General features: G+C 38.5%; 12 protein-coding genes across 17 annotated transcripts in view; 7 read left to right on the forward strand and 5 right to left on the reverse strand.

Annotated features, from left to right (window-relative positions):
• Positions 1-9,807: 9,807 nt before the first annotated feature.
• ptger1c (prostaglandin E receptor 1c (subtype EP1)) lies at positions 9,808-15,880 on the forward strand. The gene is made up of 3 exons (XM_084413132.1): positions 9,808-9,898; positions 13,075-14,086; positions 14,171-15,880. Exons 2-3 carry the CDS (start codon positions 13,199-13,201, stop codon positions 14,417-14,419), a joined length of 1,137 nt encoding a protein of 378 aa, XP_084269258.1. The 5' UTR covers positions 9,808-9,898; positions 13,075-13,198; the 3' UTR covers positions 14,420-15,880.
• A 556-nt stretch (positions 15,881-16,436) lies between these two features.
• slc27a1a (solute carrier family 27 member 1a) lies at positions 16,437-31,196 on the forward strand. 3 transcript variants are annotated; one of them, XM_084413007.1, is made up of 14 exons: positions 16,437-16,755; positions 17,141-17,308; positions 20,116-20,510; positions 20,589-20,753; positions 24,348-24,417; positions 24,502-24,593; positions 24,747-24,856; positions 27,124-27,333; positions 27,442-27,568; positions 27,910-28,047; positions 28,215-28,379; positions 28,489-28,635; positions 30,232-30,404; positions 30,682-31,109. In XM_084413007.1, exons 2-13 carry the CDS (start codon positions 17,142-17,144, stop codon positions 30,387-30,389), a joined length of 1,944 nt encoding a protein of 647 aa, XP_084269133.1. In that variant the 5' UTR covers positions 16,437-16,755; position 17,141; the 3' UTR covers positions 30,390-30,404; positions 30,682-31,109. The 3 variants fall into 3 exon arrangements, with proteins under 3 accessions (XP_084269133.1, XP_084269132.1, XP_084269134.1); XM_084413006.1 differs by having other exon boundaries at positions 30,232-31,196; XM_084413008.1 differs by lacking the exons at positions 30,232-30,404; positions 30,682-31,109 and adding an exon at positions 28,777-30,225 and having other exon boundaries at positions 16,442-16,755.
• A 121-nt stretch (positions 31,197-31,317) lies between these two features.
• On the reverse strand, positions 31,318-41,971 carry trim35-13 (tripartite motif containing 35-13). Of its 2 annotated transcripts, none has more exons than XM_084413069.1 (6): positions 39,485-41,971; positions 35,680-35,775; positions 35,346-35,576; positions 35,241-35,263; positions 35,015-35,133; positions 31,318-33,345 (listed from the first exon to the last, which is right to left on the reverse strand). In XM_084413069.1, exons 1-6 carry the CDS (start codon positions 39,692-39,694, stop codon positions 32,810-32,812), a joined length of 1,215 nt encoding a protein of 404 aa, XP_084269195.1. In that variant the 5' UTR covers positions 39,695-41,971; the 3' UTR covers positions 31,318-32,809. The 2 variants fall into 2 exon arrangements, with proteins under 2 accessions (XP_084269195.1, XP_084269194.1); XM_084413068.1 differs by lacking the exon at positions 39,485-41,971 and adding an exon at positions 37,353-37,889.
• A 690-nt stretch (positions 41,972-42,661) lies between these two features.
• Positions 42,662-47,384, forward strand: LOC311293079 (uncharacterized protein). The gene is made up of 4 exons (XM_084413086.1): positions 42,662-43,220; positions 43,298-43,419; positions 44,114-44,192; positions 45,837-47,384. Exons 1-4 carry the CDS (start codon positions 42,953-42,955, stop codon positions 46,706-46,708), a joined length of 1,341 nt encoding a protein of 446 aa, XP_084269212.1. The 5' UTR covers positions 42,662-42,952; the 3' UTR covers positions 46,709-47,384.
• Positions 47,385-47,391: 7 nt separating this feature from the next.
• LOC311293173 (uncharacterized protein) lies at positions 47,392-50,961 on the reverse strand. The gene is made up of 4 exons (XM_084413253.1): positions 50,513-50,961; positions 48,386-48,519; positions 48,192-48,300; positions 47,392-48,109 (listed from the first exon to the last, which is right to left on the reverse strand). The coding sequence occupies exons 1-4, from the start codon at positions 50,772-50,774 to the stop codon at positions 47,568-47,570; spliced, it is 1,047 nt and encodes a 348-aa protein (XP_084269379.1). The 5' UTR covers positions 50,775-50,961; the 3' UTR covers positions 47,392-47,567.
• A 505-nt stretch (positions 50,962-51,466) lies between these two features.
• Positions 51,467-65,131, reverse strand: LOC311293050 (uncharacterized protein). Its single transcript, XM_084413049.1, has 9 exons — positions 64,694-65,131; positions 64,413-64,549; positions 64,211-64,322; positions 62,714-62,908; positions 53,730-54,760; positions 53,561-53,630; positions 53,310-53,484; positions 52,055-52,217; positions 51,467-51,959 (listed from the first exon to the last, which is right to left on the reverse strand). Exons 1-8 carry the CDS (start codon positions 64,941-64,943, stop codon positions 52,055-52,057), a joined length of 2,133 nt encoding a protein of 710 aa, XP_084269175.1. The 5' UTR covers positions 64,944-65,131; the 3' UTR covers positions 51,467-51,959.
• An 878-nt stretch (positions 65,132-66,009) lies between these two features.
• Positions 66,010-68,932, reverse strand: LOC311293108 (uncharacterized protein). Its single transcript, XM_084413145.1, has 4 exons — positions 68,529-68,932; positions 67,322-67,455; positions 67,114-67,231; positions 66,010-67,031 (listed from the first exon to the last, which is right to left on the reverse strand). The coding sequence occupies exons 1-4, from the start codon at positions 68,788-68,790 to the stop codon at positions 66,466-66,468; spliced, it is 1,080 nt and encodes a 359-aa protein (XP_084269271.1). The 5' UTR covers positions 68,791-68,932; the 3' UTR covers positions 66,010-66,465.
• Positions 68,933-69,071: 139 nt separating this feature from the next.
• On the reverse strand, positions 69,072-74,162 carry LOC311293116 (uncharacterized protein). 2 transcript variants are annotated; one of them, XM_084413157.1, is made up of 5 exons: positions 73,913-74,162; positions 72,362-72,558; positions 70,319-70,412; positions 70,095-70,197; positions 69,072-69,977 (listed from the first exon to the last, which is right to left on the reverse strand). In XM_084413157.1, the coding sequence occupies exons 2-5, from the start codon at positions 72,538-72,540 to the stop codon at positions 69,352-69,354; spliced, it is 1,002 nt and encodes a 333-aa protein (XP_084269283.1). In that variant the 5' UTR covers positions 72,541-72,558; positions 73,913-74,162; the 3' UTR covers positions 69,072-69,351. The 2 variants fall into 2 exon arrangements, with proteins under 2 accessions (XP_084269283.1, XP_084269282.1); XM_084413156.1 differs by lacking the exon at positions 73,913-74,162 and having other exon boundaries at positions 72,362-72,761.
• Positions 73,520-77,079, forward strand: pgls (6-phosphogluconolactonase). Its single transcript, XM_084413265.1, has 6 exons — positions 73,520-73,608; positions 73,929-74,195; positions 75,801-75,908; positions 75,999-76,100; positions 76,365-76,505; positions 76,603-77,079. The coding sequence occupies exons 2-6, from the start codon at positions 73,929-73,931 to the stop codon at positions 76,747-76,749; spliced, it is 765 nt and encodes a 254-aa protein (XP_084269391.1). The 5' UTR covers positions 73,520-73,608; the 3' UTR covers positions 76,750-77,079.
• A 1,619-nt stretch (positions 77,080-78,698) lies between these two features.
• Positions 78,699-90,153, forward strand: colgalt1a (collagen beta(1-O)galactosyltransferase 1a). The gene is made up of 12 exons (XM_084413056.1): positions 78,699-79,091; positions 82,832-82,942; positions 83,022-83,139; positions 84,072-84,206; positions 84,299-84,503; positions 85,245-85,364; positions 85,791-85,867; positions 85,975-86,081; positions 86,168-86,300; positions 86,662-86,789; positions 86,879-87,085; positions 88,312-90,153. The coding sequence occupies exons 1-12, from the start codon at positions 78,871-78,873 to the stop codon at positions 88,577-88,579; spliced, it is 1,830 nt and encodes a 609-aa protein (XP_084269182.1). The 5' UTR covers positions 78,699-78,870; the 3' UTR covers positions 88,580-90,153.
• Positions 90,154-95,449: 5,296 nt separating this feature from the next.
• Positions 95,450-119,412, forward strand: gmip (GEM interacting protein). 2 transcript variants are annotated; one of them, XM_084423215.1, is made up of 21 exons: positions 95,450-95,701; positions 97,668-97,761; positions 98,126-98,219; positions 98,361-98,424; positions 101,858-101,983; positions 103,334-103,398; positions 105,979-106,086; positions 106,191-106,271; positions 106,357-106,518; positions 108,127-108,264; positions 109,107-109,297; positions 110,296-110,402; positions 110,494-110,556; positions 110,639-110,728; positions 110,800-110,960; positions 111,869-112,045; positions 112,617-112,754; positions 113,383-113,585; positions 113,666-113,993; positions 117,359-117,461; positions 117,719-119,412. In XM_084423215.1, exons 1-21 carry the CDS (start codon positions 95,653-95,655, stop codon positions 118,288-118,290), a joined length of 3,114 nt encoding a protein of 1,037 aa, XP_084279341.1. In that variant the 5' UTR covers positions 95,450-95,652; the 3' UTR covers positions 118,291-119,412. The 2 variants fall into 2 exon arrangements, with proteins under 2 accessions (XP_084279341.1, XP_084279342.1); XM_084423216.1 differs by lacking the exon at positions 117,359-117,461 and having other exon boundaries at positions 117,719-118,654.
• A 95-nt stretch (positions 119,413-119,507) lies between these two features.
• The window catches only part of lmx1al (LIM homeobox transcription factor 1, alpha-like), a 21,719-nt gene continuing 246 nt past the window's right edge, over positions 119,508-140,980 (forward strand). Inside the window, exons 1-9 of the mRNA XM_084423237.1 lie at positions 119,508-119,703; positions 122,503-122,588; positions 122,765-122,948; positions 137,605-137,837; positions 137,948-138,111; positions 138,193-138,270; positions 139,192-139,309; positions 139,397-139,552; positions 139,642-140,980. The exon at positions 139,642-140,980 is cut by the window's right edge and continues 246 nt beyond it. Of these exons, the coding sequence (XP_084279363.1) occupies positions 119,660-119,703; positions 122,503-122,588; positions 122,765-122,948; positions 137,605-137,837; positions 137,948-138,111; positions 138,193-138,270; positions 139,192-139,309; positions 139,397-139,552; positions 139,642-139,799 (1,221 nt within the window). The 5' untranslated portion in view covers positions 119,508-119,659 and the 3' untranslated portion in view covers positions 139,800-140,980. The remainder of the gene's footprint in view (positions 119,704-122,502; positions 122,589-122,764; positions 122,949-137,604; positions 137,838-137,947; positions 138,112-138,192; positions 138,271-139,191; positions 139,310-139,396; positions 139,553-139,641) is intronic.

Raw genomic sequence — 140,980 nt, forward strand, 5'->3', positions numbered from 1 at the left:
AGGTAGTTGACAAACATATTTTTAGCACTTTTCAGCACCAAAATGGTACTGGCCACAATCTGGTGGAGCTTAACAAATTGACCACACTACAACCTCCCCAGACCTGCACATGCTGCACCTTTGTCCAAAAAAATATATTAACAAAAAATTCTGAACTGGTTAGGCTGTTCTTAACCAATGTAGATGGCTGCCAGATGACCTGATTTGTTATTTGCTAGTTAACGTAATCTGACCAGGGGTGCGTTTTCCAAAAGTATTGTTAGCCAACTATGGCCACAAGTTCCGTTGTTACCAGCATAGTTCAACGAGTCAGTGTTTCCCGAAACCATAGTTCTTTATTTATTTATTTATTACAGGGACAGTGCATAAACATTTTTGTCAATATGCCAGAGTTAGCCAAAAGGCTATTTTTTATTTGCAGTCCCTAGACACATGGTAAAAGTCACCCTAAAAGAGAGTAAAATTACATGTTTACATAACAATAAAAAAATGACACACACAAGGCAAGAAGCCAGCAGTGGGCAGCGAAAGCAGGTCTAGAAATAAGTCAATGTTGACAGCTCTGCTAATCAATGAGCCATTTCTTTATAGATTTGAATATTTGACCATGTTTTCCCAGCTGAGTATTTATGTTTTTGTAATATTGGACAATGATGAGAAATTCTTGGTTTCTTATCCAGAATTTTAACAGTTCGTTTGTAAAGTGATTGCAGAGGTTTCAAAGATGTAACACTAGCTTGTGACCAAATGGGTAAGCAGTAAGTGATATGTGAGAAGATCAGAGAGTGCATGTATATTTTTGCTGCCTGTGTGGACATTTGATGGTGAATGTGTCTAAAGTTACTGAGGTTATATTTGATACGATTACACACCCTTTTTGCATGTGATGTAAATGACAACTTTGAATCAATTAAATCCCCAGATATTTGTATTCTGACACGATCTGCAGCCTTTCCCCTGAAACAAAGATATCTGACTCAACACTGAAGTTTTTGTGGGACTTGGTGAAGAACATTGCTACTGTTTTTGATGTATTCAGCTGCAAGCAGGAGTGTTTCAACCAAGCTGTAATAATATCCATGGAGTTAGTGAGCTTCTCAGCCACCTGAGAGATATTCCTACCATGAACATAGACTACGGTGTCATCAGCATACATCTGCACAGAAATATCAGGACAGACAGATGGGAGGTCATTTATATAAATTGAGAACAACCAAGGGCCTAAATTTGATCCTTGAGGAAGAACTGGTGGACAGACTGAGGGCTGCTGATTTAAATGACTGAACTCTGACATGTTGGGAGCGACCAGTGAGGTAAGACTCAATCCAATTATAAGCGCATCTGAAGAAAAATTAAAACTGCATAATTTTGTCAGCAAAATTTTATAATTAACAGTGTCAAAAGCCTTCCTGAGATCCAGGAACACAGCACCAACAACGAACGAACTAACGAACATTCGCAAACAGCATCGCAAAATTGTTTGGTTGGAACGACAGCCCTCGAGCTGTGGTTACAAGCATAGTTTCTTGTTTGCATGACATGTGGACTCAATAAATCCTTGTCTTGAGCCAAATAAGCAAGCTGACATTCAGTACAACCTGTGTCTTTTATTTAGAATACATGTAATTTGCATCTTTTAGTTTGTCAAGAGATTTAAAGCGTTGTTTTTGAAGAGTGCGCATGTGCGAACGTGCTCTACTAGGTAAGAACGAGCCGATGATTGAATCTGGAAATAAAGCAAAATAACTGAGAAAAATTCAGAAATAGCCCTCAAATGTCATGTGCGTAATTTATAGCAAAACATCTAGCATTAATTCGATCTCAAACAGATACATTAAAATAAGTTATTACTCCAACAGGTGCATGATATCATTAAACAACGTGGTTGAACGACCAGTTTGCGACAAAATGGTTTCGGGAAACAGTTGTGTATAGCTAGTTGATTTTTATCATTTTGAATAATTCTATAATTATTGTGTATAATTTTGTAATGTTTAGGATAATGAATCAAATAAGCAGCTTCTCTGTAAAAAAATAAGTTAAGTTAGCGAACACACTGTTGATGGCAGAAATCGTACTGTTGCAGGCAACCCATTCTCACTCCCAAGGCGCCAAAAACTAAAGCATGGTCAAGCACCCCCGGCTTATTAATTACTATTCATTTACAACAAATATCACTTTTAAACTACCAATACTGAGGTAAAAGCATGGTAAGTTTTGTGGTTACTATCCTTTTACTACACCTATCACAGTACAACTAAGGTTACTGTGGTAAAAGCATGGTAAGTGTTGTGGTTGCTGTGCATTTACAACAAATATCCCATTAAAACTACTAATAATGTGGTAAAAACATGGTAAGTTTTGTGATTACTGTCCTTTACTATACCCATCACAGTAAAACTAAGGTTACTGAGGTTAAAAGGTATGTGTAAAAGGTATATAAAAAGGTAAGAGTTGTTTTTACAGGCCGCGGGCTAGCGCCGGAGCCACGAACGCCTCTGGCGGCGGGTTAGCATCGGAGCTTCCATCTCCAGCGGCAGGCCACGGGCTGGCACCTGAACCACGAACGCCTGCAACTGGCGGCGGGTTGGCATCGGAGCGTCCACCTCCAGCGGCGGGTAGTGGGCTGGCACCTGAGACACGAACATCAGCAGCTGGCGGCAGGTTAGCTTCGGAGCTTCCATCTCCAGCGGCGGGTAGCGGACTAGTACCGGAGCTACGACCAGGAGCAGCGGGGCTCATTGGACTAGCGACAGGGCTGATAAAACTTCCACCACCAAAACCTACAACTACTAAGGTATCAAACAGACAATTGCAAACTAAACTTTTACAAACTGTTAACCATGCGAAAATTTTATGGGACCCTGAAGCTAAACCAAAGGGGATTATTGGTGGTCACATTAATATTAGAAGTCTTCCATCTAAAACGGAACAATTGGAAAAATTATTATATGACTCAAATCTGGACTACCTAGGGCTCACCGAAACTTGGTTGAAAAAAAAAAATACCCCTGCAGGTGCCTATACTATTCAAAATTATAATTTATTTAGAAGAGACAGACCACATAAAAAGGGAGGTGGTGTGCTGTTATATGTTAAAAGGAATATCCAATGCAAGCAGATGGTTCTTCCCGAAAATGGCTTGGAATGTGTGGGAGTTACGATTTGTCTATCCCCTGAAATATCTTTTAATGTTGTAGTATTATATAGGCCGCCTAACAAGAAGGATGCATTTTTCGATATGTTAAAAGATGTACTCAAAGTCTGTAGCAACAAGGAAACTATTCTCATGGGGGATTTTAACTTAAATTGGTTGGATAAAACACGTTCCAATAAGTTAAGGCATCTTGCCAAACAGTTTAATCTAACTCAAATGATAAAGAATCCAACTAGAATAACTAGCTCCACTAAAACATTGCTAGATTTGATATTCACTAATAAGTCAGATCGTGTCAATAAAACCTATAATAACCGGTTTATCGGACCATAATCTAACTCTGGTCTCTAGGAAACTTGCCAAGACCCGTTATAGAAATCAAAATAGAGAAAAGACCTATATATCACTTATTCCTAAGTGTGACATGGAGCTCTTGGATATTGAAATAAAAACTACTGTCCAAAATAGTTTAGTTTGTGGCCAAGACTGTGAGCTGGCCTGTAGTACTCTTAAAAATACAATTACTCAAATTCTATCTAAATACACAAAAAGGCAGCCGCGAAAATTTAAAAGTAAAAAAACCTTACCATGTCTAAGTGAGAGGTTATGGCTTTTAATGAAAGATAGAGATGCTGCCCTAAAAAAGTATCTCAAGTCAAGGTTGGGGACTGACCAGTTGATTTTCAAAAGCCTGAGAAACAAAGTCACAGGACAGCTCAGAAGAGCTAAAGCAGACTTTTTCTTAGAAATAATTAAACAGGCTAAAGGGAATAGTAAAATTATATGGAAATGTATTGACAATTTATCTGGGAAAGAACGGACTAAAAATGGACCTATCGCACTTAACATAAATATTGACAATAATGAAACACTCATACATGGAACACAAGCCACTGCAAAGGTCAGCTTAATGGTTGCCAACATGTTTAATGACTACTTCATCACTTCAATTCTGGAACTAAGTAAACCCTCAGAGCTGCTTTTAACACCATCTGCAGCCATTGTTGGGGCCACGGCCGCTGGTTCCACAGGAGGACCACAACCCACTTTGGTGGAAGTACTGGACTTTGAATGTGTAAATGAAGGCAAGGTCAACAAAGTTATTACATCACTCTCTAACTCGAGAGCAAAGGACTCATGGGGTCTTGATTCGTTGTTACTAAAAAAATATAAAGAGGACTTTTCAGAACCAATTGCGCACATAATTAATCAATCGTTTAGAGAGTGTCTATTCCCTTCGTCCTGTAAGACTGCAATTGTCACGCCCATTTTTAAATCAGGAAATAGAAAGGACATTAAGAATTATAGACCTATTAGTATACTGCCTGCTGTTTCTAAAGTTATTGAAAAATTTGTTGCCGAACAGCTGATTGAGCACCTCGATAATGGAAATATGTTACATCCCATGCAATTTGGCTTCCGACCCAAACACTCCACCGACACAGCTTGTTGTTATTTCCTCGAGGTGATCAAATCCAGTCTGGAGAAGGGAGGGGTGGTTGGGGCCGTTTTTCTGGATCTACGTAAGGCATTCGACACCGTTAATCACTCAGTGCTGCTGACAAAACTGTGGAATTTCAATCTCGCTGCAAACACTATTAGTTGGTTTCAATCATACCTAGCAGACCGTTACCAGTGCGTAAGAATAAATTATAAAACTTCATCGTTCAGATCCTGTACCCCAGGGGTCTATTCTGGGGCCATTGCTCTTCAGTTTGTACATCAATGACCTACCTTCCATCTGCGATGACGTGGAGGTCTTGATGTACGCTGATGACACGGTTTTATATACTCACGGTTCTAATGTCAATTCTGTCGTTGCTAAACTATCTGTGGCAATGAACAAAGCTAGAGTGCCTTACACTGAATACAGAGAAAACGGTCACAATGTATTTTTCAAACATAAGAATTCAAAGTGCTCTCCCAAATATCTATGTGGATAGTTACATGATCAAAAATGTGGAAGAAGTTAAATACCTAGGTGTGATCTTGGATCCTGTACTAAATTTTAAAAATCATGTTAAAAGGGTATGCCGTGTTTTGAAATTTAACATCGCTAACTTCCAGCACATCAGAGGCTCTTTATCATTGGAAGCTGCAAAGTCGTATTTCCAGGCCATGATTATATCGCATATATTGTACTGTATGTCATCATGGTCTCAAGCCAAACAAACTGTTTTATACCCACTTAGATCATTACATAATCAGGCCTTGAAAATCCTCGATAAAAAGCCTCGGCGGTACCATCACTGCAATATACTTGAAAAGTACAGTATACTAAGCTTTGACAACTTGATCAGGTATTCTGATATCCGTTTGGTTCATAAAATCCTTAATGATGCTGCCCCACCCCCTTTAAAAACATATGTACAGCTACGCTCTGAACTAACAAACAGAACGTTGAGGTCTGTATCCAGGGGTGATTGCAATGTACCCAAAAGAAAGTCTGCCTTTTCTCAATCAGCCTTTTCCTATAAAGCCATCAAAGAATGGAATGGGCTTCCACACAATCTAAAGAACAATGCAGATTTTTACAGCTTCTGCACGAGCAGTTAAAGACTGGCTTTTAGACCACCAGTCCTGTTCACACTAAAAGTACCAGACGGGTATCTGGCCATCAGATGATACCCTTCTGGGTACCATTTGATGGCTTTTACACTGTATTGTGTTTTGTGTGTTATAAAAAAAAATAAAAAAAACTGTTGCACTCCATATATTTAGCACCTTATAACATTGCAACTAGCTAATTTTGCTCACAATTTGGTAATTTGCACTTTATATTTGTATATTGTAGCCTACCTTCTCTGTAAACTGCCTTTTTATATTGTATTAACTGTCTTTGTTATATAATTTTTTTGTTTTGTTTTTTGGTTAATTGCCTTTACTATGTAATTTTAACTCTATGTAATTTTAACTGTGTAGGACTACAGATGGAAATTAGCATAGTGCTAAATCTAGTGCAGCCATCTTTTTAATGTAACTGCACATTGTCCTGATATAAACTAAACTAAACTAAACTAAACTGTGCTTCTACTACAAATACCACTTCGGAACTAATTGTACTACTTTGAACCTGATATGAATATGATCAACTGATTGAAGGTCTATAGCACGTCACGTGACAGGCATTGTTAAATCACTGTAGTTTAGTAAGGTGTTGAAAGAAAGCAATGAAACGCAAAGCCCCCATGGAATGACAGATCTATGCAGTGACTGAACATGAAGGAGCTAATCTGATTAATATCGACAAACAGAAAAGACATTATAACAAACATAAGGACAGCTTATTTACGACTACTTACCAACATCTGGCACAAGTGAACTGATGGCAAATATCGTGATGTGTTCGGAATGAGATTTCTTCAGCGCAATTTCCTACTGATAAAATCCGCATCTGTTGTTGACCCCACAGCTTTCCCAATGAAAGCAATGGAGTTCCCAATTCGTCCATAGAGTGACGCAGAGGGGCTTGACTTGCTTCAGTTTTTGACGCCTTGGGAGTGAGAATGGGTTGGTTCAGGTCACTTTGACTTTCTATCCACCAAGTCAGAGGAACCAGGTAATTTATCATAAATTTAAACTGCCATTCAAGAAAATGTTCTCTACAGAAAGAAACATGAGATGGTTCAAGATCTGCTTCAATAGTCATTAGGCATCAACACTTCAGCAGTGAGGGGAACACAAAGCCGAACGTGACATTATTAAAGTGCATCTCTCTGCATTATAATAATGTGAGCTTTGTTCGGCTTTGTGATCCCCCCACTGCTGAAATTCACTGAGCAGTGAAAAAGAAATAACAGTGAAGATAATTGGACTCTGTTACGAAATGAATGAACAGAGACAGAGAAACTGGAGAAATCTTATCTTATGAACTTTATAATTGCCTAAAGGACTATAAGGAACTTACTAAAAAAAAAAAAAAAAACTTTAAAAAAAAGCTCAAGGCTCCTAAAGTTAAAAAGTCCAAGATATGAAATAGTAGTAAAAACAAAAGAAAGAATAAAATAAATACTAGGAGGATGTTTACAATGGTCCCACATCGACTGGTCCAATCACAAAAATAATACACGTGAGTGTATAGGCTATAAATACTTGAGAGGTAATGAAAGGTAGGCTTTTATTTAAAAAAAAAAAACATTTAAAGGGGTCATATAATGCCATTTTTGTACAAGCTAATATGATTCTTTAGGGTTTAAATGAAAAGTTTGTAATATACTTGAATTAAAAATTCTCATTAGTATTGTAAGAAAACACTAATTTTACCTGGTCAAAAACAGCTCTGTTTTCAGCACGCCGTTTAAGTGCATGTGTCCTTAAATGATAATGAGCTTTGCTCACCCCACCCTTCTGTTCTGTGGGGCGTTTTGAGTGTTGCCTTGACAACAGTTGAGGGTATATTTTGAAGAATGGCAGCGGGAGTCTCTGAGGACACTGTGCAACCGTATCAATTTGAACCGGAGTCGGAGCCGGAACAAGATGACGGCCCCGAAGAAGTTCGACAATTAAGGCTCGAACAGGACGTTTCTGAATGGTTGGTTAACGTAATGTCACTTTGATCTATCTTTGTATGTACTGGCAGGGTAGAGTAGTGAGATACGAACGCTATGTGTTTACTGATGTATACGTTAGTTCATTGACAGATTGATGTTACAGCTAATGGTCATGAAAAAAAAAATTACGGTAAATGTAGGCTTGTCAGTGATGCGTAATGTTATCGATGCAGTGTTAGGTACAACTGTCAGGGCTGAAGCACTGACATGAGGTCACGGCAGGAATGTTTCTAACAGTAGTTGAAGGACACCTATGATTTTACTGTTTTATAACTGTTTTTTTTTTACATTACTTCTTAATCAGTAACAGACACCGTTATAAACCATCTACAAAAGTAAGCTTAGTGTAGTATTACCAGGTTAACTTTAACACCTGCGTACACAGTTTGTAATAACACAATAAACATAACGCGTTGTTCATTATAAACATGGGATTATGAATTATATTGAGAACGTCGTACATAGAAAACATGCCGTAATGTACCCTGAGTGTAAACCTTAGCCACATTCATTGTGAAGCGTGCAAGCGATTTGCAAAGATTAATATAAAGGTTAATAAAACGTTACACTCACTTCTTCTGGAGGTGCAGCAGGAACACGAATAGTTGGTACCGATCCTTTTTTTCAGGAGCAGCTTCTGAGCAAAACCAGCTTTATACTGACCCTCCTTTATAAAGCAATCTGGTGAGAAATGATTCGCGCAAACATGAAAGCATTGACGTTAATCGTGGAGAATATTCCCTTCGAAAACAAAACTCAGCCACTGCGTCTTCAGCGGTTCGGATTTAGGAACATCAAAATGATGCTGTGTTCCTAATTACACCCAAGAACACCACAATCGCTTAGACGCCATTCTGCTCCAGCGTATCAACAATGACCGCGCGGACTATGATGACGGCTCGCTCACGAGCGAGGGCGGGTCTGTGTTGAAACGCTGCTGTCAATTAACAATCGTGACGTCACACGGTCGAACAGCTTGATTTGAGACGGGAAAACATATAAGGAGATAAAAAAAAAACACTGGATGGATTTTTATCATTTTATGATGGTTGTGTACAGGCACTGCCAACACACATTTCAGTACAATCAACTTGTAAAAGTGCATGTACCATTATATGACCCCTTTAACTGGAACATATGCTGAAGTAAATGTTACCTCAAAATTGTAATAAAATTGTAAATTTAACTTACTTCAAAAAGTTACTTTACTTCAAAATCAAATCAATTTATTTTGAAACATTGTTTTATTCATCAATATTTATATTTTTTTTTAAAAGAAAGAAAAAAGAAAAAGTTTTAATTTCTGTTTTTGAGGAGATAACACAACCGGTCTATTATGCCATATGCCAGTTTGGCTAGTTTTTTCCAAGTGACAGCTGGCAAAATCAACATTTTATTTTATAACTTGGTAATCCTGTGTTGTGCTTTTTATTATGCACATTTAGAATTGTTCTTCCCTGCTGGAGGAGTGACCCAGTCAGAACAGACATGCAGCTCATGTTTCCCACTTCCCAGTTGAGAACCAAAGGCATTTGAATCATCTTGTTTTTAAGCAACCAATTATATTTTAGTCCGTTTTAATATCTGACGGTTGGGGAGTGGCTATTATTATGAATATTATATTATTAAATATGAAACTTAAAAAAAAAACAATGTGTGTATTTTTAGAGAAAAGAAGCAATACCATTTATCTCAGAAGGGAATGCACACATAATCAAATAAGCTGGGGAAATCACTGTCATTATGAGTGTCTCTGTATTGGCAATTTCAATCCACAGGTGCTCCATGCCGTGGGCGAAGACTTTTAACATTTTGCTCTCTCAGGAGCAAAATTGGATTGCAGCTCAGTTATTGACGGCAGATGTTTAGATATTTAATTTGCTCAAAAGTATATATAATGCATACCACAATTGAACTTACTGTTGCACACTCAAAAATAAATTATATGTAACCTCAGCAATGAACAGCTTGAGGATTGTGTGTTTCTAAAGAAAATGTGGATGCTTTTCAAGGTTAAGGTCGAATATGGAGAAAGGAGAGAGAGAGAAAGAGAGATGAGAGTGTGGGAGAGAGAGAGGGCTGATTTGCTCCACGACTGTGGAATGATCAGAGGTAGAGAGCTGTCTGAAGCACATGGGAGAAGTACTGCTGTCGCTAATATATACAGGACAAACAGACACTGGGACGCTGGGTGAGTCAAGCACACATCTTTTCTTCTGTTTTAGACCTTCATTTCATACATGCACAGCATCTTGGTGAGGCTTTTTGAATGTAAATATGTAAATGTGGAATATAATTTTTACCATTTATGATGTGATTTAATAACTATGACTGTAATTACCATCAACACCCATCATGCTGATATCATGAGAGCTACATTTATTCGATTTGTCTCAAAGTTGATTTCTTTTCTTCTCATAATTGGGAATCTGACAGGATTGAAAATAGTGCACATTCAGATACTGTATTATATTGTAAATCAAAGTATGAAGGAAACAACAAAAATATGGTCCTTCCAGTGTTGAGCGTCTCTGGTTCAATTTGAGAAAGCAATACCAAAACATATCTAAATGTTTTAAAGGGTCATAAAATACAACTTTAAAATGTGACGGCATTGAGTGAAATGTTCTTGAAATTCCTCACAGACAAACTGGGCTCTCAGTGACCTGATATGGTCATACTGGCTTCCTTTCACACAGTCCTCACACTTTCTCACAAAGGAAATAGCTGCGTTTTGTCAGTCTTCTGATAATCTCACATTGAAATAAATTTAATTGTCACCATGGTGCCCAAGAAAAGTAGAATAAAGATTTAAAAAGAAAAGTAAAATTTAAAGACTAAATGTGTGACTGCACAAAGGGAGAACAAAGGGTAGGGAACTGTAACAAAAATAACAATTTGCACTGATTACTCCATTACAGCCTCAGCGGCATCATTTTGGGGCATTGTGGGGCAGCATGGTATTATAGTGGAAAAGAAAAAAGACTGAAAGATAGACAAAGTCTGCCTTCTCAAGTCTCTCAAGTCCATTTTCTGAGAGTGAAAACCCCTTAGACTAGAGTACACCTCACCACCATGAGATATTATCCCATCTTTGTCTGTCTGAAAGAAAAAAAAAAACATAATTTTTGAGTTTCTGATGGAGAACCTATATGGCAGTCAGCAGCTGTTGGACGAGAGTGCACAGCATTTAAAGAAAAGAAATACTGTGACACAAGTAATTTTGTCACTGTAAAGGTGTGGTCACATTACCAAAATTTTGCGGTATATTGTCAATATTGTCAATAGAAGCACCGTTCACGCAGAAACACTTTCAAACCAAGCAGCTTTCTGTTGGTCATTGTGGTGAATCTGTGAAAAACAAAACCGTTGCAATAAACGATTGCGTGGATACCTATTGAAAAGACTGGATTTCGCCTGCGGAAATTCAAACAAATGTGACCGCACCTTAATTCCAGCCCTTACGAAAAAATATTGTAGTTAAACCATGGTCACCACAAATTAACCATGGTTTTGCTACACTAACCGTAGTTTAACCATGGTATTTGTAGTAAAACTGAGGATATACAAATGGTAATCTATCTGCCAAAAAACTTTGGTTATTACAATTTTACCACATTAAAACCATGGTTAATGTTCGTAAGGGGGTGTTTTTAAGAACAGGGCAATCAAAATGGGAGCTCTTTGTTCATGTTCGTTAGTTGCTATAGTGCTAGTGAACTTTTAACAGATAAACCTTTACAGTTTACAGTCTTTCTCTCCCAGGAAACGGACCACAATTATTGATGACTCATTTTGGACTATATTTACAAATCCACATTTTTGCCCAATAAAATGCTTTCTAGAATGAGAATGTCCCCTCCCGCTAAATTATAAATACCAACTGATTCTAACTAGCAGTAGTAGAAAATCAAGGTTTTAAAGTATAGGCCTATAATGGAAGTTGATTTCACGGGTCAGAACAGCTAGTTAAAAACAACACATTTTGTTGTGTACACCACTGTGTGAACACAACATAAACTTGTACCTCACAGAACAAATCTAATGCTAGCAAACAGATTCAGGAGAGGGGACAACACAAAGGCGTGAATTAAGTGAGCAGAGGGTGACAGTGTTGCTGGAGGGAGAGGAAGATAAATGAAGGGATTTTTGGTACGGCAGAAGTGGAAAAAGGAGAGATACGCTGGCTATATTCTTACAAGATTGACCCGTGTGAGAAGATCATTGTTCCTCCTGGCAAATAGCCTTAAGTCAAGTCACCTTCATTTATATAGCGCTTTTAACAATACAGATCGTTTCAAAGCAGCTTTACAGTGATAATAGGAAATTAAAGTAACAGAGATTATTTGGGCTTTACAACAGCTCTAGAATAAAGTTATTTTCCAGCTAAAGTAAGTTTTTGATTGATTCACAACCATTGTAAAAATCATTAATTATCAACTTAGAGGCCGCTTACGCGACACCGTTTTAACTGAAAACAGAAAAGTTTTAATTAATTCCATAAATATCAACAACACTTTTCCCATAATGCAGCCAACAGTAAAAATGCCAATATTTATTTATTTTACCCTCAATTATTTGCCTTCATTTAGTAATAATTCTTTCTGTTTGTAGCAGGGGTGTTTTCTCAGAGGAGGCAATGAAGGCATTGCATCCTCAAATAAATAATTGGATGAGCAAATTCAACAGTACAAAAATAAAACAAAATGAATTAGAAATCTGAAATGAAGAAGTATATAAAGAACTTACTTTTATAAAATACTATTGAATAATAAAAATCATAAAAGAATCGTGTTCTCTTTGAGTAGCTTGTTCTTAACATCGTTTGTGATTGATACGCTCTCAGTGTAATAATGCTTTATTGTCTTGTTCTTTGTGTATTCTTATTTATTACCTTTCATTTTGTATTTAAATGTATTACTGTTCATCTGATATAGTACATATACATACACACACACACACACACACACACACACACACACACATATACATATAAATATTTTAAAAAAATACTAACAAGAAGTGTATAATGATACTAAAATAACTCTGGTGTCAAAGGAAATCCATCTGGCAATGGGTTGAATGTAAGTGTTTTCCAAATAACTGTTAACATATTTTCAATGTCACATTTGTATTAAAAATTATTAAATTCTATAATTGTTCAATTATAATTCAATTGTTATGCCAAGCGGCTTGTTCGGTTTTGTCTTCCTGTCAGCAATATTTATTTCTACTGAGCCAGCCTCATTTTGCTATGTAAGGATGCCAGAGTTTTCCTCAAGCAAGATTCCAGTCTTGAATTTTAATGTAGACTACAGAGATAAATATTTAGTCTGAATTGCTCTCTCTGAATGATTTTGCTTACAGCAATAGTAGATGAATCCATTCTTACAGACCACGGTTACAATCAAGCTCCCGGCAGGAGCATCCCCGGAGAGAAAGTTTCATCACAGACCCTCTTTAAGGATTTAAGGTGTCCTTCAGCCACACCATGGATATTCCTTTCGCCTCTTCCTTCCCCGTTTTATGCCAGCACTCTGAATATAATCTCACAACTTTCTGTCCTGACAACCAAAAAGTAAACTCAACAACTCCTTCTCTGATTAACCCACCAGCGTTTGGGATGTCCTACTTCACCATGACCCTCGGTGCCCTCTCAAACCTAACCGCTCTAGTGATCCTAGCCCATTCTTCCGCCTGCTTCCGCCGACGGGCCAAAGCGCCATTCCTCCTGCTGGCTTCAGCCCTGCTTCTGAGCGACCTGGCAGGTCACCTGATCACAGGCTCTTTTGCACTTCACCTCCATCTTGAAAGGGTGAAGCATCACGGGGCAGCAGTAGCAGTGGAGCCTCCTCAGGTTTACTGCAAACTATTTGGAGCTTGCATGGTGTTTTTCGGCCTTTGCCCGCTGCTGCTGGGCAGTGCGATGGCAGTGGAGCGCTGCATAGGCATCACGAAACCTCTCCTGCACCCGGCGGTCGTCACCATGACACGCGTCCGCCTCACCGTGCTCCTGATCGCCTTCACGGCTCTCACTTTGGCGGGACTCCCTTTGCTGAGAGTGGGCAACTACAAGCCACAGTTTCCCGGCACCTGGTGTTTCTTACCTGTGAACAGTCCTCTTTCCATCGCTGACGCCAACCTTGCGTTGGCTTTTTCCATACTGGGGCTTGTAACATTGAGCGTCTCTGTTGTGTCTAATACTATAAGCGGGCTGAAATTGCTCCAGGCAAGGTTTAAGGACCGATGTGTTAAGTTAAACGCTGCTCGGAAAGATGGATCCTTCTCATTTTCGTCTCTGCATTCCCTGGATGTGGAAATGATGACTCAGCTGGCCGGGATAACAGTGGTCTCCTGCGTCTGCTGGAGTCCCTTTCTTGTGAGTGAGGCGTTGTGCAATTGATTGTGTTTCACTGCATTTGTGTTTCTGGACTTTTTGACTGTTTTCCTCTTCATTTCGCAGATTTACATACTAATATCCATTGGCAGGTTTTATAAAGGAATCAGCAGACCGGTGCGTCAGTGTGAGAAGCTGTTCCTCTTGGCTCTGCGCTTGGCTAGCTGGAACCAGATTCTGGATCCATGGGTTTACATCCTCCTGCGGCGAGCGGTTCTGCGCAGAGTCCTTCGGCTGCTGCAACCGGACAGAGCCGTGTTCACACAGAGCAGCTTCTACAGAGACTCACACAGAAAACAAATGAGTTTACACTGATTACACATTGTTTACACTAACTTCAAATATGTTTACGTGGGTCATTCACCAAAAATATATGAAATCAAATATTTATCAAGAATTTGTATAATTAAGTAGTGAAAAGAAGTGCTCTTAACTGATTGAATGTGTACATACTTTAAGTCTCAAAAGGATTTTTCTTTCACAAGTGGACGACGCTAAGTACAGGTGTAAACAAGGTCTAAAATGTTTCGAGCTTGTCTACTTTCAACCACTCCCAGAGGTAGTCGAAAACGCATTCGATCGGATTGCTTCTGTTGTGTAACTGTGTGTTGTGACCACGCTCCTGTGGTCGAATGTGTTCGAACAGACACAAAAGACCGCCTACTCTCTGCATACTGACCTGATGTGGGAACATTAGTGGACAAAAGATATGGATTAAAACAACAGGTGTAAACAAGTTTGTGTCTGCCTCGCCTTCTTGTGAAGCGAATCTTAATACCTGGTGTAAACAGGGTCGAAGTGTATTGAAAGAAAGTACACTTTCATGACTATATGTCTTAGCACACTTAAATATACTTTTTTTTTTAAAGTACATTTTAAATCATTATGTTTTAATAATCTTGTGCTGTGATTTAAAGTACACTTATTTTAATGTGTTGACTAACATACTAAAGCACATACAGTGTTGGACAAAATTATTAGAACACTTCGCATATTTAAGAGGTTTCAGTTGTTATTTTTCAAGAGGACAATTACCCTAAACATTCTTCTAACTATTGTCGTAACTACCTGCGACGGAAGGAATCTGCTGGAGCATTGAAAACGTTGGACTGGCCCCGTCAAAGTCCGGACCTCAACACCATCGAGCAAATTTGGGAAAATTTTATTTTGGAAATAAACTGGACAGAACAGATCTATTCAAAGGAAAGCCTTTGGCTTCAGTTGCAGAAGGTATGGGATACCATTAGTGTTGAACTTCTTATAGGAAATATATTGACACTATGCCAGAGAGGTGTGCTGGTGTAATTGCTGCAAAAGGTGGACATACCAAATAATAAAGGTAAAAGTGGCTAAATATCCATAATTTATCCATCTGCATGTTTCATGAACATTATTAAATGAAATCATGTTTTGAAGGCAAATAAAGTCAATATTTTCAGATCTGTCAGGTGTTCTAATAATTTTGCCCACCACTGAACATGTAATGACATTACAATATTTTAACTTCATCATTACAAATGTGTAAATAAAGTATTTAAATTCATAACATACATGTTTCAATAGAAATGACATTAAAGTAGCCTATATTTTAGTTTACCATGAATGATTGTCAGTACAATTTAAACATTCCAAACTGGCTAAAGTGTAGCCTACTTCATTTTCACAAGGGTTGACCTTATAGTTTTTTTGTATTTTATTTTTTATCATAGTAACCAGCAAAATACTATAGTTACAACCAAAGACCCCATAGTACACGGAGAAAGCAAAGAAATCTGTATGCATGTCCATTCATCTCAGTCTACATGTAGCCTATTGACTAGGAAAAATACATGAGCCCCACAAAAAAATAATGTCAGTGGTAAAACATCTACAATTATATGTTACAGTACTTTTAATGGACAGGATATGCTCTATTAAAAATATTTGTATAGGCTAAAACAGCAACTGTTGTGTGTGTGTGTGTGTGTGTGTGTGTGTGTGTGTGTGTGTGTGTGTGTGTGTGTGTGTGTGTAGCTACAATAATAAATAGGTATCAAGTAGGTAACTTTAGTACTTCCTTGTTGTTAACAGGGTTACGTTTTTGAGGGTTCCAAGTGTCTATGTATTCATTCAACAGTAAGTATGTCCATGATTACAGTGATTTCTGTCACCTGTTCATAAAACAACGTGCATGACTGATTTATAAAGTCACAGAATTACCCGCGTGTCTGTGTTATTTGAGTACGTAATGATAAATAATAATAATAATAACATAAAATTTGAACAGCATCAATGACGAGAACACGACGACTTTTACACTTTTATTGTGAAAAACAGCCTCTTTCAGCCATTTTGAAAAGCTTTCTCACCAACTCCGGCTTCATGACATGTTGTTGCCTGCAAAGTGCAAACAGCCAGTGGATGTTAGTAAACACATAGTTTGTCAAAACCGTGCTGCACATGAAGTGAAAATATTTCCCGAGTAGTGTACTTCTGCATATAACGGACTACCATAGCAAGTTCCCCCTGCTCTGTGTTCTCGGACGCTCGTGTTAACTTTCACAGGGGTCTAGTTTGGACATAACTGTGGTCAGTCAACCTCTAACTGCACAGCAAGGTCGTCCCATGTCTTGACAGATCAGGGCTGGCTGAACTATATTTGTCTACCATAGGTAAGGTCAAGTCAAGTCAAGTCATCTTCATTTATATAGCGCTTTTAACAATGTAGATTGTCTCAAAGCAGCTTTACAGAGATAAATGTATAATTTAACGTAAGATTGTTTTGGCTTTATAGCGGTTCTTTAATAAAGTTATTTTCCAGCTAAAGTTAGTTTTGATTGATTCGCTTCCGTCGCAACGATCATTTGTTTTTAAATTAGGGCCGCCAAGACGACACCATTCTCAAGGTTAAAGGTTTCATCACTGTTTTATTATTTTATGATACCACCATAAACAATCAGTAGACAGTATGTCATAGCTAACTTAATATGTTAATTGATGACTTCCAATCGCTGCTGTGTTTGAGAAGTAATGTGCTGCATCATGTACCTGTTTCAGGATGCACTATGTGGCGAGTGGCTCCCTGTCCTTCGGTTCTCTGGGCCTGCTCCGTCTGTTTGGGGCATCTTGGTCCTGGAGCCTCGCAGCAGGTCTGGGTGTTTACTTAGGAACAGGAGGCTGGCGGTACCTGTATGTGGTTGTTCGTACGGCTAAAAGGGACATCAAGTGAGTGACTGATATTTTGGATATCATACAAATTCTGCTTTCTAAAAAGTTAAAGTCACCATGAAATGCTTTCTAAATGTATCTTATTGTGATCTTTTCATCTGTGCCTGCTTTTTTGTTTATTTTTTAAATGACTTTGTAATGTTTAAACGGAAGTTGCGATAGTTACTATTTTCTTCCCTGTTGTTTCATAAATCCGAGTGAAACTGCTTCTCGAACAAGAAACAATTTAGGGCGGGACTTTATTTTGTTTATCAGCAATTGATTGGATGGTTGTGGTGTGCTATTGGTGGATCTCATGTGAGTGACAGGTTATCTCACCCTTTCGCAAGTAAACACATCAGCAGAGAAGAGATGACCTGCAATGGGAATGGGAAGTTATGTTGATTAAAGATGACACATTAATTAAAAAAAAAATTGATGCATGGAGCACAGATAAATAATTTATTATAAATACTGCAGTATTTTTTTTTTTTTTAAAGAAGAATTGTCCATTTTCATTTCATGGTGACAAAATGTCATAACTCCATTGAAATGACAGACTTCTCCAATCGTTTCATCTGCTTAAACTCCGCCTCTTACAACCGCCTCTTAGGCTATTCCAACTTTAGGGAATAGTTTGCCGAAAAAAATTTGATTACTGTCTTCATTCAAGGCCTTTTTACATCAAGAAAGACAACAATATTAGCATCCACACCAGCGCACAATGGCATTGCATCACATCCTCGAGCTCAAAGAAGGATTGATTCTGATTGGCTGTCAATGTTTTTATTGTTCATCAGCTGGATAAAATCATTCTGAAAGTGATTCCAACAATATTGTTTCTCTGTGCCGTTATTGTTATAGTTGTGGTGTGGACTTTGCTATTCTTTTTTTATTTAGAACAAGTTTTAGAACTGTATCTTTATCGTGTCTACCAAATCTGAATGAAACGTTTTTTTTTTTTTTTTTGTGAAACTTGAAACTTGAACTTGAAATTGAAAGTTGGCATGAAATCAAATGACTATTCACATACTCACTTTTTACAATCCAAACAACAACCAATGGATAATTATGCCCCATCCTACTTTTTTTTTTTTTTTTTTTTTCAATAGCAGTTTCACTCAGAAACATAGCTGTCAACCCTCCCGTTTTTTCCGGGTTTCTCACGTATTTTAGCTCTTTTCCCGCTGTCTTCCCGTTTGAGTATTTTCCCGTAAAATATCCCGTATTTTTACGCTCTGATTGTGTTAACTCAGAACACGCAACTATCTGTGTCTGTGAAGTGGCTTGCGCTTATGTCGCTAGACCTCCAGTAAAACAGGTGGCAGTACACACAGTAGCTTAGGCTACTATCGAAGAAGAGGAAGACAGTTGCAGCGGCGCCGGCGGGAGGAAGAGGGAAAAAGTAGCGGCCGGGAAGTGAACTTCAAGGAGAGTAGAGTAGAGTAGATGAGTGTGATGTGCGATGATGGATCAGGACGCCGACGGCCAAAATCACCCAATTAACCACCAACCAAAACCGAGGACATTATGCCGATATTTGAGTAAATGGGAGACCACCACCTTCCACTACCTGACAAGCAGCCACGTAGGTCCAAATTATGCCTTGATTGCTGGTATTTGATAAATACTGTATGTAAACTCTGAGAGTGTGAGGGAGAAACAGTGTGTGTGTGAGAGAGAAAGACAGTGAGTGTGAGTGAGAGAGAGAAAGAGACAGTGTGTGTGTGTGTGTGTGTGTGTGTGTGTGTGTGAGTGAGTGAGAGAGAGAGAGAGAGAGAGAGAGAAAGAGAGTGTTTGTGTGAGAAAGACTGTGTGTGTGTGTGTGTGTGTGTGTGTGTGTGTGTGTGTGTGTGTGTGTGTGAGAGAGAGAGAGAGAGAGAGAGAGAGAAAGACAGTGTACATGTGTCTTTACTGTCTCTATCCATTTGTTCAACTGCCTCTTACACACATTCTTTCTGTCTGTCTGTCTGTCTATTTCTCTCTGTTTCTTTCTTACTCTGTCTCCCAACATTAAGCTAAAACACGTTGTAGCAAATGAAAATGTGTAAGTAATGTTTACTTTGTTCATAAATAAAGCACTTTAAACACATCCATTGGTCTGTCATTCTTTAATATACATTGTGTAGTTATAAACTCTTTAGACTGTTTATGATTAGTGCTTTTTTTTAAGTTTGTGGGTAAGAATCGTGTAAAAAAAAAATCCCTTATTTTGGGGATGGATTCCGGGAAATCTCCCTTATTTTCAATGTTCAATGTTGACAGCTATGCTCAGAAATACATCACATGAAAGTAAAGTCTGTCAGAAGGTCCGTTTCATGCCAACTGTTTGTTGTCAAATTTGACAAATCAAATCTTTCCTATCTCATTCCTGAATTTTCATTTGGTTACGAGACTCGTGAGAACGGCTGTCAAGGGGCAGTCATGGTAGAAATATTTTAAGGGAAATAAAGTGTATTTTCTTTCTTATTTATGTATTCTATTTTCAATAGTATAGTGTTGTATGAAGCACAACCAATGCGGCGAACCAATGGTTCTGCAACCAACGGTACTTGTTGCAGAATTTTCATGGGGAACTACTTGGTCCTCACAATATTCCGAATCGTGTTGATTCCTGTTGAAAATGACTGGATTTTGCGCATGAAAATTTCCTGAACAACGTTAAACGTGACAGCAACTTCATTAACAATGGATCTGGCGTGGCACATATTAAGGAATGACTTCTTAGAATATTCAAATGAGAGCTACAAAAGATTACTTAATGCTTCACATGTAGTATTTTAAGCAGGTGTGAATAACTGATTATTCCTCTTCTTGTTCATCAGTGGGCTTTATGTGCTGCTGAGGGTCAAACTGGCGTTATGGCATCATATCCGTCACCGAAACACCATACCCTCCATCTTTGCACAAACCGTGGCTAAACACCCAGACAAGCCTGCGCTCGTGTATGAAGCCACTGGGGAAACGTGGACTTTCTGCCAGTTAGATCAGATCTCCAATGCTGTGGCCCATTGGGCACTGAGCCAGGGCTGGAGCTCAGGAGATGTGGTGGCGCTCTTCATGGAGAGCCGGCCTCTCCAAGTGGCGCTCTGGCTTGGCCTGGCCAAAGTCGGTGTGGAGGCTGCGCTCATTAACTTCAACCTCCGAAAGGATTCGCTCCTGCACTGCGTGGGTGTGTCAGCATCCCGAGGGATGGTGTTTGGAGCAGAGCTAGCAGACGGTGAGTCGAAAACCTTCTCTTTGACTCTTTGATCAGGACCATTCAACTAAATGCACATGCCTCCCTGTGTGTATGTAGCCCTGTCAGAAGTGAGCTCTTCCTTGAGTGAGACCATGGTGCGGTTCAGCACGGGAGACCTCAGTCCAGACCAGATGGCCGTTCTGAAATGTCAGCCCATTGACTCCATTCTGGCATCTGCCCCTCGACACCCACCACCCTGCACTGTCTCCAAGGGCTTCAACGGTGAGATTCACTTGTAGAGCAGAGGTGTCGAACACGCAGACCATGGGTCGGATACGGCTCGTGGAGGAGTCTAAGGCCCTGTTTACTCCTGGTATTAAGATGCGTTTTGGTCGATTACAAGTGGGCGACAAGTGGTCTAAAATGTTTTGAGCTTGTCCACTTTTGAACACTTCCAGAGGTAGTCGAAAACACATTAGACCGGATTGCTTTCGTAGTGTAGCCTAAACGCTCATGTGGTCGAAAGCGTTCGAACAGCCGCAAAAGTAGACATTATAGTAGGGCTGCTCGATTATGGAAAAAATCCTAATCACGATTATTTTGGTCAGTATTGAAATCACGGTTATTTCACATGATTTTGGGAACATGTTGCATTTATTAAAAAAAGACACCTTTCAATAATTCTTAAAAAAATCGAAATTTGAACATTTATTGTACTTTTTAAACTATTAAAATAAATAATATAACAGACAATACTTCAATAAGTATTTTCCTTTTCCCGCAGCTCTACCTCTTATAATGCGGGAAATTCCCCCACAAACATTGATTCACTTTAGCAAGTAGATTGTATGAATAGCCTAAATTAATCTACAAAGATTATAAAATTAAATCTATCATTTTAAAACTTTCGCAAAGACGCAATTTCACAAACCGCGTGAGTGTTCAGCGGTGCTGCGTCTTCTCTCTCTCTCTGTCTCTCAAAAGGGGTTGGACAAGGCAAGCGTTGAAACTACACTCTCGCGTTTAGGAGTCGGGACATAACGGAATTGTCACTTGCACAATCAGGCCAGCATTGCATTGCATCGTTGCATCATTTTCACTTCTTTAAGTCTTATCTTATCAGTTTAAACATTCAAGCTGAGAGAGTTTACGGCTTCGGGAGGGGCAGAAGTGCGCGTGTCATTCAGAACACAAGACAAAATAAGAGTGTTCTTGCAAAACAGAACATGGCAAAATAATAGTTTTTACTCGATTGTACTATTTTGGTGATCGTTGGGAGCCGAAATCGAAATCGAAATTCAATTAATTGCACAGCCCTACATTATAGGAAGCGCACTAGCCAGATGGGATTTAAACTTTGTCGGCTGAAGACCCAAGTTGTGTCAGAACAGAAATGAAAGCTGATGCTCTCCGTATGGTTTTCTCTTTTCTTTGGTCGTGTTCATTTGTAAATTGTGTGAGTTTATTTTTGTCCATTAGATCGAAAGATCTGGGAAAAAACGCCCATAGAAAGAAGTGGTTGAAAGTGGACAAAAGAGACGGATTAAAACACCAGGTGTAAAAAAGGATGTTTCTATTTGTGATCCGATCGACCAAAACACGTCTTCATACCAGGTGTAAACAGGGCCTAAGTTGGCATGTGGAAAGATTTAATTTATTTTATGGGTTTGGGCTGTTGTTATATTAGCGCTGACATCATTGAGTATATCACTATCTTTGCAAAAATCTACTTAAAAATGCTTTGAGAGAGTCCATGCATTCCCTCTATTTTGAACCATTGCACGTATCCAAGCAACACACAGTAGTTTAGTTAATGAATGACTGCATTTTTTAACAAATTGTTTAAGTGAATGATTCAGTGACCCATTCATTAAGTGTAACCAATTAAAATAATGGCCTTCATAAGCTGAAGTTTATTGTAATCCAGCTCTCCAAAATTAAAATGAGTTTGACACCCCTGCTGTAGAGACTCATTTCGAGAGGTCCTTGATGGGTGGTTCAAGTATTATTAGTGTTTGTAATTTCACCTCACTTTGACTATCAGCGCACTGGAGTGTTACATTTATTTCACATCTTGTGCTTTTATGATCTCTGCTGCTGCAGTTTTGTAGCAAAACTTTGTGTTGTGGGCCATTATGGAAGTTTTTATGGAGGTAAGTTTAAAAAAAAACTTCTAGACAATTGGCTTTGAGTCCATATGAAGGACAGGCTTTAGGGCAGATATTAGAATGATTTGTAAACCTTGTCTATCTGTTGATCCTGAGGGCTACTAGTTGTGTTTATTGTCAGTTATTAGTGTGTGAAGTATATTTTTAGTGTCCTCCCTAGGAATAAGAGTGTGTTCCACTTCTCCTTGATTGTATTCATCCTCAGACTAGCCTATTCATTACAAATATGGTGGATTGACCATTACACAAGTCGTTATAAGAACACTTCATATTGTGCTGCTGGCAGTGGGTTTGGTTTATTTGTGTAATAGCCCTGAATCAGACACAACTTTGAGTAGCAAATTAATTAGATTTGTAGTCTCAGAGATATATTAGCTCAAATAAATGGTGTCCACTCTTGTGAAGTGATGGTGATTAATCAAGTGGTCTTCAGTTCTGTTAAAAGCTCTTTTGATGATAAGAGAAGGTAATCTTTTTGAAGACAAGCGTGTGATTGAGAACGAGAAAGAAAGGGCAGAAAATATGGGTAAAGAAATAATTAGGAATGTCAGAATAACGTATTTTTACTATGTTCAGCATAGCCAACACAGAATATCCAACTACTACGTGATGTAGTATGTATATTGTGCACTAGGAATGTCATCAAAATTTCAGTGGTTGATATTAATAATGAAAGTTCGCAATTGTCAATACAATTTTCAATACTACAGCAAAAGCTAAATTGCTATTTATTTTATGCCAGTATGCTTTATTTAAAGGTGCATTGTGTAATATTTAGGGGGATCTGTTGACAGAAATGCAATATCATATACATAACTATGTTTTCAGTGGTGTATAAAGACCTTATATAATGAACCGTTTTGTTTGTATTAGCTTAGAATGAGCCATTTCTATCTATATAGGCTACATACTGCGGGTCCCCGTACATTGAAATGTGCCGACATGTTTCTACAGTAGCCCTAAACGGACAAACGCGTTTCATTACTATGTTGTTCTTCGTGCAAGGAAGCTAGCTAAAGTCAGCGAATAAAACACTGACACAATAATGAACAAGTAACAATAATATTCGCAATAACATAAAGTTTTACTGAATAATAAAGTAAACATCATTTCTTAATTTATCTTTGTAAAGAAACCTTTGTAAAGATTGCTTAACTGGCTACTCTCTGCTGTCTCAGACGATGACATCTTTTCCTGTCCGCCGCCATAACTTTTGTTGGTTGCAATTCGTAACCTCACCACTAGAAGCCCCTAAAAATCACACACTGCACCCTTAAGGTTACTTAAATAAAGGTTACTGTATTTCAAGTTTACTAAAGGATTCTAAATAATTAACCAAATAATAAACATTAAGAAATTGAACAGGAACTACATATCATATCATTCAAATGTTTTCAAAAATGTTTTTTTTTAAATATCTTATACTCACTAAGGCTGCATTTATTTGATCAAAATATACAGTAAAAACAGTAATATTGTGAAATATTATTACATTTGAAAATGATGGGTATGGGTATGCTAGTTTGTGCTGTTTAATATTTTATGGTTTTATAATAGTTATTTGTAACATTATAAATGTCTTTGCTGTCACTTTTAATCAATTTAACGCATCCTTGCTGAATAATGCACTGCACGCTAGACAGTTACCATTAAACTAGTAGTCCAAGCATCACCCATGTCTCATCAGTGTTTTCCCTTTCTCACACAGATCGTTTGTTCTATATCTACACTTCTGGCACCACTGGACTCCCTAAAGCTGCTATAGTGGTGCACAGTCGGTAACCTGCTCGCAGCCACGTCACAACCTTACAGCTTTCCTTAGAAATGAAACAAGCTTTTATTAAACTACTTCTATTTCCTAGGTATTACAGGATTGCTGCTTTCGGGTACCATTCTTTTCGTATGCGGCCAGACGACATCATCTATGACTGTTTACCCCTCTACCACTCAGCAGGTGTGTTGTGCATATCACAGACATGTTGCTCCTGACCTCATAGGCTCTATGTATTTCTATAAATAAGCTGTTAGATATTGTTGGTTTCAAATTAAACATACTGTTGCAGATTTCACAAATAGCTCAACGTCTGTTGGATTTACTCATTAACAGGTAATATTATGGGTGTGGGCCAGTGTCTGATTCACGGTATAACCGTGGTGGTCAAGAAGAAGTTCTCAGCAAGTCGCTTCTGGGAAGACTGTATCAAACATAACTGCACTGTAAGTCACTTACATTTGGGTCATTAATGGCAAATAAAGGGTACATTTGCACGACAACAGTGTACTAAAAATGGAAACGTTTTTCCTTTGCGTTTTACATGTACAGACATAACGATCCCCGATATTATTATATTTGACTATCTCCCATAGTCAAAACGATCCCCGATCACACGGATCATTATTCATGCCAGGCCATGTCACTTTGTAAAGAAACACTACGCACCTCTAGACTGAACACACAATACGCATGCGTTGTGACGTCACCGTCCCAAATTTGTAGTTTTTGTAGTTTACAAATTTGTAGTTTACACAGAGATGATAACAGTAACGTTTTCAAAACCTTGCACTTTAAAACCCATTTTCAAATGTTTGCGTTTTCAGGCCCCCACAACAACCGTTGTCAGGTAAATGAACGGCCAAAACGCATAAAAAGTTTGTGTAAATGCCCCCTAAGAATGCCCAAGATGAGGATCAATTGAAAATTGTACATTTGCATAAGTTTCATATGGTCTTTTAAAAGCCTATATACCATTTTCAACAAAAATTTGCTTTGAGTAATTCATATTCCCTTACATCTGAGTGTACATAGTCTCACTAGCCAGACCGTCAGACTAACTGCAGAAGAGCTGGACACTATAGCTGCTTTCACTGGTCAAGGACCGCCCAGAGGCCTTCTGATTGACATGAAAAGCAACCAATCACAGTTTGTTTTGTTCAGCATCATGTTTAGGTCGTCAAAATGTAAAGTCAGTATCAATAATAGACCATTGATCATTCATTGAAGAACGTTGTGCAAACATCTGCTTGAAGCATATCTCTCCACTTTTTAATGTCAGCAAGCAGTTCGAGAGAACCGAACACAAGAATGAATTGGCCAGCTATGCGATGTCAGCGTCTTTTCTTTCATGTTTACAGACATATGCTGCTAAATATCCGCTTCCATAATTGACGTGAGAGGGCGCACAACTAATACAATTAGATCACTCCGGGGTCCTTCCAAGTTCTTGCAAAGGGTCGGCCAGGCTTGGAAAATAATACTCTTCCCATATCTGATATCTCCATTTACACTATGCACTTGACGAAACAACCCAAGCTAGATAAGTGACCCTGACAAGCTTAGGCTTAAAAGGAGGTAAAAACGGCGTGATTTACAATGGACACAGACGAAATGATGATAAAAGCTTTTGCTTTCCGCACCATCTCTAAAGGTCTTAAAGCCCTAGTTGCAGCCTGAGGGAATGTAGAAATTATTGCTGTTGTAATCGCTGCGGTTGGTACGTCATTCGTCACCGTTGCTTTTTCAATGATGTACGACTCCGCATTCACGAGAAAATCCGGTCTGTCCGTAATGCTCGTATGCGATTCATATCAGATTTATTTCCACATATAAATAAGGCCTGACCTTTTAAAGAGTCCATACTGTGAACTTCACATACTTTTGAAAATTCAGTGTTTAGTTGATCCTGATAAGCACTCATTGTCACAGTTGGAAACACAACAGTTTTCTCCTTCTAAGAGGGTCACGGTGGCTTTAGTTTCAGGCGGACATTAAAGAACGTCTCCCGAAAATCCTGTAGAATTCAGCCAATCAGATGTTGACTTCGAAACTTCTGAAGTGTTTCCCATTTCATGTGCCATATGCATCAGATGTTCAGCCCAACTCTCCGTGGGTGTGACGTCTCAGGCTGAGACGAGAGTGTACACAACTTTTTCAAAACAAGTTTTCAGTTGGAAAGTTGCAATGTTTTCTCTAACTTGGCCATTTGACACTGAACTAACTTAAAATAAAATGGTATGTATTTGATATTTCTAAAAGGCATGCTGACCTTATATTTTCAAATTCTATATTAAAATAGATTTTGATGTTTAATGTCAAGTCATTGTTTATATGAAGTGCATTTTAACCCTTTCCCCGCCAATGTTTTTTTTAAGTTGCGAGCCAGCGCCAGCATTTTTGTTTGCTTTCACAAAAGTTTCATGGCCCCCAGAATATCTTTCAGATAATGTATCCGTATAACAGTGAAAACACGAATTGCCGGATAATTCTGTCAATGCCGGTGAACTGATGTGTCATAAATGACGGTAAATTCTGTCAATGCCGGGGAAAGAGTTAATGCAATTTTAAATAAATTAATATATCCCGGAGCATGATGTCACTTACAAGCATCTTTAATGATTCAGTGTTGTGAGTGAATAAATTCACTAATAAATACAAGAGTGTGTCGTTCTTACTCTCACAACAGTCTGTTTTTTTCCCTCTCTTCCAGGTTGTGCAGTACATAGGCGAGATTTGCCGTTACTTGCTGTCCCAGCCTGTGCGGCCCACGGAGCGACAGCACCGGGTGCGTTTGGCTGTGGGGAACGGGCTGCGGCCGAGCGTGTGGGAGGCGTTCGTGGAGCGCTTTGGAGTAAAACAGATAGGCGAGTTCTATGGAGCCACCGAGTGCAACTGCAGCATTGCCAATATGGACGGCAAGGTCAGATATCAGTGTTGTTCTGAGAACGTTAAATATTGAACTGATTTATGAATTTTGTCAGTTGTAACAGTTAAACGAATGGTTAAAAACTCACTCTCAACACGGCAGGTTGGATCTTGTGGGTTTAACAGTCGCATTCTTCCTAATGTGTACCCCATCCGACTGGTGAAAGTGAACGAGGAAACCATGGAACTGGTTCGAGACAAGCACGGACTGTGTGTGTCTTGCCGACCTGGTGCGTTCAGAGCCGAAAACTCTTGTTTGATTCATATATGCTGAACATGTCGTCATGCAGTAGGTTTTACATCAATTTTAATATTTGGTGGCCTCAATATGTATTTGGACACTTTAAAATCTTTGAATATCAATGCATTACATAAAATATAACACCGCAAATGGCATGCATTTTAAATAAAGATAGCTCACGCACACTTATCAAGTAAAAAGTTGTTGGCATTTTACTGTAATAAACTGTAACAATTAATTTAAATGAATTAATAGTCATTCTCCTCTCAGAGATGTCTTTTGTGCCCGTATCATTGGTCTTTCTCTTCATGTATTGTCTTCCGCTCACAGGAGAGCCTGGGCTGTTGGTGGGGAGAATTAATCAGCAGGATCCTCTGCGTCGGTTTGATGGATACGCTAGTCAGGATGCCACCAGGAAGAAGATCGCCTACAATGTGTTCAGGAAAAATGACTCTGCTTATCTGTCAGGTGCACCTTTTATACACTGCAAAGAAGTGGCAGTGTCTAATATTTTCTAACAGCGTGGATGTAAATATTGTGGATGGTTTTAGACTGCAGGACAAAACTCACAAATGCAACCACAATATAACATTCACTACTCAGTAAATTTATTTTCTTGGTATGGTGTCTCTCAGGTGATGTTTTAGTTATGGATGAGCTTGGATACATGTACTTCCGGGACCGGAGTGGTGACACGTTTCGTTGGAAAGGTGAGAACGTCTCCACCACTGAAGTGGAAGGAACACTGAGCACCCTGTTGGGACAGATTGATGTAGCAGTGTTTGGAGTAAACGTACCAGGTAAGACAGACAAAAGCAGCTTTTGTCCTAAATTTCCAAGGACCCATAATTCCAAAGTCTAATCCTCTGGTGTCCCCATATACACATGTAAACGTGTGTGTTTGTATAGGTGTGGAGGGAAAAGCTGGAATGGCTGCCATCGCTGACTCAACCGGAAGCTTTAACTGTAATTCTTTCCTGAGAGAAGTTCAGCAAGCTCTTCCTCCATACGCACGGCCAATATTTCTACGCATCTCCCCATGTGTAGATACCACAGGTGAGGAAAGATCCCCAAAACTCATACTGCCTGGATTGGGCGATATATTGAGTGTTTTGCCATATATGCACTGTAGTTTTTCTAGAGATGTAAAGCTAAGCAACTTTGTGAATATTACAATGATTAACTCCTTCCGGACAGAGTAACTCCATTGACGGAATTTTTACGGCTTTCCATGTTTCCACTGTTATACGGTAAGGGGTGCATATTACACACCTTCTGAAAGAGTACAGAATCTCCGGATCAAAACACAGGCGAAAAAGCAGCAGGAACAATCGATAAAAGCATTGCTTATGCATGTTGTAGATTTTGACGATTTTCTCTAAATATTTCTTTTTTTTTTCTTTTTTTTTCTTTTTTTTTTTTTTTTCAAGCAGAGGCTATGTTCTTTCTTCTGAAATATTGCAGATATTTATACAAAAAAAATATTCTGGGGGCCATTACATTTTTGTGAGAATTGATCAAAAATGTTGGTGGTGGCTGGCAATTAATTTATTTTTTAAATGCCGGCGGGGAAAGGGTTAATGTATGAACGCTTGGGTTAGACTTTATTTTAAGGTGTCATTGCTACAGTGTAATCATACATTTAAGTACTGCGTAATATTAATTAACTACATCTATTTACTATATAATTGGGGTTAGGGTTTGGTTTAGGGTTAGTTGCTTGTAATTACACATAATTTACTGTTATTACTATAGTAATTACAGGTAATCTATATAACAAGGACACTGTAAAATAAAGTGATACTGAGGCTTGTTTCTGCCCCGGAATATAAAATAAATAAGGTCACTGTGACTTTTTATCTTACAGTTTATCATCTCAATTTGGGACTCTTTCCTCACATTTGTGAGTTATTACCTTATAATTTAGGACTCTTTTTCTCACATTTGTGAGTTATCTCATAATTTGGGACTCTTTATGAGTTATCTCATAAATCTGACTCTTTTTCTCAAATTTGTGAGTTATCTCATAACTCTGGACTCTTTTTCCCACATTTGTGAGTTATCTCAATTCTGACTCTCACATTTGAGAGTTGTCTCATAATTCAGGATTTTTTTATTTTGACTATTTCTCACAATTTTGAGATATTCATTTTTTGATTCTGAGAAAAAAAAAGTCAGAATTGCTAGGTAAATAGTTGCAATAAGTTTTTTTTTAATTACAGTGTTGGAAACAAGTGTACAGTGTTGCACTTGCAAACATAATGTTTGAGTTGATTAGTTTTGATTCACTTACGTGAATCAGTTTAAACTGTTTTAAAGAATTTGAAGAACTGATTTAGTCATTTGTTTGCAGCATCAATCAAAAGTGTTCACTGAAATTTTAAATGTTTTAATAAAAATGTCTTTTTTGTTAATTACTGTTTTGCCATTGATGAGCATGCAATAAATGATTAAATATAATTGTGCATTGTTTTTATTCTTATTCATTGTAATTTCTAGTGATTTTTAAAAAAAATTTAACATTTTGAATCTAACTGGCCACAATAGCCATATGATGGTTAATCTGATTGATAAAGACCCATTGTTTTCCTCAAATATTTCAAAAATGGTGTGTATGCTGTGAATTGATTTCCTACTCTTACCTTTTCACAGGAACATTTAAAATTCAAAAGACCAGATTGCAGAGGGAAGGATACGATCCACGGCTCACAACTGACCAGATCTACTTTCTGAACTCCAGAGCAGGCCGTTACGAGCTTGTGAACGAGGAGCTGTACAGTGCTTTTGAAGAAGGCAGGATATCCCTTTGAGACGAAGAAGAGAAGGTAGCCTGAACCTACCTGGTCATCTTCTAACATGTGACCGCGCGCAGTGTTAGCGCAATACTGCGACAGAAACCACTCAGATTAGTTCTGCTAGCATGTAGACACTTCTTTTGCATTTACATTATTCATATTTATAGCATTGCATTTGAAGAGGTTTCTTCGATTTGGTAGCCTACTAGAAAGCACAAGCTGTATCTTGGCAATGACAAACTAATTATCTAATATGCAATAGATGAGACCGTAAGAGTGAATTATTCTTTTAATGTGTTATTCTTAGTTGATGATGTGCACTCCCAATTTAACAACCAAAACAACAACACAAAGCCAACGGGATGAAAGATGAAACTCCTCTAGGATGTCTGGCTTTGACATTAGACTTATCCCACTACAAACCAGCAAGTTAAATGCATTTTGAGCCTGAATGATGATGATTAGTGTACATTAACGAAATTGAGAGTTTTACTACTTAAACATTGTTAAAATTGCCTAACTCCAAAGTGACTTTTAGAGAGCTGAGAGATACAGAGTGTCTTTGTAAACAGCCACAATAAAGTGCCTTAGATTTTACCTCCTCAAGCTTTACTCATGTGTGATATGACAAGATGAATGGCCTGACACAGATACATGAACAAAGACCTTTTGAAAAACTAAAACAGTGTAATTACATGAATCTATGGCAATCTAAATTAATAAATAAACATTTTTACTGCATTTTACTTCTCTTCTCTGATTCTAATGAGCTTACATCGACATTTATTTGTGTTGAATCTCACAAAGAAAGGAAAGGGTCATATTTCAATAAAAAAAAAAAAGTTGAAGTAATATAATTCTATTGGGCTGTCACAATATCAGGTTTTCACTACACTCCTCATTTCAGATTTTAATGTCCTGACATCAATCTTTAATCTTTGTTGTATGGGTTATATGTAAATAACGTTTATTATTAGGCCTGTCACAATGTCAGATTTATTTTTGTGGCCTAAGTACTCACAATAACAATAGATATCTATAGAAATTTGGTTTGCTATCAGTCAAAATATGAGACTACGGAGGCGGAGACTAACTGTCCAAATAAAGCGCACAAAACTAATTTAATGGCATTTCCTGCAGACTGGGGTTTCTAACACCCCCTCTTTTTACCAAATCCCAAAAACTCCAACAGTGGCGAGTGAAAAAAATTTCTGGGTGAGGGTAGACAGTGGCCCTGTTTAATCCTGGTATTAAGATGCAATTTGGTTGAATGGATCACACGTAGACGAGGAAGACACATACTCGTTTACACCTGTTGTTTTAATCCATCTCTTTTGTCCACTCTCAGCCACTTCTGCCCTGATTTCTTCAAGGGGAGGGTCTAATGTATGTATGTGTAAATGTATGGGCTTTTTTAGATCTTTTGATCTAATGGACAAAATAAGCTCATGCAATTTACATATGACCTGTGAGTGTGTGTTAGAAATCAGGAATGATGAGAGAACATTGTGCTTGGTACATTTTTCATCTTCAAACAAAACTTGGGTCTTCAGCCGACAAAGTTTAAATCCCGTCTGGCTAGCGCACTTCCCATAATGTTTACTCATTAGGTCAGTATGCGGAGAGCAGATGGTCTTTTCTCGGCTGTTCGAACGCTTTCGACCACATGAGCGTTTACGCTACGAAAGCAATCTGATCGAATGCGTTTTTGGCTACCTCTGGAAGTGGTCGAAAGTGGACAACCTCAAAACGTTTTAGACCCCGTTTACACCTGTATTTAGCATCGTCCACTTGTGATCCGATCGACCAAAACACATCTTAATAACAGATGTAAACAGGGCCTGTCTCTCTTCTATATCTATCAACTCCTCCAACAAGATTTTGAGTGGCATTAGTACATTGCTATACACTACGTCGCCATTGGTTGTCTTTTTTCCATTTTATGATGGATGGAAACCAGTGATAAGGAGCAATACCGCCACACACTGTGATGAAGTATCAACCGCTGGTGTTGGATTAGAATATTATCATATTTTCTTTTGATTTTAGGAAAATGTGACCTATGCATTTTGTTGTTTAGATCATCTATCAGGTTTTAAAATCCAAAACAAGTGTTAGGGGTGGTGGTGGCGCAATGGATAAGACACACACCTTTGGTGTGAGAGACCCGTGTTCGAATCCACTGTGAGACACCAATGTGTCCCTGAGCAAGACACTTAACCCCTAGTTGCTCCAGAGGCGTGCGACCTCTGACATATATAGCAATTGTAAGTCGCTTTGGATAAAAGCGTCAGCTAAATGAATAAATGTAATGTAAATGTTAGTGTAACTGGAGGTTATTTCCTTGGCTGACCCGCACACAACACATATACTGTAACATGAGAGATGAGAGTTGAGATGTGGAGAGAGAAATGCTGAGAGGGACCTTCTTCACATCAGTCTGTCTTAATAGAGATCCACGCTGGCAACACTTTCAGTGGGTGTTCCTTACAGGCACTGCAGAAGTATGGGAATGCTCTCGGAGTGATGATGTCCATGTAGGTGAATAATGGCGTCCTCTCTCGTGGGTCGTAGAAAGTCACCCTGGACCTGTTCATGTCCAGAATGACTCTCACCACCTGCGGCTCCTGAGTCATAGTGAGAGGGGACCATGGGGCAGTACAGGCTTTATACTCTCCGTTTCGTAGCCTAATGGTCCAGAATCCCTCTGCGGGGGTCAGCACGTGCTTTCCCTTTCGGCTGATGGATGCACTTGCAACTCCAATGACCCAGTAGGTGTTGTTTTTGACCTCCACGTCCCAGCTGTGTCGTCCGGAGCTGAAGCCCTCATGGGCCAGCACCTCTGCGCCGACATTGAAACGCTCAGGGTTTTCTGGGAGTTTAAATGTCTGGGAACAGCACTGTAATGTTGTCAGATCCTCTGACAGGAGGAAGCAGCTTGCCGCGGTGTTCGGATCAAGGGTCACTGGAGCTGCAGCGAAGCAATTGTTTGAAAGGTGAAATGCTAATGTCACTGAGTAAGCAAAAATTCTTTAAAGCAAGAGACTCTAGGTGAAAAAAATATAACTAGATTCACCATACTTCCCCAGTTGACTGATTTACAGTAAGAATTAATGAAAAGATGGATTACATTTTAGGAAATGTCAAATCAGGCAAATGATGTATGAAAAAACTTCAGTTAAAGTTTGGTGTGTGTAAGTGCTGTTGAGGTAGAGATTTCTGATTCAGTGCAGGAGAAAACGCCTTTAAAGATATGTTGTGTAATTGAAATCTAGAGACGCAAATATATAAAGTGTAATAAAATAAACACTTAAATGTGTATTTCCACTAGTCTGAAAAGACAGACTCTCAAAATTAACCAGTGCATGAAAAAGTATTATTCTTTAATTAATCGTTTTATTGCATTGTAACGTTATTGTTATTGTTTTCATGACAATTAAACCACTTTCCCATTTTTCTATTTAACAATTGTTTTAACAACAAACATTTTACTATTTAGCTGTGCTTTTATACATTTATTTACTGCATTACAGTAATATGAATGAGATTTTTTTGACGTTATAATAGGCTACCGATTTTTATCTTTAGTCTTGGGGGGGAAATTCTTGTCATTTTTTTTGTTTGTTTGTTTTGTTTTTTGGTTAAATATGATTAAAGATTTCTTGACACTGATTTAAAATTGACAAGTAAGTAAATAAGAAAAAAAAAAGTGTGTTCCTTTAGGGACATTAATATTCTGGGCCCTATATTAACGATCTGAAACGCAAGTATCAAGCGCGAAACGCAAGTAACTTTGTGGGCGGGTCTTGGGCGCTGTTGCTATTATACCGGCGGGATAAATGACTCTTGCGCCCGACGCAAATCTAAAATGGGTTGGTCTGAAGTAGCTTCATTATTCATAGGTGTGGTTTGGACGTAACGTGAAATAAACCAATCAGAGCGACATCTCACATTCCCTTTAAGAGCAGGCGTGCTTGTTCCATGGCGGATTGCTATTATAACGGCGGATTTGCCAGGAGCGCGCCAGGAGCGGTTCACAGCCGAGGAGACCGACGTTCTCGCCAGGGCCGTAAAACACAGAGAAGTGACATTGTATGGGGATGGGAGAAACCCACCCAAATTAGCTTCGGTTAAACAGGCGTATAATAATTTGGGCTATTTTTTCACATCTTCATGGACACAACAATGATGTCCCTCGTGTGTTAATATTTTTCCTTGTAATAATGTGTGGTTTTCTAAAAATGAGAACTGCTGCGTGTCTGTGTGTAGATGAGATAAACAAAGTGTATGTGCGTTGTGCACACGCTACATTGATTATGGCCAAGCATGCGCCCTTAAAATAGCATATGAATAACATGCGCATCGCGCCACTGACTTTAGACTAGGTTTTTCCAGGTCAGTGGCGGAACTGTTTTCTAAACCTGCAAAATAGCACCAGGGAATGTTTGCGCCGGAACACGCCTCCTCTTTTCGCTGCACCACCCCCGGGAGCGCAAGTTAATTTCCTAATTTACCGACGTGCGTCTGTGGAGGGAAAAGTCCGCTGTGCGCGGGTGCAAAATAGGAATGATACATGTGTCGGTGTAGGCTACAAAGTCAATTGCGCTGTGTGCAAGATAGGGCCCACAGAGTATACTCACTATATTGAATGATTTCCTTCATTCTCTCCCAGACTTTAAACTTTAATGAGCCCAGGTGTTTGGCAATATCGAGCAGTGAACCTCTTATCATCTCTGGATCCTGGGGAACCCGCCAGGTTCTGTCAATAAAAGAATACAGAGTTATTCTGGGTCTAGGTCACAGAGCAAATTATACTTACAGATGGAAAAGTTGAAATGAAATTGATATCTGAGAAAGGATTTGTACCTCTTTATAGTGTCCTTATAATTCTAGATGAAATAAAAAGAAAGGCAGATTACAAAAAGTGATTCGTATGTGTTGTGTTTCTATCATTCATTTACGAATGTTCACCTTGAGGAATGGTATATCCTGAGATCTCATCTCCTGTTCAATGATTCTTATAGTGTTGCTAAGTGAAGTGATGTCATTATCCAAATCTTCCATCTTATCATTCATCATCTGCCTCTTCTGATCCTTCTCTTGCTTGAGCATGGAAAGCCTGGATGCTTCCTCATTTTGCAGAAACTGGTGCATCGCCTCAAACTCCTCTCGTATCTGCCTCTCTGTGTTCTCGGCCTGACTCTGTAATGAGAGGGTTATCATTTACTTTTTCTGAAGTGGAGAATTCAGTCTCCTTCTATAATTGTTCGCCTGCATGCTTAAAGCAAATTCAATGTGAAAATACCTTAATATGCTCTATTGTTTGCTCACAAGTGAGTTTTGCTTTTCGGAAGAGCTTCAGCTTTTCCTGAAGTGGTTTCAAAGCATTTTTGAGTTCTTCCTATAAAGAGTGAATAAAACGATAACACAGAAAGAATTAGTAATTACTAGATGTGCCCATATTTAAACACACCTGATCATTTATTCATTTAGAGAGGCCCGAACTTTTTTGAACTTAAAACAATGGCAGAATTAAAGAAGAATGGGCCCTTTTGACAGCCTGTGACACATTAATGTACTTTTATAACATTATACTGTTACTTTAGCATCATATGGAAATGCAACAGTGGAGAAGTTTACTAAAGACGTTTACCCTGTTATAGTTTACTTCTGTTTTCCAAACCTGGAAGTGTGGAAAGGATTCAAGCAACAGAGTTAATTGTCCTGACCAAGGATGAATTATAGCCCAGACCAATGGGACTAGAATTATGAGAAGCTACAGTTTTCAAGCATAACTTTGAGATATAAAGTTGCAATTATCCAACCATCCATTCAAAACACCCTTGATGGATTGCCAGTCCCATCCTAGTACTAACTAAGTGTACGTTTAGACCACAAAGAAGTACTGAAAACGGATCCACAGATCCACGATAACGTTTAAAAACTTTGTATTATGCAAGAAAAGACTACGCACTTGCGCACATACGCATTCTTTTACAGTTTTTAGTTGAAAATGTTGTTGTGTAAACGACCCCTGTCAAACCTTGCTTAGCTTCCAAAATCTGGTGTGCCCGCATGGTTGTATGCAGGGTGCAAATGGGAATGGGGTTTTGACATCAAAACAAGATGTTGTGGGGGTCAAAGAAAGCAGTCTACCCATAACATGAAGCTTTACCTGTTAATAAGAAGATACATTTCTAGCTCTGACTGATTTTAAATTATAACCGTAACCCTGAAATGGGTCATACCATTAACATTACCTGAGCACTGAGCAGCAGAACTAAATGCGCTATAAAACCGCACCCATTCAGGGATATGCATTTATTGCATTGATGAACAACACAGTTCAGTTGAATGATAACATTTGGCCTCTTTGATGCTGTCAAACTGAATGTATGAAGCAAACTGGCCCCCACCCAAAGGCCATTGTGTAATTCACATCCTGGTTGTATGGCCATAAGAAAGGTGCAATTATAAGAAACAAAATAAAAATCCAAACATTACAAGTAGAAACTGAAGAATGTGAAGTTGCAATAATTGAAGAAAGTGAATACAGTAAGTGAAACCAGATATCATAATATCATGCTTTCCTTTATGTGTGGGGTGATAAAAGGGTCCTAATACGTGACCTTAAAAGATTTTTAGATTCTTTTGAGGAGATATGAGTGTATATTTTCATCAACTCTAAACTGAGCACATGGGCATCTGGTTTCAGCCCTGCCAGGAGGCTTCATCCCTAGCATGAACTTACCACTATTAATAGTCTGTTAATGAATCCAGCCAAGAATCCATAAATAACTATTTCTGAGGTCCTAAAGGGAAAGGACGGTTGTCCAAATGGTTATTCTCTTTTTGGTTTCCCCTCTTGTCCTTGAATTGACAGTGCAATTGTTGAAGATTTACATTGGAATCAACATTGTCTGAAAAACAAATGTCAAACATAGATGCAGACGACCATGAATCTGTATGTAGACATACCTTACAGTCGTGTGAAGCTTCATTTAAGGGATATAACCTGTGACCCTGGTGGTTGGCTGACGACTTGCATTTGCAACAAGTGGGTTCCAGATCCTCCAAACAAAAAAGCGTCAAGGTCTCTCCATGCTCCTTGCATGCAAGAGGGTTGTTTTTGCAGCGCTCCAGAAAGCCCTCGCAGGTCTTCTCAAGCATGGTGTTGACTATGAGCTCCCCCAGAGATGATGGCTGACAGCAAAGCGGGCATTCGCAAGATCCTCCTCCATTCCATAGGTTCTCAAGGCAAATTTTGCAAAAGCGATGTCTGCAAAACAGCACTACGGGCTTTTGCAGGATATTTCCACAGATGGGGCACGACAGGTCATCTGCAAGAGATGATTGCATGGTGGCCATTGCTCCTTTGAGCCCTTCATTGCCCAGTTGGGTGACAAGGGGATACTATGCCTCCCCTCCCACATAAGATTGCCTTTGGGAGATATGTCTTCTGATTGGCTCCAGTATTCACTCAGAATATACATCACCGAGTGAGATCAAGGCTGGCACATGATATCTTCTGATAAATGCCTGAACATCACATTATGTAACATCAAGCTCCTGGAGATCCTGGCACTGACGCAAGAGGAAATATGTTACGATTTTCTCATTCCATTCGAGAAGATGTGTGCCTCCTCTTAAAAATAAAATTAAAAGGCAGGAGAAATAAACAGAAAAAGCTTGGACTATGAAAGCGACCATAGAAAAAAATTAATTCAGTACTGTGATAAAGTTTCTGCCCCCGTCTGATTATCTGTATTTTTACATATTTTACACGGAATGTCTTCAGATCTTTAACCAAGACCCTTCCAGGAGCCGTCATGAACAACACCACATTGAGATAAATCTTTCATGCATTCATTAAAGAAAGCACTATTTGTTCAACACTATTTTATGTTAATGCTGCTAATGGAGGTAACCAATATCTGGTTGCATCCACATTAGCAGCAATAACTGCAACCAAATGTTTCCTGAAGTTATTTATATGGAGGAATCTTGGCCCACTCCTCCTTGCAGAATTGCTTCAGCTCAGTGTTCAAGCATGAGCTGTGTGTTTCAGATCCTACCACGGCATTTCATTAGGGTTTAGGTCCGGACTGTGACTAGACCATCTCAAAAGTTTTAGGGATCATTGTTTTGAAGCACGACCCGGCTGGGCTTCAGCGTTAGTTTACAGACAGACAACTTTATTCTCCTGGAAAATTCTCATAAGTCATAGTTTTATCATTTTTATAAAAAGCAGAGGCTTGAAGATCTTTAGAATGAGCTCTAGGGTTCATTGTGACTAAGAGATGAACTATTCCAAGCCGTATTCATGTGGATTATATGACTCTGATTGTGCTTTAGTGGAGCCTTTAAAGACTTATGGTACGTTTGCACAACAACGATGTACTAAAAATAGAAACGTTTTTCTCTGCTTTTATCACGTACAGACGACAACTTTGTCAAAATGATCCCTGTTCATGCAAATCCGCAAAAACGACAAAAAATGCTGTATAATTCATGCCAGGCCAGTAGTTGGCGATGTCACTTTGTAAAAAAAACACTACGTGCCTATAGACTGAACATGTAAAGCGCATAACAATATGGTTTTCAAAGATTTTCACTTTGAAACCCGTTTTCAGGCCCCCAAAACACTGCTGTCGTGTAAATTAACAGCCAAAACGCATAGAAAGTTTTCCATTTTAGTTGAGAACAGTGTTGTGTAAACGGCCCCTTAGAAATGGCTTTGTAACTTTTTCACTATCTATATACTCCTACAATCCATAATGAAATCTGACCATATACAATGTTAATGTGCACAGACTTAGAAATTCAAACAAGGGGCAAAGACTTTTTCATAGAACTGTATTTACCAGTAAAATATGCATAAAGACAGTCCCTTCAGACAATGTAATACGATTGCTGGTGGTTGTTGTTGACATACTGAGAGGAATGGGCTGAAGGCGTCCTAAATTTATTTAGCTAATTAAAAGATCAGGTTACACAAGATAATTCATTTTGATTACTGGTTATTTTCATGCATTGCTCTGCAGGGTAAGCTTGAATATGATGCAGGTTTTATTATATCTCTTGTCATTGAGCTGTGCTGTATTTAATACCTTTATTCTTTGCTCCCTGCACTTTCTGAGATGGGATCCAGTGGCCTCTTGTCTGCAGAAGGGACACTGCGTCTCCCAAAACTGCTGACAGCAAATTTCACAGAAGCTGCACCCGCATGAAATACAGCAGAGGACCACTGGAACGCTTAACACCTCCCCACACGCTGAACAACAAGGGTCTTCCTCTAAGAGCAGTGAATTAACCTCCATTTCTCTCTAGATATGAGCTGAACTGGTTGTGTCTTCAGTCCTAACCGATATAGATAAAAATACCTCTGCTCGTTACGTGTCCCCCATTCTCCAGACACTTGACCTTTAGACTTGACTTCTGTATGTAAACGATCGCTATACTGAAAACACTTGACATGCAGAAGCTGTTTGTATATTGAGATCTGATGTAAAGACAGCATTCGTTGTTATTAATAATTTCGATTATGATGTGCTTTCGGAGCACATTTGTTGTAGACCTCAGAGAAACATCTTGATGGACAATATATTAAACATCATCATGCTAAGTTATGAGCTCAATTTGTGTACCCCCTGTTGAGAAGATGAGCATGTTTGTATGAATTCTGAGAATGCAGAATTTATTCCCCAATGCAGAAGACAGACACTTTGCCATGCTGCTCATATATTCTTTGAAGAGCTGCATATAAATAAGAGGACAACCTTGAGAGTTTTGTTTGTCTTCCAGAACTGTGAAAAGCAAGATTTGTAAAAACCACACCAACATGAAAGGCACTGGGACATTGAAACACTCTCTAATTTCCTTTCCATCTTTCTAGGCACTTGTGGGGAAAATGCTGTAGTGCAATAGACTTTTTTTGCCCTCTAAATTTTGTTGAAATTCTAATGTGAACACACCTTTAGGGCCAGGTTCACTAACAGCTTGCGCCAGCGCAACCCCCTTTTTTTTGGCATTAAAAAACTACTATCTGGATTTACTAAATAGTTGTTTTTACGGCTGACCTCATTGCATATGCAGTAAAAGTTTCCCTTTCAGACACAACATTTATGGGAGGAGGGTATTTAAATAAGGGTGCGTTTACACAACAGTGATAAAACTAATAAATACTACAATGATAAATACTAAAAATAGGAAAGTTTTTCCTCTACTTTTTTCACGCACAGACATTGTCAGAACGTTCTCCATTCACACGGATCTGCGAAAACGACTAAAAACGCTGTATTCTGCTGCCAGGCCAGTAGTTGGCGATGTCACTCTAAATAAACATTACGCGCCTATAGACTGAACACGTAATACTCATCCACATGACATTCACATTTTTGTAGTTTACAAGTAGAAAATTGCTGTACTGTTTTTACTGTTTGATACTTTTATACCTATTTGATTTCAGACAGACTTCTGAGGCATTGTAATAGTTTAATGATCTACATCAAAATAGAGTGAGCTTTGGTGATAACTAAGCAAATATTTAATTACTACAATAGTTGGTTCTTGCTGAAGCTCAAACATGCTGCGTAACACGAGAATGAACCTCATTGGTCAACGGAGGAACAAAAAGCTCTCAGATTTCATTAAAAATATCTTCATTTGTGTTCCGAAGATGAACGAAAGTCTTACAGGTTTGGAACGACACGAGGTTGAGTAAATGATGACAGAATTTTTATTTTTAGGTGAAGTCAAGTAACCCTTTAACGGTAGTTCTGAAGTGCATCACGCGAGCCAACTCACCACACATAATGACACGCAATTATGTTTTGATTAAAAAAAAAAACTTTATTAAATTATATTTCAACATAAACACATCGTAAGACTGGTACTTGACATAATCTAGCTAACATTATAAGTAATTTACTTAAATATTTTAAAATGTTGCAGGAATATGTAACAACAATCACATTATTTATGATATTTTTCTTTAAATAACATTAAAAACATAAATGGCAGAAAATATCAGTTCTGCTGTTGTTCATAAATACAGTAGTGTATTTATGAACACACTAATGACTTTATCATTAGGATCATATCAGCTAGAAATACCAAGGGTTCGCTCTAAACATGGCGAGTCCGCTTTTAGCTATTATGCCAGCCGCAGCTGGAACCAGCTTCCAGAGGAGATCAGATGTGCTCCTACTGTAGTCACATTCAAATCCAGACTCAAAACACATCTGTTTAGCTATGCATTTACTGAATGAGCACTGTGCCGCAGTGGTGACGAACAGTCCGACTGTTTGTACTGTACTGTATTTTATTTTATTTTTCTAAACTGTTTTAATTATTCTTATTTCTTTTTATTATTTTAATTTATTCTATGTAAAGCACTTTGAATTGCCATTATGTATGAAATGTGCTATATAAATAAACTTGCATTGCCTTGCCTAGTGACGTTGACAAAGCCTGTTGTCAAGTCACCCAATGTATGAGCTATAGGGTCCTTATTAGCAGTGCCCGAATTTGTGTACGTGATATAAGCCAGATTCAGGAGATAGGGAGCTGATTGACATTGATTAGCTAGTTCAAGTGTGTTTGGGTTGGAGCTAAATTCTGCAGGAAAGTGGCCCTCCAGGACTGAAGTTGCCCATCCCTGCTGTGGGGGCCTGGAGACTCATCAGAACCAGCAAAACCATGCTGTGTCCGAAATCGCCCCCTATACCCTCATTCACTAAGGGCTGCCGGTTTTCAATAGTTTTTTGTTTGCTGCAATATTCATTTGAAACTTAGCAAACTGGCAGCTTAAACCATGTCAGTGCCATTGTTTTGTCTCAAGATGCACACCAGTAGGCTAAGGCATGTTTATAAAAGCTATTTAAATATTAAATTGAACTAATGCCTAATCCTGGCTTAATCTAAGCCATGTCTGTGAAACCGAACCTTAATCCAAAGTGTGCAGTGCTGGGTTTGAAAATCCTTACTTTACTGCATTATATTGACACCCAGTGGTCATAATGCTGCATTATTCATATGTTGTATCTTTTGTGATGATGGTTTCTTATTAATGTTTGTAGTTCTAAAATGCTACAAATTCCTCCGTCTAGCCAGGCTTGTGAGCAATGTTACCAGAAATCCATATTAGCAGGGAAAAAAAGCATCTGCATTTCCAAAAATCCAGTGGAAATAGTCCATCATCAGGGTGTATTTTAAATGCTCATGTCAGCATTCTATGATTTGGGACACATTAAGCTTATGTCGGAAACTGTTTACGGCAGATCAGAGCCATATAGAGATAATGGCTCTGGGGCAGATGGTATAAGAATTTGAATGCAGGGAAAGTCTATTAGGTGATCCCTCTTTCCAACACAGGGAACTCCTCCACATAAACCGGAAGCTAACGATACTTTGAGGCAAGATAAAAGCCGAGGTTTGCATGCTTACACTTTATATCCGGGGTTTTTTTTTTTTTCACAGTTGCATATAATGGAATTGTTTTTTCGGTGACTGACCTTAGGTTTTTTTGGGGGGGCTTTTTTTTTCTTGCATTGCTAACAAAAAAAAACTCTTAAAATATGTCAAAATCTCTATCGTTTCGTTTGCAACTAAGCTCCATAATGGAGATAACGACTAAAACGGCAATAGAAGAAATATGCAAAATTGTAGACAGCGATTTTGCGTTTTTACGACAAGAACTGTCTCGGGTCATGAGTGAAAACACAGTACTTAAAGACGAAATGTTCTGTCTTGGGAGCGAAAGGCAAAGCGAAAGCACGCGCATCACAAAGGGAGCGCGCCCTGGCTCCAAAACATATCGTTCCATTTGTGTTCAAACAGAAGATGGTAAATATAACCTCTGCTTAAAACAGTTGTTTTCATGTGCACTAATATGATTGTAATGCATATTTTACTCCTGATAGGACCAGAGCCCTCCATCAAAGGGATATTTGGAAAGGAGTGGTGTTCCAGTTTGTGGGATCGGAGGAAGGAGTCCAGAGAAGATGATGCGATCGATGTCGACCTGTACCCCGTTTCGCATAAGGTTCGTTTAATTTAGGTTCCCAAAAATGAAACTTGTTTCAAAAGCCAACAGTTACGAGGCTGACATGCTCTTAAACTTTGTAAAGAAAAGGAAGTTGTAAAATAAAGTTGCAAATGCAAGAGAAATTATAGTCAGACTGTTTTAAAGCTGTTTATCTGTCACTTTCAAAGGGTGCATTACACATGACACTGGTATAATACACAGTGTAATCAAAACGTTACTTTAACCATTTCTATGGTCTCGTGAACTTGACATGGTACAATAGAGATTGAGCTAAATCCTATTGCACCATCTGCCCAATTAGAGTTTTGTTCAGACATTTTTCATAGTTGATATAGTGCAATGAATATAGAAATTACAATTAAATTTGTAAATACTGTAGTATTTTATTTTTTTATGGACCCATGAACTTGATTTCAATAGCTTTGTTTTGCACATTTTCAAGGTTGTGCTAATGACACTGGCGTCTTGTATGCATTGCAATGCTCTATCAAAATGCTAATTCTGAATGATTTAAACTATATTGTGAAAATCCCAGTACACACCCTTGAAAATCAAATGACAGAGAAACACAGACTTGGGCAATTTTTGGGGTAAACCTTATTTCTTTAAAATATAAACATATTTCTACAATCCTGCGTAAATAAAATGGAAAAACAAAATGTTGGTTTGCATGATCTGCTTATTTTGACAGCAAGAAGAAAAAGACCCCTCCAAACTGGTCTTAATCAAAGAGGAGAGTTTTGAAGTGGACGCCTATCCCAGTTGTACAGGTAATGTTCTAGATATTTAGCAGATCTTTAATTAGGGGCCGTTTATATGACATTTTTTTTCAACAAAAAACTGAAAACTTTTAATGCGTTTTGCACGTTCATTTACACGACAACAGCGTTTTTTGGGGCCTGAAAACGCAAACTTTTGAAAACGGGATTCAAAGTGCAAGTTTTTGAAAACGATATCGTTATCGTCTCCGTGTAAACATGCATATGTTCAGCCGAGTGTTTCTTTTAGTGCTGTCAGTTGATTTTAAAAAATATATAAAAAACGAATTAATCGCACATTTTTCTGTAATTAATCGTGATGAATCACATAGTATAGTATTTAATATATATATATATATATATTGTTATAATTTCCAAATTAATGTAGAAACAATATAAAGACAGTACATTTAAAATATTTGATCTAACAGGTAGGAAATGTACAGAAATTGAATAAGGTTATCAAGCTCTTCACTGCATAAATTATTTAATATAGATGAATCCTTATTAAAGCTACAAAAGTTAGTCAGTGAGTGATTTTCTTTTTCTTTTGTTCTTTGATTTACATTAACAGACATCATAGCAGCAGGTTTATTAGACTGCTGTCACTTTAAGACATGACGAGCATCTGACACACATCAGTAGTCTTCACAAATCTTTACTGTCATTAATACTTTATTTAACTCTTTTAAGACTCTGCTTACGAGGATACTCGACAAAGCGGGTATTTTGGCATACTTTTGTGTGTTTTTGTCCGTTCAAGCGCGAAAGATAACTCAATGTGGCTAGCGCTGTCTGAAGTGGCTGTCACGCAGACAGGAGATTCACAGACGTGCACCAGTACAGATTTAAGTTCTTTTTTTACATCTTATAGCGCTTGAAGGGTTTAATAGCAGTTGAGTGAATGATCGCATGATCAAATACTGTAGCATAGCCAAAGGATGAAGAGAAAAAACAGATGCAGCATTACATATTTTTAATGCGTTAAAGGTATAGCGGAGGATTTTCTTTTTCCGGGTGGATCATCAAGACTATTGGTCCTCCTAAGTGTCAATCATTCTGGTGATATGTTTACATAAGGCCGTCGTACGTGCTCGTGCACACGATTCGCACGATGGCGTCCGCTCATACACAGGTTGGGCTTTCCACTGATGCCTCAGTCGCGAAGTTTCTACTTGACAGGTAAAGTTTGGCATGCTATTTGGAGAAATCCATTTAAAATCACTGCTAGTAAAAGTTAATGATTAGCTCGTGCATGCTCTCTCGTGCACACGTTTAATAGGCGTTCCCTCTAGGGAGCAGTAACGTTAAAGTGTTGCGCATCAGCGCATGTGCATTTTTTCAAAAAGTGGAGAGGGCGGTTCTTTTCTAAAATTCGGGAAAATCCTCCGCTATACCTTTAAACAAAAACAAAAAAAAAGAGTTAATTTTGACAGCACTAGTTTCTTTACAAAGTGACATCGCCAACTACTGGCCTGGCGGCATAATACAGTGTTTTTGGTCGTTTTCGAGGATCCGTGTGATGAATGCAAAAGAAAAAGATTTCTGTTTTTTGTACATAGTTGTCGTGTAAACATATCCTCAGTCAGGTGTCATTATTTTGGTTTATGTTTCACAGAATGATTTGATTTTAACTATTTTCAATACTCCCAACAGGGAAAACACCCCATGTTTCAAGAGGACAGCTGCCATCTTCTACATATGAGCCCTCAGCAGCCTCCAAAAATTTCAATGACCACTTTTTGTCTGGTGAATTTTCTGGGATATCGGAAATACAAAACACGTCCTCTGATTCGACAGACAAACACACTACAAGAACTGCCATTGATGACACCGTCGACCAATTGATCGCACCAATAGACGATCCATTGGATTTTGATGGTCACTGTGTCCTCGACAGGTTTTCAGTAGAGCACAATGACCAGTTTCCCTCCGAGTCCAGGGAGGACGGAGAAGCACAGGAAATATGTGCGGATGCTGCAACCACTACAGAACATTGCGAAAAGAGATTTAAGGTACAGAAACCGCCAAACAACTTAAGTTGCTTTGACGGCGGTAGGGTGTTTGTTCGCCAAAATGCTACCAGAAACCGTCTCAGAAAACATCGGTTTTCAAAGCTGAAACAAAATGAAAAGTTTTGCTGTGAGGTCTGCGGGAGATGCTTTCATTCAAACACCAATCTCATGGTTCACTATGTAGTTCACACAGGGGAAAGGCCCTATAAGTGCAGTTTTTGTGGAAAAGGGTTCTCCCAGAAGGGAAATTTACAAACCCATGAACGCATCCACAGAGGAGAAAGACCTTTTAGTTGCGTCACCTGCGGAAGGAGTTTCACCCAGAAAGTCTGCCTAAGTAATCACGAACGCATCCACAGAGGTGAAAGACCTTTTACTTGTATAACCTGCGGAAAGGGTTTCACACAGAAAGTCACCCTACAACAACACCTCTCTGTCCATGACCAAACAGCTAAACCAGTACGGAAGAACCCAAGGAAAAGTTACCGTGGTATAAAATATAGCTTTATGTAGCGCTCTTTTCCTCAATTTGAGATTGCAGTAGCTGTGTGAAAATTTTGGGAAGAATATGAACTCTGGAAGTGTGAGGTTGCAGCAACTTAACAAGAATGTCTGTATTAACTTTAGGTTGTAGCAGAAATGTATAGTCAGGTATGGCTGTGTATTACTCTGTGGTAACGTTGTTGTGTTACTGCCAGACAAAAGTCTTCTTTTAAGTCTCTCATGCTTACCAAGGCTGCATTTATTTTATATTAATGATAATGATATTCAACAACATGGCTGTTTTTACTGTATTATTGATCAAATAAATGCAGCCTTGGTGAGAAAAGAGACTAAAACATTAAAAAAATCTGTATTATTCCAAACGTTTGACCGGTTGTGTATAGCCCAGATCAAAGATGACCAGAGGTAAATGCATCCCTGTTTAGGACTTTAGGCTTCTTTAAAATATTATCATAATGTATGTCAGTTTAGGGCCTTTAGTGAATAGAAACCAGTAACAGTACTTGATCTTTACTGATTGGAAACTGTGTGTTGTCAGTAGTATGTATAATGTGCAATGCTTATACAAGTTTGAGTTGATTGTTCAAGGTCAGATGTCTGCTAGATTGCACGTGTAATCAAACAACCATTACTATGTGTATTTTCATCAATGCTGGAGTACGAATAAAAAAAGTATTTTGCATGATTTCACTCGGTTTAAGTCAAGTTTATTTGTTTCTTTTTTTAAATTAATACACACATCTAGATGCTTCAGTATAACACGATTCCAAACAATGTTAAAGGACCTACATTTCCGTGGCCAAACATTGGACATACTTCCAATTTGTTAATGTTTCATATGGCAGATACAGATATAATTCCGTTTAGTCTACCCAAAGCACTGGTGTGTATTGAATCCCTGTTTGTACGCGTAGCTTTTACCACACTCCGAGCAGCTATACGGCTTTTCTCCAGTGTGGCTTCGGAGGTGAACGTTTAGAGAACTCTTTTGAGCGAAGCTCTTTCCACACTCCATGCACGCGTATGGCCTCTCGCCAGAATGAGTGCGCTGGTGTATTCTGAGGTACGTTTTTTGAGCGAATCTTTTACCACAAACCGTACAGACAAAAGGTTTTTCTCCGGAGTGTGTTCGCATGTGTGCTTTCAGGTAGGTTAACTTATTGAAGTTTCTTCGACAGAATACACACTCAAACCTTTTCTCTTCTGAAATATTTGTGTGGTTGTGTGTACTGTGGAAATTTTGCTCTGTTGTACAGTCTCCTTGTGTCGAAATTGTTCCTTCGAGAGCTTGTTCTTCGGCTTGTGGCTGTTGCACGTTCAAATGGACTTGCTCATCTGAAGGTACCGTGTATGTGATAAAATCCTCTGAGCTCTGAGCAACACATCTCTCATCACTGGTCATTGCTGGACCTGCAATTCGATAAACGACACATTAACATCTGAACATAATAAGAGTTAATAGCAGCTGTTCTCAAGTTCTTTCTCCACAAACCTCTCAAACGGCTCCTTTCATCTTCAGGTTTACTTTTCCTAGAGCAATCGTCAAATGTCTCCTCCTTGATCATGATCATATCTGGTTCTTCATCCAGCAAATTTACTGGCTAAAAGATGGAAATTAACAAGAGAACTAGTAAAGTGTATTCTGACATTGCATCATGCACATCAAAGGCAGTACGTGAGACCAACCTCTTCTGTGATGGTTGAGGAGTCCAGGTGTGTGTCGTCCTCTTGCTCACCATCATTTGACTCCTGGTGTCTCCAGAGGTTCATGCACCATTCCTTACCGAAGACATTGTCAACTCCGGGGCGACGTCCAGACTCTGTAGGAAATGCATTGTTTTTGGTCAAGTCACATGTGTAAACAGCCTCTGACAACCAAAGCAAGAAATCCACTGGTGTAATAAAATGAATTTTATTGACCTCGTATATATGATTCAGTATCAACTCTTCTGAATGGCACTACTCAATGACTACACTAAATAAATAAAGAGTTAAAGACTTGAGGAGGGTTTTTAGGGTAATTGTAGGGTTAATATGGCCGATATTCATATTAATAATGGACAATATAAAAACAACCTGGAATTGTTGTGTCTTCTAAGCTGAAACAAATAGTATTAATAAGAAGAACAATTCAGCCTAGTAATGAAAAAAAAATTTCAGCGAATCCGTTGAGTGAATAATTCCCTGACTCGTTCGTAGTCATAACAGACAAAGTAGGTCATTTGTCGGCATCTACTGGTGTAACAATGTACCCAGAAGGAAGAGTGAGAATTAATCATTTTGGTGAATGGAGTCAAAAGATTCTGCTCACTGAAATCGGAGAATTGACTAAAGACCCCGATATACTCACGGCGAAGTTCTTTTTCATTCTTCACTTAGGGGGGTAAATCGAAGTTCGAAATACATGAGCAGCGGTATACTGCTAGTGAACATCCGACGTCGCCCACACTGCTGAGAGCGGCGATTAGAAGAATATTTAAATGTGTGCTGCAATTTTCCTCTCAATAATAAAATAAACGCACAACAAAATAGAGAAAACAGAAAGTGTTTTAATAAAGTATATCTGGTCATAGCAATGTGGATTTGTTTGCACGAGCTCTGCAATTCGGCACATTAGTAAAGTCATGTCACTTTTACTTGTATATCTCTTTATACAATAGATTGCTTCAAATCAAGCAGCTTTATCGTATTAAACATGAAAGACAGTGTCAGTGTCTCGTTTCATCAGAAGTACAACTTCATTTTCTACTATAAAGCAGCTCTCCAGTGTGATCATGTTTATACTCGCAGACGTCTGACCTCGACGGACTGAACAGAAGTGAACCGGCAAAGATTTCCGCATGAAAAAAGGCGGAGCTTCCCTGCACACCTACCTATTACGTAATCGCCATGAACCAATGGTATCACTGTAGCAAACTTTTCCTGAAAGTTTGCTTTGGCAAGCTGTTTTGAACTCCCAAAACGAACTCCAAAAAAACTTTGTTTCGGGATGTTTTTGTTGAAATTATGTCACATCAGTTTATTCTTCGATTTTACTGTAAGAATATCGGGGCCTTTAGGGTACATTTACACAACAACGATGTACTAAAAATGGAAAGGTTTTTCCTTTTGCGTTTTTCGCGTACAGACGACAACGTTGACAAAATGATCCCTGTTCACACGGATCTGTGAAAACTACTGAAAAACGCTGTATTATTCATGCCAGGTCAGTAGTTGGCGATGCCACTTTGTAAAGAAAAACTTTACGTTTTTGTTGTTTTGAAAACGATAACAGGAACGTTTACACAACACCGATTTCAACTAAAAACTGAAAACTTTTTATGCGTTTTGGCCGTTCATTTACACTACAAGGCCGTTTTGGGGGCCTGAAAACACAAACTTTTGAAAACGGGTTTCAAAGGGCAAGTTCTTTAAAACAATACTGTTATGGTCTCTGGGTAAACTACAAAAATGTGACTGTGAAACGGTGACGTCATGCGCATGCGTATCACGTGTTCAGTCTATCGGCGCATATTATTTCTTTACAAAGTGACACGAATAATACAGCGTTTTTAATCCTTCTCGTGGATCCGTGTGATCGGGGATCGTTTTGACAACGCTGTAGTCTGTACGCGAAAAACGCAAAGGAAAAACAATCCTGTTTTTAGTACATTGTTGTCGTGTAAATGTACCCTAAGGTTAATCTATTGTTCAAGGGCACTATCACGATATAGGGAACGCCCACTGCAGGCTTTGAACCTAAAGCCTAGAAATCAGATGTATTATACTCATGTTTGAGATGCAAAATCACAGAGTCATGTATGAGTAAATCACCTCGAAGTCCCGGATGGCTGAATGGAGCTTCTGTTCCCTTCATCTTTCCAGCGGTTTTCCGAGCAGACTGAAGTTCGCTCTCCAGAAAAAGACATTTCTTTTTCAGAGATTCATTTTCGTTTGTACATCGTGAAATCTCTAATCGCAGCAACAAAGAATTTTCCTCGAAAAGTTTGCCTATTTCAACAACAGCTGTTTTCGCCAACATTTCCATTATGGATGTTATCTGCGTCTGCAAATCGGCAGTATTCATGATTTCCATCGTTTACTGGACCATTTATCAGTGATGTTTATTATAAACACCCGTCCTTCGATCTGACAGCCACCGCTATAGCCTTTATGTAGAGGTCCTTTAATTTCTCAGCAAGCAATGGCCCTGTATGATTCAATATATTTCTGAGGATAGAATTATAGCATATCTAGCATCTTGCAGAACAGGGTCACGTGGTGAATTACCGTAAACCACCGTGTAGAGAGCGCGCACGAACTGTATAACCTTTTGATTGGCAGCCTCCAAAACGGGTTTGCCAGTAGTACCTTGGCAACTGTTGCTATTGAATCCGTGTCCGGTTAGATTGTTCTAAATATGGTAAAATTTTGTTGCAGGCACACTCTGAAGAAAACATAAGCATTCACCCTTGATCCCACTTGAATTATTAATGGTAGCCAGGGAGTTGCTATAGGTGGATGCTGGGATGTGAATGGTAGCCAGGGCGTTGCTGGGGTGATCTTATTGGTTGCTTCCTGGTCCACGTCAAAGGAGCCCACCCAACTCATTTATATTCTGGTTCCTAGATTTGATCTCAGTCAGTCACTTCTTTGAGGTAGGTCTATCTATCCCCAATTTCTGCTCTGGAAGGCAAATATTAAGCCCATAGCTTTTACCACATTTTATGGTTTATGGTACATGTTTCACATTACTAGGAATACAGGATTGAAATAAAGCACTGTTTTACTGGGTCCATGTGCAGAACATCTTCCATAGGTTTATTTTTTCTCGTTTTCCATAGTTTTATTTACAAAACAGTCTCAGTAAATTTAATTGCACTTTCAAAGGTACATTGTTAAGACTTTTCAGTTGTTACCAGTAAGTTACTGTAATTAATTACAGTAATTACTGTTACAGTTTCAATTACATATTTACAGTAAACAATACACAATAGAGCCAATGCTGTAATCTACTATTGTATAAAGTAAGAAAAGTAGTAACAACATTATAGTATCACAGCAATTATATTATTCCCTAGAAAAACACATCAGTGGATACAAGTTTTATTGTTGCATGAAAGACTTAAATGAACGTAATAAAATATTTATAATACAAACATTCCAGCAACATTGAAATAGAATCGTACAAGTAACGAAGTAAAAAAGAAGTTAGAGTTTAAATTATCACACAACTAATGGTGGTAGTTGTAGTCAGTGTAGAGCCAGGATGAAGACAATGCTGAAACAGATTAAATTGATCTCAGTGTTAAAAAAACAACAACTCATAACCCTCATATAAAAAAAAATGTTCTTGATCAAACTGCTCACACTTACTTAATTTGTCTTTTTCCACTCAAATTCTGAAAGCCTCTGCATAAATGTAGCCACACGGGTATTAAAGCTTTGGGGTTTCCTTTGGACAGCTGAACCTGTCCTTCGGCTTGTACCTGATTTTGAGGTACATTTAGTCCCCTCCGGATTAATCCTTACGAAGAACCTGAAGAAAAGCAGATGCATTTTTAGAAAAAACATCAATTTCACAAGGGCTACAACCATGTCATTCACTGAAACACTGTTTATAGGGTTTTAACGAAAGAAGTTTGTTATCTTACAGAAGTTGCAGGATACCCAAAACAGGGACCTTGTTTATCTAAAGCCCTATTCGGACCGGACTAGTTTTTTCAGGGGGAAGTTAGAAAAATGAGTGTTTCACAGATATACTTAGCGATTTTAAAGTCAACAGTCCTCTGGGAAATATCTAATCCCATGCGAATGCAAATGCGAATGTCTGTGATTGCCGATATTGTATTATACTAACGCTTCTCTGTGTGTGTTTTTGACCAACCTGAGCTAGGTTTGTGCACCAATCTTACTTATGCTTTCATTTAATTTCAACATGGATGGTCATGGATGGTCCCCGAAGAAAAAAATAATCTAATAATAAAATTAATAAATAGAGCCAAATCAGGGAAATTGCAAAGACTGCCAATGTTAATATCAGTGTCAGGTAAGATACTTGTCTAGATTTCTCTGCTCACTTATGTGGGTTTATTATAAAGAGCCACTTCTATAAACTTATATGAAGTTTATTTAAATAAAGTTTTAATAATAAATCAAAGTTATACCAATAAGTAATTCATTAAAAACATATATTTTATGCATGTAAGCGCAGCAGATGACCTTTTGTGACACTCATGTCTAGAAAACACACTCCCACCTCTGTAATAAATACAGAGGTGTTAGTGCCAGCCGAATCGGTACATGAAATCACAGACGCCGAGTGAAAGAATTATAACTCAAACTATGCTTGGAAAACTAGTCCCGTCCGAATAGGGCTTAATCCTATTAAATTAGTATATTACCATGCACTGCAAGTCAGTTTATCTTAGTGTTGCCAGTGTCACAGTATAATAAAGTGTCTGGTGAATGATGTATAATTTATTAACACAAACCAATAAGCTTAGTAGTTAGCCATCATGAAACTGCATTCGCAACCCATTTTACTTCCATAATTGGACGCATTTCTGATCTAAAAGAAACATAAGTACAATACCAAAAGAAAACTTGTACAAATGTCCTCAAAACTCACCTCTGAATGAGCTCTAGGGTGGCACTGGCTGACTCCTGGTACTCGATATTAAAAACGTAGAAGCACCCAAAGAACACTGACAATGCCGCAGCAAAGTCCAGCTGGTTGTCTATAGAATGTGTTACTCTGCCCTCAATACTGATAAACCACTTGGACGAAGTCAGCAATGTATCACCTGAAAAATAAAGAATCAGTGTAAACATATCTATATCCAAGTACAAACTAATGAGATTAGCGTAGCGATGTTTTACCGAGCATGATGAGCCGAGGCGTTGCCGGTAAGCTCATTTCATTTTCGATGGACATCTTGGTAGCAGTTTCCTTGAAAACAAAACAAAAATGAGAACATCTTAACACTCAGCTTTTGTCAAAACCCCTTCAAAACTTTAGTTGAACTATTAACACTTCATAGTTACTGACATCTGCTAAGATGAACACAGAGTTGTCCTTTTCCTTAAAGTATTTCATCATTAACAGGATGGCTGATATGGCAGTCCTGTTACTGTTTGCTGCATTGGGGTCGTCGTCGATCTCACTGAGGATACTCTGGACTTCTTCATTCCACTTCAGCCTCTGACTAGTGAAGTAGTTCAATATTCTGTTGGCTTTAACAACAAGGGTTTCGCTAAAGCGGCTTCTGATGTCAATCCCAGTCAGGGTTTTGAAGTGCCTGCAGAGGCCTCTTTCGGTGAACAGGAATGGCCAATTCGCTTCTATCTCACTGATGGTAGGAGGGGGGCACGAGTTGATCATGTGGCGCTGGTAAACATAAGTCTGCTGCATTAAGTCATCTACGTTGGGCAACTCTGAAGCCCTTGGGCCTGCAGACTGAAAAATCTCTGCCGCAACCTTCCTCTTCATTTCAAGAGAATCTGAAGTCTCTCCTTCTGGGACGGAGGTAGGCTGCCAATTAATGCATCCGTAACTGTCCACTTTACATCTGACTTTTTTCCCAGAGTAGCTGTCCTGTTGTCCAGCTCTCTTCGCTGTTGGCCTTCTAGGTCGACGAATCCGGTGTTCCAAAACGTCTCTATTCACATGTTCTACCCTAGTTTTTAGTTGTCTTTGTAGGCAACTGAAGCCATTTCCTAGTTGTTCTCCTTCCTCAGAAATGTCTCCAAATGTCAGGGGGTATGTAGTCACGATGCTTCGTGCCACTTCTCCACAGGCGGCTAAGTTAGGGTTTGGACAGTGGACTTGCATGGCTGCCACAACAATCCTAACAAATTCCCTTCTTGGTCCAGGTCGAGCCCTCTCTCCAGTGGACGTTGCATGAACGAGAGCTGCTGACATGCGGTCCCAAGGAACCTGGAAACTTCTGACCCAGTTGGACTTAATAGGATAGTGAGGAATGAAGGGGTTGTTCATGGGTTGTTCAAGAAGGGACTCGTTTGAAGATAATGGAGTGAGTGTCATCTCGTTAGGTGTTCCATCCACTTGTCCATTGGATTCTTGGTAAAAAAAATCATGGAAAGAGATACAGAGAAATTGAAATAGATTGAAGAGCCAACAAAGTACCTTCTTCAGAGGCCTCTCAACAATCATTTATCAGTAAAACTTTGCTATAATGTGCTGGGTCTCATTCACCAACAGTTGTGTGGATTATTCATATTTATACCACAGGATAACTTTTCAGGAATAAATTCAGCATAATTCACAAAATGTGAATTTGTTCTTAATTTTGTTCCAACATGAATGAACTTGGAGTATTCTAAATGAGCAACCGTGTGCCCAAGGTTAATAATTACCATAAAACACACCCAAACCATCTTCCTTGTAAAGGCTCTCCACACATCCTTTCCTTTACAGCCTTTTGTCCGTCTCAGCGAACATATAATGCTCTCTAAAGAAATACTAACACCTGAGAGCACACGCAATAATACCCTTGAGCAATGCCAAGTGTGCCATCCTCAAAACCAGTTCAAACACAAACACTTCTTATACAGACCCAGATTACAGACCTATGCATATCTGTGTTTTTATGCCTTTTCTTATTTCATCTGAACACATTTATAGCCCCAGCCAGAGTATGTGATTTTTTTTTAGCGTACAAGCAAAATTTTGTTGTTGTTCCTAATTTTTTTGTAAATTTAGAATACATTTGAGTGAACAACTTACTGATGAATCATAATTTGTTTATGAAAATGTTTGCACGCAAACTTGATGCACAAATTTGTGAACACAGTTAGTCGATGAGATCCATTGTTTTGAAATCCGAATAAATTTGCATAGTCTATAATATCATGAAATGCAAGTTATTTAGGCTAATTCTATACAAGCTTTCAAGAGAATACAGATGTGGCCTTTTGAAAACATGTGAAAAAGAAACAGGTCCTGTCCAGATTCAATGCAATATCATGCAATGTTAGAAGAGACCATATCAACAGAGGGCAGTCATGTTAGAGGACAGAAGCACTGCGTCCGAAAACGAATACTATAGTATGCGAAAAACAGTACGTCAAAAGAGTAGTATGTCCAAATACATAGTATTTGGTCCCCAGATGACCTACTACTACCGAAGAGATTTTGAGGTGCCACGGAAGGAGATTTACAAATGGAAGTGCCGTGGCGGATGCTAACAACATGACTAACACGTGACAACATGGTGGATGTAGTACATCCGTATTATATAGAGTGTACATTTCAATGGTCGCGGAGAAGTACCGAATCAACCAGTATGCGATTTCGGACGCAGCGCATGTCTCAGTCGGTGTTGGGAAATATATTGTAAAATAAAAATATCCAATTATAGAATTTCTAATTCAATCACAGTTTTTTCCAGGCACAAAAACAATTAGGGGTTTTGAATGAATAAACAATTAAAATAAGCATGACGGTTTAAAACTTAAACAGGTAAAATTACACCAAATACAACAAAAACACCAACTTTGTATTTTAGTTAGTTACTCCTCAACATTGACAAATCCGTTATTTAAACACATGGGATACCACATTTTTCCCAAAACGGCACTGTCAGTTAATACTTTAGAATTATTTCATTGGCTGTATTACAACAATAAATGTGGCAATAGCAAAATCAGAAAATTGGGGAAAATATGTATACATTTGCAGTTATGTTTTATTTTTTCACTGCTCCAACCCAAAAAATGATTTTCATTTCCTGAATAGAAGTCATTTACTGAACATTAACAAAAGATTCAAATTCATCAGATTTGACAATTAAACTATTATGTTTTCCAAATTTGGTGATATGAATTGTAACAACCACTAATACAACAGACTACGTATATAAATATAGATATAAAAGACTGGATGACGCGCAATTTTCTTTTATTAAATCCAGACAAGACAGAGGTAATACTTATCGGTTCAAAAAAACGCCCACAAAACCTCTTACAATACAACTTTAACATCGTAGGATGTCCTGTTACTTTATCCTCTACAGTAAAAGACCTGGGTGTTATACTCGACTGTAACCTGTCTTTTGAAAATCATATTTCATATGTTACAAAAACAGCCTTTTTCCACCTTAGAAACATTGCTAAGCTACGTAATATGCTATCAGTTTCTGATGCAGAAAAGTTAGTTCATGCATTCATGACCTTGAGACTAGATTACTGTAATGCTTTATTAGCTGGTTGTCCTGCATCCTCAATAAACAAGCTACAGTCAGTCCAAAATGCAGCCGCTAGAGTTCTTACTAGATCAAGAAAATATGATCATATAACACCGATTTTATCATCACTACATTGGTTACCTATAAAGTTCCGTATTAATTACAAGGTATTGCTACTGACTTATAAAGCCCTAAACGGCTTAGCTCCAGTCTATTTAATGGATCTTCTATCGCCCTATAATCCATCGCGCTCTTTAAGATCACTAAATTCGAGGCTTTTGGTCATACCTAGGATATCCAGATCCACCAAAGGAGGGAGAGCATTTTTAGCCTGACTACGTCAGACTTCCTACTTCCGCTAATTTCATTTCGCTCCTGTAGTCAGTCTGAGATAGCAGCCTATCTTTCAGTTTTCCACCGGCCTGAAAACAGCCGGGCCAATCAACGAACAGAGGGCGGGCTGAGAGCCGTGACGTAGACGCTGATTGTACCGTGGATGCGTAGATTTACTTCACATAATCTGCAAAAGTCCTTCACAGCCATGTTCACTCCGGTATTTCGCTCAATGGTTTAGTTTTCGCATCATACATGCATTTACAGTGGAAGTTAGATGCGGCTGAGCATGCGCATAACACACGCCATAATCAAACGTTATGTGATTGGCTTACGGGTAACCAATGATTTTAAACTTCAGACAAGCGCCCCCCGCGAGAGAGAAAACACTTCTCTATTATGCTATTCCAGACTCTGTCTACGAAGCAAAGTGAAGTAGCAGAGTCTGGTATTACCAGGCTAGAGCATTTTCACATTTAGCTCCAAAACTCTGGAATAGTCTTCCTGATAGTGTTCGTTGCTCAGACTCGCTCTCCCAGTTTAAATCTAGATTAAAGACGCATCTTTTCGGCCAGGCATTTATATAATATTTTTAATCTTACAGTTCAAATTACAATCCGGCCTCTAGTTCATAAACGCCAGAGGAGAACTGGCCCCCGACTGAGCCTGGGTTCTCCCATGGTTTTTTTTTCTCCATTAGGTCACCTGATGGAGTTTTAGGACACCATTAGGTCACTTGATGGAGTTTTTCGGTTCCTTGCCACTGTTGCCTTTGGCTTGCTCAGTTGGGAATATTTTATTTTATTTTATCAATCAATAAATTCCACTTGAAACAAACCTTGTTGTATTATTTTAATTTAATACTGTGAAGCTGCTTTGATACAATCTGTATTGTGAAAAGCGCTATACAAATATACTTGACTTGACTACGTTTACAGTGTTAACAGTGAATTTACAAAAACAAAAAAACTAAAATATTATAGTAATAATATTCTCACAATGTAAACATCAAACAAAATATACAGAAACTCGATGATGAACTACTTTATACTCTCTACTACACAACTCCAGGGAACATAACCCACTTTAGTTTTAGTCCAGAATTCTACATATTTCAAGACATGGTTCCTCGTTTGCAAATCAATGGACATTTTTAGAGGCGAAATGGTGGAAACAAAGGCATCCCTAGTGGGGGTAAAAGTTGGACTGAGTACAGGGGGCACAGAGCTATTGCACACATTTCCCCGCAAATGACGTCACTTTGTTGGCCAATCGGCAGTTAGCATCACACTGGTTCCCTTGACAAAAACCCAATAGGATTTTCCCATGGGCTTTTGGATTATCACAAAAAAAGCTCTGTGATCAACAAAAGTTTATGATACTTGCACATTTTATTCATCAAGGTAATTTTCACAGATAAACACAGCTTTTATGAATTTTGAAGCCTAAATGCAGTCGCCAGAAGTAAAAAGCTAAAGGTAGGTAGGCTATAAACGGACTACAGATTAAGCATCACTTTTGACTAAGGGGGCCCAATGAAATGGCTGAAATAAGGTCTGTGGTGAACACAAGCTCTAGACACTTTCACGTTTTACTCTACGACATAAAATACATCAGTATTTACTTGTGATTTATTTAAGCTGTTGCGTGTCTCGAAAAAGTCGGCTGCTAACAAGTGGCTAAATGCCTACAGAGGCTGTCAGGGAGATTAAACATCACGCCGAACAGGTAAACTCAGTCCGCTTTTACAGAATCGTTATGCTTATAATTGTGCTCTTATAAACTATTCTAACTAAAACTTTCAGAGAAAATGTTTTTAGATAAAAACTGAAAGAGTTGTCAGAAGTTTAGTGGTGGTGACGTTGAAGTCGAGCGATCGTGGTGTAGTCCGTTTATAGCCTACCTTTAGCTTTTTACTTCTGGCGACTGCATTTAGGCTTCAAAATTCATAAAAAAAAAAAAAAAATCATTATCTTGATGAATAAAACGTGCAAGTTTCATAAACTTTTGTTGATCACAGAGCTTGTTTTTTGTGATAATCCAAAAGCCCATGGGAAAATCCTATTGGGTTTTTGTCAAGGGAACCAGTGTGATGCGAACCGCCGATTGGCCAACAAAGTGACGTCATACCTGCACCACTATATTACACCAAAACTGTAGGACATAAGGACATACAGTAAGACCACAAATTTAATACTATATATAATTTGTTTTATTATTATTTATAGCTTTGTAGACATGACAGCAGGTTAACGTCATCAGTTTGCTAAGTATTAGCAAGTTTACTAACCTAGTGAATTCTGCAGATATTTCTGTAGCCTACTAAGTTTGAGGTACAGAGCAAAGGCTTTAAAAAAGGGGGAAAGTGAGTCGTTTAGTACGGAGAAGTTCATTAAGCCGATCCCTTATCATCTTCCAGTCGCGGGGTGTAGGGTTGGGGAATTTCCGGCGAACTATTTCTGATATTGCTTTCCGCAGGTTGTTGGGTAGCGCATTTTTTCCCCTGGAGCCGTCATAGTTGACAGCACCTGACCAGCCCCTGTAAACTTCATGTGGTACTAGGGTCTTAAACAGAAGCACAGCAAAGCGTTCTGGCCTCGGTCTCCTGTCCTTTCCAGCTGATTCTAGGTACAGTTTTTCCTCCTTTTTCATGGAAACTGGATTTAAACACACATCAGGTAGAATCACCCCCTGATGAATAGACCGAAAAACATGATGCTCGGAACTTGAAGTGTTTGGAGTTTCTGTCAGTTTCAAATCAAATGGAAACATCACTGAAGAACATTGGGGTGAAATGGGTGAAACCGTTGACGTTGAAAACATAGATGTTTGATCAGATGTCGAAATCTTGGCTAGTGAGCTGTGAGTTTGGTCTGTCTGTGATGGTAAATCTGCTGAAGCAGCGTGATCAGGACTGGATTTAATTTTCTTGAACGATTGCCGATTGAAAGCGCAGGCCATTGAAGGTGAGGAGTCTGCAGACATGACACCTGAAAAAACATACAGCTTATATTGTTCTAAATACAGACAACCAAATGAATGGCCATAAAATGCACTTAAATTCCCATGCCATGGCTATTACCAAGGTAGTTTTAAAAAAACTATTCTTGTTGTATCACTTTACATAAATGCTAAAAGTATAAGTGATCCCATCAAATGAGTCTATTCTGACCACATGTATCAGATTTCAAGGGGAGAGAATCTAACTTTGTGAGTGCATTCAATCACACCAAAACGCACCCCAAATACAGTATATGTCAATGTCAATGTAGGCACAAATGTGACATTTCAAGCAGAATTAAGTTATTTGGTAAAACTTTATTTTGAACTGTATTTGGGGTGTATTTTAGTATCTGTATTAAGACACGTCGGATGTGCTTTACATTTCAAACCAGCAAAGTTTTTAAACTCTTGTTTGAGTGCGTTGGTTGATAAGGTGTTCTTTTGTTGCTACCAAGAACACATATAATATAATGCATAATACCTGCTTCCACCTAGTATTAAGATGTGTTTTCAGTGATCCGATCCGATCACAATTGGTCAGCTCAGCCGAGACACATTACCACAAAGACCCTCCCCTTACATGTCGCCACACTCTTCATCACTTTCGCCAGAGCGCCAAGTGTGGAGCACAAATAAGATTGAATGAAAAAAGCCATTACGCTTCTTACAAACTAACTTAGATCCCGTTTATACCTGTATTTAGTCAGTGTTGTCCGCTAGAGTCCATGAAAACACATCATAATACCAGGTGTAAACAGGGCCACAAATGCAATGTTGTTTTGGGCCACATCGACACCTATATTTAGCACTGACCACTTATGATCGATAACCCAAGGCTCATCTTATGGCGCTTTTCCACTGCATGGTACGGCTCGCTTCGGCTCGCTTTAAATGGTACCTGGTCTGTTGAGGTTCCAAGCGTACCGTACCGATACTAAAATGTGACGTGAAAACACTGCAGATCACTGATTGGTTAGACAGAATCGTCACTACCAGCGTCATTGTATTTGCGACACGAGACACTAAACCTGCTAGATTTAAATAGCCAGTAGACAACAGCCAACGCTGTAGCACCTGTTTTTAAAGTACTTGCTTGAAAAAAGAAGATAGGCTCCATTGTTCCTGTGTTGTGCGTTTGAAATGTGGCGCGTTTACGATGATGTCATGGCAGTAGAGGCGGCGCAACTATAATGATCAGTCCCACCCACTTTGAAGCTGTACTAACTGCAGTGGAAAAGCAACCGAGCTAAAGCGAACCGTGCCGTACCGAGTCGAGTCGTACCACGCAGTGGAAAAGCGAAGCGAGCCGAACCGTTCCGCGCCCAGTCGAACCGTACCGAGCCGTACCATGCAGTGGAAAAGCGCCATTAATGCCAGGTGTAAATGGGGGAGATTTGGCAATTTGAGCATTCAAACAGCATAAACAGTCCTTTGACGAAATTGCATTCCCCATTATCACATCCGAGACAATTACACACCCACCCCAATTCTGTGACAAAGACATAAGAGATGCACCCCCAAGAAATACCTGCAACCCCACTTTAAACCCATTAGCTGAATTTGAAGGTAGGTTGGATGACCAAATGTGCCTGTAAGCTTTTCTCAAAAAAAAAAAAAATCGATTTGGACAGGTCTTGTTGTGAAGAACCCTGGGGTGGGAAAGTGTGTTTTCAAAGGCCACATCTGTAGGTCAACAGTCCCTTTCTCAAATGATTACCGTTAAGCTGTGATGTCATGTCACTCATCAGAAATTAAGATTGAACACTGCTGTGTTTTCCTTATCCACCTGGATGAGAAGTGCTTTAGATTGCCGTCCAATTTGAGTGACAGGCGTAAGAGGGGATGATCACACAGAACGTGTTTTTGCTCACAATAGTTACTATATTACTGCAGTTACTATAGTACGCAATATAGTCACTCAAGTGCGAGGCGCAACACAACTATCAGACGTCCATCTACCACACATTTATATTGGCTCACACATAGCAGCATTTCATTTACTGGTATCAAACTGATTTACTGGCAAAGTTACAGTTACAGAACTGATTTACCAGTATTTTTTAAAAGATCCTGTCCACACATGATTTCTAAACGGTAATTAACGGATAATTTACAAGTAAAAACTGTGTGGAAGGAGCTATTGTCAGTCTCTCAATTCAGTGCGCACACTGGTTGGTTCTGAGAGACTCTTTCATGCAAAAGTGGCAATAGTGACACTGTGCAAACACCCAAATCCAGTCCTGGTGGGCCAATGCTCTTCAGAGTTTAGCTCAAACCCTGATCAAACTACCTGTGATTGTCTAGTGATCCTAAAGACCTTGATTAGCTTGCACAGGTGTGTTTGATAAGGGTTGGCGCTAAACTCTCCAGGGCAAGATATGAGGAACCCTGCCCTAATCCTTTAAAGTGGGCAAGAAAATTAAAAAGCAAGACACGACAACACCACACAGAGGTGTTATGAGGACAACAGGTTTTTAAGTTTGTTTCTTACCTCTTTGTTTGAATGTTTTGACTAGTTTTCGACATTGTATTGGCTCCAGAAGGTCCTGAAGATCTGACACCTCTACTAAGGAAAGGTCCTCGGACTTCTCCACACCCACCACAAATGACAGATGATTGACCACATTATGAACTTTGTTACTGTCCAACTCTGGGAGAATTCTTTTGATTTCCTCTTGAATTGTGCCTGTAGGGGGTTAAAAAGAGCATTGCATCTATAAGTACTTAGCTTAAACCAAAAAAGCGGCACTGGAACCCACAGATAGAACTACAGCCGAGTGTCAACTAGCATGCGTGTAAATGTCTATTTAACTGTCTATTTCTGCAGATCTATTCGTCTATTCGTCATTTATAAAGGGAAACCGACGCTGCAGATACACAAACAATAAACAAAGCAGCGTGTGCTAACCGTTTTGAATTTCAATCCTGCTGAATCTGATCACTTTCTTTATTCCAGTGCGCTCCTGTTATTAAAATATTCGCCCAGGAACACTCAGGTAAGATGACATAAAATTCCTTCTATCCGTACCGTTTCGACTTCTTTGCTCGCTGTTTTGCTATTATTCTCATGCACTGACTCATTCACTAAGCTGGACAGCCAATCAGAGTTCTCTCTCTCACCGACGGCCAGACGGCGCTTCAACATGCTGAATCGGCCCAAGAAACCCAGACGCCATCCAACTAGAGCCAGTCGGGCTTTAGAAATCAGGAATGGTGAGAAAACATTGTGCTTGATACGTTTTTCCATCTTTAAACCAAACTTGGGTCTTCAGTCAACAAAGTTTAAATCCATCTGGCTAGTGCACTTCCCAGAATGTTTACGCGTTAGGTCAGTATGCGGAGAGCAGGCGTCTTTTGTGGCTGTTCGAACACATTCGACCACATGAGCGTTTACACTGCAAAAGCAATCTGGAAGTGGTCAAAAGTGGACAAGCTCAAAACGTTTTAGACCCCGTTTACATCTGCATTTAGTGTCGTCCACTTGTAATCGACCAAAACGCATCTTAATACCAGTTGTAAACAGGGTTTCAGTGTTATCTTTCCAAATATATAGCCACAACTTTTGCAGTCTACAAAAGTAGGGTTTCATGATGGTACAGTCATTTACTATCTATTAACCCTTTACATGGTAATAAATCATTTAAAACATAGGCCTGGTTTCACAAACAGGGCTTAGATTAAGCCAGGATTAGGATATTTAAGTAGCTTTTATAAACATACCTTAGAAAAAAACATTACTGGTGTGCATCATGAGACAAAACAATGGCACTGACGTATCTGAATACAAATCAGTGCAAGTTTCTTTCAGTTAAAACCGCTCAATAATGCATTTTAGTCAGGGACTAGGCTTAAGCCATGTCTGTGAAACTGGGGGACAAGAGTTTACAATGTATGTGTATGAGGTCAGCTGTGATGTAATAACTCTTGCACATCAGAAGAGGTGATGACCAAATAACTACACAAGACAAAAAGTTCTCTCACGGCATACCTTTCACACTTTGATTATCTTGGTCTTCCTCAATTCTTTCTGAAGAGCAATCTTCAAATGCCTCCTCTTTGATCATAATCATGTCAGGCTCCTCTTCCAGCAAATTTACTGGCTAAAGGGTTGAAAATAAAAAAAGGGAACTTGCTGACATTTGTTTTGATCTCCATATACTTAATCATACAGCAGCATGAGAGAGACCAACCTCTCCTATGATGACCGCAGGCTCCAGGTGTGTGTCGTCGTCCTCCTGCTCCCCAAGCTTTGACTCCTCGTGTCTCCAGAGGTTCATGCACCATTCCTTACCGAAGACATTGTCAATGGCAGGGCGATGTCCAGTGTCTGTTGAACATGTGGACATTCATTATTAGGCGGGTATATAGACAGGGGCACAACGTGGATGTTTGAACCTCCAGTCTTTAGGTTATCAACATCAGTATATCTACAGATATATGACTCAGAAAAAGTAAACATCTTAAATATTACCTGTAAGTCCCGGTGCTTTTGTCCCGTTCATCTTTCCAGCGGTTTTCCGAGCAGATTGAAGTTCACTCTCCAGAAAATGACATTTCTTTTTCAGAGATTCATTTTCGCTTGTAAATCGCGAGATCTCTAGTCGCAGGAAAGTCGAATTTTCCTCGAAAAGTTTGCTTAATTCCACAACAGCTGTTTTCGCCAACGTTTCCATTATGGATGTTAACTGTTTTTGGTATTCAGTGGTATTCATGATGTCCATTGTTTACGGGGAACTTTAATAAATACTCGTCCTTCGACCCGATAGCTCAATGAATGTTTTACTACAGATGTTTAGTTATACCTCAATCAAACAATGGCGGTATGTTACCTTTACTATTTATGAAGATAGAAACAAAGCATAGCGTTTGGCAGTAAAGGATCATGGGATGAATTACCGTAAACCACCGTGTAGAGGCGCCTGTCCTATAGTCCATAGGAATGCAGTTGTCTCTTTTTACTTCAGGAGGTTTGGCAAACAAACCACTTTTTAAAGGCATGAAATGGATATATTTTCCCAGTGAAAAGGCTTGTCAAACTTAGGGCCATTAAATTCGGCCACACTTTAGATTAGGGTCCAAATCTCACTATTAACTACGACTTTTGCCTTAATAAACTCCTACTTACGGCTTATTATTGGTTTGTAAGGTAGTTGTTAGGTTTAGGTATTGGGTTGGATTAAGGGATGTAGAATATGATCATGCAGAATAAGGCATTAATATGTGCTTTATAAATACTAATAAACAGCCAATAACCTAGTAAAATGCATACTAATAAGCAACTAAACTTAAGTGTTACTTTAAATTATCATAAAGCTTAAAAAAATCTAACATTTTTGTTATTGTGCACAAGTTTGGGGGTGAAATTAGAATTGAATTAAAAAAGAAAAGTTAGAGGACACAACAATTAATTAGACCATTTTTGTCTGTGAATGAGAAATTTTCATTATAAATAAATAACATATTTCATTACAAAAATAACATCTTGATCACAGCGCATTAACTAACAGATGGAACTTTTGATCTTAAAAATGTATTAGTAAATGTTAATTATGAACTTAATTATTACTAAGATTAATATACGCTGTAGACGTATTCATTGTTAGTTCATGTTAACTAGTGTAAATAAAACTAATATTAACAAATTATAAACCTTACAGTGTTAATGAAAAGTTTAATGTGAAATTGATAGTGAAAGGCATTTTCTAGTTGAAACGCATGATTTTTTTGTGTGTGTGTGTGTGTGATTTGGTACTTAATGCATCAATTGAAAAATACTCAAACAGTTGATCATCTTATTTTCACTTGTTTGTGAAATTACTACCACATTTATTTAAAGAAAGACATTTTATTCAGGAAAATTTTTGAAAATACTTAAGGGACTGCAAAAGAAAAAAAAGGCATAGGTTATTAAGTTATCAAAGTTAGTTATCAAAAAGTTACAGCAATAAATCCAAAGTTCTTGTTCTCCAAAAGTAGAATTGGACACAAGAAAACATTTCACAATGTTCACAAACAAACAACCTTTACTATCAGCATTTTCATCCACTTTTAAATATTTTTTTTTCAATAGTATCATGTTTATCCTTCTGTTCAACAAACATATAATACAATGACCTAAGCTGTGTTTCCCAAAAGCATCGTATGGTCTCTACGATCAACTTAGCCAACAAAACGCAAGCCCCAGACAGTAGTTTCATACTAAAACTAAGTGCACATAATACTCAGTAACTATTCATTTCTATTCTAACTAACACATCGGTGTGATTTAAGAGCAGTTTTGTACGCGTATCTTTTGCCACATTCTAAACAGCTGAATGGCTTTTCTCCAGTGTGGCTTCGGAGGTGAACGTTCAGAGAAGATTTTTGAGAAAAACTCTTTCCACACTCCACGCACGTGAACGGCCTCTCGCCAGAATGAGTGCGCTCGTGAGTTGTGAGATATATTTTTTGAGCAAACCTTCGACCGCAAACTGTACAGACATAAGGTTTTTCTCCGGAGTGTGTCCGCATGTGTTTTTTCATATGGCTTAAAAATGCAAAGCTTCTCCCACAGAACACACAATTAAATTTCTTCTTTTGTGTAAAAATCTGGTTGAAATTCCGGTGATTTGGAAAAAATTCAACATCAGCACTCAGATCTGGCCCTGTTGTACAGTCTCCATGTGTCGAAATTGTTCCTTCAAGAGCTTGTTCTTCGGCTTGTGGCTGTTGCACGTTCAAATGGACTTGCTCATCTGAAGGTACCGTGTATGTGATAAAATCCTCTGAGCTCTGAGCAACACATCTCTCATCACTGGTCATTGCTGGACCTGCAATTCGATAAACGACACATTAACATCTGAACATGATAAGAGTTAATAGCAGCTGTTCTCAAGTTCTTTCTCCACAAACCTCTCAAACGGCTCCTTTGGTCTGCCTCAGGTTTATTTTTCCCAGAGCAGTCATCAATCTTCAGCGTCTCTTCTTTTATCAAAATTACATCTGGTTCTTCATCCAGCAAATTTACTGGCTAAAGGGTTGGAAATAAAAGAGGGAGCTAGTAAGCTGTGTTATGATCGTTTTTAAGAGAACTCCATATTCAGCAGTACGTGAGACCAACCTCTTCTGTGATGGTTGAGGAGTCCAAGTGTGTGTTGTCCTCTTGCTCACCAACATTTGACTCCTGGTGTCTCCAGAGGTTCATGCACCATTCCTTACCGAAGACATTGTCAATTGTGGGACGATGTCCAGTGTCTGTTGAACATGTAGGCGTTTAAAAAAGTACAATTACATTTAAAAAAGGTAGCCACTGAGAAATCTTATTTACCCACCACAGGCCAAATTAATCTGATTATAGTCTTAAAATATAACAATATTTCAACCCAGTCACAATCATTTTGAAACAGATCAACCCAAAGAACTTTTGCACCATTTCTGGAGATCAGATCCTAAACAAATGGCCATCAACTGTAGAATGGGAGCAGTGGGGGACCATCTGAGATCTATTTCAGACAATTGTCTGTCTGAAGTTCATCAACATACAGATAGCAGCCGTTACAACAGGAGAAACTTCATTTACATTAGGGGTAGTACTGTATATTTTAACTGTTTGAGTTTAGAAAGTTCTGAGTTAATTCTTACTCCTTTGAACCCAAGGTGCGTCACGTACTTTGTCTTCTTCATCGAGATCTTCCAACATCCTCGTAATTTTCTCTTATAATACTTTATTTTACAACATGTATGGTGGCAAATCTATTCCAAATGTTTTGGGATTGAATGTCAGGGGGGAATTGACTAATAAATGCCTCATAAGCAAATATCACATTAATCCAAATCCTAAGAAACAACTTAATGATTAAAAGAAAATAAAGTTGTATTCTAAAAAAGATCTTCTTTTGTGTTAAACAGAAGACATTTTTTTTATGCAGGTTTATAACGGGTGGGTAAATTATTTTTTTCATTTTTGGGTGAACTATCCCTTTAACTAAAACAAAGGCCTTATTTTCAAGTTTGTGCATTACAGAATTAACAGAGCCAATCTATCAAACCATGTTCACTAAGCTGTAAATTATACCGATTGTAACTCATGGGAACCGAACCCTTTTCCAGAGAATGACCAAGTACAACTTAAATGGACATGAAAGTCAGCAAACAACATTTCTCAAGGGCACAGCGATCATCTTTTGTGGAGCATGAACTTACGGCTTTCAGTTTACCATCTCAGATATTAAATTCAGCTTCTTATCTCCTGGAACATCATAATTCGCATTTAATTGCGACAAAATTCAGAGTATCAGTCTATTTTTAACACGCGTTTTATAAATCACCTCGAAGTCCCGGATGGCTGAATGGAGCTTCTGTCCCGTTCATCTTTCCAGCGGTTTTCCGAGCAGACTGAAGTTCACTCTCCAAAAAATGACATTTCTTTTTCAGAGATTCGTTTTCGTTTGTACATCGTGAAATCTCTAAACGCAGCAGCAACGAATTGTCCTCAAAAAGTTTGCTTATTTCAACAACAGCGGTTCTCGCCATAATTTCCATTATCGATGTTAACTGCGTCTGAAAATCGGTGGTATTCATGATGTCCATTGTTTGCTGGAACCTTTAACGTTACAAGAAAATTCTTAATACAGCCGTTTCTTCATCTAAAACACACTGTCGCTATATCCTCCACTGTCTTTTTGTAGAAACACACCATAAATAGCGTGTGACCGAAAAGGATTATGGGATAAATTACCGTAAACCTACGTGTAGAAAAGCTTGTTTTCATAATAACATTGATTCGTTGTATACATAATAGCACGACAATAATAACCGATTCATGGAAACTGTGTAATTTGAAATGATGACAGAATATCAAAGTTATTTTTCCAATTTACTTGCATTCTGAACAAAATATATATAGGCTATATATATGCTCAAGGTGGTTTTTAAAGTAAAACAAATAAAGAAAAAAAAAACATTGTTTTTGAACATGTTTTGTATTTAATGCTGATCTGATAACATGAATTATAGAAAACTTTTCAAAAAAACACAAAATTATCAATGCCTGTGATCATAATAATGAAACAAATAAATAGCTCAAACCAATGCGGCGTTTAAAACCAATGTCAAACAAGAGCACACTTTCCTCAAGCTCGTTGTCATTCATTAACTGATGCTGTTGCAAGACTGACAAGACATGTGTTTGTTAAGATTAAACTTCGTTGTGAACCCTTTCCCACATTTCATACAGGTGTAGGGTTTTTCTCCGGTGTGACTTCGCAGATGCATGTCAAGAGTGCATTTCTGAATGAAGCCTTTTCCACAGAGAGGGCATCGATACGGCTTCTCTCCGGTATGGGTGCGCTGATGGGTGTACAAGTGTCCTTTCTGAATGTACCTCTTTTCACAAAGTGTGCACCTGTAGGGCTTCTCACCTGTGTGGCTCCGCTGATGTATTGTAAGTTGACTAAAACACCTGAACCACTTTGAACAGTAGGTGCAAACAAACCGCTTGTCCCCTGACGTACTATTGTCACCGCATGTTCTTGTGGACATTGATGCACTCAAACTCTGTGTGTGACTAAATGAAGTGTTTTCAGATTCAGAAGTGCGTTTCTTAGACAACGGCTGGTTCCGCATCATTTCTCCGGGTGAGGCGTTTTTGTTCAGTGACTCTGATTTAGACGGGACTCTTGCAGCTGCATTTTCTCTACTTTTTCTGTCAACACAAGGGACAGTTTTGCGAACGTCCTTGGTGGGTGACAGGCTCACGGCTTCACCGCAGTGGGTTCCTGTGGTTAAGTGAAAGTAATGTAAGTGTACTGCAGATGGAAGGAAGTTACAAATTACTCACAAGCATTTGCTATTAATATTATCCACCATTATACAACAGTTAGTTCCGGTCTTACCTGCTTCACTGTTGTCTTGCCCAATCCAAACATCTACTTCATGTAGCTCCTGCTTTATCATACCTATTGGCTGGTTGACCTCACACTTCTGCTGTGGACTGTCCTTTGACATTTTGACATCACATTATATCTTATATTTGTATAATATATATAGACATCAGCTATTGTACTCAAAATATTTACAGGAAATATATGTGGATATTTACATAATGAAGAGAACTTACTTGGTCTTGCTGAATTACTATTGGGCTGTCTCTAAAAAGAACCTCATTGCTACACCGGTTCAAATGATTCTGCATCTCTTCTTGGGCATATTCACTGAATAAATAAATAAATAAAGGGTTACACTTTATTTTAAGGTGTCCTTGTTTTAGTGTAATTATACATTTAAGTACTGAGTAATAATAATTAACTACATGAACTTACTATACGGTTAGGGTTAGGGTTAGGTTTAAGGTTTGGTTTAGTGTTAGTTGCATGTAATATGTATAATTTTTAGTTATTACAATAATAACTACATGTAACTTTTTTTGTATTGTTTGTTGAGCCTTTGTCCAAAGACAATTTTCTACCCCTGTGGGGATAGACAATAAAGTTTTTGAACTGAATTAAATTGAACGTGTAACAAGGACACTGTAGAATAAAGTGTTACCAATACATTTGATTAGTATGATCCATGGACATGAGATCATATAAATGTTATATAGCCTACACTGCTGGCTGGGTAGTAACTAATTACATGTAATCTGGATTACGTAATAAGATTCCTAAGTAAGTAAGTACTTGTAATTAGATTGTTTTAAAAGTCTCATAATCAGATTACAGGTACTTTTTATGATTACATGTTATTCACACAATGGCAATAAATTGTTCATAATTTATTGATTTTCCGTAATTAATCTTTTCTATCTCTAAAACTTTTCATTCAACTACTTTTTTTTTTTTATATACGTTCGGAAAGTAGGTTCAAGTTTTATTTCGAAGGGGGAAATTGCACACACAAACCAACCACTAGTCAATTGACTATAATCTGTTCATAGTCACATCTTTTTGTGTTTTCTTTTTGTGTTAAACTGTTCTCTTTTGATCAATGTGATAAACGAGTTAGGCCAAAAGTAATCTAAAAAGTAATCTTATCTGATTATATTACCTTAAATCTGTAATGTAATTACAATGACTAATTAGTTACTAATTGCTAATTAATTAATCATTTCATCATGTAATTTGACTATAGTTTGTAAGTAATCTACCCAACACTGGTTATATAGGCTAGATAAGTCGAGCTGCATATGCAGTACCGGTCAAAAGTTTGGAAACATTACTATTTTTAGTGTTTTTGTAAGAAGTGTCTTATACTCATCATCCAGTATTTATTTGACCAAAAATACAGGAATAAAAAAACAGTAATATTGTGAAATATTATTACAATTTAAGATATTGGTTTTCTATTTTAATATACTTTAAAATATCATTTATTTCTGTGATGAAAAGCTGAATTTTCAGCATCATATATTATTAGAATGATTTCTGAAGGATCATGTGACACTGAAGACTCTTCAGTGTCACATGATCCTTCAGAAATCATTCTAATAATATATGATGATTTATTATCAATGTTGGAAACAGTTGTGCTGCTTATAACTTGTGATACTTTTTTCAGGATTCATTGATGAATAGAAAGTTAAAAAGAACAACATTTATTTAAATAGAAATCTTTTCTAACAAAAGTAGTCTTTACTAGCATTTTTCATTTTAACACCTTGCTGAATAAAAGTATTAATTTCTTTCAAAAAAAGAAAGAAAAAAAATGACTGACACCAAACTTTTAAACGGTAGTGTATATTGTTCCAAAAGATTTCTATTTCAAATAAATGCTGTTCCTTTTTTAAAACTTTTTGTTTATCAAAGAATCCTGAAAGAAGAAAAAACAATATATAAAAAAAAAATTCCAACACTGAAAATAAATCATCATATAAGAATGATTTCTGAAGGATCACGTGACACTGAAGACTGGAGTAATGATGCTGAAAATACAGATTTGCATCACAGAAATAAATTACATTTTATTTTATTCACATAATAATATTTAACAATATGACTATTTCTTTACTGGACTTTTGATCAAATAAACTCAGGCTTGATGAGCACAGAGACTTCTTTCAAAAAGTGTCTAAACTTTTGACCGGTACTATATGATTGCATACATGTGCCTTATGAAGTATATGCATTTTCATGCATCATAAATACCGAAACAAAAGCGTAAGTACCTCTTGACACATGTGGAACTCTGTGTGAGTGTTTGTCCAGTGTCCTCGGTCGAGCTCAGTGTGTTTCTCAGTGAGCAGATTTCACTGCGGCTGCGGGTGAGCTCCGACAGCAACACTTCACACTCCACATCCACCAGTCTGCTAATCTCCAGTACAGCTGTTTGCACCAGTGTTTCCATGATGGAAGATAACTGCCTCTGGAAAGAGGACAGAGTGGACAACATCTTCTAATATTTCTCCAAACTCTCGAATGGAAGACAATTATTTTTATTTTTTTTTATTTTTTGCAGATATACAGAATTTGCTTCTAAAATAATAATAATAATTTTGTATATACTTTAACTTAATAATAATAACTAAAATGGTTCAACAGTGTGGTTCCCTTTCCTACTATTTCTTGTACGTGTGTAGATCAGTGTGATTGCTTTATCTAAATATGGCTCACTAGCGCCATCTACTGAAGTGGAGCGTTTCGAGTGAGAGCCAGAGACTGTTATTTGGGTAAATATCAAACTTTCGATTATTTACTGCTGATGTAACGTGCTTTTTACATCCATAGAGAAAACGTTTAGGCTTCCAAATCATGTGAATGTCGTAGATAAATTGAAATTCTGATTACTACATATTGTGATAATATAATAAATATGGTCACTGCATATCTTAAGGTCTGTACTTCATTATTTTATTCTATTATTATTCTATTATTTATTCTATTATATATCTTTCAACTGCACTTGAAGTATAGAAGTATATATTAGAATATACATGGGAAAAAATATAAAATAAAATGAGAATAATACAAATCATATATTATATTATATTATATTATATTATATTATATTATATTATATTATATTATATATCTTTCAACTGCACGGTGCTTGTGCTTATATAACTCACACATAGCTGCCATGCAGTAAATATTAGAAAATAATTAAATAAAATGATAATAATATAAATCATATATAATATTATCAAAAAAAATAAAAAATAATAAACAGCATACAGACATGAAAACTAATCGAAAGGATAATTTTCAGACCTGTGATTCAGTTGCTACATGACAGCTAGACTCCAAGGATCTGAAATCCACTGAATATATGGAAAGAAACACGGGATGATTCATATCAAATGAGCACTACATTACCCAGAATGCAACAGTAAGCAACATTCGCTGTGATTGGCTGTTCGTCAGATCGCATGAGCAGGACGTAAAGAGAACCTCACTACTAAGAAAACATTCCACGGTGAGTTCAAAGTCATTTTATAATTTATTTCAGCTTCCATAATTTAGCGTGGAAAGACACAGAGCATCATTTTGACGTGCTTTTATTGACAGCGGTTATCGGTAGACTCTTACTATGCACTCATACCATGATGCATACATTAAACAGTGCACGTTTGTCCAGTAGATTATTGCAGTGGGCAGTTCACTTATTGTGTCTGTTTTGCTGGTCATGCTACTGTTTGACGCATGTATTGAGTTCTGCTGTGTCAGTTGGCTTCAGCATTGCTTCATATCTGAATTGACTAGCATTAATCATTAATCACCTTTCCTTCATTTCAGATGTCTGGACGAAGAGTGGTGGTTTTCCCCTCTGTGTCCGAGCTTGGACCCACTCTGGCTCAGCTGGTGTCCTCCCGTGCAGAGAAAGCTCTGAGCGCAGGTAGAAGCTCCTTCTCTCTGGGTCTTTCAGGTGGGAGTTTGGTTTCCATGCTGAGTAAGGAACTTCCTGCTGTGGAGAACCTGGACTGCAGCCGGTGGCTTATCGGCTTCTGTGATGAGAGACTCGTTCCTTTCAGTGATCCTGAGAGCACTTATGGCTTATATAAGGTGACTCTACGCAATCTTTTACCCTTAGCCTGTAGAGCTCTTTTAGTAATGGAGAAGTCCATTCATTGTCCATTCATTCAGACATGTGACTGGCAAAACAGCCATAGAATTGCAGCAAAGGCCTGTCAATTTTCCATCTGTTTCAAGCCACACATATTTAGCTACCCTCGTAAAACAAAGAAAGAAAAGAAACAGATATGTGAACTGTTTGTTAAAGTTTGTTTTTTGACATGCAGTTGCTGGGAACTTTAATCAAAATCACTTCACCTCCCTCTTGCAACGACTTCTTTTCTCCGATGATGTGTTTACTGGCGCGAGGGCGGGATCAACCTGTCACTCACATGAGATCAACCAATACAAATCCCAACCATCAATTCCCCATGGACAAAATCAAGTCCCGCCTTAAATTTTTTCTTGTTCGAGAAGCCATTTCACCTAGATATACGGCACATTCACTATCGCAACTTCTATTTCATGCTGACTTTAATGCTGTTTTCGAATCCATTCAGCTGATCTCCGGGTCTGGCGGTACCACTTTTAGCATAGCTTAGCATAGATCATTGAATCGGACAAGACCATTAGCATCTCTCAAAAAAAAATGACCAAAGAGTTTCGATATTTTTCCTATTTAAAACTTGACTCTTCTGTAGTTACATTGTGTACAAAGACCGACAGAAAATATAAAGTTGCGATTTTCTAGGCTGATATGGCTAGGAACTTTCAGGTGCTGCGTCATATCATTACACCTGCTGGACTCATGGTACGGCAGCAAAGTTTCTTGATCATTACGCAGGAATGAGAGTATAGTTCCTAGCCATATCAGCCTAGAAAATCGCAACTTTATATTTTCCGTCGGTCTTAGTACACGATGTAACTACAGAAGAGTCAAGTTTTAAATAGGAAAAATATCGAAGCTATTTGGTCATTTTTTTGAGAGAGATGCTAATGGTCTTGTCCGATTCAATGATCTATGCTAAGCTATGCTAAAAGTGGTACCACCAGACCCGGAGATCGGCTGAATGGATTCGAAAACGGTAAAACTCAACTGTTTAACTCTGGGGGAGTTGTAAAATGAGCCTATTTCCAAAAAAAGTGGAGTATCCCTTTAAGCATTAATGTTTTTCAGCACGTTGCGTTCATATTTTAGGTTCTTCTGCTTCCCTTTATAAAGTGTTTAGTGTTTACATAATATATGTGTGTACTGTGTAGAATTATTTTGTATATATAAATACACACACATGCATGTACATATTTAAGAAAAATGTGTTATTTATATATATTTATATTTCTATATAATATACATAATGTATAAATATATATATACAGTATATACATGCAAACATTTCTTAAATATATACATGCATATGTGTGTATTTATATATATATATATATATATATATACAAAATAATTATACACAGTACACACATATATTGTGTAAACACAAACTTGTATTTTGGATGCGATTAATCGTTGCCCAGCACTAAAATAAATGCATAACTGGTGGGCAGCGGAAGAACGCCTTGTTTTATCCTCCAGGTGGGTGTTTCTATGAGGGTTTGATGTCACTTGAACTATGAATACTGATTGCTTTTTATATCTTACAGAATCAATTGTTTGGCAAAATCAACATTCCAGAAGATAGGATTTTGGCTATAGATCCGTCTTTACCTGTGCAAGAATGTGCTGATGATTATGCTGACAAACTGAGCAAGGTACGATTTCAGTTCATAGACAAAATATATTAAACTAAAAAATTTTTTTTTTGTTAATTCATAGCTCTTAATAAAATTTTGTCATTTTAGGCCTTTAGCCCAGAGCAAATCCCAGTTTTTGACATGCTCTTGCTGGGAATGGGACCAGATGGACACACCTGCTCTCTCTTTCCAGATCATCCTTTATTACAGGTTTCAGATAAAATCATAATAAAGCAGCATCAGAGTTCATTTTCAGTAGATTAATGTAATAACGTATGATGATGATAACATGCTAACAGGAATATAACTAAAATAAGATTTCCTACACATGTACTTTTAGTTTAGCATTGTTAAATCCCACTTATTATAGAATCCTATTTATAATTTAGATTCCCACAAAACCCTCCCTTTTATCAGTTTTGAATTGTATTTTATTGGCTTTCTTTTTTTTAAAGTATCGATTTATCATTGCAGGAAAGCCAGAGGACGGTGGCCCCAATCTCTGATTCCCCCAAACCACCCCCTCAGCGCGTCACTATGACATTACCCACGGTTAACGCTGCCCGATGTGTGGTGTTTGTGTCAACAGGAGGCAGCAAAGCTCCTGTACTCAAGGTAAGCACTTTCCGTAGTGCCTCAGACCGGCTGTATATCTACGATGATGAATGTTTTTGTTTTGTTTTTTCTCCTGTAAATGTCTGTAATTCTGTAGAGTGTGTTAGAGGGTGGAGAAGGGCCCGCACTTCCGTCAGCTCTGGTGGCTCCTAGACAGGGAGAGCTCTTCTGGCTTGTGGACGAGCCGGCGGCTGCCATGCTCACGTGTCAGGTGGAGAGGCCAGGTCCTGGGGCAAAACTCTGACACAACTTGTAGAAGCACTTTATAGTATTCTTTTGGAGTCCTTAAAAAGCACTGTGTTTGCAAAATGTTTTTCTTCATAGCACTTATGAAAATCATAACTGTAATTACTGCAGTTATCGTTATTACTGCAAACTGTAAAAAAAAAAAAAGGAGAAAAAAAAGAGAGATCTTTGAAGCTTTCAGAATCTGTCATTTAATTTCTTTTAAACAGTTGTTACCATAGCTTTATTGTCATAACAATAACTGTGGAAATGATGGTTACCATTGTAAATGTTTGTTAGATGCAACAGAAAAAAATGCCCAAACATTTTGAATAAAGTTTTTGGAGGTTAATAACTTTTGTTGTATTTCATGCATTGTGTCAAGAGTGCAAACAAAAAGCTATTCTATGGTGTTACTGTATATACAGGGTTATAGTTAACCAAAACTAAAATCATAAAAAAATGATTACTTAAATTCTGATGAAAAACTTGATGTACTACAACAATATACAACAAAATATACAAAAAACTAATAAAAATTACAAAAGTGAACTACAACATTACTAAATAAAATTAAAATGAAGATTTTTAGAAGAATATTTAAGCTAATTCAAAATAGTAATAAAAACGATAATAGTGTCTCAAAGATACTAAAACAACACTGGTTGTATAATAATTAAATGTAAAAACTTGCTAATAGACGGTGCACTCGTATTACTATGAATGGGAGAAAGTGCAATGCGCTATGTGGTGGAATGAGTCCCGCCTTCTAAATAAAAGAGCCAATCGGTAATCAGTAAAGTAATTGCACCACTGCAGCTGCCATTAGAGACGCGTATGCGCATGTGCATTTGCAGCAGCCTGAAAACTTTAAAAACAAAATTTTTGAGACAGTTGTCAGATTTCATTGGTGATTTAAAATATAAAATTTAATTGTGAGCTTAGTGAACATCTTTGAAGAATTTGATGTTTCCCCATTCAAAGAGACAGGAGCCATACCTGCGTGACTGAAATAGCTTCACGAGAGGCGTTTCAAAGATGGCCGCTGAGTGAAATGACTTGCCTTAAAAGGACTTTGCTAATATTTTCTTTCATTGTTGAAGACAATTTTTGCTTGCAAAACTTTTGCATTCTCTCACAAAACCTATTGTAAGTTCAGACAAACACTTCCTCTTTAATTTTCCTCTGTTAAAGGTTTATTACAGTACAGAGCCCCTAATGGGAAATGGGGAAGGAAAACAATATGAGATGGGAGGGGAAATTATATGTGTCAATGCTTTTGTGTTCTCTTGCAAATGCTTGCATTTTCCAGAGAAACTGCGTTCCCTCGCAAAATGTTTGCGTTCCCCTGAGAAAGAGCACAAAGGTTTTATGAGTGAATGCAACGTTTCTTGAGGGAACACAAAACATTTGTGAGAGAACACAAAAGCATTGACTTATTATTTTTCCTCCCATCTCATATTTTTTTCCACCACCACTGTGTCCCTTTAGGCCGGGGCTCTGTAGAAATAGGTGCCATACTGCTAATGGCACAGAAATTGATGGACGGGTTAAATACGCGGAAATAAATTCATAACAGAATGTGCAAAGACTACTAATTTGTTGTAAAGATTGATAATGGCATATAATTGAAGGATATTATGGTAACACTTCACAATAAGGTTTCATTTGTTAACATTAGCTTAGCTAGTTAATGTATTAGCAAACATGAACTAACCATGAGCAATACATTTGTTACTGTAGCCTATTTGTTAAAATTTGTTACTAAAAGGCTGTTCATTGTTTGTTCATAACAAATCAACATTTGATTTTAATAATGTATTAGTAAAAGCTGAAATGAACCTTAACTAAGATTAATAAACGCTGTAGAAGTGCAGTTCACTATTAGTTGTAAACCTTATTGTAACGTGATACACCAGAATATGAAATGGATCCCTCCCCTTTAAACGTCAGCGTAACATCCCCTTTAACTCGCTGGTCTTACAACTGCAGTGTTGTCAATGCAGGCTGATTTTGGTCGGCGGAATTATTTAAACTAAAGTTACCCCTTTTTAACTTTCTTCCTCCTCGTGAACTGGGTGTAACTCTGGTTTAGCAGTAAGAGCTCGTATGCCTGTTTGTAAAGAGTTTGTGCTGCAGAATGCTCTGGTTCGTGTCGTTCGTGTCGGTGCTGTGGTGCTGTGTGATGAATCCTGGACCAGCTCAAGGATACTTCCATGAGGAGCGCTGGAGCCCGGAGTCTCCTATATTAGCTCCCCGAGTAATGATCGCTCTCATCTGCAGGAACGCACAGCACTCTCTGCCGCATTTCCTCGGAACTATTGAGCGCCTCAATTACCCCAAAGACCGAATAGCGCTCTGGTAAGAGTGTGTGTGTGTGTGTGTGTGTGTGTGTGTGTAACGGTTCTGTTTCTGGTGATGTCATGATGTTAGAATCTCTGAACACGCCATAATGCCTGTCTCTGTTAATATCACTTAATTTTGATGTCTGTGAACATCTGTCTGCCAGCTCAATATGGAGGCTTGAAGGGACAAACTGGAGAGAGAGAAAAAAAAAGATGGGAGGGGTTTCTCCAGAGTGACTCACTCATTCATTCCTACCTATTGTACCTAGATTGAATTTATCCCGTAAAGTTGTCATTGTCCTTTACAGTGAATGGTGTCAGTTACCAAGAACGCTTCGAACATCTTGACCTTGATTGAATTGTCATAGATAATGGCAATTAAGGGAACATGTAAACAGACAGTTCAGCTGCCTATTTGGCTCTGCAGAAACAGGCAGAGTGAACAATGACATTAGATTAGATTTAGAAATGAAATGTTATTGATGATCACTGTATTAAAACATAATTAGATTATTACACGTCTGCAATACTTCATTCTGATTGGTCAAACTCCATTTAGAGTTTAAAGGTTATAGAATAATAACTGGTAACTTATCATTCTAAAACATTTAACCTCTAAATGAAGAGTTTGACCAATCAGAATTAAGTATTCCAGACGTGTAATAATTTGGTAATTAACCATGTTATTGGAATAATAATGTACAGTCAGATGGACAATGATTACGGTAGTTTATTGTGCATTTTTACTTATACTGGTGTGTGTGTGTGTGTGTGTGTGTGTGTGTGTGTGTGTGTGTGTGTGTGTGTGTGTGTGTGTGTGTGTGTTTAGCGTATGGGTCTATTAAAAGTCTCACAAGCAACTTGTGGATTAAGCTTTTCTTAATAATAAAAAGCTGTCAGGTGTTGGAGCTGTGATCTAGAGGTTAATGCACATGCTCCAACAAGCTGATAGACTGAATCTAGCTTGTGTCATTTGGAGATCCTATTCCCCTCCTCTTTCCTGCACCATTTAATCTGTTTCATGTAGCCTATTCCGTATGAACAGGAAGGCCAAAAGACTTTACTGTATATTTTCTTTATGTGGTAATTAAGTCCATCCAAATAAATTGGTTTCATTCATGTGAAAAACATAATTTATGATGACTGAATTCACATTAAGTTACACAAGCGAAAATAATAGTTTAGATTTAGTAGTAATAGCTTTTAAGGGTAACAGCTGAACTGAAGGGGACATTTTATGTCCATGAACACTGTAGTAATGCATTACAATATTGCGTTACTCTCTAAGGTAACTAATTTCATTATTTATGGAAAGTAATGTGTTAGTTAAGTTACTTTTACAATCCTTTCAGCTGTGCAGCCATTCAGGAGAATAAAGTTCAACACTTTAGCAATAAAAAAAATAAAACAGAAACACAAATGTGATGGTTTGCTTATTAGAATGGTTGAATTTGATTATTGAAGGTCAGCAGTAAAGACATTAGGTAATAAAGTGAGATGTGTTATTTAACATATGTAATTAATTCAGGTTTGTGTAATATTCTGAGTTTGCATTTCACTGTTTTCATTCATTTTGAGTAATACTGAATCTGTTTTTTGCGAGTGATATGAGTAAATTCTCACATTAGTCTAGAACAACAATAAGCATCATGTTCACACACAGCGCACACTACACCTCTGCACTTACTCCTGATTTCTCTCAACACTGGGACAGGAGAGCTTATGTGAAAAAGTAACTCAAAATATCTTGTTGGAAATTTAAAAGTAATGTGTTACTTTACCAGTTACTTGAAAAAGTAATCTGATTACGTAACTCACATTACTTGTAATGTGTAACACTCAACACTGTTCATAAACCTTAAAGGGATACTCCACTTTTTTCGGAAATATGCTCATTTTACATCTCCCCCAGAGTTAAACAGTTGAGTTTTACCGTTTTAGAATCCATTCAGCCGATCTCCGGGTCTGACGGTACCACTTTTAGCATAGCTTAGCATAGATCATTGATTCTGATGAGTCCAGTAGCATTTCTTTCAAAATGACCAAAGAGTTTCAATATTTTTCCTATTTAAAACTTGACTCTTCTGTAGTTAAACCGTGTACTAAGATCGACGGAAAATGAAAAGTTGCGATTTTCTAAGCCTATATGGCTAGGAACTACTCTCATTCCGGCGTAATAATCAAGAAACTTTGCTGCCGTACCATGAGTGCAGCAGGCGTAGTGATATGACGCAGCGCCTGAAAATAGGTCTAATAGGTTAGACAAACTTAGTCCCGGTCACGTTGGAAGAAGTTACCGAGCTGGGGACTATTTTCAGGCGCTGCGTCATATCATTACGCCTGCTGCACTCATGGTACAGCCACACAGTTCCTTGATTATTACGCTGGAATGAGAGTAGTTCCTAGTCATATAGGCTTAGAAAATCGCAACTTTTCATTTTCCGTCGATTTTAGTACACGGTTTAACTACAGAAGAGTCAAGTTTTAAATAGGAAAAATATTGAAACTCTTTGGTCATTTTGAAAGAAATGCTACTGGACTCGTCAGAATCAATGATCTGTGCTAAGCTATGCTAAAAGTGGTACCGTCAGACCCGGAGATCGGCTGAATGGATTCTAAAACGGTAAAACTCAACTGTTTAACTCTGGGGGAGATGTAAAATGAGCATATTTCCGAAAAAAGTGGAGTATCCCTTTAATCAGCATAACTTTTTTTAATGCTGTCACCCATATGATCCACCAGGGGGCCTCAAGATGACACTTGTATTTAAATTTATATTAGCATAAAATATTAGCATAATCAAACTCTAAATTAAAATGCTAAAAAATACGCATGAATTGCAAGTTAAATGCAAATGTAAATTAAATGTATTTCTTATTTAATATAATAAAAATAATAAAATAAAAATGTATTTTCTCCCCTCAATAACTGTTGTTTTAATTGAAGAACACACAGTTCTTGAAACTTCCGAAGTCACACATGAATGGTGGTTAATTTAATATCAATACTCATAGTTTCTGTTAATAAAAAAGTAAGTTTGAAAGCAAGCAACTTTACCATACAAAACAGCAAATAATACCGGACAAGGCCTAATATTGGGAAGCCTTCGAATATTGTGCTGGACAACTGGGGACCTTTGAGTCAAAAATTTGAGAACCACTGATATAACTGTTTCCAAATAGACAATCTGTCTTGTATTCCTGTCTTGAATCCGTCTGTACTGTAGTAGTAGTTGTTGGCCAGGGTTGTGTTCCCACAGGTCTGTGTGGCATTCAAACTCTGTTTGGATTTGTAGACTCTTAGGCCTCACAGCTGTGCGCTGCTGGAGACGCATCTGGACTGGTGAAGTCATGTTGTAATGAGAATCTCTGTTCTTGCTAAGACAGCCAGAGAAAAGAAGGACGCATGCTCTAGCTCATCTGTTTACTTTATCTCTGCTCCTGTGTTTCTATGATAACCAGATAGCTTTGCAGTTTCACTTCTCATGTTCTGCAACACTTTTAGTCTAGTTATGCTGTAAAGGAAGTAGTGTAATTTAGAGCTTTTGTATTTCTTGATTTATTTTCCCTATGTCTGGTCGAAACATACCTTATGCACTGAAAGATCTTCTTAAAATATGGTGTGATTATACTAGTGCAGGTAATCATCTTGCAGTTGACTCATGTAATCTTTAGTTTTTACCCGATATTGTTCTTTGTAGAAAGTAAAGTGCACATAATGAGCACCATCTCTATGTTTCTATTTCAATAATGACAGGGTAGCAACCGATCACAATGTTGACAACACTACATACCTACTGCGAGACTGGCTCATCAATGTACAGAAACTCTACCATTATGTGGAGTGGAGGCCGAAGGAGGAACCAAGGTTTGCCATGTTTATTCACTTGTGATTTCATGGAATTAGTGTATTTGTGCATTTCCTGGCATTTCTCTTACTTATTCAGAGAATATCATAATGAGGAAGGACCAAAGGAGTGGACGAACGAGCGCTACGCCTACGTCATGAAGCTGCGGCAGGCAGCGCTTGAGTCTGCACGAGAGATGTGGGCAGACTATATCTTGGTGAGATCCACTCTCATTGTTAAGACCATGAATCTCTAAGTTGGTAAATAGAGACTTGTGGCCATTGGTGTAACTCATAAAAATGTGTAATCTGAGTATTTGAGGTCAGCATTTCTTTCATATCTCGTATCACAATCAAACGCGGCTGGTGCCATCTTGTGCCTTAGTTCTTGACTGTTGTTTACTGTAAAATTATCAATATGAATAGTAGGCCTGTGGTAATATTGTTGAAGTGTTCATCTTGTTACAAGAGCACTTGTTTTGTAAGATAATAAACAGGTACAATTACTCTCAAATCAATATTTCATGTTTATGTTGTGAAAAGCTGTGTAATGTATGATATATAGATACTGTACTTAATCCCTTAAATGCGGGCACAGTCAGAAAGTTTGATTAGATTGATTAGAGTACTTGATTTTGCTTCAAGATCGAGCTTCTGGTGATTATCTTGAGCAAATACAAAGTTCTGTCATGAAACTCTAGATGTTGCAAGCTGATGGGTCCTTAACTCAACTTGCTTGCAATCACATCATTCTCTATAGTGCACAGCTGATTGCTTCATGGTGATCAGTAGCCAATGAGATCGCTGCTCAACCTTCAAGTACTTGGTCAGCATTTGTCTTCAGAAACCCTCCTCCTTCCCCAGCTCCACCTGTATAGATCTGGGTAATTCATGTATGCTATACTGTACAGCAGTGGCATGTCTTACTTGCTCACAGCAGCGTGTCTGTATGTATTGGCAGTAGCCAGTCGTGTACTTGCTCTGCAGCATCAGTGTAGCAGATCTATTCTTTCAAGATCAAACGTATCAACATTGTCACATCCATTACCATGTCAAACACTCTGAGAGTTGTCATGACAGAAATTTAGTTTTTGCAGGCAGCCTGGTCATGCACGCACGAAAAAATAAAAGGTTATATTAAATCTTTCAGATGATTGATTGTGATAATCTTCTGATCAACCGAGACGTCTTATGGAAACTAATAAAGGAGAACAAGACAATCGTGGCACCAATGATGGAGTCTCGTGCTGCCTACTCAAACTTCTGGTGTGGAATGTCATCCCAGGTACAGGTCTTGTATATATGTATGTAATGCTTCATAACCCTTTCTTCAGGAATATGGAAAAAAATTATATATTTTTCATCAACCTACACTAGGGTTACTATAAGCGAACTCCTGCCTACATCCCCATGCGTAAGCAAGTGCGTAGGGGTTGCTTTGCCGTTCCCATGGTTCACTCGACTTTCCTGGTGGACCTGCGGAAAGAAGCTTCTAGAATGCTGGCTTTTCACCCGCCACATTCAGACTACACCTGGGCCTTTGACGACATCATAGTCTTCTCTTTTTCAGCCCGCATGGGAGGTGTGTGCCTCGACAGAAAACACTGATACCCACAATTCATGCAAAATTAAAATAATTTACTTTCCCTCATGGCGTTCTAAACCTGCATGACTTTCTTTCTTTTTCACACATGAATTGGCACCTCTGAGTCCAGACCTTAAATTGATGCACCTCTTAGCATCACAACATTTATTTCCAGCAAGAGGTGCATCAATATTTGGTCAAGATCTTGTATTGTCAATGCAAGAGTCCAGCACTCTGTAAAGACTTTCAGTGAATTTAAGGTCTGGGTTCATGTGTGAAAATGATTCTTCATGCTCCTCCCAACCATTCTTTCACAATTTGATCCTGATGAATCATTGTCATCCTGGAATATGGTCATGATGTGTCTTCCTACATGGTTGTTTAAGAAATGAAAAGCTAAACACTTCATCAGTTAGGGTTAAGAAACTATCACATGCTAGAAACATAATAATCAATGCAATAATGATCCAATCATAGACTCTTAAGCATTTGCCTCTTTAAATCCAAACAGCTACTTTTTTGGGGGGGGCCAGGCAGTGTATTTTAAAGAATATTGACAATGAAAGTCAGTTTGGTCAAAAACATTGTTCCACAGAAGAAAGAATGCCATACAGGTTTAGAAATATACAAGGGCGAGTAAATTATGACAGACTTTACATTTTTGTGTGAACTACCCCTTTAAGAGGATATTATGCATATTATTTCACACTTTAAATTGCATTCTCTGTGGTTTTGCAGAGGTTCAAATGTTTGTTTGTAACAAGGAAACTTACGGGTATCTCCCAGTGCCTCTTCGTGCCCACAGCACTCTGCAAGACGAGGCAGACAGCTTCATTCATACAGTGCTGGAGGTCAATGGTACGTTTCAGATTTACAAAGAAGAAAAAGGTCTGCCAATGTTTTATCAAATGTAATCACCCCTGGTTACACTTTATTCTGATAGTCTATAATAACTATAAGTAACTTTTATAAGTAAGTCAACTTACTCTCATTACAGTATTCGTAGACTGTTAGGTTAGGGTTAGTAGAATTAGTTGACATGCTGTGCTGGGTAGATTACTTACAAATTGCAATAACATGTAATCAATAGAAAAGTAACTAGTCTGATTACGAGTATTTTAAAATGTAATGCAATCTAATTACAAGTACTACTACAGATTACATGTAATCAGTTACTACCCACTGTTGCACTGTTGACATGTAGTTGCAAAGTTACTTGTAGTTGAAGAATTTCTAAAGTGGACCGTCAAAATAAAGTGTTACCCCACTTCTTTTCATGTACAGTAAGAAATCCTCCAGTTGAGCCCTCCAGATACTTGGCCAAACCTGTCAAAAACCCTGACAAAATGGGCTTTGATGAGGTAACTGGGCTTTTATTTCATCATCTTTGAGTTGTGGATCCAATTTAGCGATTAAATGGTTCTTTGGTGACGTTGTTTTCACTGAATGCTTTTATGTGTTTTAAAAGGTGTTTATGATCAACCTGAAGCGACGGGACGACCGCCGTGAGCGCATGCTGAGGGCTTTGAGAGAGCAAGAGATCGACTGCAAGATTACCGCTGCTGTTGATGGCAAGTAAGTTCACTTCTGTTTCCGTCAAACAAATGCAGCATTCATATCCAGGACAAAATATTTGCTCACTGCCTCTCCTTCTACACCAGAGCCATGAACGAGAGTGAGATCAATGCTATGGGAATCCACATGCTTCCCGGCTACAGTGACCCTTACCACGGCAGACCTCTCACAAGAGGAGAGCTGGGCTGCTTCCTGTCCCACTACAACATCTGGAAAGAGGTCTGGCACACATACAAGTTTATAGTTATGTTCCAAAAATCTAGCTGACTCTTATGCTGATTAAGGCTGCATTTATTTGATCAAAAATACAGTAAATTACCATTTAAAAAACATTCATTTAAAATGTATTCCTGTGATGCAAATCTGAATTTCAGCATCATTACTCCAGTCTTCAGTGTCACATGATCCTTCAGAAATCATTCTAATATGATGATAATATGCTACCGACATTTTGTAAGAGCCTTGTGTTAATAATCTCGAATAGATAGACAGCTCACTGGGTTTTGGAAGAGAGTGTGAATGCAGAGTAACGGTTTTGTGACCATCAGAAGCTTTGATGTTTATGTGCTGTGCTACGCAGATTGTAGACAGAGGCCTGAAGACCTCGCTGGTGCTTGAAGATGATTTGCGGTTTGAGATTTTCTTCAAGCGACGCCTGCAGAATTTAATGAGTGAGGTCAAGAGTAATGGTCTGGACTGGGACCTCATGTGAGTGGGTCTACTTTTATTGACTGCACTCACTTTTTGGTTCATGTATTGATTGGAGATTGTTCATATTGTATGTTGAACCCTTGCAGTTATATTGGGAGGAAGAGGATGCAAGTGGACCGGCCTGAAAAAGCAGTACCAAAAATTCGCAACCTGGTGGAGGCGGACTATTCCTATTGGACCTTGGGTTACATGATGTCATTGCAAGGAGCCAAAAAGCTCCTCAAAGCAGAACCACTCAGTAAAATGTTGCCCGTGGATGAATTCCTTCCTGTTATGTTTAATAAGCATCCTGTGTAAGTTCCCATCCCAAGTATACATCCCATATATGGCAATAACTTTGCTTATAGTTCTAGCTAAATTATTCCTAGATCATCTTCTAGAATATAATTTGCAGAATAATATTTTTTCAAGGTCCTGTGATTTATAGTCTAAAGCGAGTTTTATAATGTAATTGATGTCAATCAAACACGCAGAATGCTAAAACCAGTGCTTAAAGGCTTAGTTCACATCAGAATAAAAATTTCCTGATAATTTACTCCACCCCACCCCCCACACCACCCCACCCCACCCCACCCCCCACGTCATCCAAGATATTCATGTCTTTCTTTCTTCAGTCGAAAACAAATTAAGGTTTTTGAGGAAACCATTCCAGGATTTTTCTCCATATAGTGGACTTCAGCAGGGTTGAAGGTCCAAATTGCAGTTTCAGTGCAGCTTCAAAGGGCTTTACACGATCCCAGCCGAGGAATAAGGGTCTTATCTAGCAAAACCATCTGCCCTTTAAAAAAAAAAAAAACATTTCTATACTTTTTAACCACAAATGCTCGTCTTGCACTAGCTGTGATGCACCACGCATTACATAATCACGTTGAAAGGTCACGTGTACCGACCTAGTGTTTACAAAGCAACCGTGCAAAGACTAAATCAAATGGCCTTTACAAAAAAAAATTATAAATAAAAGGTAGAACAATGATGTTGGACGATTTTGAAGTTGGAGGAGAAAATGAGATGGAGTTTTTCGCCCTACCCTACGTGACCTTACAACATGATTACTTAATGTGTGGCGCATCACAGCTAGTGTGAGACAAGCATTTGTGGTTAAAAAGTATATATATTTTTATTTTATTTTAGAAAATGACCGATCGTTTGGCTAGATAAGACCCTTATTCCTCGGCTGGGATCGTGTAAAGCCCTTTGAAGCTGCATTGAAACTGCAATTTGGACCTTCAACCCGCTGATAACCACTGAAGTCCACTATATGGAGAAAAATCCTGGAATGTTTTCCTCAAAAACCTTAATTTCTTTTCGAATGAGAGAAAGACATGACAATCTCGGATGACGTGGGGGGTGAGTGAATTATCAGGGAATTTTTATTCTGAAGTGAACTAATCCTTTATAAATGAATAAAATGCCGGAAAATGTATTTATTATTATTATTGTTATTTATCATGATATGTTTTGCTTTTGTCTAATGTAACATCTCGGTCTTCATCTTCACATCTAATATCATCACCTTCAGATCAGATTACATGAAGCAGTTTGAGACGAGGGACCTGAAAGCGTTCTCAGCGGAGCCCTTGCTTGTGTTCCCTACGCACTACACAGGCGAACCTGGGTACATCAGTGACACTGAAACCTCCACGGTGTGGGACAATGAGAGAGTGCGCACAGACTGGGACAGGAAGCGCTCGGGTAAGACCCGGGAACAGGCTGAGATCAGCACAGAGGCCCAAAACTCAGATGTGCTCCAGTCTCCTCTGGACAGGACGGCCCGAGACGAACTATGAGAGACATTGTTTTGGACACGTCGTTTCTGGGGGACGTTCCACCTTATAAGCACAATATGAGTGAGCAGAAGAGGCCCTTTTAGAGATTTCTTTTTTATTATTGCTGTTTGCCAGAGAAGAAGTTGAGCTTAAACATTTGTCCTGTAATTTGTAGATTATCAAATTGGTAACAATGAGCACAGTACCTGTTCATCCTGTGATAAAGATGCAAGGTCTTTGAAAACAGTTTATGTTTATCTTCCGTAACACATTATAGTAAGGTTCAATTTGTTAACAGCTTAACAATAATAGTAATTCAAAAAAATCTTTTAAAGCATTTATTATCTTAGGTTAATAATAATTTCAACATTAAAATCAAAAAGTTGCCTCAGCGCATATTATTTAAAGAGGACATATTACGTTTTTTTACATGTTCAGCTTTCTTTAGTGTGTAATGTTGCTGTTTGAGCTTGAAAAAGGTTGCAAAGTTACAAAGCACAGTCACTCCAGAGGGAGTTATTCTCTATATCAGTGCGCACTGTTTCTGAACTCACTGAAAGTTTTTATTTTTCTTCCAGGAACGAACACGTCACAATATTCCTCATTTAAATAATTCCCACCCAAGGCATACGCAAAATAAAGGGAGCGAGGCCTGGTTGAGTTGAGTTAGTAGTGTGTTGGTTATGGTAAGGAGCGTGACGTTTACCAAACACGCAAAAGCGGTTGACCAATCACAACACAATTAGTCCAGCCGACCAATCAGAGCACAATGTGCTTTTCATAAGGAGGGGCTTCAGAGAGACAGAAACTAAACAGAGCATTACTGACAGACTGGGTAAAGACTAAGAGGTGCTGCAACGATGTAAAATATGTAAAAATGTTTCATTCAAGCATGAAAACATTCTAGTAGAGCATAATAACTAAATTATAATAGGTCCTCTTTAATAGACTTGAGCTGATATGTACTTACAATGAACTAATGTTAACAAAGGTTCAAACACTGTAACAAATGTATTGCTCATTGTTAGTTAATGCTCTAACTAATGTTAACTAATGGACCTCATTGTTAAGTATTACCTTTTAATCACTCTGGGGGGGGGGGGGGGGAGCTGAAATAACCACATTAAACCTTTTTTTTTTTTTGCAGTGTTCGCATTCCAGACATGAACATAGTCATTTTAATAATAATAATAATAAAAGACACATGAAGCATGGTGCTATTTTAAGGCATGAAGCATGTTATATTAACATGGAGGATGTTGTTATTTTTAGGCCTTTTACCATTACCACCTTTGTTGGCGTTTCAGGCTGTCACTTCCCCTCATCAAAGCCAACATCCGTACACGCCTCATTCTGTGGTTTTGCTGTCGTATCATCAGGACAGAAATGAAAGGTCTACACACATTCCACACGACAACATTGGTCTTCACTTCTTTGCTTTTTTGCCTAGCAGACTTCAAATGTGCTTGATGTGAATCCTTGCGATTGCGCTGTTTAGTCACACTGTCATACTATCAGAATGTTTGTAACTGTGACTGTATTTGTATTTCACCAACTGTGCCTTAAATATAAAGAATGGTTAAAAACTTGTCACTGAAAGGAATATTATGTCTCTTTTTATTTTTTGGTGGAATTGTTAGATGGAGGCTGCATGTGATTTCTGTAGAGATACGGATTGTCGTGACCATTTTATTTGACATCATATCAACATCTATATCTATCTTCCAGGGTTAATTATATCACAGCTGCGTAGCCACAAGACAAAAATGATGATGCTGGCATAGGCTTACAAACCACTATCCTGCATGCTGAATGAAGATAGATGATCATGTGACTACTGCTTTGAGTGTAGATCTCAGTTCATTGCTGGGTAAATTTAGCTTGAACACTTAGAGGATATTTAAAAAGATTTCGAATCGGAACGTCTCGGTTACGTATGTAACCCTCGTTCCCTGAAGGAGGGAACGGAGACGTAGTCGATGTGTCGACTGATTGGGATCACGCTTAGGGAGCCTGTCATCTTCGAGTATTGATCAAACGAGCCAATGCACACATTGGCGTGTGAGCTTTACATCCACGCTCCGCCCCACAGCACCAGTATAAATACGGAAGTGGATGCACGCACCACTTGTTTTTCGCTGAGGAGCCGAGCTGAGCCTGGAGTCAGCGGTGGTCCAGCAATAGAGGCGACGGGACTACGTCACCGTTCCCTCCTTCAGGGAACGAGGGTTACATACGTAACCGAGACGTTCCCTTTCGTTCACGTTCGACGTAGGCAACGTGTCGACTGATTGGGATCCCTATTACAACGCCACTAGTGCTGCCACCTTCCAGTGCCTAGACAAAAGCCTCCTTGCAACCCAGGGGGGCATGGTGCGTCTTGGGATTGATACGCCAAGACGATGGCCTCCCCTATCTTTTTGTTTTTCTCAGTGGGCCAACCTCTTACCGTTCTGTCCACGTTAACCGCAGGAGCGGACGGGACAGAGAAAAGCCAGGGCTGGGTCTGCCATCTCCGGGGCAGCGCTTGCAGGTTCACCACCTGGTCCCTTTTAAGGGGAAAGGTAGGAACCTTGGGCACATATCCAGGCGGTGGTCTCAGGATAACGTGAGAGTTGGCCGGCCCGAATTCCAAGCACGATTCGTCGATCGAAAATGTGTGCAAGTCCCCTACCCTCTTGATAGAGGCCAAGCAAGCAGGATAACTGTTTTTAAAGACAGGACTTTTAACTGAGCTGCCTGCAGGGCTCAAAGGGAGGTCTCTGCAGTGCGGTAGCACCAGAGATAAGTCCCAAGAGGGTATAGAGGGGGTGTGAGGCGGATTCAGTCTCCTCGCTCCCCTCAGGAACCTGACAATCAAGTCGTGCTTTCCCACGGATTTCCATCCACTGCATCGTGATGTGCGCAAATAGAGCAACATACACTTTGAGGGTGGAGAGAGACAGCCCTCACTCCAACCCATCTTGCAGGAAAGAAAGCACGGAGGGATCGAACACCTTTGGGGGTTCTTCTCAGACGAGAAGAACACCATTCAACGAATAGGTTCCACTTCAGGGCGTAAGCAAGCCTCGTAGAGGGTGCTCTCGCAGAAGGGATGGTATCTACAACCTGTTTGTGGTAGATCACCTAGAACCTCCGCGTTCCGTCCTTTCGGGACCAGACATGGAGTTTCCAGAGGTCTGGACGCAGGTGCCAACGGTGCCCCGTCCCTGAGAATGTCTCAGAGGAATGGGTCAGGGAGGGCTGTCGAGAGGAGCATAAGTTTGAGGGAATTAGGTCTGGTTGGGCCAACAAGGGGCAACTAGCAAGACCTGCTCCTTATCCTCCCTGATTTAGCACAGTGTTGTGCAAGAAGGTTCACTGGTGAAACGCATCTTTGCGGCGGCCCCGGGGGGCCAGCTGTGTGCCTGTGTCTCCATTCCGAGGGTTCTCCGCTCCCTCGGACTCGACCGTGAAGCCAGTGCTGAAGCGGTCTTCATATGGAGGAAGCCGTTCTATTGCGGCTGCGTCTGCCATATGCCCCAGGAGCCTCTGAAAAGTTGTGGGGCAGCGAGGTGGAGGACAGGGACCCGGCTCGGAAGGCCCGGGGGTGGCGATGTGCGATGCAACACCTACCTGTCTCCACGGGTCGGCAGGGGGTGCGTGAGAAGGCGTAATCGGGTCCTCGAACAGCACCCAGCTGCAGCCTGGCGACACAAGAGGGGGCTGAGGGGTGCAAGGCTTTACAGGCAGACCGATCATGCAAACCGCAATGCTCGTGCCCTGGAGGGCAAGGTCGGTTGCGGTGCGGAGCTCACCTATGAGCGCATGGTCTGGGCTACCCTCGTGCATGTCCATGAGTGCCTAGGCCTGGTAGACCTGTAGCAATGCCATGGCATGCAAAGAGGAAGCGGCTTGCCCACAGGCTTTGTAAGCTCTGCCCGTAAGAATGGATGAGAACTCACAGGCCTTAGAGGGGAGATGAGGATCCCCGTCCAAGAGGCAGCGGCCGCCGGACACATGTGCGTCGCGACAGACCATTCCATTGGAGGGATAGCCTCGTAAGCCTTCACTGCTCCTCCGTCAAGGGTAGTGAGGGGGGAGGAGCTACTCAGGCAGTTTCTGGCAGAGAAAGGTGCTGTCCACGACCTGGTAAGCTCTCCATGCACTTCGGGAAAGAAAGGCACTGGGGCGGCGGGCTGAGAACCAGCGCGGCCCGCCCCGAGAAACCAATCATCCAACCGAGAATGTTAGGATTCCACGCGAGCCAGACAGTCTCAGCAGCCCGTTTCAGCATAGCTGTGGTGTGATAGAGGAGTGAGGGGCCCACAGGGAGTGGTTACCGGGCGGGGAAGCCATCACTTTGATCCTCTGATCACCCATCCCATAATGGGATAGTAATGACGAAGGCGAGTCTCGATCTCAACACCGCGATAGTCATGTTCTCGCAATAAGAAAATTAACTGTCCACAAAAGATGCTTCAGCGTGCTGTAACCCCAAACATGTGATTGCAACTAATGTGACCATCAGAGGGGGACAGGGAACGACTGCATCGAGAAACGCACGGGTGGAATGACATCTTGAAAAAGACGCAAACGCACCCGTGTTGCTCTTTCAGGAAATGAAAAACTCTCACCAGTGCCGGAGCACACAGGGGAATGATCACGGCAACACTGACAGGGATGGTGCAGCCTGTACCAGTAAAGCACTCACTTTCTTCCCTCAGTGGATGCAAAGCTTGCACGCCAATGTGCGCATTGGCTCGTTTTATCAATACTCGAAGATGACAGGCTCCCTAAGCGTGATCCCAATCAGTCGACACGTCGACTACATTGAACGTGAGTGACTGAAAGGGAACAAACCATTTGTAGCATATTTAACAGGGGCTTTCCATGCTTATTATACCAGTGCCGTGAAGCACAACAGATGCCACAATGATGTTGCTTGGCTTTGTCAGACTGAGTCCAAAACAAAAAGTGTTTATCGGTTAATTTGTTCATTCAGTTTTTCATAGCATGCTTGTGTATGTTGTATTGAGACTTATAAGTTGAGACTTATATTGAGACCATGTTGTACTGAAATACTTATCTGTGTCACTAAACACTTAAATAAAGTAAGTGCAGAGACCGGTACAGAGCAAACTCCAGAAAACATAAGAGTTACACTACCGTTCAAAAGTTTGGTGTCTGTAAGATCATATAAGAGGTATCTTATGCTCAGCAAGGCTACATTTATTTGATCAAAAATACAGTAAAAACTGTAATGTTCTGAAATAGTAGTACAATTTAAAATAACTATTTAATTAACTATGAATTTTCAGCATCATTACTCCAGTCTTCAGTGTCACATGATCCTTCAGAAATCATTCTAAAATTATGATTTGGTGCTCAAGACATTTCTTATTATTGTCAATAATTGAAAACAGTTGTTGAAAACAGTTGTGCTTCTTAATATTTTTGTGGAAACCAAGAAAAAAAATCAAGACTTTGATGAATAAAATAGCAACATTTATTTTAAATAGAAATATTTTGTAATATTATAAAAGTCTTTACTGTCACTTTTGATCAGTTAAATGTGTCATAGCTGAATAAAACTATTGATTTCTTTCAACAACAACAAAAATCTTATTGACCCCAAACCTTTGAACAGTAGTCTATGAGTAGTTTTATATGTGTTTCAGTTATCTGTAGTTTTGGAGCCGACCTGGAGATGTGAGTGTTTTCTGCACAAATCCACCAGATCACCAGGTCAGGAAAAAATATATAAAAAATGTTTTGAAAAATAATGAATGTGCTATGTATTCAAAGTGTAAGAAATAATAGTTTTTGCACTACTTTTTACTTAATGGTTACAGCCCCCATTACATTTTTAGAGTCATTTTAAATATTTATTGACAATATATGAAACCATCTTCCCAGGTGTATATGTGAGTGGAAGTGTGTCAGCTCCTGCACTTCCTGTGTCTCAACCACCATCAGCCAATAGGGGGCAATGATGTGAGGTTGAATTTCATTGGCTGAATACTAAAGCAAGATTCAGGCTCATTTACTACTGCTTCAAGGGGTTTTTACTGCATAATCAGTGTTGGGGGAAACACATTACAAGTACGGGTTAGGTAATCAGATTACTTTTTCAAGTATCTAATAAAGAAATGCACCACTTTTAAATACACAATTTTCAAATAAGTTACGCAAGTTACTTTTATGTACCATTTATTGACTGACAGCTCTCTTGTCCCCATGTTGAGAGAAATCAGGAGAAAGTGCAGAGGCTTGTGTGTTCTGTGTGAACATGATGCTTATTGACTTTAGATAAACATTACATTTGTGTTTCATTTTTACTGCTGAACTAAAAGAGGGTTGAACAGGAGTGAATTTGCATTTCCTTCAGCCTGAGGCTTATTCATGTAACTTTACATTAGCCAAAAATAAAACATTCAGTTGCTTTTTGTTTGTTATTAAAATACAAAAAAGCAAGCCTAGCCCAGGTGAGAAAAAGTAACATAATGCATTACTTTTCTTAAAAAGTAACTAGGTAACACAATTAGTTACTTTTTTAGGGAGTGTAATTCATTACATTTAAAAGTAACTTTCCCCAACACTGTGCGTGATAGTTAGAAAAGTTCAAAATATTTCCCATTTGGTATTCATTTTATGCCAAAAACAGAAAAACATGATAGCAGTGATGTTTAAAGATAAGATGAATTAAAGTTGCTGCACAAAAAAAGTATTTGCAAATTCAAGAGCCTTCGATAGGCCACAAACAAAAATCACAAAAAAATGAAAAAAATGACAAATGCAGCCACAAATTACCAGCAATATCTCAGGCCTTAGCAGAAGTTGGGGGTGTTAGGTGTGTCTGAGAGTGATAGTGAGACAAACTTCCTCCTCATACGATGGTGAAAGAACATTGGCCAACCTCCACTTTAGAGGAAGAGAAGTGGCGCTGTGAGAGAAGAGAGGGCAGTTATCAAACACCACACCATCCGTCTTCATGTCCTGCGTTAGTGTTCGCCTGTGAAAGGTGATGATTCTGGCAGGGGTGGATGGACTAACTGCTGGATGACAACACGAACACGTCTCTTGTGAGCTGCTGGTTTATCAGTAGAGACTAGATGGAGGAGGCAGCAGAGACGGCACAGCTGAGGCAACCAAAAGTCCAGGGTGAGTTACAACAGGCGTTGAGGGAAATGTGCTTTTGTTGTACCCAACCACAGCTTTAGGCTGCATATGTGTGATTAATTCGATATCTTGCTCTCTTTCTTTGGATATGCGTGCTTGTGTGTTTGTGTTGCATGCAATGTTCAGTGCATGATCAGAGCACTTCCTGTCTTGTTCATTTTGCCTTTGTGCAAAAGTTGCATCTCAAGGAAGTTTTCATGTACACAGCATTTTTTTTTTTTTTTTTTTTTTGACAAATGTACAAAATTACTGCATCTTGGGGTGTCGTTTTGTTTCTTTCTACATGTAAAATAAATAAAAAAAAAGGTAAATGTTAAAAGAAAGAGAAAAAATCAACCCAAGATTTTATTTTTGGCATGGTGGTTTGGGAAGTTTTTTGTTAATTTACTTTCAGTCTTTTTTTATTTTTATTTTATTTAGAAGTTCTCATAAATACATAAAATGTATAACTTTAATGAGCCCAGGATGTGGAAATAAACAACCTAAATAAGACCTCAGTGGGAGGAAGTCACATGCACTGGTTTCAAGCAATTCGTAATAGCTGCAGTTCTTCTCGTTTCTACCACATTAAGTATCATGTGACATTTAACAATATCATTTTTGCAATTGGTAACAGAATTAGAATGTAACATTCTATGTAACAACTAACAGCATAACGTGCCAACTGACAGTGTAACCGCAGTGCCATCTTTGAGAGGACTTTGACTTCCGGTGGGTGATTTTTAGCAAGCAAAATGGAGAAGAACAACAAAAAAAATCTTAATCCATACAGTTGAACTAATCTCTTCATCAAAAACAAGTCCTTATTGTCCCTGTAGCAGAGCATGTTAAAAAAAACCTATGCAGGATGTGGTTGACCTAAATGGTGCATGTCACAGAGAGAAAGAGAGATTGACGGTGATGCTTTCTTTGTTAGCGCAGTACAAGAGTGGCACATTGCAAGTTTAGAACCATATCACAGCATTATGTGCATTCAAGGCTTCAGAGAGTCCATGAGTAAAAAGCATGTCTAAACTTTAAATGATCTGAATCAATGCCGTAATTTACCTGTGCTTTCAAATATCAGAAGAAATGATCTGTGCATGGTGATTTATAAATATTTTATTTTATTTTAATGTTTTTGTACAAATGAATCTGGCTTACTCTTGCTGCTTTCTCTTTACTGCTTCTGTCACGAAACATCTGTGTCAACTTCAGTAGTGTGACTTCCTGTCTTAATGTCAAATGCACATTTCCCGGTGCCATTAATTGTCATTACTCTAGCTTTAGGTTCCAGTTCCTGCAAGCCTTCACACAAATGTTCATGTACTTTAACCACAATCAAAACCCTTTTTCACAAAGAAGTGTATTGTCATGCTTTATCTTGTTTTATTTGACACTGTCCATGTTACACACATTATATATGCAAGTAATAATACAAATAATACCAAAACCAATGAACAAATGTTTGTATTAAAAACCTTTTTGGATACACTTTATTTGGTTACACTTTATTTTAAGGTGTTCTTGTTTCAGTGTAATTATATATTTAAGTACTGAGTAATATTAATTAACTACATGTACTTACTATAGGGTTTAGAGCAGGATTAGGACTTGTTTGAGGGTTAGTTGCATGTAATTATGCATAATTTACTGTTATTACTATGGTACATGTAACATATGTAACAAGGACACTGTAAAATAAAGTGTAACCCTTTATTTTAAGGTGACGTAGTTACATTTTACTTACTCAAATAAGTACTGAGGAATGTACTTAACTATAGAGTTAAGGTTTGGTTTAGGTTTAGTTACTTGTAATTATGCATAATTTGCTGTAATTGTAATAGTAAGCACATGATGTAACGTGTAAGTAGGTCACCTTAAAAAAAAGTGTTAGACTTTTTTTTTAGAATCAGATTTTCATTGAAAAAAATCACACGTGGCATCATCGCATTTCCTTCTGTTTCAGATGATGGTACCCCAGTCCGTCACTCAGAAATCAAGCGTTACAGTGAGATATTTCGCGATTTTGATGCCAATTTGGATCTGTCATTAACATGCTCGTACGTAGACCTTCTCAGTCTGTTGTGAAATTCCAGTCTTGAAAATAAAGGTTCCAAACAGGGGATTTCACAGCGGTGCCATAGAAAAAACATTTTGGTTTCCAGTGAACTGCTCTTAAAAAATTTTTTTTAAAAAATCTTAGTGTGAAGGACTTTTAATTATCTAAAGAACCATCTTTCACTATAAAGAACCTTTAGTCCAATTGAAAGATTCCATGGATGTTAAAAGTTACTGATGGAACCATCGATGCCAATAAAGAACCTTTATTTTTAAGAAATATAAAACAGTTTGAATGCTTTAGCTCCATGAGAACTGCCATGTTTCATTTTTAATATCGTTGTGTCTGCTGATTTGATTTCTCAGGACTGTGGATGAGCTTCTACAAGAAGCAGACTCACTGTCTTTAACAGACACCTCGGCAGAAACCACACTGAACGCCGATCTGGACGATATTACAGTGAGACATGATTGATGAATTATTGTTCACACTCTTTTTCCTCACATACTCATACTCATATCTCTTGATACTTTTGGGTTTAACAATCTCTCTCAAGCAAGAACGTGTTACAGCGAATATTAAAAGCTGCATGTTTTCCAGGGTGAAGATGCGGAGTCGTTGAAGATCTGCCGTGAAGAGGAGGAAAAGGACGGAGGCGTATCTGGTAAATCTTTTTAACATCTTTGTGTATGAGTGTTTGTTTGTTGGACATTTGGAGGAAGACTAACAAGGGTGGAGGACTAATGAGATTTGTGATAGGCACATTGTTTGTGCTGCTCACATAATTATTAGAATGAATATCTTACATCCAGCCATATTCGTATTGAACCCTAGAGAAGACATATGGTCTTCTGTCCATCATTTGAGATATCTGTGAGAGGAGCAAAGCAAAGCAAGAGTGACTGATCAGACTCGGAGGCATCGTGTCACGCCACTAAATCTCTCTTCTTTAACCTGCAACTGTTTACGTGTAATTAGCCACATGGACTAATGGCCCCTTGCTAACAAGATTAGCACCGGACGGGGGTTAGAGAGCAGATTAAATCGGCAGACAGCTGCTCTCTGTTTTTCCCAATGATCCATCTCTCCAAGAACTACATAGGTTTGAAAGAATGTTAGCATTAGAACTGTAATCTTTATATAAAGTTGGATTCGGAAAAAAAAAAATAGGTATAAAATATAAATTATAAAGAAGGGATGAGTAACCGAAGATGAGATGAGATATATTTTGACTAGGTAATAGCAATACTGAATTTATATATATATATATAGTGATGTCACCTTTCCATGGGTGCTAACTTAGTAAAACCTGCCTGCTCTGTGAGTATGTAGCTGTTTGCTAGCTGAGATTAGGGATTACGTTAACACTCAAAGTTTAAATAAAACATCCACATGGTGACCTATCGAAGGCAATCTCTTGGCTTGTACTCACAAAACACATCATCTTCCTTTACGTACACCTGAGACAGACTTCAGTATCAACAATTTATTCCTGTGCAGTCTCAGCCTAGTTCTCTACCCCCCACTGTGAGCAATCTGATCAGCCAAATGGACTGACTAAGCAGAGACATTTCAAGAATTACCTGGAGAAAACTGAGTTTAATGTTTTGTATCCTATTAAATAGCATATTAAATCATATGTATTCATTTTAGATTCACCAGTTTGGGTGGGATAATCAAAATCATATTTCACTCCAATTTCAAAAGACAGTAGTATGAAAAGTAAAAGAAATTATATTTTGAAATACTCATGACCACAATGCAAAAAAATCAAATTTTCAATGTTTCTTTTTTTAATCAAAATAAGTGAAATGAATGCCAAATACTACTATGTTAAATAACAGTAGTAATAATTGACTCAACATATAGGCTAATGTATCATGATTATTTCGCATCACGGTAATGAGAACTACATTTTTTGTGCATCATGGTAATGAGAATTATATTTTTTTGCATCATGGTAATGAGAATTATATTTTTCGCATCACGGTAATGAGAATTAAATTTTTTCTCTATATCACTGTAATGAGAATTATATATTTTTTTGCATCATGGTAATGAGAATTATATTTTTCGCATCACGGTAATGAGAATTATATTTTTTCTCTATATCACTGTAATGAGAATGATATATTATTTTGCATCACGGTAATGAGAATTACATTTTTTGTGCATCATGGTAATGAGAATTATATTTTTTGCATCATGGTAATGAGAATTATATTTTTTTGCATCACGGTAGTGAGAATTATATTTTTTCTCTATATCACTGTAATGAGAATTATATTTTTTCTCTATATCACTGTAATGAGAATGATATATTATTTTGCATCACGGTAATGAGAATTACATTTTTTGTGCATCATGGTAATGAGAATTATATTTTTTTGCATCATGGTAATGAGAATTATATTTTTCGCATCACGGTAATGAGAATGATATTTTTTCTCTATATCACTGTATTGAGAATTATATATTTTTTTGCATCATGGTAATGAGAATTATATTTTTCGCATCACGGTAATGAGAATTATATTTTTTCTCTATATCACTGTAATGAGAATGATATATTATTTTGCATCACGGTAATGAGAATTATATTTTTTTGCATCATGGTAATGAGAATTATATTTTTTTGCATCACGGTAGTGAGAATTATATTTTTCGCATCACGGTAATGAGAATTATATTTTTTTGCATCATGGTAATGAGAATTATATTTTTTTGCATCACGGTAATGAGAATTATATTTTTTCTCTATATCACTGTAATGAGAATGCAATATGTTATAGCATCATGGTAAAGAGAATGAGATTTTTTGCATTATGGTAATGAGAATAAAATTTTTCTCTACATCACAGTAATGAAAATTCTATTTTTTCTCTATATCACAGTAATGAGAATGAGATATGTTTTAGCATCATGGTAATGAGAATGAGATTTTTTTGCATAGAAATGAGAATTATATTTTTCGCATTACGGTAATGAGAATGAGATTTTACATCACGGTGATAATACGATTTTCACAGTATCACAGTAATGAGTATTACTTTTTTCCCTCTACATCTTGGTAATGAGAATGACATTTTTTTCACATCACTGTAATTTTATTGTATTACATTGTCACAAAACAGAAACATTTGTTTTACAATATATCTTTTAATATACTTTCTTAATTTTGGGGTGAAATATGACCTGGGTATGTTCTTGCCATGAGATTCACCTGTGTGTACAATTGTGCTGAGAAAGTCGTTAACAATATGTGTCGCAGTAACGTCAAGCTAATTTAATGAGAGAGAGTGTGTTTAAAAGACTGTAAAGTAATGATGAGATATCTATATCCTTATATCAGGAAGTCAACCCCACCCTAATCTAAAGACCATCACTATACAGTCTGCTACTGTCCTGGATTATTTCCCCTCCCCTCTGTGCCAAAAGTGAACACACACACACACACATATGCTTTAAAATGACAAGCCAAGAAGTACGGCAGGATGGAAGTGGGATAGTGGCACTCCAACAGATTCAGGTTTTTAGTTCTGATGTTTTGATCAGATCAGATTTTTAGCATTTAATGCACAGGGAGGAGACAGCAGCAGACAGAGGGAGGGTGAACAGTCTCGGAAATCCTCACACACACTCACTGCTGAGTCCCAAAGCCTTTTGGACAATACTGAACGAGCCCAGGAGCTCCCTATACAAGCATTTTGCATGGATATTGAATTACCAATCCGGAATATTGTGCTGGAGGGTCACAGGGATTCGACTTTTCGACATAGATGTTATGATTCTGTGCTCGTTTCCGACACCTTTATTAGACTTTTAGAGAATAATGTCTTTCAACATTGTTTTTAACAATTAAGTTGCTTTTTTTGTGTCTGTGTTATGATGGGCATGTACTGCAACTCAGCATTTCCCAAAGCTTTGCCTTTACATCCTTTGAAGATACGGGAGATTTATCCTCTGAGTAATGAGTGACAGCCAACAGAATCGTTAAAGCTGGTTGAGGACAAGCCTCTGTTAGTCCCGAGCGGGGTTTAATTTACATAGAGTAAGGCATGCACACGAACCGTTGATGCTGATGTCTTCCGCCTCAGCCCAGGATGCCGACCTGACCCTGTGTCGCTGCGAGGGTGGCGTGGAGCTCGCCCTTCAGTACGCCAAAATGTGGTGCCGTTATGCCAAAGACCTGCTGACCTGGATGGACAAAAGAATCAGCCTGGGTGAGTGCTTTAAATTTAGTCTTTGATTACAGAGTCACATAGAGGAACACACATCCAACTGTCAGATAAATATAGAAAACTAGCATTTAGACTCATGTTTTTTAATGTGCTGACATATTATGTTTAGGCTGGATTTGTTTGCTAGTAATTATAGATCGTTTCTGCCTGGAAGAGAAGCCGAGGGACCTCTTCCAGGAAATAGCATGAGAATCTAAAATTGGATCTCTGATAGAAAATGACTTGTGTTGAACAACACCTGTAATAGGATGAAGTAACCTTTAACACGTCATCATCTCGCACAGCGCCCTCTAGTGGAAGGTTACTGATAGGTTACCCTTTGTGGAAAAGAAATACACTTCAGCATATACTTCTAAAAAGAGTACTTATAACAGAAATAATATGCTTTAAAACAATATACTTAAGTGCAAACTTAATGTAATGTTTTTGGACAATCATTTGCATGTTTTTACAATTAAATGAAAATGTATTCTAGTATTTATATGAAATGCAATTAGATCAACTTCTCCTAGAGTGTTTTTTTCACCCACTGAAGTTGGATTTAAATACATTTTCATAATGTAATTTTATATTTACATTTACATTTACTTTTTTTTTTCTTTTTTTTATGTGGTTAAATTATCCTGCCGAATGTACTGACAAGCATGTATGCATTTATGGTAAACTAAGATATACTTTAATGTTATTTCTATTTAAATGTGTATGTCACGTATTTAAATATAGGCTATTTGTTATTACTCATTTGCAATGAAGTAGAAATTTACCATATCAAATTATGTGCACAACAAAAGAATATTAGCATTTAAAACTTTTATTAGCAAGTAAAGCTTTTAATTTGGCAAAATATACTCTTTAAAAGTGTACTTAAGTGTGTTAAGAAACACAGTCATGAAGAGGTATGTATGATAAATGGTTAGAGCAAAAAGAGACAGAATATATAACAGGCAATGCCAGACATCAATAGCCTATAATGAATTAACAGAAGTGGGAAGCATACAGTACCGGTATTGTATTCCTGGAATTGGTGATGATGAATATCCTATTTTCCATTGAGCTGTAATGCTAATGGGTTATGGCCCGATAAAGTTATGTCACCTAATATCCGCTCACTGTTGTACTATTGATATTTTGAAGCACTTTGTTGTGTGTCCATCAATACAGATGCAAACTATTTCTATCAATCGTATTTTCCATCTGGTGTTTTGCTTACTAACCTCTTTCATCTACAAGTATGTCAATGTCAGCAAATATTCAGAATTTGGCGTAATAGACACCATTGTGATTCTGAGCAATATATGATTATGAAAATCATAAATGATTGTTTGTTTGCAGAGCAAGAGTTTGCAAAGAGTATTATTAGAGCGGCAGATGCAGCCAAGTCATGTGTTGCTCAACAGGTAAAAGTGTGTTTGTGTGTGTGCGTGTGTGTGTGTGTGTGTGTGTGTGTGTGTGTGTGCGTGTGTGTGTGTGTGTGTGTGTGTGTGTGTGTGTGTGTGTGTGTGTGTGTGTGTGTGTGTGTGTGTGTGTGTGTGTGTGTGTGTGTGTGCATGTAACATGTAATGAGAGTGTTTATACAGCTATTGGCACTTTTGGTCATGTGGACTTCTATAAAACTCTTTAAAAACATTTTTCAAAATCTAATTGGTTTATTAATTTCACTATTGACAATATTCAGTCTTTTCATAATGTAATTTTATATTTACATTTACATTTACTTTTTTTTTTTTTTTTTTTTATGTGGTTAAATTATCCTGCCGAATGTAACATTCATTGCTTGAGAATTCAGTAGCATTTTTTATTTATTTTTTTCATGAAAATCATGAACATTGAATAACATCCTAGCATTCTGTGATGGAAATAATGCTGGTAGAAATTAAATTTTAAAACGTTTGGGAATAAAATGGCTGACTTATTTGTCTTGCTACGGTTAATTTCATAGCGTTTTAAATACACACAATTAAATAATATATGACAGTTTTGCATAATTTGATAAAATAACAGCTGGATGGATTTTTATGCTATAATTTGGGAAGTCTAATATAAGATAAGCTAAGCTTAATACAAAATCTATACATAAAAGTAGCAAAATAAATAATTAACATAACTAATTCAGAAACTCTCGTTATTAGTGACACCTATGGCCGTTAAGTGAACTGCAGCCAGCAACTTAGGCTATTGCTTGTGCTCTAACCATGGCTCGAACTTGTGCACATATTTCACACGTGAACGTGATTCAAGACCCCGATAAACTCACAGTGAAGTTCTTTATCATTCCTCTTCGTTTAAAAGTAAAAAAAAAAAAAATTTTTACATTTTGCAGAGATACAAGTCTATGGTTAACAAGCATCCCGACGCAGTACACGCTGCTGAGAGTGACATTTAGATGAATATGTAAATATGTGCTTTCCTCTTAATAACAAAATTAACAAAGCTGTTAAGAAAGCATGCAGCTTAAAAATGACTGAGGGCCCTTTCTTACACCCGTGGCAATGCAGCGCCAAGCGCAATGCAAGTGTTTTTTGCTAGTTTCAGTCTGACGCAGTTATCATTTTCATGTCCAACCAATAAAGGGTTGTTTAAATAGCAAATGCATTTGCGCCCATTTGTGCGCCCATGTGCTGGTCTGAAAACGAGGTGTGTTCTGGCGCATTGTTGGCGCGTTGCTATTTTGAGGCAACAGAAATAGACTGTGTCATTGACCAACTGAAACCTGGTCTAAAATCAATGGCGCAATGTGTATATAATTTTTTTTTTTTTTTTTTTAAGAGCGCGTTGGTAATGTGCGCCTATAGGCGGGTCCACAACGCGCACACTCTTCTTATTAAACACAGAAGGACGCACAGCAGCACACAAACATGTCAAATATTTTAAATAAAAGGATTACAATGTAAAAGATTATTATTGTGTACATAAAGATATGGTGGAATCCGGCTTGTCCCATAGATGTTCTGCTTGCGCACTTTTACCTCGCGCACGAGCAGTGCCGTTTGCGCTCTAGAGACGCATTCGGTCTTTCCACTATCAAATTCCGTCACGTAAATAGTGAATCTGCAGTGGCGCGAGCGCAACTGACATTAAAGGGAATGGGAGATGAAACTCTGATTGGTTTAACGCACGTAAATCCCCAAACACACCCATTACTCATTATGAGAATAGGGACAACCCTTTTAGACCATGGGTCGGGCGCGCCGATAATTTTCCCCGTGGTTAAACTATAGCAAAAGTGGATTCGGACACGCCCTAGTGAACTTGCGCCCTGCGCTTTAGACCATGCACTTAGATCATTAAAATAGGGCCCTCACTGTTATGACGGTTTGATAAAGTATATATTGAGACCATATTCTATATCTGACTATAGTTGAATATATCCCTTTTCTTTGCATGGCACATTGACGTTACAGTACAAAATGGCTCTCTTATGACATTCTCCTGCACATTGTACGCTCGCGCGCATAAACATCACATCCTTTTGATTTTCCCGGCAAAAACGTCCCGATTCCTCCTTCACATAAAAATCATTCTACAGGCTTTCACAGACAACCTAGGAAGTCTGGGACAGTCTTGCTTTATCATTTTCGTTACAAGCTGTTGGCAATAAAATGCGATTAATACATGAAAATTCTTACATATAGCCCCTTTACCTTAACTTATATGAATAAATAGTGTATAACCGTAACTTAAGCAGTTACTATATATATATCGTTTTGTACATCTAAAAAAATTTATACTGAAATCTAAGCTAAGGTTTTACAAAATCTATACATAAAGGTTCCAAAAATAAATAATGAAGTCAAGGTAAAGTGCTTAATGTGGCTTTCATATATAAAAAAAAGGAAAAACTGAATAAAAGAGCAGTCCCTGGGACTAATCCAGAAGTTACCAAACACCCTGATGCAACTATTCGGTTGCATAAGGAACATGTTGTTTACTGTCAGCCCACTTTAATGCTCTTAAATCTGGTTGGACACTTTCCACAGGACATGATGCCTCTGCAGTATATCTACACCCAGGCCCTGGAACATGATCTCAAAAGCAGCACCTCAGCCAAACACACTGCTGAACTCATTCAACAGCGCTGCTACCAGGTGCACAAACATCCATCTGATCAATGTTTATGACAAACACAAGAAATCTGAAACATATAACATGTGACGTGTGGGGTTCAACTATCTATCTATCTATCCCAAAGGCTCTCTCGGCCAAGAAGAACGAAATCGACAAGTGGCGACGGGAATTCAAAGAGCAGTGGTCAAAAGAACAGAAGAGGATGGTCAGTTATTAGTGCTGAGGTTGATATCGTATGTGTATTCATTAATTTATCAGTCCAGTAATGTGACATATGTTTTGATGATCAGAATGATGCTGTGTCAGCGCTGAAGAGGGCTCGACAGCAATACCAGCAGCGCTGTGAGGATCTGGAGAAGGCCAAAGCCATGACGGCCAAAGCTGAAGAGGAGACCGGGGGTTACAAGACCCTGGACAAGAGGAGGAAGTCCAGAGATGACGCCCAAGCTAAGGTCATCCCGAGTATATGGCTCATTCTGTAGTTTAACATGAACAAAAATGGACAAAAACAATACGCTTTCGCAATAACATTACTATTGTGTTTAGTTTACACGTTTCATCAGTTTAACAAATCTGCTAGTCACCAAGTTTAATCATTAAAAACAGTCTTGACATTAAAAGGGAAAGTATGTTTTCCCTGGTGAATTTGTCAAAAGGTTATTTTGTCTATTCTGCCTTATGAACAGTGATTGTTAGAAAAGAATTTGAAGAAATTTTTTTTTGCAGATATCCATGTGATATTTAAGTTGCAGGGGGTTGTTCGGATAGTAACATAGTTGAAAGAACCTTTGAAGACCTAAAAAATTTATTATAATTTAATTATTAAATAATGTACACGTTTTTTAAGAAAAATAATTTTAACTTCATTTAAAGAGTTAGTTCACCCAAAAATGAAAATTCTGTCAGTAATTACTCACCCTCATATTGTTCCAACCCCGTAAGACTTTCGTTCATCTTCGGAACACAAGTTAAGATATTTTTGATTAAATCTGAGAGCTGGCTCACTCCTCCATAAGACATTATAACTTGCTGGCCTAGAAAATGCATTAAAAGACATCGTTAATATAGTCCAAGTGACTACAGTGGCTCAATCTTAAGTTTATAAAGCGACGAGAATACTTTTTGTGCGCAAAAAAAAAACAAAATAACGACTTTATTCCACTATTCATTTCCTTCTCTCTGGGCCTCGAGTTTTTTCACGTAGTATAACTGCGCAGCGCATCTGTGTTATACGTCACACGTAGGCTCACTATTGGCCGACGCTGGTCATGTGTGTGATGCGTGTGACGTATAACACAGAAGCGCTACGCAGTTACACTACGTGAACTAACTCGAGGCCCAGAGAGAAGGAAATGAATAGTGGAATAAAGTCGTTTTTTTTTTTTTTTTTTGCGCACAAAAAGTATTCTCGTCGCTTTATAAACTTAAGATTGAGCCACTGGAGTCACTTGGACTATATTAACGATGTCTTTAATGCATTTTCTGGGCCAGCAAGTTATAATGTCTTAGAAGCCTATGGAGGAGTGATCCAGCACTCAGATTTAATCAAAAATATCTTAATTTTTGTTCTGAAGATGAACGAAAGTCTTACGGGGTTGGAACAACATGAGGGTGAGTAATTACTGACAGAATTTTCATTTTTGGGTGAACTAACCCTTTAAAGGAAATTAAACTTTAAACTACATTTTCTACAGCATTTAGATTTAGGAAATACATTTGATATAGATAATGTTGACTTTACACATTTTTTATTTAATATATTGAACTTGAGACCGACTCGCTTTAAAAATTGACACCTGTAATTTGAGGGATATTTAGACAATTTCAAGCAAACTACTACAGAGGGTGCACAAAAAATTGTGTGAGATTATAATATGCTGTTAGTTCTGAAAAATACTATTATCAACAATGCACATAAAATGTACCCTAAACACTTCAGTGAGATTATAAAGGAGTATTTCTTGTTTTAATAGTGCAGATAACCAAAAGTGTAAATATGTGTCATGTTAATTATCTCTACTGGAAGATATTTATTATCACTGTGCTTTGCTACCGTGTAGGTTACAGAGACTGAGATGATGTACAAGCAGTGTGTGTGTGAAGCAAACAACCATCAAAGAGAGCTGGAGGGTGTGAAGCGCAAAATCATCGTCCACATCCGCAAGCTCATCTGTCAAGGAGACACTGTGCTGAAAGAGGTGGGTTCACCAGCCTTTAGAGACAGTTTGGGAGGCGAAAAGGCGGAAAGTAAATATTTACACATGAACGAGAAACTTTAGGTCGATCAGATCGCAAGTAGACGAGGGAGACACATTCCTGTTTACAACTGGTGTTTTAATCTGTCTCTTTTGTCCACTTTGACCACTTCTGTCCTGAGGTTTCAGATCTTTTAAACTAATAGATGAAATAATCTCGTGCAATTTACATATGAACACGACCAGAGACAACGTAAAAACAAACGGAGAGCAACAGGTTTCGTTTATGTTCTGACAGCTGCAAGACCAGCCGAACACTGTAAGTGTGTGTTAGAAATCAGGAATGGTGAGAGAACATTGTGCTTGGTATGTTTTTTGTCTTTAAATCAATCTCGGGTCTTCAGCCGACAAAGTTGAACTCCCATCTCCCATCCCACATGAGCGTTTACACTACGAAAGCAATCCAGTCGAATGCGTTTTCGACTACCTCTGGAAGTGTTTGATGGTCCATGTGTGATCCGATCAACCAAAACACATCTTAACACCAGGTGTAAACAGGGCCATACTTTACTTAGAGTGAAGGGAAGATCTGCTATATCCAGTGAGAATCTATCAATCATCAAAAAACAAAAATGCAATAAGAAGCAGAGTATAGTATAGAGAGTGGGCATACAAGTAACCACTCAGAATTCACTAGCATCCACAAAACACCCTAGCAATTGCATAGCGATGACTTTTGCGTCGGCTAGCACTAGTCATCAGATGTTCAGCGTATCTAGTTTACACTTATATTTGTATATTCATCCATGGCTTCTCGATCAAAGTCTCTGTCTTATTCCTGTCAGGCAACGGTGAACATGTTCTTTTACCAGCGGCAGCAGACTGAGATGGTTCCTCTGGGCTACCAGAACCTGGAGCTGACCTGCAGGCCCTTTGAGCCGGGTGAACCCTACCTGCAGTACATCCTGGGAAAGAACATGCCCGACTATCCTCTCCAGAACTTCACATTCCAGGAGTTCATCCCCCAAAGCAGGAGGTGAGGGCACACAAGAATAACTTGTCACTTGCAGGTCAGGATGTCAGGAAGATTTATTTTTTTAACAAAATGAATCATTTTATTCAGCAAGGATGCATTAAACTAATAAAAAGTGGCAGTAAGACATTTATAATGTTATGAAAGAGTTCTATTTTAGATTAATATTTGGAATTTTCTATTCACCAAAAAAAAATCCTGATACATCAGTTTCCACAAAAATATGAAGCAGCTCGACTGTCTTCAGCATTGATAATAATCAGAAATTCTTGAGCAGAAAATCAGATATTATGCTTGTTCGACTTGAACCGGCGCTGCACAGACCGATCGGTGAATGACATCAAAGTACCGCGAGAGCGAATAGAAAGTAGACGGCTCCTTATGCTTTTGAATTGCTCTCGCGGTACTTTGATGTCATAAACCGATCGGTCTGTGCAGCGCCGGTTCAAGTCGAACAAGCCTTATATTACAATGATTTCTGAAGGCTCATGTGACTGAAGACTGGAGTAATGATGCTGAAAATACAGCTTTGATCACAGGAATAAATTACATTTTAAAATATATTAAAATAGTTATTTTAAATGGTAATAATATTTAACAATATGACCATTTTCACAGTTTTTGATCAAATAAATGCAGCTTTAAAGACTTATTTTAAAAACATACTGACCCCAAACTTTTGAATGGTTTTAAATAATTGAAGGCAAGATTTAAATCAATATACTGTACCAAAAATAATTAAAGCGTAAATTCTTTGCATATCTTTGCAAAGCTGTTTTATTTTTAATTGTAACAGAGATCAGCTTCACTTTTTATAAAGGTATGAATCAGTTGCTAAATCCCACTGATGTTTATTGTGAACAGAACTGAATTGCCTGTAATAGCTCAAGCATTTCTGTCTCAATGCTCCTGCAGTCAACTAAAGCTCATTTACGTGTGTGAACAACTAAACTAGCAACCGCATCATTTGAGTTGAATTTCTGTATACCCTATCTTCACAGATCCCCACCAACAGGTCGACGTAAACAAAGCACTGCTACAAGTTACCTACAAGATTCATATGCGCTACCAGATGATCTGAAGCACAGCAGCAGTTTAGTAGATGGACGTACGTCTGATTTCCGTCATAAACTTTCTTGAATTTAACCCGTCCAGCTGAAGTGCAACTGAAAATTGTCATGTGATTTATTGATGTACAGGACGGCCTGGTCACAGTGACCGAGACAGCACAGGAGGAAGTCTTGAATCGCTGTCCAGTCCAGGTAGAAAAAATCTCTTGCAACATTTTATTACTGTCCTATCTAGATGTTGTAAATAAGTGACTAATATCTCTCCTCTCCGAAGCTCATGGGAGCCGTAAGCTGCCCAAGGCCTCCTCCACAGGAACCATGTCTTCAGATGATCTTGATGAGAAAGACTCTCTGCAAGAAGCAGGTATATTTGACACTTTCTGCATTTCAATGGCAGACACTGCAGTTGTTGACATTTTTTTCATCTGTGTGCAGAGAGCGAAGAGGGTTTATCTGATAGCAACGGAATGACGTGTAAACTGCGAACTGCATCACGTGCCGCTTTGACCCACAGACTGAGAAAAATGAAGAGCAAGATGGTCAAGTGTAAGCAATGTGACAACTACATCCTGGTCAACGGGATTGAGTGTGAGGAGGTGAGTGTCAGATAAGGGCCCATGGCTTTTAGTTAGTGCATCCGAGTGAAACCGCTACTCGAACAAGAAAAAATGAAGGGCGGGTCTTGATTTTGCTTATGGGGAATTGGTTGTGGTTTGTGGTTTGTTACCACAAAAAAATCTATTTCTCTATGAATAAGAAAAATGAATAGAATTGTGCTTTATTGTTCACTTAAGTAAAGCAATTAACTCCTGGTGAACTGATCCTATAAAGAAGTGTGCTGTAAGTAGTGTGATGAAAGTGACAGTTAAAGGGATATTTAATAAAAAATGATATCATTAATTACTCACCTCACTCAACCTTCGACCTTCGTTCATCATCGGAACACAAATTAAGATATTTTTGATGAAACTGAGAGGTTTCTGAACCAGTCATAGGCAGCAACGTCATTGCAACTTTCAAGGTCCAGAAAGGTAGTAAAGACATCGTTAAAATAGTCCATGTGACTACAGTGGTTCAGTCTTAATGTTATGAAGCGACGAAAATACTTTTTGTGCGCAAAAAAAATGACGACTTTATTCCACTATTCATTTTCTTCTCTCTGGGCCTAGAGTTTTTTCACGTAGTATAACTGCGCAGCGCTTCTGTGTTGTACGTCACACGATTGAACCACTGTAGTCACATGGACTATTTTAACATTGCAACTTTCAAGGCCCAGAAAGGTAGTAAAGACAATGACGTTGCTGCCTATGGCCTAACCTCTCGTGTGTCATCAAAACGATCTTCATTTGTGTTCCGAAGATGAACGAAGGTCTTACGGGGTTGGAACGACATGAGGGTGAGTAATTAATGACCGAATTTTCATTTTTAGGTGAACTATCCCTTTAAATGACTGGTTAGTAAAAGAATGAATATGGCAGACTGACTGTTGCTCCTCTCTTGCCAGTGTGGCCTTGCAGTCCACAGGAAGTGCCTGGAGGTTTGCCAGCTGGAGTGTGAGCACAGGAGGGGCTTCATCTTTGGGATGGAGATCTCCCTGCTGCCCAGAGAGAGCCAAGACTATGTGCCCTTCGTTGTCTTGCGTTGCACTGAAGAGATTGAGAGCAGGGCTCTCGGAGTCCAGGTAGGAATAAAGCAAAAACACTGATCTTGTGAAAATGTCTTAAAAGAGACAGACAAGAAATTTGACTAGTTGACTCACTCCTACACCGATCTGTATTTTTAATGCTTGCTAAGGCAACTTTTAAGTTTTAAGGCTGGAATACATTACGCAGCTTTTAAAATCCGAAAAGATTTTAAAACACTAGACTTGCCGACTTTGGAAATGGTTACAGAGGTTCTGAACTCATAAAACAGAAACATGTGCCTCGTTGCTAGGAGACATGTGACAAATGAAAATAATATATGTTTTAAAATCGGCTCAAAATATCAAACATGTTTGGTATCCTCTGACTGGATGGAAAATCCCAAATCTGCAGACTGACGGACTGTAAAAAATTTAAATCTGGGTAAAAGTTGTGTAGTGTATTCCGGGTAAAGATTTACCACAGACTTGAATGAAACCTCGAATGATTGGGGCAAGTTGTCGGCCGGCATCATGGTAGACATTTATGGACAAGCAAACAATCATATTTTGTTCAGAAGATAAAATAATCTAGTTGTGTTCCCTCTCTTGTTCTTGTCTCTGTATAAAGGGAGTGTACAGAATCAGTGGATCCAAACCTCGCATTCTGAAGTTATGTCAGGCCTTTGAAATCCAGAAAGACCAAGTTGACCTTAGTGACCTCTCACCGCATGACATCACCTCCGTACTCAAGCACTTCTTCAAAGAGGTAAAAAAGGATTCTTGAGTAAAGTTCACATTTTTAACGTGAGTTCAAGTAAAACAAATATCTAGTCTTAAATGGAGCACAACAGAGCTCGCCCAATTTTTCAGTAGCCTTGTTTCCGGACGTATTTTTCCCCATTCATTTCTCCCATAGGGTTTTTTTTTTTTAAGTCTTTGTTATAGAGTTATAAGCCATGAACAAAACCTACCAGCTACAAGGTGAATTCACGACATTACAAACTTTGATTTGAAGCAAAAAAGATGTATTTAAAAAGACAAAATTACAATACTGTGAAACTACAATCCCATGAAACATTGCAAATGTTACGAATTCAAAACTATTGATCTAAAGATTTATATTTTGTATGTTGACAACAGTATGTTTTACATTTATTGCAAAATAAGCAAATTGCTGATTCTCTGATTATTTGATAATTTTCTGCAGAATCATGGGTAATGTAGTTTTTCCCCAGTTTTCTTTAATGGTTTATAAGTTATTGTTTAAAATTAATTCGAATGGGATTTTTACTACCAGTACCCAACTGTTACACTCTATTTACAGTAATCTTCTCATTCCTTGAAACATATTTTGGGATTAATCCCCTCAACACCCCGTTCTTCCTCTTTCACAGCTTCCAGAGCCGTTACTCACCTTTGACCTTTACACCGACTTTATCAACGTGGGTAAGGAGATTCAGAGGCTTAGTGAAAAGGATCATGTTGCCGAGACTGCTGGGATTGTGGAGAGTATTGTGGTCAAACTCCGAGAGCTTACTAGTCGATTGCCTCTGTGTAACTACAAAACAGTGCAGCACATAACTGCCCACTTGAACAGGTACCATACTGTCTGAAATTACATTAAAGCTCATCTAAATGACATAGTTCGCTACTAATACATCACTTTCTTCTCTTCAGAGTGGCAGAACAATATGAAGACAACAAAATGTCTCCAGGAAACCTGGGCATCGTGTTTGGCCCCACGCTCCTGCGGCCCCTGGTGTCAGGGGATGTGTCGATGATCGCTCTCCTGGAAACCAGCTATCAGGCTCTTCTTGTGGAGTTCATGATCTCACACTATGACCAAGTATTCGGTTCCCCAACAAGATCCAGCACCCCTCCGCCACCGCCTCCCACGGCACCCCTCCCAGACACCCCACCAAGAGCTTCATGTCCCATCTCTCCTGCCAGCAGTTCCTCACAGGACCCTGGAGCCGCGTCCAGAGAACGTCCACGCTCACTGGAGGTAGGCAATAACATCATGACTTCATACAATAAGTAGCTCCACGCTAACACCGTGCCCTAACCAGATGTGTTGCGTTGCGTTGCGAGACGCAGTTTGTTTGTCGATGCTAGACACGGCTACCGGATGCGTCAAAATCAATCAAATATCACAGCCAATCAGAAGAGCGTGTGGGTGCGTTTTTTCTCTCTCTCTCTCTCTCTCTCTCTCTCTCTCTCTCTCTCTCTCTCAGCAAGTGCACTTAAAATCGGCATGCAATGGAAGTTGTGATAAATTGTGCATTATTTACTAGTTGAACGTAATTCATGGTGGAATCAACGTCTCTAGTTGACGGTAAATTTTCAAAAATTAAATAAAAACCTAAAAAAGCTAATCTTACCTTATGTGCAATCTTTGTTCTTCATTTTCTAGAATTGGTACAATGTTTCTGTGTAGTTAATTAAGAGAAGGTACACCGCCATCTTGCGCTGATGAAAGTGACTTGAACACACCTGATGTCGTAAACACAATCTTCCCAGGAGGACTTGAACGCACCAAGTGTTGTGGTGTTCTATTCAAGTGAAACGGTTTCTTGAACAAGAAAAATGTAGGGCGCGACTTTATTTTGTCCGTGGTGAATTGATTGGATGGTTGTGGTTTGCTATTGGTGGATCTCATGTGAGTGACAGGTTGCAACCGCCCTCACGCCAGTAAACGCATCATCAGAGAAGAGAAGAGATGGGCTGCAAGAGGGAGAAGAAGTTATTTTGATTAAAGATAGGAGAGCACATGAACTAAAAAATATATATATGTGCACTGATAAATCATTTACAATAAATACTGCAATATGGAATTGCCCATTTTGATTTCATGGTGACTTTAACTTGCAACCAAATTGATAATATGAAACCATTTAAAAATCATTAAAAATACATACCGAGTGACTGAAACCGGTCACATATTCACTGACAGCATGGTTCGAATTACGTGGGAGCCAGTGGGAGCTGAGCTCCCATAGAGAGAGGATGAGCTCCCATGAAAGCAGTAAAATCATACACCTGTGGGGGTCTCTAAAAATCATCAGCACCATTATTTTAAATTACAAATAAAGCACTTTTTCCTTCAGACTACTGTAGCATGACTTAAAAGATAGGACAAGATGCCAAACACATGGATCTCGCAGGATGTCAGATCGTCATCACACTACATCCTTATGCTTCGCTTTCTGCCAGGACTTTTACTGACTTTTCCCAACTCAAAGACCTAGAAGTAGCATAACCCATCAGCCAAGTGTTATTTTAACATAGGCGTAATTTGCAGGTGGGACATGTCCCCACCACTTTTTGCTAAGGTCGATATTGTCCCCAGCACTTTTGAAACATCTCACGGCACTAATATACCAATACAAATAAATAAAACATCTTCAGTTAACTAGCAGAGCATTCATTTAGTTCGTTTGAGAGGCGATCTAGCGCTGAAATGTGTTGTTTTTTAAATCAAGTGATCAAAGTGCTCGTTGCCGCTGCGATCAGTGGCGTGGATACTGTGTTGTCTTGTGGCTCGCACACAGTCTTCACTCGCGAGCTTCAATCCGTAGTGGAGACTCTCTATATTCGTTCCAGTGAAATTACAAAACAAAATGCACACAAACGTGTCCTTGCCTGATATACAACCACTGATAAACATAATCGGTTTTGATAAATAAAAAAAAATATATATATACTATTGCGGATTAGAACCCAGAACCTCTGACACGCTTGGCAAAAGTTCTGCCACTGTACCATTTAAATACACACTTGCAATTGTCGGACTAACAACATCTATTAGACTTCATTAAATGACAAATTAACCAAATGTACTATTTCATTTAAATTGTGTTAGCAATGCTTTTTTTTTTTTATTAAACATTTTTATTTATTTACATTAGTAGGCTAAGCTAACAGCTTGCCTGCTCATAGCTTAGGCCTTCTTTTTTCTTCTTTTTTTAAAGAGACCCCCACAAAGATGAAATTATAATTGAACCCTGACTGACAGCCCAAATTCTGCCTTGTTTTAGCCGAGACGTCAGGGCTGTGTTTGGACGGCTATTAGACGTCTTTTAAATGCAAAATTGCTTGCTGGGGTATTGCTATAAAAATCACGCAAAATGATATTCAAACGCACATTAGGCGCTTTTAAGATTAAATAAAGCACATTATCAGTCATAGTTCCTATGTTGTGGTTCCAGCCGTAACGTCGCAGAAATAGAAACCGTTTCTATCGTTCATTGCGTATCGCCGTCGCGGCTGGTTATAACAAAAACTCTTAAAAAATAGCTGTGTGTTGCGGCGTCGCATCTGGTTAGGACACTGTGTAGCTAAGTCAAATAAACACAGTCCGACTGTTGTCATGATGATGCTAAAAGCTCACCTCAGGTGGACGTGCTCGTGCGGGCGAAAGAGTTCATCTTGATCTGCTTGAGCCGCTATTGCTCTGCTCGGGCCTGAATTGTCCCGCCGTGCCCGTGGAAAGGCCTGGAGGGATTAAACGCTTACTCTGTGAAGATTACTTCTGCTTGCCTGTGTGCTTGTGCTTATGTCAGAGTCTTACCTCTGTCGCAAGGTGCTTTTAGTCAGTGCCGAGGCTCCTCAGCAACTACAGAAAAGCCTGGAGGATGGTATTAGCTATTAGCCGAGTCTCCTCTAATTAGAACAGTTTAACTTATTGATTAGCAAGTTTTCCACAGGTTTAGACTGTTTTAGTAGGCTTCTCACAAATAGCGCTGGACTAACACATTTAATATTGCTAGCACTAACTGGCAGATATATATAATATTATAATAAATCATATATAAGTTTGGGGTCTGTAAATTTTTTTCATGTTTTTCATGAAAACATCATGTCTCTTAAGCTCACCAAGGCTGCATTTATTTGATCAAAATACAGTAAAAACAGTATAATATTATTACAATTTAAAATAACTGTTTTAAATGTGAATATATATTTAAATGTAATTTATTTCTGTGATGCAAAGCTGGATTTTCAGCATCATTAATCCAGTCTTCAGTCACATGATCCTTCAGAAATCATTCTAATATGATTTGCTGTTCAAGAAACATTATCATCAATTTTGAAAACAGTTGTGCTGCTTGAGATTTTCGGGGAAATATAGCCTAATCTTTTTTCAATTTAATGCATTGTTTCCTAATAAAACTGTTAATTAATAAAATAAATTTAAATCTCACTGACCCAAACTTTTAAACGATACCTGTGTAACCAGTTTACATTATAAATCTTTTAAATGTGTCACTGACACTTTATCTACAATATAATACTACAATATGACAGTAATTTAAACATCTAAATGATCCATTAGTCAACTTATATTCAGAATTTCTATCATTTTAACAGAATCGCACTATCAAGAGAGACTCAAGCGAGGGTTATATTTCTGACAAGTCATCATCCAATGAAGCAATGGACCAGCTGAGCCCAGAAGCCAATGAAAGAGCAGGTAGGCGGGCTTTAAAAGACATTCAAATTCAATACCAGCTGGCTGCTTGCGCAAACTTTTTGCTCTGTGTTTCTGTGGCATTGCCGATCCCTTTTTCTTCCTGTTTTCTTCCTGTTGTCATAAGCAAACAAGTGATTTTTTTGTTAGTCTAAATGACATGGAAATACATTTTTAAAGCATTTTGATGAATACAAAATTAAAAAAATCAATTATATTGTTGTGAATAAACGTGTGATTTTGTTCTGTGCATCTTCCAGTCCTGGCTATGAGGCCGACAGCGTCTCCTCAGGGGCATCTGGAGCAGGCTGCAGAAAGTCAACTACAAACTCAGTCGAGGGGTCACTTCAGCAGGCAGCCGGTCAAGTACAACAGACAGGGTTCGACAGGAGCACAATTAAGCAAAGCAGACTCTCAGTCGCGGGACGAGGACAATTCTGGGAGCGGGGAAGGACTTGTGCCAGGAAGTGCAGACAGCAGCCGCAGCTCCTCTCCTGAGCCCGAGACCCCCATAACAACTCACTCTCGATTACACGAGACCCCTGGCCCACAGAATAGCACCCCTGGGAGTCAGACTGCACCTCACACAGGGGTGACAAGGACAGTATCGGATGAGGGGGTTAAAGCAGTAGCTTCTTCATTCAAAGAACATGTGGGCCAAATGGCCAAACGAAATACCAACCAATCGAACAACACCCTGGGGGGGAGAGAGCGCCTGATCCGATCCTTGAGGAGGCGTCCGACGGAGGAGAGAACAGCACAGAAGGTCCTGTCCGGACTGAGGCTAAAACGCAGTGATTCAGGGAAGGCCGAGCAGCTCCATTTTGTTTGACACTGACTGAGGCAGACTGATGGGGTTCCTTAAATTCACCGGGATAAATCCCATTTTGTGCTGTAAAGCCCACAGTATTTTATTAGGCTACGCGCTGTACATTTTTAGTTTCCCTGCTTTGTGGCGTATGACGTACGGTGTAGTTAAATCACAGTACAGATGGTAGTTTCCACTCTCACTGGAAATTTGGCACAGATTTACCTGTGTTTATTTGTTATTCATAGACAGCCTGTCTTGTATAGATGTATGATGCTGAAACATGACTCCTTTGGGATGAACATGCAATATAGTATGGAAACAACAACAACAAACTGGCTTGTTTTTTTGGTTTGCTTTTTCAGATTCTTTAAAACCGACATTCGACAATGCATTTACTGACATTCTTCAAAATATCTTCTTTTGTGTTCATTAGAAGAACGTTTTATTATTATCATCAGTGAGGAGAATTATTATTTAGACCACATCAGGGCCTTACAGCTTATCATGCTAATTGTCAAGTCAGATTACTTGAGTTTACTTTAGCCTATACATATTATTATGTAACGCTGGCGCCACTAGATGGCAGACACGACGCGTGTGGACCTGCATTGCATTTGATGACATGCTCTAGGTATAATTGGGGCATATTAATTACCTCAAAAATGACTTCCATACTAGCCATTGTTTTGTCAATAGGCCTGTACTAAGCATTTCCATACTGTAGCCCTTGAGCTATTTTACAAATTCATGCTTCTGTCATTGATTTTTGTGTTAAAAACACTCTCGGAATGTATACGTATGGCTACACGATTATTTAATTTAATTTAGGCATATACCGACTACGAGAACAAATTACACTTTTGATAATTAGCCTGTTGGCTTTCATCCGTTTTCAACCGTACGAATGACAAGTTCACTCACAACTTGAACACCCATTTGTTGGTAACTTTAATTGGACCAATATAAAAATACGTCTTTCATCTGAAGGCTATTGTTCTTTACGCTACACAAAATCTGAGATTATTATAGTTGTTGCCTATAGGCTATGATGTATGGAATTTACCAATCTTTTTATTTAAAACAGCTGTCATTCAGACAATAAATTATTTCTCTGAAGGAGAAACGGCGAGATACTCGTTGCCAGATACAATAGGTCACTTCTACTTTGTAAATGCCCGTGTTTTCTTCTTCTTGCACCCCTCCTTCAGCAATCATTGATTGTGCGCGCGCAGCCCGAGTCTTCACTCCATCATCACATAAAGCGCGCGCCTGAACGTCACACACAGTCTGGCGATGCGTTTGCGCCACTGCGTGTATTCTGGACTATAGCTAACACTAAAGTTTGGCTTTTGGAGCACTGTTGCCCGTCCTCTTCTTCAAAGGTATTTTGATGTTACCAAAAGAAATCTCTGGAGGAGTGTGTTTCAGCGCAAGGTAAGCGCACGAGACGCATCTGTGCATCACCTGCTATACAGAATGAGACAAATGATAGACTTGAACTTTTCTCTGTCGACTCTTTCACTGTTCACATAGAAACCGGCACGGCTTTAACACACACTTTAACACAGCCTAGCAAATATTCCACTGCGATCTACATTTTACAGAAATGCTCAAGTTTTAATCTGAATAATGAATTTATTCATTTGCCTCTAACATATCCGTGGTAGCCTACTTTTATAGACCTACCGTGTCTGTATTTATAAAACTGTCAAACACTTGGCCATGGTAAAGAAACTTCTCTCTTACAGCTATTTTATGAGTTCAGCTCAGGCCAGAAAATATGAAAAATTAAAGAGTCTGAATTTTAAATCTAACATTTACTAAATAAATAATAATTGAAAAATAAAAACTCCCCACAAGGACATATTTTTCATTAGCTAATTTTTTATTTTTTTATTTAGTAGGCTAGCCTAGACAATAGCCTAAAATATGGATTTTAAAACTTGTTTAAAAATTGAGCACATGTTATAGATCTATAGGCTAGGCTACGTCACTCAATCACGTTTTGGTTTCCGTACATTTTTAAACGATTGGTTTCGAGTAAAAAAACGATATAAAATTGACTTCATAATCATAAGCGCCGCTTTTTCACTCATTAGCAACACAAAAATCGATATTGTTCGTATTTACGCTATCACATCACAGAACAGCTCTCATGTCATGGACCATCTTCGATTGTAAATTAAAACTTAACTTTATCAAATTAAATGGCCGCTATCAAAATAGGCCTGTCAAACCACGATATCATCAATAGCCTATCAACTTGCGTCAATTATTATGTCGTAAAATAATAATTGATTATCGGCAACTTAGTAAAATACTTTGAGTCATTAGTTTATTTTTTTCTGACAAACTATTAGACCTTTATGCAGGCCTAGATCGCAGCAATTAAAACAAAATATCCTATTCTCATACGACAAAAGTTAGGCTATACCTTCATTTAACAGACAGTATAGGCTATTAAAATACATTCTACAAAGTTTGATCACATTTATAGCAAGGCCTACGTAAAAACAAAAATGCTGACACTTTGCAGGTAAACGCGAATAGCCTATCACAGAGTGATTATTCCTCAGTGAAACTGATGACCCGCGATTAACTCCTGTATTTTTAATAATCAACTCATGCAATGAACTGCATTATTAATGGGGAAAGAGATCATACACGCAGCGTGCATGGGATTTCAGCCATGAGGAAAATGCAACTTTTCAATTGTCAGGAAAATGGGTTTTTAGGCAGAAATAAACAGAATGATGATGATTATAATAATATATTTTTTAAACACACACAAAAAAAAAAAAAAAAAAACTACAATATTCTAAAATCCATTAAACACAACGAAATAGCCTACAAATTTTTTTTTTTTGATTCCCCTCTTTTTCTGACGTTTTGCAGACATCAGATGATGTTTAGTGTAAATCTCGAATGAACGCCTTTTAATTCTAAAGTACATTAATCAAAGCATTAATGACAACCGGTATCCGTTATTGATTGAAATCTGAGTGCGACGGCTTTAGACCGGAAAAGACTTGATTTGTTTTATTTTTTATTTTTTTATTTGATTTTTTATTGCATTGTTTCGTTTTGCCAAATAGCAAAGCGTTTGAGAGTGTAGCCTAAATGTCGCTACCGAAGCCGCGCGCCTTTCCACCGGACACTTCACCTGCACGAGCTCCCGAACACATGTTGAGCAGTCAGACAAAATAAAATGAACCAAACAAATTAGAGAAAAAGAGTATACACTGTAAATAAATAAATGTATACGTAGCCTAAAATAAAAAAGCCTGGCAGCGTCGGCAGAGAACTTGGCATTGTTCCAAGCATTTAGATTACATTTATATAGCTGTTCTTGACCTTATATGTCTTTAAATCATATAGACTAGTGTTGGTAGGCTATATACTAACATATTGGCCTATATACATATATATATATTATTTTGTAAAACCTACTGAAAATAACAGTGACTTAAAGGTCAGCAAAACTGGCTTCTCCAGCAATCGTGAGCATTAACATAAAGACAGTGTTACTGACACACACACAAAACACCTTCAGTGTTACACATGTCTAAAATATTGCAGTAAACAACGTCACACAATGCAACATAAAGCACCCTTTATACATAACCATAACAAAAATATCTTTTTTTTTTTTTTTTTTTTTAATGTAACAGAATGTGGTGTGATGACAAATGGGATGTATCCTTCCTGAAAGGAATATCACCATAAATTATAAGACAATTTATACTTATATAATTTCAGCAATATTGTTCCAAGAAAGCATTATTTTTTAAGGCTATATATTTCACATCTATATGCTGTTTAATATACATACATACATCTATTACAGTGTATAAAACCTTTTTACAATAAAATGACATGTATTTTTAAATATTATATTTTTAATTTCAGTCAACTAATTTTTACCCTAAAACCCCTTTTTTACTAATGCACTTTAGTGCACATTAAAAATGGACCCAAACCGGACCTGATTTTATCTTTTGCTAATGAAACTAATGATGCTCTGTTTCCTCGATTATACTGCAATCATATAAATATCTTCAAAGTAACACTTTAAATCACTGTGTGCATTTTACTCGCATTACATGTAAATATAATGAATCAAATATGACAATTACAATGAGCAATTACAAGCAGCTCACAATAATTTCATATAACCGCATCTGATTGCAGTCTCTATATGTGAGTTTTCTTTGTTACGTTGTTGGCCTTCAGTCAGCACTCCAAAGAAGGAAGGAACGGAATGAAAACAGAAGAAAACCAATCATGTCTTCAGCAGGCCCCCTCTGCCACGCCTTACGGTGAATATTCTGCCTAATGAACCCACAACATATTGAAGAACGCAAAGCTTTGTTTTATTAATCGGGTAGCATTGCTTAATCTTTACCTATGGATGCTGTAATGTGTGCATTGAGTCTCTCATGGCACATTTGTTTGTGTCCTGTCAGCTGACACCTGTGCTGTTCTTCTCCATCAGAGCATGTGGGAGGAGGTGAGGTGTGTGCAGGGTGCGAGTCTCCCATCGCCGACCGCTTCCTCCTGCGCGTCAATGAACTGTCCTGGCATGAGACGTGTGTCAAGTGTGCGGTGTGTCGCAGCGCGCTGAGTGGGACCTGCTACTGCCGGGACCGCTTGCTTTACTGCAAGCATGATTATGAGAAGTAAGACACAGTTCGATCTGCATCCTGCGCCTGTATGCACTGAATCAAAGTCCTATTATGGCAAAACATCCCATTTTCGGGGTACTGTCTGTAGGTCGACATGTGGTGCACCAGAACATTCCTCTGAGCTCTCTATAAAAGTGTGTTTAGTCTGATCATGCTGTGATGTTATTGTGGAATATAACACATTTCCTTTAGAAAATGTAGTTAAAGGTAGGGTGGGCGATGTTTTTTCATAAACTCTTTTTGTTAAACTGGTTGAAACTCTCTTTACATCCTGATAGCAATCTATAATAGAAGTGGTCTAAATATTAAAAACATGTACATATCCTCTGTGGAAGCCTTTGGACCAAACGGTTTTGTCCAATCATTGCATTCGGTCCGAATGCAACGATACGTTGTCCCACCTGCCTGTCAGAGTATGTATCTCCGCACACCTGCTCACGCAGACATCACACGTCATCAGCGCGTTTCATGCTATGAGTTAGACAGACGTCAGTCACCAAGTGACAAATCAGGTCCTCCCTCAAAATCAGGTCTCTGTTAGGACTCCAAGCAATCCCATTGGCTCAAATTACTTTTAATAGGTACTCTCTTTTTAGCACCTGGTTAACAATTCATTCAAATCATGTTTTGATAAATGCTGTTTGAACTACTGCTGTTATAATGACCATTAATGTCTGTATTAGTTAGCTTATGTACTAGCATAGCATTCAGATACCCGATTAGCCTGATAGCTTATTTGCATTTACCCTGTTAAATTAAGTGTAACATGTCCACGTATTTCAGTTATAAAAAGAATGTAATGGTATTCACTTAATAGGTTATTATTATTTATTAATAGACAGTTTATCAAGTGAAAGAAATTACGTTCAATTTGTTTAATTATGCACTATATTGTAAAATGAATATAGTTTGTATGTACTTCGTATAATCATTAACTAGTTGATAAAAACCCGATTTTGAGGGAGGACCCGATTTGTCATGACACTTCAAAGAAACAGCAGCATTATCAACGCCAAACTTAACCTGCAGCAGTCAGGTGGTACAATTTAGAGCTGTTTAAGTTGTTTACTTTCAGTATTATTGTGATGTTATGTGCTCTGAGACATGAGGTAGTTTAACGCCGTCTCTTGTGACGCTTTGCAGATACACAAATGCTGTGTGAGTTCATGTGTTTTGAAGAAACTGTGACTTTAGAAAGCTCTCTTAAGGGAGGGTGGGATCTTATCTTATGATTTCAATGCTAGCTCGCTATTGCTAGCCTCTTCGAAATTGCCTACCCTACCTTTAAATATCGGTGTTACGTTTAGTTGATGTATGAGTAAGGCTGTAGATTCAAATCTGTCTCTTAAAGGCATAGTTCTGTCCTCATTAGGTAATGTTTACATGGCATTATTTTCATAAATCAGAATGAATCAATCCGATTTCAGATTCTGAAAGTTGTTTATTTAAAACGTCCATCGATGGTGCAATCCAATTCACATATTCATTTGTGCTTGAACAAAACCTAACCAAATATGAAGAAAGTCGGCGTGATAATATCACTGGAGCTATAGTGAGTATAATTGCTATTTTTGACATGATGAAAAAGAAAGAAAGAAAGAACAATGACATATGTCAGAAGAGATATATTCTTAGCAAATATTTAGAAACTATTCAGTCTCCTCTACTGACCAGTTTGTAAGACGTGAGACGTAAATAAACATATGCTAGTTCATAAGATGTATACATACAGTACATCAGGGCAAGTTATTTTTAAATCTGATTGAGAAAATAGTCAGAATCAAGTGTTTACATGCTTAATGTTTTCCTGATGATCGGATTATTTTAGGTCTAGACCGTCTACACCACCTCTTTCAATCCCATCATACCTTTCACTTTCATTCAGATCAATCAAGGTGTTCACATTAAGTCTTTTACAGTCCATTTGGGCCATTCATCTGATTATAAACGGATTATTTGAGTGACATTTACTCACCCTCATATTATTCCAAACCCAAATTTCTGTGGAAAACAAAGGAGAAATCTGAAGAACCATTAAAGCAGTTCATATGATTCGTGCACTACATTCCAAGTCTTTGGAATGACTATAGTGACAATAGAAGTGAATAAAGACAGAATTAAAAAATTGCTCTGATGAATCATTCTGTATCTGTTTGGGTCAGAGGGAGATTCCGAGCAACCATAATTTGTCAGTGACATCACCAGGAGTGCGGACAGTTGAAGGGCGATTTTGTGGCCTGTTATCACTGTTATGAGAAGTGTCAGACACTGCTGAGAAGTGTGGACACTCCCTCTGTTGCTGACATCTGGAGGCCAACAGAAAGAAATAAGAAGGGCAGGAGAGAATAAAAGAAGACGGAAAAGTAAGGTGGAAGAATTCCCAATGGGAGTATGAAATAATTCTATATGTTCCCAGGAAGATAGATCACCTGAGATCCCAGGACTGTTCCAGGGTATGCAATTATCATATTAACTGACATTGCTTTTCTTGACACCACTGAAGAAAAATGGGACAATAGATTTGATAATTGTTGTGCATGAGGGCTTGCAGCAAGGATGTCATAATGAGGGTAAAAGTGATCAACGATTACAAATGAGAAGGTTGTTCTGGGATCGTAGCACGGTAAAACTGTTCTTGTGCAGGCTGGTACTGTTATTCCCATGAGATTGATTAATTTGTATCATCAGACAGACTTTTTCACTTTTCCTTTAAAGGGGTCATAAGATGCTATTTTTAAAGGTCATTATTTTGTTTACTGGGTGTTAATGTCCAAAAAACATATTATTTTTCACATACTGTGCTTTATTGCAGCACCTCTATTCCCAGTCTGTCTGAAACGCTCTGATTGAGTTCTGAAAAAAGCCCCTCCTTCCGAAAAGCGCGCAGAGTGCTCTGATTGGCCAGCTGACCCCATGGTTTATGATTGGTCAAAGACTTCAAGCCTGTGTCAGAAATGTAACACCCCTTTACCATAATCGCGAACCTCAGCTTCCATGGCTTCTAAAGCAACTGTAAACACACAGTTATTAATGTCGTTGATTTGACTGTATCAGTTTGAGCCCGAACCACATATTTATTGCTGAACCAATGTTGTTCAAATGACAGAGAGAGGTGCGACCATTACCTCATCATATGAGGTAAGAGATTACTACGTTTCGGAAACAGTCTAGTTGGTTAATTTCTCCAAGGATGCATCGTACTACGGTAGTTAATCAGTGAGTTAAACACTGTACGGGAAACGCACATGCCACAACATTGCGACAACACTGAAGCCTCGCCTTCTTTCTTTGCATATGCCTTTGGGCGGGCATTATGCTAATATGTCACAATGTGGCGTAGACGTTTGCGAAAGTAGGATCGATGCATTTTATAGGCAGGTCTGGATCAATGGTTCTCTGTTACATAGAATAAACCTCTTTCTGGGAGACTATTGCCTCGTTTCCACTGAGCAGTACGGTACGGTACGGTACGGAACGGTACGCATTTATTTGCGTTTCCACTATCAAAAGTTGTGAATGGTACCAAAATGCCGAACCGTACCGTACCACTTTTTAGGTACCCTTCCATTGGGGTACCTAGCACAGTGGAACGGTACTAAAAGGTGGAGCTAGACTCACTGCAGGACATTGATTGGTTGACAGAGAATCGTCACTTGCGCGTGCTACAAGAGGAATGACAACATAAGAAGCGCCATTTTTTAATATACAGTTTAATATAATACTACTGTTACTGTATCACGAAATGTAATTTTAAGAGTTTTTCAGGCGAGAATGTAGTTGTTTAAAGCTCAAATCTGTGGTTTATTTATAAAGATGATTTTTTTTCCCCCGGTTGTGAGATCCATGCGTTCAGCGGGCGCTATAAGAGCGTTATAACTTTGCAGATCTGACACATGCACAATCAGATATATTCCACACTAAAAGCATCATATGGCCTCTTTAGAGACTTAACTTTCTCTCATCTCATCCCATATGTTAAGGAAGTAAGAAAGGTACAGGCAAAGGTTTGGTTTGCAGATGTTATTTGTGAATATTGAGGCTGCAGCGTGGTATGTGGTGTATTTGTGGAGGAAACTTGGCACACTCTTGTGCGGCTGACCTTGAGTGAATCCACAACAATGTCTCCTTGTGTTCTCTGCTGTCTGTCCGTCAGCACACACCTGCCTCTTTACCCCTGCTCGGTCTACAGCAGGTGTGCGCTCCATTTTTTGGGGTGCCAAGGAATCTTTGATGGTGTAAAAAAAAGGAGGAATTTGGGCGCAAAAAAAAAGAAGCTTTTTTGTTCTACCATTCTACTGTACAAAATTATTATTTACAATAACTGAATCATAATGCCAACAAAAGTCATTTGTAAAAGTTTGTTGAGGTAGAAAGGCCCCCTTAAACAGCACTGACAACACATTTTAGTTTCATAATATGTGTTTACAAGTGAAACGGTATTCACTGAGAGTATTCACTTTTTTTCCAGTCACAATAATACAAAGTACAGCGACAGATCTTTTTTTCCGTATTGTGACGTGTATCTGAGTGAAATGCTTTATCGGAAAAGAGAAAAAAGTAGGTTGGGCACTTGGTTCTATCCATCAGTTGTTGATTGGATGAAGGGAGATCTGAATGTGAGTCGATTGTAAGAAAGAGGCGGGGTTTAAGACGACTAAATGATTGGAGAAGTTCTGCAAACGTCACCAGAGAGAAACACAAGTAAAAAATGAAACGCGTGTCTGATCAACAAGATCAACATTTGGATGCATTTAGTAAATAGCCAACTCAAATTGGATCATCAAAAGTTGACATAAAATACCAAAATGTAAGGATTGAGCAAAGGGGTTGTAAAAGGGATTTGTTTCAGAGGACTTTTTAATAAAAGATTACTAAGAAAAAAAAAAAGTTTCACTTGGAATAATGCACACAATAATACAACTAACAAGCAAACAGCATCAATTTTTATTTCACGAGTTTGTTCATCCAGTCCTAATAGTTTGTAAACAAACATGGCTTGCTGTCGTCGAAGGAGGCTTGATCCCGAGACTCGACTCGAGCTCTGAGGAAACCTCCCTAACAATATTGCATAGAAAGAGAAAGAATGGAATAGAGGAGGAGATGGTGGAAGAATTGTCACTAGGACGGCTAGAAATTATGATTGACTGGACTGAATGATTAGGCTTCTTCCGAACCTACATTTTGAACTTTATTTATTATCTTTCCTTCTTTAAGATTGCGTACATTCAGTCTCCAGTCCCTGAAGTTCTTGCTATCAGAAATCTGACTCATTTACTATTCATTTCTCGATCATTCCAGCAACACCCACACACTTTCCAAAACCAAGCTCAAAGCCAAACCCCTATTCATTAAACCCACATATGCTTGCTAACATCCCTGAAATGGTCAAATACTCTCCATCATCGTCTTCCTGGCTGACTTCGACACCACACAGCCAGTAGATAAAGCACGTGCAGCCCAACCAAGTGAAACCAGTCCCAGACCAATAAAGGCTCTCAGCCCCAGGGTACGGTGCCTGGATCCCTGGCAGAAAATTAGACAAGCGAAGGTCTCGGAGGCCTATCAGAGTGGAGACAGGGGAGCGGATATTTAAGACACCCCAAGTTTAATAGATCACTCTGCGGGGTGGGAAACAGAACGAAAACAGCCCCCAGTGTGTAATGCTACGAGGAACCCATAAGAACGAAAAATCAGATTTTAGATCTTGGTTGTTTCTCCTAGACAGTAAATAGTGATTTTTGCTTCTCAGACATTTCTCCTAAAAAAAGAACCCCAGAATATCATGTGTGCTTTTGAGAATTTCTCGAAAATGTCCTAAACTGTGCTTAGATTTGCCAAAATATCAAAGTCTGCAATCAAAAATCTAATATTTATTCAATATTGATATACCATAAGGATTTTTAGGAAAAAACAATTGAGACAAAGTTGATACTTGATGCTTTTAATATTTCAGATTCAAGTTTATTTCAGATCCAGAATATTTGGATTCAGTCCACAGAATGTATGGCATAATATTAATCAGCACAAACGTTTATTTCTACTTGTCCCTCCATTTCATAAAAACTGTTTTACAGTGAGGGAAGTGCGAGTGCAATCCATAAATGTTAAAATACTATTTCAGATGTAAACAATATGTGTGTTAACATGATTTTAGTGTGAAAACATCCCTTACTAACCTTTTCTCTGTAATGTTATTTCTGTCATGACAACTCTCAGAATGTTTGGCATGGTAATGGAAATGACAATGTTGATATATTTGGTCTTGGCAGAATAGATGAGACATGCTGCTGCTGTACAATAGCGTACATGAATTACTCAGGTGGAGCTGGGGAAGGTGGAGGGTTTCTGAAAGCGTGCTGCACTGCTAAGGTAAATGCTGACCAAGTATTTTTAAGGTTGAGCTGCGAGCTCATTGGCTACTGATACAGCAGGAACCAATCAGCTGTGCCCTATAGAGAACAATGCGATTGAAAGCAGGTTGAGTTAAGGACCTAGTTTCATGACAGAACTTTGTATATTTAACTTCATAACGGCTAAAACCCTAAAACAACAGTAAAAATGACAAAAGCAGATTTATAGATTTAAAAAAAAAGTATAAAACTAAAAAAATAAATAAAAAAAATTACAGAAAAATTAAAGAAAGTGCTTTTATAAAATTATCAGCTTCACAAAAAAAATCCCCCTCTTTCTCTTTCATCCGCTTGTAAATTCCGACATTCTCAATCTCCAGTACTTTGAAAGAGCAACCTCTAAATAATATTTTTTTTCTATGGAAATCACCATTTACAGTCACACACTCTACCAAAAATTTTCATTATGAGCTTTTAGGTAGATGGTTACAGAAACGTTCTTCTGCTCGGTCTCTCTTCCTCCCCATGCATCTCTTCTCTAGCTCGTCCATCACTGTCTGATTTCTAATAATATTTCTGTTCCAAACTTCATTTCCTACTTGTTGAGATTTATAGCCGGGATGACACCAATCAGTTTATCTCTCCATTTATCCCACATTTTCGCTTAATCATCTCATTGCTCGCTGTCTCTTTGTGTCTGTGGGAACAGGGAGGGGGGTGGAGGGGTCTTGATTGGGAACGCTGCTAATTATGTTCCTAGACGTGACTACAAGCTGTGTTGTGGTTAGAGAGTTGTTGTACTGTCAGACAGGAATATGACACACGGGCTCTGATGGAGGACGTTGCCGTACCTTGGATTAGCTACTGAGTCAGTAAGCAAGTTAGTGGTGATTGCAGGTTAATGGTAATAATAAGGCTATTAGTATTACCATTCATACTTATATTGTGGGCTATACAACCAGACACAGTGTGATAAAGATTGAAGCCGTGGAAAGTGTCGAAGGCATAGAAGCAGTCTCTTCCCTGTAAACCACTTAGTACACTTTATCAACTGCATCGTAACCCCTAGTGTCATTGTGACGAGCCACTCACACTTTCTAAATATAAAAATCCAGCTTCTAGTTTAAGATCAATGGCACCACCCCAAACCGAGTATTAGTTTTGAACATACAGAACCTTGTGTGTTTAGTCCTGTTGGTGAATGTTTTGTATATGTAAACACATTGTGGTAGTTAAAGCCATGGGGCTCATTAGGTTTCATTACTGCTAGGCTATAGGAAAATGAGTTTTTGTTTTTTTAGTTTTGCTACACCTGAAGCTCCCATTAGCCCATGTTGAAGCTCTTATAAATAAAGGTTATACGGAAAAAACATTTTGGGTTCCTACAAAGAACCTTTCAATCAACAATTCTTAAAAGAACCTTTTTTTTTGTTGGTGTGAAGAACATTCTCCACTATAAAGAACCTTTTGTGCTATGTAAAGATTCCATAGATTTTAAAGGTTCTTTATGGAACCATCAATTCCAATAAAGAACCTTTATTTTTAAGAGTGTAGTGTACGTATCAGACTTGTAAGGGAATGATTGAGGGAGAGAAGAGCTCAGGGGAACCCAGAAGGCCATGGAGGTGACAAACAGAGGTGGAGAGAGGAAGATGACAGAGGAAGAGGAGAGATGAGCTCGAGGTGTCTCCTCTCGTGATATTGCCACTGTTTTTGCATAATGCGTGATGAGTCTCCATCACCTCGCCTCCCGCACAACAATTTCATTACAGACGGCTAATAAATGTTTCATGGCAGAACAAGCTGCTCGCCTTGGCTTTATTAAATCTGAGATAATAAAAGAAGAACGGCAAAAAAATGAAAGCGGGAGGGGGAGAGATAGGAAGAATGCCATAGATATCCTCAAACAGGGCTGCCGTATCTTCTGTTTCTGGGGCAACGAATCCCCCGTCCCCCCTCAACGCGTCTTTTTTTCCCTTCTCGCCCTGCCACAGAGAGACAGGAAATGAGAATCTGGCTGACAGGATATTGCGTTCTGGTGGCCTGGGGATTAGCTGTTTTATCCAAACACACACACACTCGCAGACTCACTCTCGCCTCACACAACTCAACACATCGATCCTGACGGTCTCTGAACCCTTGAGCATCGCACATACACACGAGGGATGCTGGAAATGTTTGCAATGTACGGACAGGTCTAGCTGTCAGTCAGGAAATGTATCACAATAAGTACGTCAGCACATCAGTGGTGCATTATTGTCTCGAAATAGTGAAATGCTCTATATAAGATGTAACGGTGGCATGTTATGAATCAGAATTTGGTCTGTTGACAAGTGGAAAGTGAATTACCATGCTTTTTGTAGGTTTTCTGAAATTTATCTGAGGAATGAGACATAATTGCTACAGTGGCAATGTGTCGAAGGCATAGTTCCCCACAAAATTGTCATCAGTTCCCTGATGTTGTCCCAAACCTGAGTGAATTAGTTTCTATTATGGAACAAAAAAGAAGATATTTTGAAAAAAACATCCTCAGGGTTGTTTTGGACCCCATTGACATTCACTGTACAGACCCTTTTTCTCTCTGATTTGACCTTCCGTCCACACTGAGATGGCGTTGTTGAAAATGCTTTCCCAAGTGGGTAAATTTGAAAAAGCTGTTTTGTGGACTGTGAAAACGTAGGTATATGAAAACGATGACGCATGTTTAGCCATGTGACGCATATTGAACCGATAGATATGTATGCTTACACCGCTATTGTGCCTGTTATGAGCTATTCACTTTTACACTGTTGTTAAATATATGTTATTTTGCACACTCTTCATATCGCAGTCCTGCAAAGATGACAGAAAATATACTCGCAATTGCTGTCCTGTGGCAAAACATGAGAGGAGTTGCGTATTAGACCAAACATGTAGCCCAATGGTGACTGAGTGCGACCTGGACGCATCAGTGAATGGTGAGATATTTTGCTAAATAAAATGATCCTGCCAGAAGAATAGCATGATAACTTTATTATGCCTGATCCGTCTGTATCATTTCAGTGAGCTTTCATGAGGTTGTATTCATGTGCAGTAAGATGAATTTAGCGTTTTCCGACATTTCAGCGTGGATGAGAAACTTTTGGAAAATGCTTGAAAACGTTAGTGTGGACAGAGCGTTTTGAAAACGAAAACACAGTTTTCAAATGTATCCGGATGAATGTAGAGACGTATAGCCAAAGAAGAAAAAAGTCATAAAGCCACCTTTATTTCCATAGAGCTTTTTACAAAACAGATAAGTGATAACAGTGATAACAGGAAAATAATGCAAAAAAAGTTTATTTCTGCTGTTCAGCAGATCTAGAAGAAAATAGCGCCATAGTCCAGCTTAAGTAAGTTCAGCGATGGTTAATTCCTGCTATAGAAAAGTTAATCATTTAGTTCATTTATCTATACAGCCGCTCTGGAGAAAACAGTGATGTCATCGTCCAGCTCAGTTCTCATTTAAATGGTGTCAATGCAGGCAGATCAATAATATTGTTAGATATTAAGTGTCCCCAAGTAAGCAAGCCAGAAAGCCAATAAAGGTTTGAAATGACATGAAGGCGAGTAAACGGCTGATGAGTAAATTGCCTGGTTGGACCCTTCAAAATGACTTTTATTAGTGTAACATACAGAGACAAAAAGTTCCTTTCTCTACATCTAGAATGTTTCATTCATTACAGAATCAATGACAGCATGAACATTTCTCTGTTCTATTGGTGCAAATCAAGAAAAGAAAAGCTCATGAGAAATTATAATGCACTTCCTTCAAAAGTAATGTTGGTAAAAACTAAATCATACCATTATCACTCATAAAGTGTATTTTGGTATCACTTTACAATAAGGTCCCATCAGTTAACATTAATGCTTTAACTAACATGAAGTACAAATACATTTGTAGACATATCACTGTATTAATCTTTGACTTATTGATCTTTGTTAACGCTAGTTAATAAAAATACAACTGTTCATTGTTAGTACATGTTCAATATTAACAGACAAAACTTTTGATTTTAATAATGTATTTGTAAATATTGAAATTAACATTAACTAAGATTGATAAATGTTTTAGAATTATTTTACATCGTTAGTTCAAATGTAGTTAACTAACGTTGACAAATGAAACCTTATAAAAGTGTTACCGGTATTTTTCACACATGATTTCTACAGGATCATCCAAAAAAAAAAGAATTCTCATTATTCTCACTACATAAGAAATGTGATTTTTACTTTATTGCTACCTTGATAGACAGTACTCTTTCTAATGAGCCTGTTGAAGTGTTCTTCATATGATTAATAAGCCATAAATGTTACCATCTGAATTCAGCTGAGAGTGGTAAAGAATATTTGATGGTGTACAATGACACTATTTGTTGTTTTATTAGCATTCAATGACATGATGATGTGTCTCAACGCAATCAAACTTAATTAGACAATTAAAGCCTGCATGCCACCAGTCGATTATCATTTCAGTACTTTGTGCATGTTTGAGAATTGCATTCATTCCACGTTAAGTTAAAAAAGCTGGTTTTCTAGCAAGTACGTGCACAAGTGTGCGTCTGTGACATGATTGGGTCAGTATAAAATGTGTCAGTACTGAACAGTTTAGCTGCTCACCTGTGCTTTCTCTTTTGCGTTCGAGTGGTCTGATGTGTACATTTTTATCAGCTACCTGTTGGCTTTCTCATATTTCATCATTGTGAATATTGGTGTGCGTGCGTGTCGGGGAGGGAGGGTGGCGGGAGTGGGTTGTGGGGAATGCTGGGAGATTTTAATAACGCAGAAGCAGTGCAGTGAGATTTAATAAAAGAAGATGATGTGATTACTGAACCCTGGCTCTGAGCCACCTTCCCTCACAGCAATATCCGCTCTCTTTCTTTCTCTCTCGCTCATACACACACACACACGCACAGCACCAACCCTTGCAATTATGTGTACATGTATGATTTACATACTGACTCCCTATATATACAAAGATGCACCAAAGTCTGTGGGATAAACCTTGCAACTATGACAGTAAGTGTTTGATTATGTAAAATTATGTGTTCGTGCATGGATTAGGCCCCCACACTATGATTTGGCTATAGATTTATGTAAAACTTTATTGAATTGACATCATGAACACAACTTGTTCGTACATATCGCCTGTTTTTTTTTCCCCGCACCCATAATTTCTTTCCCCCAAGATAGTTTCATCCTCAGTTAACTCTGGTTTTCAGATCTGTCTGTTCAAGTATGAAATATATTGTTATTTATGTAACCATCAGGTTTAATGTGTCTGTGTTTGCAGCGTTTTTTTTTTTTTTTCAATAACATTTTATCCCCTTTTAAAGTTTGTGGTGAATGTCACTAAAACATGTCCCGATCACATCTCAACAATATCATTCCTCACTTATTTATTCTGGTTTCGTGAAGTATGACCCGGGAATGTTCTAGACAGGTTTCAAGCGATGCACTCTTACGGTCAGTGGCTGAATGAATGTTGCTCAGGGATTTTAGTGTTGGACTTCTTTGATCTGGGTGGAGTAGGTGGTGATTTGGGTAATTTGGCATTTTTGGCAGATGGATTGAGACAGATTAGCCATAGCAGCTGCGTTTCGGACAGGATCATCATATCTGTGCAGATTAGAGGCTATAATGTGTGGACCTGGCTGGCTCTTCCTTTAGCAGATTTCTGATATGACACCTTCATCTCCTACACACACACACACACACACACAAGAACAGGGGCAATCCGTCTCTGCAACTGTCATGAAATCTGTGTTATCCATCAAAAGTGCCTTTCATCTGTTCTTCGCCTCCAACATGTTTTGTTTTCATCTTATCATGTGTGACAGCATCTAATAATTCAATTTGCCTCTTATACGTGTGCTTTTAATTTCATTAGTGGTCATTGCTTAAAGCAGGTTTCAGCTTTATTCACTGCTCATACACTCTAAATGGGGTTTTTTTCACAGCAATGCCATTGATGAACCAGTTTTGGTTTCCCAAAGAAACCTTTCAGTCAACAGTTCTTAAAAGAACCATTTTTTCTTAGTGTGTAGAACGTTTTAAGAAATCTAAAGAACCCTTTTACCACTAAAGAACAATGGAAAGATTCCATGGATGTTAAAGGCTCTTCATGGAAACATTGATGCCAATAAAGAACCTTTATTTAAGAGTGTATTTAAGGTTAGGGATCTGAACAAACCCTTAAGCACAAGTATTAAAAGGGGTAGTTCTTGTCATAACGTTCATTTGTTGGGTGACCTATTCCTTTAAATGATCGCTTGTCCTGCACTGTGATAGAATGATGCATCAAATTGGGCGGCTTTTTGATGATTTTCACCTGGTTAACAAACAAAAAAAAGGTACACTGTTACCACAATATCATAGACTTGGCTTTTTTTTATATGGGACAGTAAGCAATCGCCCAGAGCACCCTAACAACCACATAGCAACACACAACAGCCTAAAATCACGCCAGCATGTGTAAACGCCACATTTGACATGTAAAATATTACTATTGTCCAGTTCAGGTGTTTGACAGTAACTTCACATAGGTTCATGCCACATTGTTGATGAATGGTGACTGTTGCTTTGGCTTAATGAAATGTACATAAGGATTAGATTGTCATCGAGCGTCTACAGGTCCATCTGTGGGTACCTGTCAATAATTATGAGAGTACATGAGCACGGCCGAATATAGGTGCTGGTAAATGTGTGTGTGTGTGTGTGTGTGTGTGAGTATGGTGTGTTTATTCGAGTGTGTGAAAAAGAGAGAGGAGAGATTAACCCCATGCTATCCTCAATCCCTGGTTATGAGTTTACAGCGTCTGTCTGGGCATCGCACTGTTTAAACAACAATCTAATTAATCCTGTCTTTATTAGTTTCACGGAGCTGGGGAGGGAGGACGGGAGGGAGGACAGGGAATTCTGGCAGAAAATATCAAGCGGTGAGGGAGGGGAGAGAGGAGGGAAAAAACGAGGGGTTTGGTGGGGATTGAAGAGCGAGAGTGCCTTTAAAATGAATTGTGATGTTGATGAGCCCCGTCAAAGGAAAACACTGTTTAAAGAGAGGAATTTGCGGGCATTGGTAGTGGGACAAATGACCTTCTTAATACATTTGCTCACTTTTGCCCTGTAAGTCACTGTAACTGTTTATCATCTTAGAAAATCATTGATAAGTTTAAAACATTCACCAAGATTACAGGTTCAATTCCCAGGTGATACACTGATAAAATGTACAGCTTAAATGCAGTGTAAGCTGCTTTGGGAAAAGTTTCTGTCAAATGAAAATGTGCCGGACATATAAAACACCTCGATTTCTGATAGCTTGTAATGTAAATCAATGAGATTTTTATAACAGTAGAATTATAATTATGTAAGAATTTTTATAAAAGCTAATTATATAAAATGCATATAAATATTAGTCATCTCTCTATATCTCCCAATAATGCTTTAAAATCTTAGTTTTGGGATCAAAGGTTTGTAGATGTTATTGTCAGGAGCAAAACATATAATGCAATGATGATTGAGAGATGAACAAATAATAAACGCTCCTCAGAAGCCTGATGGATCATATTTGATGCTCACATTTTAATATGATTTTCATAAATAAATAAAAAAAGACGTATGGATAATCAAGTAAACCTAAGTTGCGTCAGTCCGGTAAATGTTCATCATCAACTATTAATAAAACATCATCAAATAATCAAAAAAGCTATTAAGGCCAGGATTAGGGCCTTAGTTCAATTAGGATATTTAAGTAATTTATAGCTTTTATAAATGTGCCTTAGAAAAAAATAAACATTAGCCTACTGGTGTGCGTCATGAGACAAAACAATGGCACTGACATATTTTAAGATATGAGATATGATTGAGCTTAAACCAGCTCAAACATGCATTTTAGTCTTGGACTAGCTTAAGCCTTGTCTGTGAAACCGGGGGTAAAAGTTATTCCTACGTTCTTCACTTAAAATCAGTAAAGATTTCACAGCAAAGATGTGTGTCGTGACCTAAAGGAGGACGTTTTTACAATTACACAAAAAAAGCCTCAACTATCAATCAGACGACAGAAGGCATGTAATAGATTGTGTACAAGTTTTGATCATATTGTTACTTTAGAGGCCTTAGAAACTTGCGTATCAAATAATACAGTGGGATTTATAGGGTTAAATACATTTTTGTTTTGTTGCTTGTGACATCTTGTGCGTTGTCAAATATTGCCACCCAGTGTCACAGACAAAACATTGCATAAAGTGAGCGTTCAGTGACACGTGCACGTGTGTGTGTGTCAGGTTGTTCGTGCGGAAGTGCAGTGCGTGCCTGCAGGCGATCGGGCGCTCGGAGCTCATCATGCGTGTCCTGGGGCAGGTGTATCACCTGGGCTGCTTCAGCTGCTGCGAGTGTGAGCGCCGGCTGCAGAGAGGTGATGAGTTTGTGCTAAAGGAGGGACAGCTGCTCTGCCGGGGAGACTACGAGAAGGAGAGAGAGATGCTGGCCGCCATCAGCCCGGCCCCTACCGAGTCTGGTAACCTTCTTGACCTCACTTGAAGGTTGATATTAAAGGAGAAGAGATGTTCAAATAGTTAAGAAACGACACAGTTCACCTTTAAGCCAATGCTCAGTTTCCCTCCGCAGTAAAGAGTGAGGATGAGGAGGGTGGCGGTGTCTCCGTCGGGGGGAAGGCTGGGGATGATGGGAAGGATCACAAGAGATCCAAGAGACCACGTACCATCTTGACCACGCAACAGCGTCGCGCCTTCAAGGCTTCCTTCGAGGTGTCTTCCAAACCCTGCCGAAAGGTCAGCAGTCACAGGACGCCTGTGTGCATTGTATGTGTAAACAGCACTTACGTCCATCTCATGCATGCACTGTTGTTGCAGGTCAGAGAAACTCTTGCAGCTGAGACTGGACTGACGGTGAGAGTCGTGCAGGTGTGGTTCCAAAATCAGAGAGCAAAGGTAGGATGGCATTGTTTTCTGATGATGATTTTCAGAGGTATAAAAAAGTAAAAAACAACATCTTTGTTCTATTGACCATACTTTAGGGTGTGTGTTATGTCTTTAGGGAGTTTCAGGGAGTTATAATTAAAATAAACTGAAAATCAAATAACAGATAGAAAGAACGACAGACATACAGATATAGATAGTCAGACGATAGACAGAATGATAGATAGACAGGGAGATAGACAGACAGACCGACAGATGGAAAGATAGATAGAACAATAGACAGACAAATAGATAGTATGATAGTCAGACAGATAGAGAGAACGATAGACAGACAGACAGACAGACAGACCAACAGATAGAAAGAAAGATAGATAGAATGATAGACAGACAGACATATAGATAGATAGATAAACACTTTCACGAAGACAGATAGAATGATAGACAGACCAACAGATAGAAAGAAGGAGAGAACGAGATAGATAGATAGATAGATAGATAGATAGATAGATAGATAGATAGATAGATAGATAGATAGATAGATAGATAGATAGATAGATAGATAGATAGATAGATAGATAGATAGATAGATAGACACTTTCAGGAAGATAGATAGATAGATAGATAGATAGATAGATAGATAGATAGATAGATAGATAGATAGATAGATAGATAGATAGATAGATAGATAGATAGATAGATAGATAGATAGATAGATAGATAATGACAGACAGACAGATAGATAAACACTTTCAGGAAGACAGATAGAATGATAGGGCAGGCAGACACATTTAGAAAGACGGGTACTAGCAACCAACAAGACTTAAAGGGATTATTCACTGCTATTGTTACTGCACGTTCAAGGCTAGTTTGATTAAATGACTATTAGATGGGAATGTTGTTCCTGGACCAGAGAATTGTTGTGTGTGTGTTCAGATGAAGAAGATCGCTCGCAGACAGCAGCAGCAGCAGCAACAGCAGGAACAGGAGCAGATGGGCGGCACCAGGAGGGGCCCAAGCAGAGGGGGGCGCCAGAGTAACGATGACAGTGAGGGTAAGACACGGGCGGACGGCGGAGTGGAAGAACAACCGTGTGAAATGGCTTGATGAAAGGTGTAAACCCAGCTCTATCTCTTCACAGACGGCTCCAGCAGTCACGGACTGGATGGGTTGCTCTCATATTCCTCTCTGCCACGGCAACAACTGCTGGCTTTGGATCCGAACATATACGGCAGCGAACAATTCCGACACGGGCTCACGCCACCACAGCTCGGCCCCGAGCAGATGCACTCCTACGGTAAGGACCTCCGACTGTATAAACTTCGGCATTGCTTATTCTTTTTCCTTAACTGAAATGTTTGTGTTTTAACGTCAAATTCATTTCAGACTCAGAGACAGTTTTCCATGACTTGGACAGTGATGGAAGTCTCAGTCATCTTGGGGACTGTCTCTTGTCAACCGCAGATGGTGGAGTTCTGGCAGGGCGGATAGGAAATCCCATTGATCGCCTCTACTCGATGCAAAACTCCTACTTTACCTCATGACCCTGGTTCCACCTACCTAAAGCGCTCCTCCACCACTGCAGGGGGCAACAAATAGAGTCTCACTGGAGGCGTCTTTCATCATCAGAACTAATTGAGTCCCTCAATCATATCTTAGTCGTGCCAATAAAGCTCTAACCAGTCAAACTAAGACATGACCAGACCCTAAAAATTCAATATGACATGGACAGAATAGGAATTCACTGGAATCTCATGTTTTATATCAAACATATGCACTATTTTTTTTTGTTCTGTATCGCGCAAAAATGTTTCGACAGTCATAGGTGCAGACATCAACAGGCAGCTGTTCATGAAGTCCAAGTGTTACCTCACCCTCTACTCACTGTAAAACTAACAAACTGATCAAGGCTGTATCCAAAATCTCCCCCTATATTCTCATTCAGTGCTTGAATGATGATGTGTTTTGCTGGCCAACCAAAAAGTTAGCGGTACCTCGATAAAAAGATCACCAATATGATTATTCTATTGGATTATTGCAGAAAATGCTCTGTGAGAGTTTGATTCTAACACGTTTTGTTGAAACGAAAATGTTGAAACCTAAATACAATCGGTGAAGGTAAAAATCTAACCGTATAAACAAACTACACTATGGTCACATGATTTCAACATCACCACCTTTAAGCTTCCAAAAAAATACATCAGTCTTTGTTTTAAAAAACTTTTCCCTGAAAGTCTGAGTTAGAATAGTTTGCAAGAGTGTGATTATAAAAACACAGAGGCTGTGAAAGCGGATTAGTGTGTAGAAGACTTTACCCGTTCGGTGTGATGACGTTTAAAGGTGCAGTAAGCAATTTTTGAGAAACCGAGCAGCACAACACACTTGTAGCCAATCAGAAGTAGGAGGCGTGTCCACTCATGATGAGGAGGAGAGAGAGTGAGCCAATCAGAAGTAGGAGGCGTGTCCACTCATGATGAGGAGGAGGGAGAGTGAGCCAATCAGAAGTAGGAGGCGTGTCCACTCATGATGAGGAGGAGGGAGAGTGAGCCAATCAGAAGTAGGAGGCGTGTCCAATCATGATGAGGAGGAGAGTGAGCCAATCAGAAGTAGGGGGCATGTCCACTCATGAGGAGGAGGAGAGTGAGCCAATCAGCAGTAGGGGGAGTGTCCACTCATAATGAGGAGAGAGTGAGCCAATGAGCAGTAGGGGGCGTGTCCACTCATG

Source organism: Rutilus rutilus, assembly GCF_951802725.1.
Source record: "Rutilus rutilus genome assembly, chromosome: 1".
In the NCBI taxonomy this organism is placed as follows: Eukaryota; Metazoa; Chordata; class Actinopteri; order Cypriniformes; family Leuciscidae; genus Rutilus; species Rutilus rutilus.

What these genes read in the sequence shown, in the direction of transcription:
- colgalt1a (XM_084413056.1), top strand. Translation starts at nt 78,871, where the DNA reads ATGCTCTGGTTCGTGTCGTTCGTGTCGGTGCTGTGGTGCTGTGTGATG. An exon ending in TGTGGGCAGACTATATCTTG is followed by an intron (nt 83,140 to 84,071) that starts GTGAGATCCACT and finishes TAAATCTTTCAG; the next exon opens with ATGATTGATTGTGATAATCT. An exon ending in TTTTTCAGCCCGCATGGGAG is followed by an intron (nt 84,504 to 85,244) that starts GTGTGTGCCTCG and finishes GTGGTTTTGCAG; the next exon opens with AGGTTCAAATGTTTGTTTGT.
- LOC311293173 (XM_084413253.1), bottom strand. Translation starts at nt 50,774, where the DNA reads ATGGAAATCATGAATACTGCCGATTTGCAGACGCAGATAACATCCATA. An exon ending in CAGCCATCCGGGACTTCGAG is followed by an intron (nt 48,520 to 50,512) that starts GTGATTTACTCA and finishes CATTTCCTACAG; the next exon opens with AGTCTGGACGTCGCCCCGGA. An exon ending in TGAAAGGAGCCGTTTGAGAG is followed by an intron (nt 48,110 to 48,191) that starts GTTTGTGGAGAA and finishes ATCGAATTGCAG; the next exon opens with GTCCAGCAATGACCAGTGAT.
- gmip (XM_084423215.1), top strand. Translation starts at nt 95,653, where the DNA reads ATGGAGGAGGCAGCAGAGACGGCACAGCTGAGGCAACCAAAAGTCCAG. An exon ending in CCGATCTGGACGATATTACA is followed by an intron (nt 98,220 to 98,360) that starts GTGAGACATGAT and finishes CATGTTTTCCAG; the next exon opens with GGTGAAGATGCGGAGTCGTT. An exon ending in TGAATCGCTGTCCAGTCCAG is followed by an intron (nt 110,557 to 110,638) that starts GTAGAAAAAATC and finishes TCCTCTCCGAAG; the next exon opens with CTCATGGGAGCCGTAAGCTG.
- slc27a1a (XM_084413006.1), top strand. Translation starts at nt 17,142, where the DNA reads ATGCACTATGTGGCGAGTGGCTCCCTGTCCTTCGGTTCTCTGGGCCTG. An exon ending in TGGAGCAGAGCTAGCAGACG is followed by an intron (nt 20,511 to 20,588) that starts GTGAGTCGAAAA and finishes GTGTGTATGTAG; the next exon opens with CCCTGTCAGAAGTGAGCTCT. An exon ending in CCCATGTGTAGATACCACAG is followed by an intron (nt 28,636 to 30,231) that starts GTGAGGAAAGAT and finishes ACCTTTTCACAG; the next exon opens with GAACATTTAAAATTCAAAAG.
- LOC311293079 (XM_084413086.1), top strand. Translation starts at nt 42,953, where the DNA reads ATGTCAAAATCTCTATCGTTTCGTTTGCAACTAAGCTCCATAATGGAG. An exon ending in TTGTGTTCAAACAGAAGATG is followed by an intron (nt 43,221 to 43,297) that starts GTAAATATAACC and finishes TACTCCTGATAG; the next exon opens with GACCAGAGCCCTCCATCAAA. An exon ending in CGCCTATCCCAGTTGTACAG is followed by an intron (nt 44,193 to 45,836) that starts GTAATGTTCTAG and finishes TACTCCCAACAG; the next exon opens with GGAAAACACCCCATGTTTCA.
- trim35-13 (XM_084413068.1), bottom strand. Translation starts at nt 37,742, where the DNA reads ATGGCCACCATGCAATCATCTCTTGCAGATGACCTGTCGTGCCCCATC. An exon ending in AAACAATAGAGCATATTAAG is followed by an intron (nt 35,577 to 35,679) that starts GTATTTTCACAT and finishes CTCTCATTACAG; the next exon opens with AGTCAGGCCGAGAACACAGA. An exon ending in AGGATATACCATTCCTCAAG is followed by an intron (nt 35,264 to 35,345) that starts GTGAACATTCGT and finishes TATTTCATCTAG; the next exon opens with AATTATAAGGACACTATAAA.
- LOC311293108 (XM_084413145.1), bottom strand. Translation starts at nt 68,790, where the DNA reads ATGGACATCATGAATACCACCGATTTTCAGACGCAGTTAACATCGATA. An exon ending in CCTCAACCATCACAGAAGAG is followed by an intron (nt 67,232 to 67,321) that starts GTTGGTCTCACG and finishes CCAACCCTTTAG; the next exon opens with CCAGTAAATTTGCTGGATGA. An exon ending in CCAAAGGAGCCGTTTGAGAG is followed by an intron (nt 67,032 to 67,113) that starts GTTTGTGGAGAA and finishes ATCGAATTGCAG; the next exon opens with GTCCAGCAATGACCAGTGAT.
- LOC311293050 (XM_084413049.1), bottom strand. Translation starts at nt 64,943, where the DNA reads ATGGACATCATGAATACCACTGAATACCAAAAACAGTTAACATCCATA. An exon ending in AGATAATCAAAGTGTGAAAG is followed by an intron (nt 62,909 to 64,210) that starts GTATGCCGTGAG and finishes AACCCCCTACAG; the next exon opens with GCACAATTCAAGAGGAAATC. An exon ending in GCCTCGGCTCATCATGCTCG is followed by an intron (nt 53,485 to 53,560) that starts GTAAAACATCGC and finishes TTTATTTTTCAG; the next exon opens with GTGATACATTGCTGACTTCG.
- ptger1c (XM_084413132.1), top strand. Translation starts at nt 13,199, where the DNA reads ATGGATATTCCTTTCGCCTCTTCCTTCCCCGTTTTATGCCAGCACTCT. An exon ending in TCTGCTGGAGTCCCTTTCTT is followed by an intron (nt 14,087 to 14,170) that starts GTGAGTGAGGCG and finishes TTCATTTCGCAG; the next exon opens with ATTTACATACTAATATCCAT.
- LOC311293116 (XM_084413156.1), bottom strand. Translation starts at nt 72,585, where the DNA reads ATGTTGTCCACTCTGTCCTCTTTCCAGAGGCAGTTATCTTCCATCATG. An exon ending in TAGTAATTCAGCAAGACCAA is followed by an intron (nt 70,198 to 70,318) that starts GTAAGTTCTCTT and finishes AAAATGTCAAAG; the next exon opens with GACAGTCCACAGCAGAAGTG. An exon ending in GCAAGACAACAGTGAAGCAG is followed by an intron (nt 69,978 to 70,094) that starts GTAAGACCGGAA and finishes ACTTAACCACAG; the next exon opens with GAACCCACTGCGGTGAAGCC.
- pgls (XM_084413265.1), top strand. Translation starts at nt 73,929, where the DNA reads ATGTCTGGACGAAGAGTGGTGGTTTTCCCCTCTGTGTCCGAGCTTGGA. An exon ending in GCACTTATGGCTTATATAAG is followed by an intron (nt 74,196 to 75,800) that starts GTGACTCTACGC and finishes TATATCTTACAG; the next exon opens with AATCAATTGTTTGGCAAAAT. An exon ending in CAGATCATCCTTTATTACAG is followed by an intron (nt 76,101 to 76,364) that starts GTTTCAGATAAA and finishes TTATCATTGCAG; the next exon opens with GAAAGCCAGAGGACGGTGGC.